The 124,371-nt window shown below is 43.9% G+C and overlaps 1 protein-coding gene and 2 long non-coding RNA genes across 6 annotated transcripts; 1 reads left to right on the plus strand and 2 right to left on the minus strand.

Annotated features, from left to right (window-relative positions):
• Positions 1 to 33,207: 33,207 nt before the first annotated feature.
• Positions 33,208 to 74,852, plus strand: SNX19 (sorting nexin 19). 3 transcript variants are annotated; one of them, XM_041771476.1, is made up of 12 exons: positions 33,208 to 33,375; positions 33,822 to 35,675; positions 37,637 to 37,775; positions 38,817 to 38,917; positions 39,033 to 39,152; positions 41,184 to 41,314; positions 42,578 to 42,671; positions 43,168 to 43,348; positions 45,968 to 46,097; positions 70,762 to 70,946; positions 72,141 to 72,228; positions 73,311 to 74,852. In XM_041771476.1, the coding sequence occupies exons 2-12, from the start codon at positions 33,978 to 33,980 to the stop codon at positions 73,441 to 73,443; spliced, it is 3,000 nt and encodes a 999-aa protein (XP_041627410.1). In that variant the 5' UTR covers positions 33,208 to 33,375; positions 33,822 to 33,977; the 3' UTR covers positions 73,444 to 74,852. The 3 variants fall into 3 exon arrangements, with proteins under 3 accessions (XP_041627410.1, XP_041627411.1, XP_041627412.1); XM_041771477.1 differs by having other exon boundaries at positions 33,895 to 35,675; XM_041771478.1 differs by lacking the exon at positions 33,822 to 35,675.
• A 636-nt stretch (positions 74,853 to 75,488) lies between these two features.
• LOC121500248 lies at positions 75,489 to 79,789 on the minus strand. Of its 2 annotated transcripts, XR_005990347.1 has the most exons (4): positions 76,943 to 79,789; positions 76,474 to 76,613; positions 76,214 to 76,271; positions 75,489 to 75,635 (listed from the first exon to the last, which is right to left on the minus strand). It is a non-coding gene; the product is annotated as an uncharacterized LOC121500248 (long non-coding RNA). The 2 variants fall into 2 exon arrangements; XR_005990346.1 differs by having other exon boundaries at positions 76,474 to 79,789.
• A 144-nt stretch (positions 79,790 to 79,933) lies between these two features.
• On the minus strand, positions 79,934 to 116,436 carry LOC121500985. The gene is made up of 5 exons (XR_005990465.1): positions 116,320 to 116,436; positions 110,664 to 110,754; positions 92,900 to 93,001; positions 91,595 to 91,696; positions 79,934 to 80,565 (listed from the first exon to the last, which is right to left on the minus strand). It is a non-coding gene; the product is annotated as an uncharacterized LOC121500985 (long non-coding RNA).
• Positions 116,437 to 124,371: the final 7,935 nt, after the last annotated feature.

Raw genomic sequence — 124,371 nt, forward strand, 5'->3', positions numbered from 1 at the left:
ACCACTTGCAGCAATTTGAGTTCACTTCTTTCCTTGGGTGTTTCTGACTTCCCCAAACAAACACAGACCCACAACCCTATCCTAATTCCACTTCTCTTCACCTTCCTAACAGTTCTAACAGCTTGACCAGTCACCAGCAGTGGATCACCCTTCATCCACCAACACAGCCAAAAGCTCAATAGATAAAAGAGAAGTATATCATAATATAATACCATCGCCATCTCTTCTTATGTGCATTCCTTTGGACAAAGGGGAAGTCAGCCTCCTGTTCTTCCCTATAACCTACACCCCACATGGTTCCCAGCAGATATGGGCAATTTCTGTACATTGCTTAAGTTTGTTTTTAAACATTATAATTGCAGTTACCTGGCAGTTTTATGTTTTGGCTTCTTTTGAAAACTTATGTCCCTTTTCTAGCTAAAAGTTCAAGTTTCTATGACTTTTAAAACACATTTAAGCTGAGAGTGAATGTATTATGAAACAAATATAGGGGCACCTGGGTGGCTCAGTGGATTAAGCATCTACCTTCAGCTCAGGTCATGATCTCAGAGTCCCAGGATTGAGCCCTGCATCAGGCTCCCTGCTTCTCCCTCTCTCTCTGCTTCTCCATCCTGCTTATGGTCTATATCTCTCTCAAATAAATAAATAAAATATTTTAAAAAAACAAACAAACATAAACCTTAGGAAGGTGAGAGAACTTCTGAACTTTTATTTATGAAACCTCACAATTAACCCACTGTTTATAGTTAAGTAGACATGAAGCTGTGAGCTCTTCCATTCTTGGGTGTCCTGAGCACTGTGGAACAAGCAGGCTTGCCTTGTTCTAGTACCATAAGGACTCTGGTTCCAAGATTCTAGCCTTAGAGTCTTGGCATTCAAGAAAATTTCTTGAAAATATAGATGTTTAAAATTGAATAAGATTTTCTTTTTAGAGTTCTAGAGCCACGTTTGGATAATTATTGTCATCAAATACACAAGGATCTTAGTGAGGTTGTCTCTATGTCGAGGACAAACTTTGAATTTGAACTCAGGAAATGTGTTGCCATAACTGACTTATTTAACTCTTTGGTCTCTATACAGATAAAGCCAAAGTACACATATACTTTACTTTTTAAAAGTACTTTGGGACACGTGGGTGGCTCAGTTGGTTAAGTGTACGCTTGACTTCAGCTCGGTATGATCTCAGGGTCACGGGATCAAGCCCAGGTCAGGCCCTGCACTCAACAGGGTATCTGCTTCAGATTCTCTTCTTCTCTCACTGCCCTTTTCTCTCTCTCACTAAAATAAATGAATCTTTAAAAATAAATTAATAAAAGTATTTGAATTTAAGTCTCCCCTCCAGGACGTTTCAAAAGCAGATATTCTTTCCAAAGTCCCCTAAGTGTTCTGCTATAGATTGTTGGCTTGCTTTGTGGTTTAACAAAGCTATAAGGTATGTGTAACACCAGGGTGCAAATTGTTATAACTGAAGAACATGACTGCATTTAGTCAGAGAAAGTTGAGAGAGAATTCTCACGTGGGAAATAGAAACTACTTCATACCTCTGAAACCTGGAAACGTTTTAATGGGAATTTTCTGTGGAAGCTTACTTCAATTGGTGCCTCAGGGTTTGACGGAATGCATTCATGACAGTAATTCAAGAGACTGCACATTCTCCCTTAGGTCTCTGAAATGTGTGAGTCTCTATAATAGGTGCCACCTAAACTCAAGTGATCTTGAAGTGGCCTGCATTGAAGAGCTTTACTCAGAAATAGTGATAGCAGTGAGGAAAACTGATCAGATTGTCTTTCTCTAAAGTTTACTCTGGTATGGAGAGCTTTAGTTGATCAGTAGTACAATTCAAAGGAATAAGCAGATGCTTTGACCCAGACACCACCGAGTCTGTAAGATCAAGATAAAGAGAGTAACCAGTCCTCAAAGCACCTCCCTATCCTGATGCACTCCCACTGCCAATCTCTTCATATCCACACAATTAATTCTCTTTTTCTAACAGTACCTAAATGAGCCTCTTTTCACCATTGCATGAACACAAAAAAAGATACTGAGAAGAAGAAGAAGAAGAACAACAACAACAACAACAACAACAACAACTTTTCAGGCCAACCTTATTTACACATGAGGCAACTGAGGCACAGGGAAGGTTAGGAGCTTCCCCATGGTCATGTAGATAGGCAACTGAAGAGCTGAGAGTGAAATGCAAACAATCTTGCTACAAAACCCACATTATTTCACATTTAACTTCTATACTGAACAATGCGACGAGTAAAGTTTTAATAGTATAGACAAGAATCAAAAAGGGAGACGGAAGAAAAAGAAGGTAAGAGAGAGGAAGGGACATGTCCAACTTAGGACGGAAGAATTTGTAAGATTAGGAGTAAAAATCAGGAATTAGATTTGATAAACCAAGACCATCCAGGGATAGGGAACAATGCACAAAGACATAGAAGCCAAGAGTAGACAGGACATGTCCCAGAGACAGAACAAAACCACTGAATTAAAGTGACACGCTTACTTGGGGTAAAACTAGACCTTGTGTTTAGGCTGAAGAACCCATGCTTCATTTTATCTTGTCCCCTCTAATTCCTCCACCATGTCCCAGAATGTGCATACCTAATTTCCCATGGAAGCTGCCCCACCATGTCATAACTCACTAGTAATGAGAAGAATGCCAATAATCAATAAAGACTGCTGTATAGGACTAGGTGAGCAGGACTTAACAGAGAAGGGATACCAGCTCACAACTCTCTCCTGCGTTAACAGGGAAGCTAGATCATGTCTCCCATATTATTGAGAAACTGGTAGATTTATAACTCTTTTCTCTCTTCTGAATCTTTATCAATGTTTGCCTTGCAAATAACATCCAACAGCCCTGGGGACACCTGAATGGCTCCATGGTTGAGTGTCTGCCTTTGGCTCAGGTCGTGATCCCTGGGTCCTGGGATTGAGTCCCACATCAGGCTCCCCAGAGGGAGCCTGATTCTCCCTCTCCCTGTGTCTCTGCTTCTGTGTGTCTCTCATGAATAAATAAAATCTTTAAAAAATAATAATAATCCAGGGCAGCCCGGGTGGCTCAGCGGTTTAGCACCGCCTTCAGTCCTGGGCATGATCCTGGAGATCCAGGATTGAGTCCCACATCGGGCTCGCTGCACGGAGCCTGCTTCTCCCTCTGCCTACGTCTCTGCCTCTCTATGTGTGTGTGTGTGTCTCTCATGAATAAATAAATAAAATATATTTTTTAAAAAATCCAACAGCCCTGGGAATCATGTTATCTCCTCGTCTAGAGTGAGTATAACCAAAATTGTAAAAAAGCAGGATTGTTCTTGTCCATTCACTGAATATTAGGATATAGAAAACTCAAACCAGATGAAGATTGAATAAAATGAAATATTAAAGTGCTTGGTATAATGGCAGGCACATAATAAAGCTCCAAACTGATGACTGCTATTAGCAACAGTAGCTATATAATGAAATTCAACTCGTGAAATAATCACCATACTATCAACATTTTAGCATCTAGCCATGGAACATCAAAGTTCTTAAGGAAAAATAACATTCAGACCACTCATGGACAGAGACTTAATCGCTTCTACCGTACTCAATTCCTAGCCTTTAAGATCCATTCTGATGCATACACTTAGGATAGTACTCATGACAGCATCTTCTGCAGCCCCCTAAAATTATGCCTTGGTGCTCTGGCTCATACCCCAGGTTTATCTGGCACAGATGAGTCACTGCAAAAAATCTGTTTGGTCTCAAACTTAGAGAGCTCTTTCTTTCCTACCTGTTCTTTCTCTAATCATAGGATTCAATTCTTGATTCCCTTTAATAAGGGATAGTATGGAAAAAGCATGAGCTTTCAGGTAAGACAAACATAGATAAATGAATTGCACTAAGGAGGATCAAGATCACCAGGACAACAGAGGATTCCATTTGGGTACAGGTGTAGTAATTGCTTTAATTTTATCTCCATATGCTATCAAACGTTACACACCACCATTAAGATTCTAGATCTTCTATGAGAAACCAGTGCAAGTTCTACTGGGGAACTTGTGAGGTCATCGAAGAAAGAGCTTTCCTTAAGAAAACTGGACACATCCACAATCCTCTGATCATATGCTTTTTGGAGCCCTACAACTGCAGAAGACTCCTCTCAAGCCTTGTGGAAGAGGGGGTCCCAGAAGTCCTGGGCTATGTTGTGCTTGAACGCTCAGGGCCAAATTCCATTTCCAACAGAGGCTTGGCTCCCAGCATTTGGCCCTGCTCCCCCGCTCTCATAGCTCAAGCTTTGAAGTGGCCAGAAGTACCTACAAGTGTCACACATATGGCTGCACTGATTACCACTCTCTACATTGGGGATTCCGGCTGTGGAGTGGGAAAATAAAGGGCACATGATGCTGAGGAGACATGAAGAAGAAATCTGTGATTTCCATATGGACAATGCCAGGGCTCCAGAGGCTTTTCATCAGGCTTTTATAAATTAATGATCAGCATTAAGTCAACAGGATTTGATGGGGTGGCTGTTCTCCAGGGTGGAACTGGGTAAGTTATAATTCATGAAGTCTGTTAGATGTGCAGGCCTCTGACAAGTTCAAGAAGAAAAGGTAAGGAAATGCAGTGATCAAGGACTTTAAGGCAGGAAGAGATGGCATCAAGAGAATGAGCAGCTGTGTCCCATTTCCTCTGATGACACCATCAGAAGGATCAGGCGGATTCGCCACAGGAGGGCTCAGGTGAGTCTACCCAGCAACCCCAGCAATCCTGCAGCTTCCGTATGCCTCACCATTTTCGTGGCTTCATTGACGCCCCATTCATTGCATCTCTCCTTGCAGTGATCCCTGATGGCAAGGAGGTGAAAGGCATCCAATAGTGAGGAAATGTCAAGGAGAAGTCTTTCATTTTCATGTGAACAGTTTCCAGGACTCCGGCAAAACTCTCCTTCAGACCCCATACATCCATCCCCAGCATCACTTATTTCCCTTTGGAAATGCCCAGCAACTGGCAGGTGCTCTAGCTCAACCCATCAGGATGCTGAGTTCTCATGCCACCTCACCATCTACCAGCTTCCTTCCACCTGACAACTCCATGCTCACGCAGTAATAACCAGCTGTCAGATTGGGTTTTACCCTGGTTATAAATTAATCTCTTTTAATTGGTTTTATTCCAGTCAAATGTGGTGAATGGGACAAGGGATGGATCCCAGGAGGATTTCAGAAAAGCATTTTATTTTACTCTATCACAGCATCATAGAAGAGTTACAATAAAATAAAATGTGGACGCCCCCACTCTCCTGCCCGCCTATGTCTCAGAGTAATAAACTTTCCATTTCAGTGGGGGAATGAAGCTATTTGTCAGTTCCAATGTCAAGAATGGATGCAATTTGAATTCTCCAGCCATTTATTTCAACAATTCTCTATTCTACAGCTGAAATAACTTAACATAAGAAATAGCTGTTCACTCTATGTAAAACTTGCAAACCTGATTCCACAAGGCATATTTCTAAAAAATAATGAATCTGGAAGGACTGTTGAGTAAGACGCTCCATCCATCGTGGTGTGATGGTAATGCCTGAGTCCACCAGAGCACTTTCCTCCATCGTCCTGGGCTCAGGAGAAATATCCCAGTGGGCCAATCTCTTCACTTCCCTCTTCATTACCATCATCATAATTGCTGCCGTTTTCTCATAAACATTCACGATTCATCATCTTTCCTCTTTAAACCTGATGCGTTGATGACACCCAAATGGCCCTGAATGTGAAGCCTTCAATGACTGAGACATGGAGAAAAATTAGAAATAATGATAAAATTTTTCATTTCACCTCTGACAAGTCCCTACTGCAGGCAGCTACAGAAGACAAACCTGAGCTGCAGCTTGCAGCAAGAAAATGACTTTGTCTGGATGATAATGTGAAGAGGAGACTCCTGGGAAACCTGTTGATAGCCAGCACAAATCTCCCATGTTCAGTCTGTCCTGGGGTTGAGCACCAAACCTTGATGTTTGGAAGGATTTTCACTTCTTCATCTGTGCCCCCCCACCTCCACACACCCCACTAACCAAGATGAATATGAAAAGGTAAAGACTGACAAGACCCTAAAGAATATGGTCTAAAAAAAAAGAAGAATATGGTCTAAACAAATTAAAACAAACAAATTTTTAGCTTCTCATTAAAAATAATAGCTGGTGCACCTGGGTTGCTCAGTGGCTGAGCATCTGCCCTTGGCTCAGGTGGTGATCCTGGGGTCCTGGAATTGAGTCCCGCATCCAGCTCCTCACAGGGAGCCTGCTTCTCCTTCCGCCTATGTCTCTGCCTCTCTGTGTCTCTCATGAATAAATAAACTCTTTTAAAAATATAGCAAACATTTATATATTCTATAGCATTTGCTGTGTACCAGATTCTAAAGTATTTTACATACATGGCTTAGTCCTTATTACAATCCTAGGAAGTAAATGCTATCACTATCTTCATGTGAGAAAACTGAGATTCAGTGACATGGCCAAAGGTGGAGAGTTTTCAAATTGTGGCAATGAAATCAGTTCTAGGTACCATCCCCAGAGCCTGTGCTCTTAACCAGCACACTATGTGTCCTCTCTTAAAACTGCATGTTCCTGAAATTTCCAGAGGGCATTTTTTGAGAATTTGGTCTTCCTGGCAATGACTTCAGTGAGGTTCTGCCTAAAGGTAGAAGACAATAAATTCCCAGTTCCTCTTCCAGCATCATTGTACCTATACATGTTTAAAGCTGTTTTCCAAATTCTATAAAACAGAAAAAGACCAGTCCTTTTTCTAGTATGCTTGTGTTCTTTCTCTTTGGGTAAAATGATGGGAAAAAAGAGCGGGACCAGGGAGGAGGGTTAAAAGCCAACAGAGACAGAAGAAGCCAGAAAGAGAAGCATCATGCATGTTAAGAAGACAACAGGGAAAAAAGTCTCTGCAGGATAAAATTCATGCAGGAAAATATAAGGAGATGTAGTTAGGTGAAAAGATGAACTGGAACAAGTTACATAGGGCTACAAACATCAGAGTAAAGAGTTAGTTAGGCAATGTTTTTTTTCCGTGGGACCAGTGGAGCAGGAGGAGGAATGGACAGGACTTGGTGATCCTCCCGACACTCAGAACTGTCCTCCCAATGTCCTTTCCCTTTGTTCTCAGAGACCTTGTCATCTCTTCTGCTTCCCACAGAAATCCACAAGACATAACCTAGGTCTCCAGGGTTCCCTCTTACAAGGCCAGGCTACTTGTTAAGGAAATTTCCCACAGCTATTCGCTCTGGGAGCCAATATCCACAGCCTGCTGCCTGTCAGTCATCAAAGGCTTCTGTCCTTCACAGAGAACTTACTTCTGGATCCTCTTTCACCTCCCAAGGAGCCCCAAATGTAAACACTGTGAACATTCACAAATCTCTCTCTCATTCTCATTCTCTCTCTCTCTCTCTCTCTCCTTACACACACACACACACACACACACACACACACACACACACACCAACTCCAAAGACCTCTTTTATCCATGGAGTTATTAGTTAATCAACTGCTAGGAAGGAATATACAGTGCAACATGTCTCTTAGCTGAGTTAAGTCTTTCTATTTCCATCCACTTAATTCCTTTTCAGAGGTTATCAATCACCATGAAAGTCTACAGTTTTGTGGGGGAGAAAAAGGAGGGGCCTCATTGTCACTCCTATTTTCCCAGGATTTGGCCATTGGTAGTCAGACCAGGTAAGAGGAGATGAAGAGGAATCAGGCACAAAGATGGGGTGGTGTGAGGATATCACGGTCTTTTAAAGATGGAGAAATAATGAGCATGTCACTGCCTGCCAAAACTAAAGATAATAAAGCCTCAATCAATCAGGGCAATATTAACCTAAATCCTCAATTAGAGGATTTTTTTTCCCCATTTTTGGCATGAAAGGCAAATAATCAAATTTCAGATTCATGTCAGAGATACATTTTTAGAAATCTATGTCAAGAGATTGAGAAGACAAGCCAAAGACTAGAAGAAAATATTTTAAAAGATATATCTGATAAAGGCCTACTGGTCAAAATATACAAAACTCATAAAACTCAATAAGAAAATGAACAGCTGATTAAAATATGGACAAAAGGGGATCCCTGGGTGGCGCAGCGGTTTGGCGCCTGCCTTTGGCCCAGGGCGCAATCCTGGAGACCTGGGATCAAATCCCACGTCGGGCTCCTGGTGCATGGAGCCTGCTTCTCCCTCTGCCTGTGTCTCTGCCTCTCTCTCTCTCTCTCTCTCTCTCTCTGTGACTATCATAAATAAATAAAAATTTTAAAAAATATATTTTAAAAAAATGGACAAAAGACCTGAAAAGACACCCCGCCAAAAAGATATGACAAATACTGCATATGAAAAAATGCCACACATCATATGTCATTAGGGAAATGCAAATCAGAGCAACCATGAGATATAGGCCTATTAAAATGACCAAACTTCAGGCCAGTAACAATATCAAATGCTGGGGAGGATATGGAGCAACAGAAACTCTCATTCATTGCTGATGAGAATGCAAAATGGCATAGCCATTTTGGAAGACAGTTTGACAATATAAACATACTCTTACAACATGATCCAGCAATCATACTTCTTTGTGTTTACCCAAAGGAGTAGAAAGTTTGTGTTCACACAAAGACTTGCACACAGATGTTTATAGCAGCTTTATTAATAATTGCCAAAGCTTGGAGGCAGCCAAGATGCCTTTCACTAGGTAATAGATAAATTGTAGTACATTCAGAAAATAAAGTATTATTCAATATTAAAAAGAAATGAGCCACCAAATCATGAAAAGAAATAGTGGACCTTAACTATATATTACTATATGAAAGAATACCAGTCCGAAAAGTCTGTATACCATATGAAGGCAACTACAGGCAGTCCCTGACTTACGATGGTTTGATTTACACATTTTTTACTTAGTGATGGTGCAAAAATGATATGCATTCAGTAGAGATCATACTCCAGATTTTTTTCTAAAGATTTTATTTATTTATTTATTTATTTATTTATTTAGAGAGAATGAGCAGGGAGACAGAGGCAGAAGGAGAGGGAAAAGCAGGTTTTCCATTGAGCAGGGAGCCCGACGCAGGGCTCGATCCCAGGACCCAGAGATCATGACCTGAGCTAAAGGCAGATGCTTAACCCCCTGAGCCACCCAGGCACCCCAATACTCCAAATTTTTAATTTGGATCTTTTCCTGGGTTAGTAATATCTGGTGCATTCCTATCTCAGGATGCTGGGCAGCAGCAGTGAGCTGCAGCTCCCAGCCAACCACACAATCATGAGAGGAAACAACCCATACATGTACAACCATTCCATAGCCATAAACCATTCTGCTTTTCACTTTCAGTATAGTACTCAATAAATTATATGAGACATTTAACACTTTATTATAAAATGGGCTTTGTACAAGATGATTTTGCCCAACTGTAGAATAATATAAGTGTTATGAGCATGTTTAAGGTAGGGCTATGATGTTCAGTAGGTTAGGTGTATTAAATTTCACCTTACAATATTTTCAATTTATAATGAGTTTATTAGGCATAACCCCATTGTAAGTTGAGGAATAACCATATATGATATCCTGGAAAAGGTAAAACTATAAAAACAATACAAAGACCTGTGTCTCCAGGAGGCATAAATGGGTGCAGCACAAAGGATTTTTAGGGCAGGGAAACTATCCTATATGGGATCATAGTGGGTACATGTCATTATGCATTTGTCAAACACATTAAAAGTATAACACAAAGAGTGAGCCCTAATGCCAACTGTGATAATAATGTGTCAGTGTAGGTTCATCAGTTACAACAAATGTACCACTCTGGTGCAGGATGCCAATAGTGAGGAAGGTTGTATGTGTGTGGGGCCAGAGGCCAGAGAGCATATGGGAACACTCTATACTTTCTGCTCAATTTTTCTGTGAACATAAAACCACTCTAAAATGTTAGGTCTGTTTTCTACAGAGCTTGAATAGCAAATCTCTCCAGACTAATGCTTCTGAAGTCCTGACTCCTGAACAATCCAATTATGACCAGGACTGAGTAGCAAAGGATCATAATACCTTGTAAAAATTTTTTCAAAAATAACTTCTCTACCACTTCACTAAATAGTTATTGAACCACTAGAATAATCTCTGAGGGTCCAAAAATAATAAAACTCTGACCCTGGCCTTTGAGGAACTCACGGTGCGGTGGGAGAGACCGACCTGCAAACAATCAATTGTAACAAGTAATAGAACCTTAATGCAGTAAATGTAAATTGCCATGGGAGCCCTTAAAAGAGAATATAGTTGGCTTGGAGGAAACTTTTGGTTAATGTTCAGTGAACCATCATTCACTGATACCTTCCTACGTGCACTAAGTGACAATTTAACTGGGTACCAGATAATAGGGGAACAATGGTGAACCAGATGACAGCTCCTATTGGTCAGGAAATTAAAGGTTCCTATTTTAATTACCAAAAAAACATAATACTTAAGCTAAAGCAGGAAACCCTTCCCAAAATGTCTGGTTAATAAGAAAAAAAATTGTGTGTGTTCCAATCACAGACTATTAGCATTAAGAGGGACATTAGAGGTGCTCTATAACAGTGGTTCTCAAATCCAGTTATACATTAGCCCTATATGGCACTCTTCCAGTAAACACCAATACAACTTGACTTTCCACCCAGACCAATTAATTTAGAATAATGATCTGGTGATCGTTAGTAGGTATTGGTGCTTTTTAAATCTCCTTAAGTGATTCTGGTACATACTGAGGACTTAAAATGCCTACTAATTGAATCCTATCTTTTTTATTGATTATGAATGATTGTCAAAAGGTTGAGGTCAAAATTATAAAGCTAGTCAATATAACAAATTATACCATACAGCTTAAGAACTATAACATTACCAATACCTTGCATCTGATACACTTCTCTCAGTCCTTTTCCCCCACATAGGAACCACTACACTGAATTTTATAATTGCTTTTTTTGTTAATTTATCCCATCTGTGTGTACTGTTTACCCACATGACAAACTGTTTGATGTAGCTTGGTTTTGAGCTCATAAAGAAGGTGTTTGCCATATGAGGTCCAGCAGCAGCAGCATCGCACAAAAGTCTGTTAGAAATGCAGAATATGAGGCACTTGCCCAGATCCACTACATAAAAATCTTCATTTTAACAAGATGTCCACATATTAAAGTTTCAGAAGTTAAAGACTCATTTTATCACTGAGATTTATCCAAGTTGTTATATATAGGTATAATTCTGTGAATGAGTACTTAGGATGTTTCCAGATTTTTTTTATGTTATAGAAAATACTGCTACGAACAATCTTGTATGTCTCCTACTGTACAGGTGAAGAGGTACCGTAGGACAGATGCCTAGAATTGATGGAAAATAAACTACATAGATGTTCAAAGTAATAGTGCCAAATTATTTTCTGAGGTACTTTTAGATTCACATACCTATAGGAGTATGTAAGAGTTTCTACTAACTCACATTTTCTCTCACATTGAGTATTGTCTGATTTCTTATTTTTTGGTCTATTTAATGGATGCACTTACTGCAGCCTTGATTTATGTTTCTCTGATTTATCAATGAGTTCAAAAATAATTTTAAATGCTTTCTCACCATTGGTATTTTCTCTTCTGTGTATTTTGCCAGTTTATTTATTGTGTTATTTGGGGTTTTCTCATTGGTTTGCAATTTTTTATATTTATAGATACAAATGTGTTTTCAATCACACGTGTTGCAAATAGCTTTTTCTAGTATATAAGTTCTCTTTCCACTTTCTTCACTGTGACTTATGACGAACAGAAATTCTAAGTTCTACTGTAATAAAATTTATTTCTGTCTTGGTTAATAATTTTTGTCTTTTTTAAGAGATATTACTCTACCCTGAGGTCTAAAATATATTCTCCTACGTTTTCTTCTAACAGTTTTAAAGATTGACTTTCATATTTAAGTCCTTAATCTATTTGGAATTAATTTTTGTACTCCTGGTACAGTACAGATTAATGTCTTTTTTTTTTTTTTTTAGAGCAGAGAACCAATTGTCCCAGAACTATTATAGAATAGTCTCTCCTTTCTTCCAGTTGATCTGCAAGGTTCTGATGTCCTATATGTTCATCAATCTGTTTCAGGACTCTGTCTTGTTTCATTGGACAATTTGTCTATGCTGGCACCAATACCACAGAGTATTAATCATCACAATTTTATAGTAAAATTTGGTATCTACAGGGAAAATCCTTTCACCTTTTCCTTCTCCTTCAGTATCTTGGCTATTCTTAACCCTTGTTATTTTCACATAAATTATAAAATCAGTCCATCATATTCCACTCAAAATATTGTTGGGATTTATACTGATACTACATTATAAATCCATTTGAGAAGAATTGATATATTTTATAGTATTGAGGATTTCTTTTCATGAACATTGAACATTAGTATCTTTTAATCAAGTTTTATAATGTTCTCCACAGTGTTTTTACATGTTTAGTTAGGTTTATATCTAAATACCTTTTTTAAAAAATGCTATTGTACATTTTATTTTTAATATTATATTCTAATGTTCTGTTGATAAAGTATAGAAATATAGAAATATAAATAATTTCTATACACTGTTCTTTAACCAGTCATTTAGATAAACCATCTCTTTATTTCTAATTATATATATATAATTTGACAATAAATTATTTGAAATTTCTATATAGACAAGTCATTATATCTGTAAATGATAACAGTTCTGTTTCTTATTCTAATCTGCATATGTGGCAGGGACTGCTAACTGTATTATGTATATATAGTCTCTTCCTTTTAGTAATAGAACACTGAATTTCAGACTGGTTAATTGCTGCCTTGCAGCTAGCTAGGTGTGAGCAAATGACCAGGTTCAGGGCACTGAGTTGTGAGGAGAAATGATATATGAAACTTCCATATCATAACTGTAAGCAACTGAATATGATCTAATTGACTAAGATTATGATTTGGGGTTTGGCTGTTCTGGAAAGGTCAGCTGGTTCCCTATCCCCAAACAGCAGGCAGGAGATTGATACTCAGAGACTTTCTAAAAAATCTCCCATTAACTGTTTTCATCAATTAAAGAATGAGAGATAATCTAGTGGCCAAAATCAGATTAAGAATGGTGCCTTCCTATGCCACACTGTCTTTGCAAATGGCCTCAATACAGCCATTGCTAAATTGACTGAGTTATGAGCTGAACACAAAAGGTAAAACCTAAAAAAGATTTGACAGATATTAAAACTACAATATGAAGAGATCATTTAATGTGTTACCTTTTTCAGGGAATTGATTAGAAACCCACAAACTGAAAGCTATTTAGTTTGTGGGGCATTTATTAATGCAAAAAAAAAAACACAAACTTTTTGCCTTTAGAAGTATAAAACTGTTTAATCCTTAAAGCCATACGTGGACCAAAAACTTACACTAACAGGAATTAGGCTGTGCAGTCCCCCCCCCCCCCAAAAAAGGCACATTTTCTAATATCAATTCTAGGTATATGAATAGAGGGCCATGGAAAAGGAGGGAAAAAGCAGAGGGCAAAGCAAGGAAAAATGCATAGCGAACTTCCCTCCAGAGAGCAGAAACAAGGGCAGCCAGCTATGCTAAGCAAGGAACCTGCTCTACTTCCAGGATGAGGATCTCATAATTCATGCCCAGCAAGATTTGATGACCTTTGGTACTTCTCATTCTTTGCTTTCCAAGTGGCAGTTTTCATTCTAATTGTATTCTTATTACTTGTATTAGTAAATCTGTAGGCTACGCAGTTATAGAAAAAAGATACCAAAATAGAAATTTATTTTGTCCTGAGCTAATATTCCAAATAAAGTAAATTCTAAGAAACAACTCAAGGTCTTAGGTCGGCCAAGTAGGACTGTTATTCTTAATACATGATTGTAGCCTCTTTTTCTGTGTCCAAATTGTTATGAATTCCTTACTAGCTATGAGTCCAGAGTGAGCGTACTGTCTTTTAAGGGGATATCACAGTATGTACACACATTACATTTACATATATTTCACTGACCCAAATTTTGTCACTTGTCCACATCTAGCTGCAAGGGAATTTAGAAAATGTGGTTTATAGCTGACTGGTTATGTCCTGTATAAAACTCTACTGTTGAAGGAGGAAAGGGAGAATGAATTCCTAGCGACAATCAGCCATCACATTAACTCATTATTTTATACTGAGTGTGAAGTACTGTAATGAAGTTACTTTGCCCTTTATTTGTTCATAAGTAAATTACAAGAAGCTAAGATAAGGCCTCATAGGAAAAAATAAGCATCGTCCAGATAACCTGAATTTTGAGCAAGGTACATTAGCTGAATGGGACTTTGGGTTATTAGGAAAGAGTTTTACTCAGTGTGTGGGGAGAGAAAACACTTGAAAACTTAGATGCCATAAGGGGAAAGCTATGGAAGATTTCTCACTCAAGTCTATAAGGGAAAATGTACAAAGATATTCATCATAACATTATCTGATGACAAGATGTAGATGAAATCTAAGTGGGGGCACCTGGGTGGCTCAGAGGTTGAGTGTCTTCCTTTGGCTCAGTGAGTAATCCAGGGGTCCTGGAATCGAATCCCACATCAGGTTCCCTACGAGGAGCCTGCTTCTTCCTCTGCCTATGTTTCTGCCTCTCTCATGAATAAATACATTTTATTTAAATGAAAAAGAAAAGAAAAGAAATAAATCTAAGTGTTAATCTCTAGGAGAATAAATACATAAATGTGGTAAACATACAAGGTTTACTATGTAGTTGAGAGCAGCAGTAGATTAGATGCACACATGGGAATATTGACACTTCTTAAAGACATAGTGCTAAGTAAAAAAAAGTATTTTATACCTAAACACCATTTATATAGATGTAAAACATACTTTAAAATCTAACAATACACATACACACAAGTTCCAACAAAAATATAAGAATTAATTCGCTAAACTGGTTACATATGGTGAGGGAAAGAATTGAGACTAGGGATCAAAAGAAAAATGTGGAAAATTAAAAAAAGAGAAGATCCTTATGTACACCAACGCTATTTCCTGACATGAACTGCAATGAAGGATTAACCACCCTCTGAATCTGAAATCTGAAAAGAAAAAAAGAATGACTTATGAAAGAGGAATGGGAATCAATTAGGACTCTCACTACTGAAAAAGATGGAGTAACAGAGGTCATATCCACCCTCCCTCCAAAACAAATATAGAGCCAGAAAAAAAATAAACAGAACAATGCTTTCCAAAACATTGGATATTAGATAACAAAACAAAGTGAACTCTGAGCAACAAGAACAAACAAGGCAAATTCTACAATTGCCCTGATAATGGTCTGAAGAGAGTTTCTGGGCCACGCAACAGGTAAAAACAGGCAGCCTCCCTGACTTGAGAAGACATAACTAGAAGTCTGAAGGCCAAGATGCCTAGAGCTTACAGAACAGAGTACTAGAGAGGGGAACTCAAATATCTGCAGAGGATCCTACTGAAGTCTCAGCTAAGTACTTATTAGCACATTAGCACATGCAAAGGAGGACACTACCAAAGGCCAGGGGGAATTGAAATGATTAAATAGTATCCATCACAACACAGGATGAGAATAGTACCTGTTGCCACCAGACTAGAAAATCTAACAATTCAAAGAACATCGGGCAGAGTACCCAGAAGGGTTTTGCCGAGGTAGTAGGGCAAAATAGTCCTAAGCCAAACATTGCTCTGGTCCCACCTAACAATGCTGTAACATCAAGCACCAAAAGAATCAATTGTTTCAAAATAACTTAACTGTGCCTAGAACAAAGCTCGAGAATATTTATAGGAATAAAAAAATATTTAGCATAAAACAAGATAAAATTTATAATTTATGACATCTGATACAAATTTATACTAATTTGAAAAGATATGTGCTCCCCTATGTTTATTGCAACATCCCTCACCATATGTAACCAGTTTAGCGAATTAATTCTTATATTTTTGTTGGAACTTGTGTGTATGTGTATTGTTAGATTTTAAAGTATGTTTTACATCTATATAAATGGTGTTTAGGTATAAAATACTTTTTTTTACTTAGCACTATGTCTTTAAGAAGTGTCAATATTCCCATGTGTGAACTATATTTACTTCCAAGATTTGGAAGTAAGTGTCCTAAGTGTCCACTGATAGATGTGGGATGTGCATCTATATATCTGATGGAATATTATTCAGCCATTAAAAAGAATGAGATCTTGATATTTGCAACAACATGCATGGACCTGGAAAATATTATGCTAACTAAAGTAATCAGACAGACAAAGACAAATAACACATGATTTCACCTACTTGTGGAATCTAAAAAATAGATGGGAAATAGAAATAAAAAATAAATAGATGAACAAAGAAAAACAGACATAGACTCACAAATACAGAGAACAAATTGTTGGTTGCCAGAAGGAATGGAGTGGAAATATGAGCAAAATAGATGAAGGTAATAAAGAGGTACAAACTTCTAGTTATAAAATAAATAAGTCACAAGAATGAAAAGTACAAGATAGGGTATATAGTCAATAATATTGTAATTATTGTGTATGATGACAGGTGGTAACTATACTTATCATGGTGAGTATTTCATGTTATACACCTGCAGATAATATAGAATTGTCAACATATATAACATATGTCAACTATAGCTAGATAAAATTTTTTTAAATAAAAATTATGAAGCGTGCAAAGAAGCAGGAAAATATGCTAAATAAAGAAAAAATAAATCTCAATGAAAACCAACCCATACAAATTACATCAAAACCACTGTGATATACCAACTTATGCCAATGGCTAAAATTAACAAGTCAAGAAACAACAGACATTGGCAAGGATGAAGAGAAAGGGGAATCCTTTTACTTAGCTAGTGGGAATGCAAGCTGGTATAGCCATGTTGAAAGATAGTACGGAGGTTCTTCAAAAAGTTAAAAATAGAGCTAACCTATGACCCAACAATTGCTCTACTGGGTATTTATCCCAAGGATACAAACATAGTGATTCAAAGGGGCATATGCACAACAATGTTTATAGTAGCAAAGACCACAAGAGCCAAAATACAGAAAGAGCCCAGATATCCATCAACAGATGAATGGATAATGAAGATGTGAGATATATATATATATATACATACATACACACACACACACTACTCACCCATCAAAAAAATGAAATCTTACTATTTGTAATGATGTGGATAGAACTAGAGGGCATTATGCTAAGCAAAATAAGTTGATCAGAAAAAAGACAATTACCATTTGATTTTACTCATATGTGGAATTTCAAAACAAAATTTCAAAAACAAAACAGAAGCTCATAGGGGAAGAAAGGGAAAAGTAAAATAAGATAAAATAAGAGAGGGAGATAAACCATAAGAAACTCTTAACTACAGGAAACAAACTGAGGGTTGCTAGAAGGCAGGTGGGTGAGGGGATGAGGTAATTGGCTGATGGACCTTAAGAAGGGCACTTGGTGTAATGAGCACTGGTTGTTATATGCAACTGATAAAATCACTAAACTACCTCTGAAATTAACAATACACCCTATGTTAGTTAATTGAATTTAGATAAAATTTAAAAATAAAACTAATCTTGTGGTTCCCCCCCACCACCAAAAAAAAAAACAACCAATAAATGATATGGATGATATGATTAATAGAGAAGGACATTATCATAGCTATAATCTGTATGTTCCAGAAACAGGGGAAATAGTTAACATGCCCAGAGATGGGGAAAACTTTTTAAAATTCCCAAACTTCAAGAGATGATAACTACAATGTCTGAAATAGAAAATACAATGGGTGGAATCAACAGTATATGAGACAGAGCAAAAGTAAATATTAGTGAATTTGAAGAAACTATCCAACACAAAACATGGAAAGGAAAAATATTTTCAAAATGAGCTGAGCATCAGGGAACTGTCTGGTGATTTCAAAGTGCTTAACATGTGTGATTTTAAGTCTGGAAAATAAAAAAGAAGATGAAGGGAAGAAACATTGAAAATTGAAAAATAATAGCCAAAATTTTTCCAAAGCTGATGAAAACTACAAAACTATACTGAGATCCAAGTACTCCAATAAACCCAAGTGCAAGAAACACATAGGAAACTACAAGGAGGCACATCATAATCAAATTACTTAAAGCCAGAATTTAAAAAAGAATTTCAAAGCAGCAAGATATAAAAAGGCATATTTCATACAGAACAATGAGATAAAGATGGTGGCAAATTTCTCATTAGAAACAGTGAAAGTCAAAAGAAAGTGAAGCAGTATTTTTGAAGTACTAGGGAAAGAAAAAAAACTGTCAACCTTGAATTCCATACCCAGAAAATATATCTTGCAAAGGTGAAATAAAGACTTTTTCAGGCATAAAAATGTCTGGAAGATTTTATTACTGACAGAATGTCACCACATACACACAAAAAAATGTTAAGGAAGTCCTAAGTCCTTTGGGTAGAAAGAAAATGATACCAGAAAGAAATATGAATATACAACAAAGAATGAAGAGCACCAGATCTGATAATACATGAGTAAATATAAAATTTATTTTTATTACTTAAATCATTTTAAAAGACAAAGACAGTTCACTCGTTAAAGCAAAAGCAAAAATACTAAAATGTATGTTGGGATTTACAAAATATGCTGAAATTAAATGTATGACAATACCACAATGGTCAGAAATAGAAAAATAAAAGAATGTTGTTGTAATATTCTTAAACTATATGTAAAGTGGTATAATATTTTTAAAAGATTTTCTTTATGTGAGAAAGAGGAAACATGAGCAGGGTGAGGGCAGACGGAGAGGGAGAAGCAGACTCCCCACAGAGCAGGAGCCTGATATGGGGTTCAATCCCAGGATCCTGAGATCAGTGAACTGAGCCAAAGGCAAATGCTTAACTGACTGAGCCACCTAGGCACCCCAAGTGATATAATATTTTTAAATATTTTTATTTTAATTCTAGTATATAGTAAACATACAGTGTTATATTACTTTCAGGCATACAATATAGTTATTCAACAATTTTATACATTATAAAGTGATATATTTCCTAAAGACAGACCATACTGCATTAAATATGCATACTATAAACCTTAAACGAGGGTTGCCTGGGTAGCTCAACTGGTTTAGCCACCAACTCTTAGTTTCAGCTCAGGTCATGATCTCAGGGTCATTAAATCAAGCCCTAGGTCAGACTTTGTGCTCGGTAGGGAGTCTGCTGGAGATTATCTCCCTATGTTCCTCTTTAAGTTCTGCCTCTCTCCCTCTTCCCCCCCTCAAAAAAGATTTTATATATATATATATATATAATATATTATATATATTATATTATAGTAATATATAAAGCAAAAGCAATTAATTAATATATATTTAATTATTATAATATATATTTAATTAATATATATTAATATATAATATATATTATATATTATATTATATATATTAAATATATATTTAAAAAATCTTAAATGAAACAAAAAATATTGCAAATGAGGCAACAAAGAAGAAAATATGGTATCACTAAAATGTTCAATTAATCCAAAAGAAGGAGAAAAACATAAAAAAGAAAATAAAAAATAGAACAAATGAAAAACAAACAGCAAGATGGTAGATTAAAACTCAGCCATATAAATAGTCATACTACATATGTGTGGTCTAAACATTCAGATGGATAGAAAAGCAAGAACTAAAAGTTATCTACAAAAAATCCACTTTAAACATAACACATTGTTAGAAGTAAATGCATGAAAACTACTTATCACTCTAACACTGATCAAAAGAAAGCTGGAACACAGCTTGAAAGTAATCTTGTTAGCCAAATTTGTGGCAGACCATAAAGAATAATGCCAGAAAAATGGAAAATGAGGGCCTTTTTCCAATTCATTCTATAAGGTCACCATTTCTCTGATATCCAAACCTAAGACATTATAGGAAAACAGCGCTCTCTCTTTCTCTCTCTCTCTCTCTCTCTCTATATATATATATATATACACACAAATATACATGTATACTATATATGTATATATATTACATGTATATATATCCCTTATAAATATTGATGCAAAAATTCTTAAGATTTTAGGATTTAAATCTAATATGATTTTTTTTTTAAATAATACATTATGAGCAAATGGGGCTTGTCCCAAGAATTTATGTTTGGGTTAACATTAGACCATTAGTCAATGAAACTTACTGTATTAACAGACCATATGATTATCTCAGTAAATATAGAAAATGTAGTTGATAATATGAATGTTTTATGCATCAACTTGGTTAGGGTATAGCACTCAGTTATTTTTTTTTAAGATTTTATTTATTCATGAGAGACACAGAGAGAAAGAGAGGCAGAGATACAGGCAGAGGGAGAAGCAAGCTCCATGCAAGGAGCCTGACATGGGACTCTATCCTAGGACTCTGGGATCACACCCTTGGCCGAAGGCAGGCACTAAACTGCTGAGCCACCAAGGGATCTCCAGCACCCAGTTATTAATCAAACACTAATCTAAGTACACTGTGAAGGTATTTTGTAAATGCGGTTAACATCTACAATTGATTGATGTTAAGTAAAGGAGATTGCCCTTAATAAGGGTAGAGGGGCTCATCCACTCAGTTGAAAGGCCATAAGAGCAAAAACAGATTTTCCAGATAGAAAATTTTGCCTCAAGACTTCAGCAATAATTCCTGCCTGAGTTTGCCGTACAGATTTTGGACATGCCAGCCCCTAAAATTGCATGAGGTGATTCCGTAAAATAAATATCTCCTGATAGATAGTTATATAGATAATTTATAAATATAAATACATGGGGGGCAGCCTGGGTGGCTCAGCGGTTTAGCACCGCCTGCAGCCCAGGGTGTGATCCTGGAGACCAGGATTGAGTCCCACGCCAGGCTTCCTGCATGGAGCCTGCTTCTCCCTCTGCCTGTGTCTCTGCCTCTCTTTCTCTCTCGCTCTGTGTCTCTCATGAATAAATAAATAACATATAAATAAATAAATAAATAAATAAATAAATAAATAAATAAATAAATAAATATTATTTACTTGCCATATTTTGAAATATACATTTGTTATGTATATGTATATGTAAAAAATATGGAGAGATTGAGAAACAGAATGTTAAGTTTTCTGAACTGGTTTGCGGGTTTCTGGAATTAATTCTCTAATCTTACTGTACTTAAATTTATTAATAATTCTATTTCCAGTGGTAAAGAAGTGATAGTCTGAAAAAAAAAAAGGAAGTGATAGTCTGTGGCACCATGTGGCAATAAAGATATACAAATTGGGTAATCTACATCAAATACTTACAAAAGCCAAGGTTCTTAGTAACCATCTATTTGGTATCTAGTTTAGTTAGACTAACAAGTATAACAAGATTGGCTGGTTGCTCCTAAGTGCACTGGAGAGAGTAGGAAAAAAAGAAATTGAACTCAGGGCTTCAAGTTCCTAGCTCAAGCTCAGTATAAATCAACTGAAAATGTCTATGTTATGCTTGAAAGAAAATCTTATCTCTAATAGCAACAGAACTGAGAGTTCTAAAAACCAAACTCAGAGTCTCCTCTTCCAAGTAGCTGAATTACAAAGCAAATTGAATTATCAACTTCAAAGGATATATTCTGTTCAACTAAGGACATTGTCTAGGAAGGAACGGGATCCTAAAAACTAGAATGGAGACATATGGGCAGATCCTGATGAAGCTGGAGATACTGAACCCTTCAGTCCTGCTGAGTCTTCTTTGCCAGTGGACTTCTTTGCTGCACCTGTCTGAAGAGATTAACCTGCTTTTCATGAGAGAACTCTAATGACCTTTCCTGAGGTAGTTGCCTTGCCAGATACTACTAATTCTTCTCAGGGCTACACGCATATGACCCCTCTTTGCTTCTAGATCTGTGGCAAGATTAAAGCCCAAGCAGACCCTCAAGGGTGAGTTACAAAGGAAGCATATATATACTCTAAAATAACTGCATGAATTTTCCAATTTATACAGAGAGAAGTCTGGGGAGTATATGTAGGAATAGATATTAAGGGTGTGGAACATAAAATTGGATCAGATCAAATGTATTAATATGGCACAGTAGCAGAGATTCTCATATCAGTGTTTTAGCTCCAGGAGTTATAAAGTGCTCTAAAAGTTTGTTTGGTTTGTTAGCTAAGACATGAACCAAAAATTAGCCAACGCTAAATGAAACCAACATGCCAGAACTGCCTTGGTATACAATAAAGTACCCAAAAGCTTAGGAAGATTAGAATGTCACAGTAATTTTATCAGGTAAGATCTGCTAGGCCTCTGTGGGAGGGTCCAAGTAACATCCCTTTCACCACAACTATGGGAAATAAATTGTGAGGTGGGCCTTCACATTCTTATCTGAGGTCGCTCTTCTCTGTAAGCCAGAAATCACAATGAGATTTGCTGCCTCTTAACTAGGATACTTAGATGAATGGGTTGTAACTGGATCCCAAGGTAGCAGTGTGTTCAGTGGTGGCACTTAGTCATCACAGACAAGTTGAGTGAGGTTACAAATGGAAAGCATGGTCAAGGCAGTAATCAGAATAATCCGACACAGAGATCTATGCCATTTGTTATTTGATCATTGTCCCTAGAAGAGACATAATGGACCATCTACTAAATCAAGAGTTTCAGGTCAAGTGAGCAAAAGTCTAACTTGAATCACCAAGACAGAAAGCAATGCCCCTTCAATCAGTTTTCAGACTTGATCAAGTTTTACCAGGGTGACTGTACATTAGAGGAAAAGAAAATACTTAGACTTTTGGGGGTTATTGAAAGGTTGACTCTGAACTGTCACTGATTTTAGGAGACCTAAAATGTCAATGTAGTCCACTGCTCAGAGCAGCAGCTATGCAGGTCAGATTATCAATAAGGTTCTAGTTCAAGTCTATCTCACAGTGGGTAGAATGGGTCACCAAACAAATCCCACGGTTATTTTCACAGTTTCAGAATGCATAATTGGAATAGACACATTGAGCAACTAGAAGGATCCCCACACTGCTTCCGTAAACTAGGAGGAAGGGCCATTATGGTGGGAAAGACTAGCTGAAAGCCACTAAAACTGCTTCTACCTAGGAAAAGAGTAAACCAAAAGCAATAAATACCACATTCCCAGATGGATCTCAGAGACTGATGCCATCATCAAAGACTTGAAGGATACAGTGCAGTGGTGGTTTCACCATATTCCCATCCAACTCCCTAGTTGGTCTGTGCAGAAAACAGATGGGTCTTGGATACTGACAGTGGATTATTATAAATTTAATCAGGTAATGATTCCAACTACACCTGCTATTCCAGATGTGATTTCGTTGCTTGAACAAATTAACACATCCCTGATTCCTAGTATGTAGCTATTGATCTGGAAAAAATGTATTTTTTCTTGATACCTGTTAATAAAGACCACCAGAAGCAATTTACCTTCAGATGGAAATATGCCTTCGCTATCCTAATTTAGGAGTATGTCAGTGCTCCGGCCTTATGTGATAATTCAGTCCACAGAAACCTGATTGCCTTTCCCTTCCATAAAGTATTTTATCACACTGTCCCATTACACTAATGGCACTGATGTGCTAATAAGCTAAAACTAGCAACTATTGGTAAGAAATTTGCATGTCAGAGGTTGAGAAATAAATACAAGATAATTCAGATGCCCTCCCCCTCAGTGAAATTTCTAGAAGTTCAGTGTTGTCATACATATCAAACTATTCTTATATCTCTTAGGTACAATGCCTAGCAACCCTCGAGTTTTACAGGCAACATATTCCTCCTTCGGGCATGCTACTCTGGCCCATATACCAAGTGACCCAAAAAGCTGTTTGAGTAGGGCCCAGAAGAAGAAAAGGCTCTGTAACACATCCAGGGTGACATGCAAGCTGCTCTGCTACTTGGGCCATATGATCCATTAGATCAATGGTGCCTAAAGTGCCACTGGCAGATACAGATGCTGTTTAGAGCCTTTGGCAGACTCTTATAGGTATTTTTTCAAGAAAAACAAAAGGAAATCTTCATACAAAGAATTGCACATGGGGCACCTGGGTGGCTCCATTGGTTGAGATCTGCCTTCGGCTTGGGTTATGATCCTGGAGTCCTAGGATCAAGCTCTGCATCAGGCTCCTTGTTCACTGTGGATCCTGCTTCTCCCTCTCTCTCCCTTTGCCTACCGCTTCCTCTGCTTGTGCTCTTTATATCAAATAAATAAATAAAATCCTGAAAAAAAAACAATAAACTGCATGCAAAAATTCATACCAGCCTTATTCCATATAGTCATAAACATTAAAAAATCCAATGTCCATCCACAGATGAATGAATAAACACATTATGACATGTCCATTCAATGGAACATTACTCAACCATAAAAAATAGATCCATTAGCAATTGATTAATGCAGCAATATAATGAAACTCAAAACAATTATGCTGAGTAACAGAAACCAGACACAAAAAAGTGTATGGCGTATGATTTCACTTATATACAATTCTGAAAAATGCAAACTAATCTAAAGTGAAAGAAAACAAATCAATGGTTACCTGGGGGAGGGGGCAAGGCAATGCTGAGTGGGCAGAAGGAAAGTTTTGAAGATGACAGATATGTTAGCTACTACTGTGGCAGTGGTTTCATGGGTGTATATACGTGTATATGCATCAAAACTTAATCAACTTGCACAATTTAAGTATGTGAAATTCATCTAATGCCAACTCTACTTCAGTCGAGTTGTTAAAAATATTTAAATATAAGAAAATAACTGCATGGGGCAAATACTTCTGTTTCCTATTCAAAATGATGTTGTAAGTTAAATGCCTCTTATTATAGCTTGTTATGAGATTTGTTTATTTTGTTTTCATTTCATTTTATTTTTATCCTCTTAGGAATTTTATACAGTATTATATAAATTTGGAATAACCATATACATTTGGACTTGATTTGGGAGAATTGGCTGGTAAAATTCTCCAGTGTTTTATTTGTGGTAAACTTTAAAAATATTATTTTATTTCTTAATAGGTTAGATCTATCCAGACATTCTATTTCTTCCTGAAATTATTTTGTAATTTATATTTTTCTAATTTTTTTCCATTTTATCTCAGAGTTTAAGCTTGCTATCACAAATGTTTTTATCTTTAATCTCCCCTATATCTGTAATTCTGTCTCAATATTGTTACTGTGTTTCTCTCTTTTTTATTCTCACTTTCACTTGATCTTTTCTTATCGCTTATTATAATCAAATTTGACTTTCTTATAATCAATTTTTGGCTTTGTTGACCTTCTTTATATTATTAATGCTTCCTAAATCTGTGTATATATGTCTTCATTCCAGTTCCAGACAGTTCTCTGCCAATAGTTCTTTAAATGATTCCTCTTCTTCATTCTATCTATATATTATCATATATCCTATTTCCTTGCTGTGATACAGTCTAGGTAATTTATTTAAACATATATTCCAAGTCATTAATTCTCTCTTCAACTATATAGCTGTAGATAATCAATTATAATCAACTATTAAAGACATCTATTAAGATTTTTATTTCAAAAAAAAAAAAAGATTTTTATTTCAGTTGTGTGACAGAGGATAAACTTTTCCTCTACCTTCCTGGATTCCATGTCTGATTTAAGAATTACACTGACATCAAGGCACCTGGGTGGCTCAGTTGGTCGAGTGGCTGACTCTTGATTTTGGCTCAGGTCATAATCTCAGGGTACTGGGATGGAGCCCCAAGTGGGGATGGAGCTCAATGGGGAGTCTACTCAGGATTTTTCTCTCTCCCCCTTCTCTGCCCCTTCCCCTGCTCAAGCTCTCTCTCTCTCTCTCTCTCTCTCTAAAGAATTACAGTGACATAAGAGAGATTAACAGGAAGAAAACATTTTAATTATATATGTGTGTGCATGGGAATTTCATAAAAACATGAGATTCAATGAGGCAGCCAGATGATTAAGACTTATATACTACTTGAGCTAAGGAAAGAGGAGAGGGGTTTCAGGCTTCTGCAGATGGGGAGACAAAGTATGGGAAAGAAAGAGGAGGAAATAGATAGTGAGTCAAGGTTGCCATGTTGTGCAGTTAAGAGTCTCTCCCGGGGAAAAAAGTTGACTCTGGGAGTAGCTCTCTTTGTGGTACAGGTACATTGACAAATGGAAATTTCATTTTTAAGTGTAAATTTCCTTTATAAAAGGAGAAAATTAAACTATACGTTAGGCTGTTTTTTCATTTAGTTCAAAATAATCCAAATGCCAAAGTGGCAGATTTTGGTGTCACATGTTCTGAACTCCTCCAGCAGTTTTTTCATTTATAGAAATTCTCTTTGACTATTTTTTTAAATCTACATGGCCATATTTGATCACTTGTCATTGCTAGGTCATATTTATGTTTCTTTTCTTTAGAGTTCATATGCAAATAAGTATGTTAACTTCCATTTCTATGGCCTTGGTGGTCTAAATCCAATCTTTTGGTTATTTCTTTTGATTCTCACTCAGGGTGGCTTGCCTTCCCTTATACTTGATGACTTTGGAATTCATATTCAGTCTATATCAAATATGAGGTAATTTGAGGGGTTTAAAATGAGAATATTTTTTTCAGAAAGGATTTTCATCTGTGTCTTCCGGGAGCTAGGGAAAGCCACTGGCCTGGAACTTCTTAAAACTCCGCTCAGGGACTATGACTAAGACAGGAATTGGGCTCAGTTCTACTTCCTTCTGCTGGAACAAGGCTCAGAACCTGGATTACAGTCTTGCTGAGGACATCTGTCCTTAGGGCCACCCTGTCCTCCCACTCTGCCTTCATTTCAGAGTTTGTTTTCCATTTTCTGTGGTTTTGAGAGAGGGACAGGATAGTGTACCTTGAACTCATCACCTACTTCTCCTCTTATGAGTCCATCAATTCACCACAAATTGTTTCCATTCAGGATCCAGTTGTCCTGCAGTGAGAAAGCCTAGTAGATAGAGCACTTAGTACCATGTACAGTCAGATGTGAAACTTAAGTCTTCGTCTCAATGATCTTTTCATTTTTGTATGCTATGGAAGCAAATGTTGGCAACTATTAAAACTATCATCCTGGGGATCCCTGGGTGGCTCAGCGGTTTAGCACCTGCCTTTGGCCCAGGGTGTGATCCTGGAGTGCCAGGATTGAGTCCCACATTGGGCTTCCTGCATGGAGCCTGCTTCTACCTCTGCCTATGTCTCTGCCTCTCTCTCTTTGTGTGTGTCTCTCATGAATAAATAAATAAAATCTTTAAAAAAAACCCAAAAAACTATCACCCTCCTTTTCAGTATCCTGATCATCAAAATGTGACCATCCACTTAACCCACAGACAGAAAGGAACTATTATGAACTGCTTTGTGTCTTCCCAGAATTCATATGGTGAAGTATTAACCCTCATAATATGTACACCTCATAATACACCTCATAATATGACTGTGCTTAGAAATAAAGCCTTGTAGTAGTTTATTTTACCTGTCAATTTGACTGGTCCCAGGGTGCCCACGTTAAAAAATATTTCTGGGTGTGTCTGTGAGGGTGTTTCTGGAAGAGATTAGTATTTGAATCAATGGACTCAGTAGACTGACTTTCCAAATGGGGATTGGCATCACCCAATCCATTTAGGGTCTAAATAGTGTAACAGATGGAAGAATGAACTCACTCTTTTTTTTTCCCCTGCCTCAAAGATTGAGCTGGGACATCTCATCTTCTCCAGGCTTTAGACTGGGATTTACATAATTGACTCCCCCAGTTCTCAGGCCTTTAGACTTAGACTGAATGATACCATTGGCTTTCCTGGGTATCCAGCAGCAGATCACAGGACTTCTCAGCCTCACTAGCAAGAGCCAATTTCTTATAGTGAATCTACATCTATATGCATGTGTACACATATATACTGATTGTTTCTCTGGTGATTAAAATTAAATGAAGTTATATGGGTAGGCCCTCATCCTAAATGAGTGGTCTTTATTTTTTTTTAAGATTCTATTTATTTACTCATTCATGAGAGAGACAGAGAGACAGAGAGACAGAGAGAGAGAGAGAGGCAGAGACACAGGCAGAGGGAGGAGCAGGCTCCATGCAGGGAGCCTGACGTGGGACTCGATCCCGGGTCTCCAGGATCATGCCCTGGACTGAAGGCAGCACTATATAGTCATACAAAGTCCATCTTTGAATTCCCAATACTTAGCCTAATGCCTGTTGGATGAATGGATGAATGGATATATGAATGGATGAATGAATGAATACATGAGATGCAATTTCCCCTTAAGATGCCATACTCTCTGCTGCCCCCTGGTTGCTATTTATTCTACAACACTGCATCTAAGACATCTTCATGTCCTGGCTTTTTCCAGGTAACTTGTTTTCCAATTTATGAAAAATTTCCCCTTCCTATTTTGGTATTATCACACTCTATTTTGGTCATCCTCCTCGTTTACTGAGAATTTTTGTACCAAGACCTCAGTCCTCACTATTCTAATGTCAATGACATTCTATGCCACGTAGGTCATCCTTCTCAAAAACAAGATTCAAAATTTCTTCCTCAGGGATCCCTGGGTGGTGCAGCGGTTTAGCACCTGCCTTTGGCCCAGGGCCTGATCCTGGAGACCTGGGATCAAGTCCCGCATCGGGCTCCCTGCAGGGAGCCTACTTCTTCCTCTGCCTGTGTCTCTGCCTCTCTCTCTCTCTCTCTCTATCATGAATAAATAAATAAAAATCTTAAAAAAAAAAACAAAACAAAATTTCTTCTTCAGCCCTAATATGTTATCTAAACCCTACTCCAGGAATTCATTATGTGGCCACACGCAGACTTCATGGTCACAAGATTTTCATCTCTGGATATTTTGGTTCTGCAGTCAGTTGAATAATGACCCCCAAAGATGTCCGTACTCTAATCCCTAGAACCTGTGACTATGCTTTTATGGCAAAAGGACCTTTACAGATGTGATTAAGAATCTTGAGATCAGAAGATAACTTTGGATTATCTGGGAGGACTCAACATAATCACAAGGGTCTTCATAAGAAACATGCAGAAGGGTCAGGATGAGAGGAGGAGAAGTGACAGCAGAAACAGAAATCAATGTAATGTGAGGCCAAGAGCAAGAGAAGGCAGGCAGCCTCTAGAACCTGGAAAGGGCAAGAAAACAGTTTCTTCCATAAAGACTCCAGAAAGAACACATCGCTGCCAGCTGAATTTAGATTTATGACTTTCAGAACTGTCGAGAAAAAAATTTACATTGCTATAACCACCAAGTTTATGGTAATTTGATAGAGCAGCAATAGGAAACTAGCACAGGCTCCAACAAACCAACTTCTAATCACAAGCTTTTGTTCTTCTGGCTCACTAGTCTTTCAGTACGACTAACCCTATTCTCACAATTGATTGTCTCTTTCCTGGCTTCATTTCCTTTCCTAGACACCTGGACACAATGATTTTAGAATGTTAACAGCTCTCTTCTCAAGACATCAAGGTCCTAACCTGAGCTAGGTCCTCAGTCCCTCTTTATTCTCCTTCTGTTCCTCATAGCAATAATTCTAAACCAAGTCACCTGCCCCATCACTAGTCCTCTCTTTAGTGAGTTTCTTTGACTTCTATTTTTGAAAGAAAATTGAGGTATGGCATGACCTGCCTCCAGCATGGCCCCCTTGATGCAGTGCCCCTTGTTCTCACTGTTCCTCTTATTTCTCTCTGCTGTTTCTGCCTAACAGACCTTCCTTCTCTCATCCCCTTGCTCTCTCTATCCTCCATTCACCTAAAATAACTTACTTCTTTTTCTTTTTCCAACATTTCCCAACTTTCTCTGAAGAATTTATTGACACCACCAATTCCCCAATTGACCACCTTTCCTTTGTGTTCCCATTTTATTACACATATTTCTACTGCACCTGTCATACCACGCATGAGAATATTTTATTACATTGACTTGTTTATGTGCCTTTCTTCTTTAACTAGACTGAGAGTCTCTTGTGGTGAATTATTGTGTCTTATTTGTCTTGTAATCTCCAACCAGAACGTTGCCTACAATATTTAAGAAATGGTAAGAAGGAAAGTGGGAAGGACTTAGTGAGATGGTGAGTGATGTGGCCAAACAGCCAGCCTCCTCCCACCACATATACACACCGTCACCAGCACCAAACATCAGTTCTGCCTCTCACCTCCTCCTTGTGATTAATCTGTTTGGAGACTAAGGCTGGTCCCAGATCTCTAGGCAGAAACTCATTCCAGTCAAAATGACAAGTGCACTGGCATGTTCATCTGAGAGTCCTATTTCATCAAATCCATTTCAGAATCGGGAAGGCACTCTTGGCTACCTCCGTGCTCCAGGCCATCTGGTCAGGTGGCATAGTGCCCACTTACAAGGTCAGTTCCTTACTGCCCTGAACACTCAGATTATGCTGCAGAGTAAACTTTCTCTCTGAACGGTCACAGGAAAATCTTCAGAATCACATTGGTCTCTCTCTCATCCGCTTCTTTTAGTTCTTGGCTAAGTGGCAGGTATATTTCTCCAGAGCATCATCGGGATCTAATTGGCCTTCTAACTGAGAACAACGAAATGGTCTGGGAAGACAAAGGAGGCAGCACCCACTTCTTATATTCCTTTTTTTTTTTTTTTGTGGGAAGGAGAGCAGCAGTGACGTGGTCTGTGCCATGGAAACATTGGACAACTTTCTGGGGTCTCAAGGATGTGTCCGGTTAGCTTCGCGGACATTCTGTCCTAAATCAGACTATTTGTGTTACTATTGATAGGCACTAACTATGCCTCACATCAAAATGATGATTCCTTTTGTATTCAAACGAAATCTTTGCCCTAACAGTACAAATGAGAGAAGCTACAATATGTTTGCTCCTTGTTGGCACAGTGTTTGGTTGGAATTTGCCTGAAGATTCCTCTAAACATCTGGGAACTGACGCTGTAATGATGAAGCCTGCTAATTTCGTAGAGAAAGCTGAAGCTGAGCAATCATAAGTAGCTCTATACAAATGAAATGCATCCTGTGCCAAAATAAAAAGGATAGGCACACTGCAGGCAGAGCTGGTAGGGACGAAGATGAGGAAGAAAGCTGGCTTCACGTGGCGCTGGGACATTCTTATGCATGGTCAGCTCTACTGCCAGGTAGTCAATCTTCCCGTAGGTAATTCTGTCTGTGAAGATTTCAAAGCAGATACATTTGAGGATTGTCTAAAAAATACATCTCTACTTCTGCCTTTTTCCCCCTATATATTTAGGGGGGATGGGGGAAGACAACACGGAGGGGGTTAGAAACCAACTGTCACCCTTGAAGTTTCAACATAAAGGCTACCCTCTTTGTGAGGTTCCCTCTAAACCACTGCCACCCACAGTGATCTGTCCTTCCCCTGAATATCTATAAGATTTTGCATTTTACTGTATACCATACTGACCTGCGTTATTAGTTATCCATTCACGATGCAGGAACTTGTCTCCTCAATTACCTGCCAGGTCCTGGAGGATGAGGACTGCTGGATTCGTCCACAGTACCTATTCACAGTGACTGAATACATCAAATCCTCAAAATATCTGATCGCTTGGGTAATGCCACCAGCAAATAACCCCCAAATCACAAATAGGATTTTGTTACACAGCATATGAAATGTAAGGAATAAATCTATTTCTGTATTAATATTTTACGCCTCGTGTTCTGCAATTCCTGAAAACAAGGTAGGGGAGTTATGTTTTGGGGGCTGCAGGGGTGTATTGGAGGAAGCAGGGTAAATGTTAAAATGTGCTAGGCCAATGAAAGAATGTCCACATGGGATTAACACAAACTGGATCAGTGAGAGTTTGCCTAAGTAGCAAGAGATGTGGCCGGCTTCATTTAGTAATATTTTTGTATATCTTTTTATTGGAGTTGATTTGCCAACATATAGTATAACACCCAGTGCTCATCCCATCAAGTGCCCTCCTCAGTGCCCATCACCCTGTCACCCCATCCACCTGCGCACCTCCCCTTCCACTACCCCTTGTTCGTTCCCCAGAGTTAGGAGTCTCTCATGTTCTCTCACCCTCTCTGATATTTCCCACTCATTTTCTCCCCTTTACCCTATAATCCCTTTCCCTATTTTCTATATTCCTCAAATGAATGAGACCATATAATGTTTGTCCATCTCCGGTTGACTTACTTCACTCAGCATAATGAACTCTTGGGACTTCATCAAGATAGGAAGCTTCTGGGGATCCCTGCGTGGCTCAGCGGTTTAGCACCTGCCTTTGGCCCAGGGCCTGATCCTGGGGACCTGGGATCAAGTCCCACGTTGGCCTCCCTGCATGGAGCCTGCTTCTCCCTCTGCCTATGTCTCTGCCTCTCTCTCTCTCTCTCTATCATGAATAAATAAATAAATAAATAAATAAATAAATAAATAAATAAATCTTAAAAAAAAAAAAAAAAGATTAGCTTCTGTGCAGCCAAAGAAACAGTCCACAAAACTAAAAGACAACCTACAGAATGGGGGGAGATAGTTGCAAATGACGTATCAGATAAAGGGCTGGTATCCGAGATCTATGAAGATCTTATTGAACTCAACACCCAAGAAACAAGCAATCCAATCCTGAAATGGGCAAAAGACATGAACAGACATCTCACAGGGCCAAATCACACGTGGCCAACACGCACATGAGATGATGCTCCGCATCACTGGCCGTCAGGGAAATACAAATCAGAACCACAATGAGATACCACCTCACCCCAGTGAGAATGAGGAAAATTAACAAGGCAGGAAACCACAAATGTTGGAGAGGATGCGGAGAAAAGGGGAACCCTCCTGCACTGTTGGTGGGAATGTGAACTGGTGCAGCCACTCTGGAAAACTGTGTGGAGGGTCCTCAAAGAGTCATAAATAGACCTGCCCTATGACCCAGCAATTGCACCGCTGGGGATTCACCCCAAAGATGCAGATGCAGGGAAATGCCCGGACCCCTGCGCCCCGGTGTTCTCAGCAGCAACGTGCATAAGAGCTTGCACAACTTGCAGGAGCCTCGGTGTCCGACAGGTGGTGCACGGAGACGCGGCCGTCGTGCACACTCGGAAGCGCGAGCACCCAGCACCCGCCGGAGGATGCAACTGGATCGTCTGGTCCTTAAGGCTCGGTCCCGCCGCCCCGCTGGGCCCCGCCCGCCCAGGCTCCGCGCCGTCGCCGCCGCCCCGCACCGGCAGGGGGAGCCCGCCCGCGCTCCCGGCATGCCCCGCTCCGCCCTCGCCACCCGGAAGCAGTCGCGGGGCCGCCGGCCGCGGGGTCGGGAGCCGGGAGACCCGCGCGGTCGCCGGGTCGGCCTGGCGGAGGCTCCCCCGAGGGCGCGGGGGACACCGTTGGGCCCCGCCCTTCCCGGCTCGCTCCCGGCGCGCCCCGGCGCTGTATGACCCGGCCCTCGGCGACGGTGAGTGCTGGGCGCGGGGGCTCCCGGACCCCGGATCCCTCCCCTCCCCCCCCCCCCCCCCCCCGGCCGTGCGGAGGCTCCAGCATCCGTGACCCCCCCCCGGGCCGTGCAGAGGCTCCAGCATCCCTGCCCCGCCCCCCCGGGCCGTGCAGAGGCTCCAGCATCCCTAACCCGCCCCCCCGGCGGTGCAGAGGCTCCAGCATCCGTGACCCCCCCCCCCCGGGCGGTGCGGAGGCTCCAGCATCCCTGCCCCCTCCCCCCTTCCGCCGTGCAGAGGCTCCAGCATCCCTGACCCCCCCTCCCTGGGCTGTGCGGAGGCTCCAGCGTCCGTGACCCCTCCCCCCAGTGGTGCGGAGGCTCCCGGACCCCGCGTTATGAAGGCAGCACCGTCTGGGCGCCCGGCGGGAGCGAGGGGCACAGGCAGGGCCGCCTCTGTCTGTTTGCAGCGCCTGTAGGACGCCGAGGGCCCAGAGCCGAGCCGCCCGAGCCGCCCCCCGATATCCTGGTCTCCGTGCACAGCTCAGGTCCCGACCTCTGACTCACCCGGAGTAGAAAGAGGCCGATCGATCGTCGGTGCCGTCCGTCCATCCGTCCGTCCGGCCATGCAGGCAGAGACCGTGTCCCCGCTGCGGGAGGCTCCGGCCCAGTCCAGCTGGAGCCTCCCCAGCCTGCTGAGCAGCCGGAAGCTGGTGGCCGCGGGGATCGTGCTGGGCTGGCTCCTGGTCATCCACTTGCTGGTGAACGTGTGGCTGCTGTGCGTCCTGTCTGCGCTGCTGGCGCTGCTGGGCGGGTGGCTGGGCTCGGACGCCGTGGTGGGGGCCTCGGGCCGACTGCACCTGGAGCGCTTCATCCCGGTGGCCTCCTACCCCGCGAGCCCCGAGGCCGAGAGGCAGCTGGAGCAGGAGATCGACCGCACCATCCAGATGATTATTCGGGACTTTGTGTCATCCTGGTACCGCTCGGTGAGCCAGGAGCCGGCCTTTGAGGAGGAAATGGAGGCCGCCATGAGAGGGCTGGTCCGGGAGCTCCGGAGGAGGATGGGCGTGGTGGACAGCCAGGCCCTTGCCCGCAGGGTGCTGACCCTGTGCGGCTGTCACCTGCAGAGCTATATTCAGGCCAAGGAAGCGGTGGCCGCGGAGCGCAGTGGTACAGCCGAGCCCTCGCGGCTCTGGGAGGCCTACTGCCGAGCCACTGCCCCCCACCCCGCGGTGCAGAGCCCCAGCACCGAGGTGGCCTATACGCGCGGCTTGGTGAGCGTGCTGCTTCAGGGACTGGTGCCCAAGCCGCACTTGGAGACGCGCACCGGCCGCCACGTGGTGGTGGAGCTCATTACTTGCAATGTAGTCTTGCCACTAATCAGCAAGCTGTCGGATCCCGACTGGATCCACCTCGTCCTTGTGGGCGTCTTTTCCAAGGCCAGAAATAATCCAGCAGCAGTGGTTAAACCCACGTCCGCAGCTAGTGCCCTGGAAAAGCCCTCAGTGCCCACATCTCTGCCGCTGATTGTTGAGGTACAGAGTCTGCCAGAAGTGAGAGCCCCTTCTCCAGGCGCACCGCCGGTGCTGCTGAGCTGTAGTGAGCCAGACGGGCCTTCCCACCCCTCCCCAGACGTTGAAGAGGGCCACGAAGCCATAGAGGGAGAACTGGGTGCGGTGACAGAAGAACAAAAAGTAGGAAACAACTCCTCCCGTTTCTTACAGCCAGACCTTCGAGGCCCTTTGTTCCTGTGTGAAGACACAGAGCTGGAGTCTCCGCTGTGTGAACTGAGCAAAGAAACCATCATGCTCATGACCCCAGGCAACTTCCTCTCTGACAGGATCCAGGATGCCCTGTGTGCCCTAGAGGGTCCCCAGTCTCTGGAGTCTAAGGATGTCGAGGGATCCGAAGGAATCGAAGGAGCAGAGGCTGAGGAGGGTCCAGGAACAGAGACAGGGTTGCTGGTCTCCATGCTGACTTCCTGCCCAGAGATCCACATTGACGCAGCAGACAAAGAAGAAGAACAAGGGGATGTCACCTCTCTTACAGCTTTGCTGACAGATCCAGAAAGGACCTGCCCTCCACGCCCCTCGTGCTTAGAGAAGGATCTCACCAATGGTGTGAGCTCCACAGACCCTAGTCTGCCACAGGTTCTGCTTTCTTCCTCTCCAACCGGTCCTCTCAGCTCAGCCACCTTCAGCTTTGAGCCCCTGACCAGTCCAGATGGCCCAGTTGTCATCCAGAACCTTCGTATCACTGGTACCATTACTGCTCGAGAGCACAGTGGCACTGGATTCCACCCATACACCCTCTACACGGTGAAGGTAACAGGATTAGAATTATGGCCACCCTCTCCGGGCTGGGAATGGGTTTGGAAAGTACAGTCAATAAAGCTAGTATTCTAAGAGAGAGAGGCTCCTCTTACTCGATTTGCTGGGTTCAATTGGACAGGAATCTATATGTGAATGGTCTGAAGATTATTTGTAAAGAAAGCAGAGTTGGGTTCTCTTTAGAACCTACAAGAACAATCCTAGAATCTCAGGGTTCTTAGGATACTGAGGGTCATGTGTTTCAGTGGTTCCCAGCGTACAGAGTCTTGTCCAGAAACTAACTCTCTTTCCAAACATCCCTGTGAATTTCTTTCTTTCCTTTTTTAATTACTAGTATCTTTTGTACGTTGTTTAGGAAGGAGATTTATTTACCTATATATACCTCAGAAGGTAGCAAGTTCCTCACTCTTAGAGGTGTTTAAGCACAGAAGTAGGAATTACTTGGCAGAGATGATACGAAGGGGTTCATGTAGCAGATGGTGAGTTCAATTACAGCAGCAGCTCCCTAAAACTAGCTTTAGGACAGACTGCCTCCAAACCAGAAGAGGGCATTTTTGTGAATTTTCATCCAAAATCTATTTAAAGAGCAACCCAAGTGATTTTTGAGGTGCAGCCAGGTTTGGGAATGTATGAGTATTGGCTAGTATTCCCCAAGGAGCAGAATATTCCATAGAAACTCCCAGGTGCTCCAAGTGTGAGAGCCCCACCCTGTATTTTCTCTGTGTCTCATACCTAGGCCTTTCCTTCTCAGTGCTGGTCTGAGGGATTACTACTTTGCTTATGTCAGTTCATAATGAACACTTCTCTCCCACTCTAGAAAATTTTAAAACAGCCTTAAGTCCCACCAACAAAGACACCATTTCTTCCATCACTTGCCCCACGATATAATAGCTCCCCCAAACAATAATGGTAACCTACCCTTAACGAGAAGAAGTACAGACACAGTTATTCCACGTCACTCATTATATTTTAACTACTCTCTGAAAAAGTCTACCCTGTACTGAGTTGAGTTGCTGCTTCCATGCTGTTCAGGGTGTTTGCTCTGAGGGAACATTCAGCACAAGTTGTATTTTCCCACCTACTGGCCCTCCACGCATTTGAAGACTGCAAACTTTGACCCCTTACAACATCTTCGGTCTTCATGTGACTTCCAATCATACAGATGATATGTACTCAGGAAAAAAAAAAAAATCAGCTTAGCTCCAAGAATAATAATTAATCTGCCCAAAGCAAAATAAAAACACATGTTCCTTTAATGCATTCCAGGCAAACAAATGATTTTATTCATTAGCTCTTTTGGACTATTTGCTCTTCACCTCCAACTAACTAAATCATCACTGATGAAGTACAATGGCAAATGGTTATCCTCTTAGAACGTCCAACCCATAGTTTAGGAGCAAAAGAGGCAGTATCATTTTTATTGCCGTTGTACCTTCTGTTTTATATTCTTTGAGATTTGAAAAATAGTAATATAGCCTTTCTTTAAGAGATTTATTTATTTCTGAAAGAGCAAGAGAGAGGGAATACAAGCAAAAGAAGGAGAGGGAGAGAGAATCCCAAGGCTCCAAGCATGGAGCCCGACACAGGGCTCAAGCCCACGACCATGAGTTCACAACCTGAGCTGTAACCAGGAGTTGGACACTTAACCAACTGTGCCACTGAGGAGCCCTGTAGCCATTTTTATAAGTAAAGAAAGTGTTTGCAGGAGGGAGTTTTGAGATGGAAGAAGGGAATGGAGAATAGCAAAACTCTCTGGGCCACATATGTTGGGAACTGCTTCTCATTCCTTAATTCAGCCAGTATGGGAATAGGAGTTATTCATTACAACTCAGAGCAACAATCAGATCCAGTAGGTTCAGAAACAGCATAGGAACATCTCCCTCCCACTACCCTTACTCTGCTCTTACCGTGTGGCCACTGAGGTGATGCACTAAACAGATTTGTTCCTTCAACAGTATGAAACAGCCCTGGACGGTGAGAACAGCAGTGGCCTGCAGCAGGTGGCCTACCACACCGTGAACCGCCGCTACCGCGAGTTCCTGAATCTACAGACTCGTCTGGAAGAGAAATCAGATCTGCGAAAATTCATCAAAAGTCAGGAGTTTTCCTAGCCCAGACTGCCTGCTTGCTTTACACATCCAGCCACTTAATCCAAAAGGCTGGAGGCCTACTAGTTTGTGGGGGGAAATGGAGGAGGAGAACGCGGGTCCATGTTCCCCCAGTTTGCTTTCAGATATTTTGGGTTTTTGTGCTGGATAGCAGTGATCACATTCTTTCAGAGGCACTTCTTTGCTATTTAATGCTTTGTTCTGGGGCCCATCTAGAGTAAGCTTAAGAAACTTTCACATTTCCTCCTGTGTCTGTGAGGTAGTGTGAGGAGTTAAATTAACTTTTCCAGATATATAGATGGATTGCTCTTAAGTATTAAAATAGTATCCAGAAATGCTTGCCATCCGTCCTTTAACAACCAGTCTTTTTGTGTGTTTGCTAATTGACACCCATAAGACACAGTAAGAGTAAGAAAATGTAACTCTAAAATAACTCTAAAATTTAACTCTAAAAATAAGCTAGTAAGCAGCTACATGGTTTAAAAAAAAATTACTGATGATCACCCAAATCTTTTAATAAGCTTAGGCATAAGTTAAAGGTTTCAGTTATACATTTTCTTTCTTTATAATAATAGTTACTACTAAACCAAGCTTGAAAACATATGCCAGGTTCTCTACTAAATACTTTACACATATTAGCTCATTTAATTAACAACTTATGCGATAGGTACTATCATTATCCTCACTTTACAGAAAAAAAAGTCAAAGGAAGATTAAGCAACTTGCCTATGGTCATTCTTACAGTAGGGATTAGAGCAAAAATTTAAACTTGGGCAACTGGACTTCAGAGCCCTCATGTCGAACCACTGTATGTATGGTCTCCTGTACCTTAGTATGAACACTGATAATGAGAGTAGATTGCATGTACTATATCCTTGGGATATATTTGGAACCCCTGAAATAGGAAAATTGCAGGAATATATCCAACAGTTTTATTTTCTTTACATATATGATGTGTTTTATATGGAATATCTCTCTGTGAATGCTAAGTGAATGAGTTTGTGTTTTTGTTTTTGTTTTTTTTAAGATGTGAAAGGTCCTAAAAAGCTCTTTCCAGATCTTCCATTTGGAAACATGGATAGTGACAGAGTAGAAGCCCGTAAGAGCCTCCTGGAATCCTTTCTAAAGGTCAGCATCCTTCTGCTTCTGCTGTGCTCTCATTCTAATTACCAGATACCTCAGCTAAGCTGGAGAGACCTGGAGACTGGGAATTTCTCTTTGAAATCCTTTTTGTCTTTTGCAGCAACTCTGTGCCATTCCGGAGATCACTAACAGTGAGGAGATGCAGGAGTTCCTTGCTCTGAACACAGATGCTCGTATTGCCTTTGTCAAGAAACCATTCATGGTGTCCAGAATAGACAAGGTACCAGCAGGGCCACTGCGCTCAGCTTTAGTCTCTCACCAGAGTATAGGCAGTGACTGAAAAATAAAGGGGGTTGGGGGCAGGGAGAGACAGCAGAGAGGAGTCCGTAGAACATGGACTAGAATTTTCAAGACCAGTTGTAAATATTGGTTGGATCATCACCTTGCTGAATGACAATGAGCAACTATGATACTACATGTGTACACATGTCTCCTGGGGGATAGTATGACACAGTAATTCTAAAGGATGGCGATAAGGATCAATTTATAACTCCAGGGAGATCCCTGGGTGGCTCAGCGGTTTAGCGCCTGCCTTTGGCCCAGGGTGTGATCCTGGGGACCCGGGATCGAGTCCCACATCGGGCTCCCGGCATGGAGCCTGCTTCTCCCTCTGCCTGTGTCTCTGCCTCTCTCTATGTCTATCATAAATGAATAAGTAAATAAATCTTAAAAAAAAAAATGTGTAACTCCATAGATAGGTGACGGCAGGAAAGTCTCTCCTGGAGATAAAGGTCATTCCTGGTGTTGGTCATCCAGGAAAGAGACTGGACACTAAGCTGGATTTAGATTGGTGTTGGTGATTCTCTGGAGAACAGTGTGTGGAAAGAATCATACTTTTTTCAAGAGGGTGTCTCAGAACCTTTGGAGATGGTGGGAAAAGGACGTTTGTGTAGCACATTGTGTCCTGTAGGCAGTGATTACCAGCTGATTTTAAAGTCTCCAAGGCACAAGTCTAAGGTTTATGTTTATCCAAAGAAGGCATATGTTTTTAAAAGGTTAGAAAACACTGACTCATTGGCAGAAGGGGGGGCCTCTCTCTAGACGTCAGGGGATAAAATGAAAAAGTGGAATTTCATGTGGTAAGAATTAGGAAACATTCACTGCTATGAGGAAAAAGCTGCAAACTGGAAAGGGATGAGTGAGGTAGAGTCCCCAGCATTCCGTGCAGACATGTCCGTCCACGCAGACGTGTTTACTCACTGTGTCACCATCCACTCATTGCTTGCCTGGTCAAGTACCAGCTGCTGGCGATACAGCACTGGACAGAGCAGTTAAGGACCCTCCCCACAGACTACAATTTGTGAGCCTTGAAAGCAAGTGCTCTTTTTTAAGCTGCACTGTCTCTTCGTGCTTCCCTCGCTCCGTGTGGTTTCCCTGGTTTGTTATCCCCTGCGCTTCACTGTGGCCTTACTCCCCCTTTAGCCTTGGCTCAGCTGTGCTAGCTGTGCTCCTCGTAGAGGATGAACACAAGCATGAGTTAAGGAAGGCATGGTGCTGCTCTGAGCTAGCAGTGTTAATTAGCAAGGAGCACCAAAGGAAAAGTAAAGATTTCTTTTCATTTCCTTGGTATTTTAGGATTTCGTTTGTACATTTTCTTTTTTAGCAAATATCTATATGTGATTTTCCCATTCTGAGAAATACAACTCTTCAGTGAGGATTATTTTATTTGGTCTTTATGAATAGTTTATATCAACTCCAGATGCCTTGATAATACTCTTTCTATAAAGGAGAGAAGTTGTTTGGATTAACTGGAAAAACCAGTTCTTTGTGAATTACTCTGAGCATGCTAGTATTACATATGCTTCTAGAATGTATTTCTTCTCTGATAATCTTTACTCTTTCCTTTTTCCATATATTCCTACCTATATCACTTCTACTTATTCACATCTTGGCGAAAGTATTATTGATTTGAGAACTAAAAATCATTCCTTTATGTACCAGGAGAGAAATTGAAAAATGCAAAATATTTCACCAGCCTGAAGAGCTCCCAGGTTTTTATTTATTTCATTGTTTGTTTTGGCTTCTTTTCCTATGGCATTGTTTGCCTTAACTCTGTGAAGAAGCAGATTTTTATGACCCTAGGGAAAAGGGAGGATAGTTGCTAGTAACTCTATCTGCTCTCAGACTATGGTGGGGGTAAAAAGGCTCCACTAGCTAGCCTAGCTCTCTGCTCATCTTCATTGCATAAAGCACCTGAGACAGTTGCTCATTTGGTGGTTTCTGTTTGACTCTGCACCTCTGACCCTTGCAGATGGTGGTGAGTGCTATTGTGGACACATTGAAGACAGCATTTCCGCGCTCCGAACCCCAGAGCCCCACAGAAGAGCTGAGTGAGGCTGAAACAGAAAGCAAGCCCCAGACAGAAGGCAAGAAGCCTAGCAAGTGAGAAACCCTTCGGTCACCCAGGGACCCTTGCCAGTTCTCAGATTGATTGTCAGTCTTTAGCCCAAGCCCATCCCCACTCTCTAAGCCCAAGGAGAGAAGAAGAGATGGGTCACACACACTGGTTTTTATACAAAGCCAGACCCCACACTCCTCAGTGCTCAACTTAGAGGAGCCTGAGATCAGCATAGGCACCCTGCTGAAGTTTGTCTTGCCATGGGGACCCAGGACTTAACTGACCAGGGAGTTTTGACTAGAGGGCAAACTCTAGATAATCTCCTTTTCCTGCAAGGAAAGATTTTTCCTGGAAGATTGAAATATTTCTTTCCTATTAATAATGACGGCTTTTAACTGTTTGTCACTCCTGGAAATCTTAGCTCAGAAGATGCACATGCTAATAATAAGCAGGAAAGGCCAGACTGGACACCTGTAGAGCCTGTTTTAGGCTCTTCTCTTGCACTAGGGTCCCAGAGGAAACCGTTCAGGGTCAATACGTAGAAGGGAAAGGGTTCCACACTTAACCCTTACTGCAAACTTCATATCTGAACCTGGACCATTATGAAGAAAAAGAGTGAGTGAGTGAAAGTGAGTGTGTGTGTGTGTGTGTGTGTGTGTGTGTGTGTGTGTGTGTGTTTTGGAGAGGGGAAAAGGAAGGGTGGCAAGTTTGTAAGTTCGTGTGTGTGTGTCTCACTATTTTTGTGTTCCTGTCTCAGGGACCAGCAGTTACACAATTTTTAGCCTTTTTCTACTGAGCCCATATTTTGAAGGGTGACCATATCTGTGCTTAGAAGATCCTTGAAACATGAGGTTAGCACTTGCAGTCCCTCCCCTGGTTTTATTTGGAACACTAGGGGAATAAGTGGATGTGCAAAAAGGGTAATAACAACAACAAAAACCTTGGTTTATGCCACTTGTCTATCTAATCTCCAACAAATTTTTAATGAGTATGCTAGCCATTCTTCTAGCTTATGGGAATACAGCCATGATAGACTGGCCCCTGTTTTACATTAGCAAAAGCCCTTTACATTAGCAAATGCCTTGTGAACATAGCTTAGGCAATGGCTGTACTAAGTATTAAGAGTTGCTAGAGCATATATCGTTTCAGGAATGTCAGGGCCAGGTCTCTCCTGGCAACTCTGACCACAGTAAGCTCCCAAGGATAACTATGAGTGTTCTTGTTTTAAGGTATTAATTCTTGTCAGCCCTTGGTTGGGGATCAAAACCGTGAATTACATCTTGTTTCTGCGCCTGTGTCAATACCAGGTCTAGACTGAGGTTCTCCAGTAAGATTGCTCCAGCACTGAATATAACTGAGGCACCTGAGAAGATTCTCTATTGTCTCCAGGAAGGCAATGTGGTAAGAGGTTCTTGGATAACTCCTGAAATTAATAGCTGGGATGTTAATCCCGCAGTTAGAGACAATTGAGACATTCTCCGAAACCAGGAGGGATGTGGGTGCCTTGCTAAAGCACCTTAACCAGCATCTAGATCTCTAATTTTTGTTCTAAAAGTATTTTCTCTCGGTTTCTAATTCCTACCAGGTCTAGGTTGGCAGGTTGGCTTCTCAAGGGTCATAAGTTTGGAATAAAGAATGGTAGAATGAGAAGGGAAGCCAGTTCCAGGGAGAGAACAGATGACCCAAGTGCATTTGCAGCCAGTGAGAATACAAAGGCATTGCTTTACTTGCAATTTAGATAGAAAATAAAAACTTTCCGAATGTGGTCACAGAGTCAGTTGGGTTCTATACTCTCGCGATACTTACGCAGGGAAGGAACAGGGAAGATCGGAAGTGCCACAGATGCTCTCCTGTTTTCTTCATTCTTTATGTGATGTGCCACTGGCTCTTTCTTCAGGAGTCAGAGATCCTGTCCATGTCTGGGATGGAATCCTTTATTGAAAAACAGACAAAGTTATTAGAAATACAGCCAACAGAAGTCCCAGAAAAAGAGCCTGAACAAAGCCCCAAAGGCTATGTGGATGGTTATGTGTCAGATGCAGCTGTGCCAGCCCAAGACCTCAGCAATAGTGATCCAGGTACGTGACAAGATCTCTGCTCCCACAGAGAAGGGAGGCAGGCTGTGACAGTTGGAATTCATGGATTTAATTCCTCTTGCGTTCAGCGAGGCAAGCCATGCATTCAACACCAGTGTTTGAGGTACTGTGCCGAGGCCTGGGTTACGAAGGAATTTGACACTGTCCCTAGAGCTGAGTCAAACAGAGAAACGGCACAAAAACGGGGTTCTGGTCCAGCATAATAAGATCCATGCTTACAATATCATTATTTATATTATTTTTGCCACACTTGGGCATCTTTAGACAACTCCCTTTATCTACAAACTTACTTTCTTTCATGTCTGTGGTACCCGTCTCCTGGGGTCCTCCCTCCCTCAGTCCCCTTTGTGGATTCCCTTGGTAGCCTTCCAGAACTTTATTTTTGGCTCTCTGTTCTTACTCTGCATACTTCCCCTGAGTGATCTCATTTGTACTCTTGATTTTAAATCTACTGTGTGCTGATGGTGCCTAACAATTGGATGTTGTCATTCCACTTGCCTGTTGGAAATCTCTGCTTTGATATACCACAGGGCAACTGAAGAGCAACATGGAATCCTTCCTTTTCCCTGGATCTTTTCCTTCTGGATCATTTACTGCCCTGGCAGATGCTGCCTCCCAGTTCCCTAACATAGAGCAGAGAGGGAGAAGAGGTGAGGACAGGGCAGGTTTGCTTCCCAGAAGAAGCACAGATGTTTTTTTCACAGAGGAAAAATTGAGAGCCCTGGACATTAGTTTGTTTGCTGAGCCAGAACTTACGAAAGGTTTTTCAAGTCCACCAAGACAGAGTCTCTCACTGAAAAGAAAAGATCACAAAATCTTGGGTTCAAAAGGGGTGCGGGGGAAAGGCTGACTTCAGCATTGTTTCTCAGGTGCCCTTGAATAGTCACCTGACCTCTACTGTATGGACCTCAACTTAACTGTGTGAAACGTGAAGTTCACAACTCCACCTCTTCACACATATCTCACCGGTTAAGTAAGTGAACTGTGATAATAGCAAAGCATCAGAGAACTGTAAGAAATTACAAATAAGACAAAATGGATAACACAGTTTACTTCTAGCCAAAGTCAGGCCTGTAAGTTTCAAACGTCATATCTCTAAGGATATAGTTTATGCCTCAGCTTCTCTTCTAGCCCTGAGAAACTCAAAATGCTCACCTGATAAGAAATTTACCAGTGTTCTTCCAGAGGACTTGGTGCCTCTTTTTGCTTTCTTGTTTTTTACTGCTATGACCAGTTGTCACCACATGGTGGCAGCTCTAAGTAAACACTAAAACAAAACCCTAGAATCCAGAAGGGTGGCTGATGCTCAGGATGGTGCTGTTTCCCAAGGAACTGAATATCCTGTCTTTGAGCAAATGACTGGAAAGTAAATATACCAGTCTCCATGCCCCCTTGAAATGCAGTGTAAGAAAAAAATATATATCAGATGGGATTAAGAAAAAGTAGGACTCGGTTCTAGCAGATTCACCCAAATCTAAAATTATTAATGTCCTAAAGAACCCTTTAGGGAGGAGAGCTTGAGCAAGCTTGCCCAGACAATACCCACTGGTCCCAGACTAACAAAATTAGTGTTGATGATTGATTATGATACTAATTGTAGCAGTAGCACCAGATTGTTGAGATTCATTCTGGAATATTATGTATTCCTGGGGATATCTCCTAGGAAGCAAATCACAGATGACATGGGACCCCCTGAACTGGGTTAAAGAACAGGTGTGGGGATCCCTGGGTGGCTCAGTGGTTTGGTGCCTGCCTTCAGCCCAGGGCATAATCCTGGAGACCCGGGATCAAGTCCACATCAGGGCTCCCTGCATGGAGCCTGCTTCTCCCTCTGCCTATGTCTGCGCCCCTCTCTCTCTCTGTCTCTCATGAATAAATAAATAATCTTTTAAAAAAAAAAAAAAAACAGGTGCTTCCATCCATAAAGTACATCTGTTCAGGATACTTTGGCTTAACATGGGTGTGAACTTATTTGTGGTCTTTCCAGTCTTTGAAAAAGGAAAGGCATCAGCCATTGTCATGGCATATTTTACCAAAGGTGGAGTTCTCTTCCTAGAACCACATGTGATCTCAAAAGCAAACTGAAGCCTTCTAGATCCCAATCGAACAGTTCTGTGTAATGGAGATGCTTTCAAAGCAACTTGTTTATGGGACAATGAATCCCAAATCTTTCCCTAAATCTGTTGCCCACAACATTTCCGTGAAGCTTTGTGGAGGCCAATGGAATATAAGAATGGAAGAAACTGGGCCTTGCCAGTTCCAGTTAGTCACTAGTTGGGAGCAGTTACTTGGAACAGAATTATTCAGCTCCTTGGGGGAAATACCAAAGAAACAGCAGCTAGATGGGCAAAATAATTATATGCAAAATCTTTTAGAAAGGTAAATACTATTGAGTGACTAAGGAACATAAGCAAAGGAATTGTAAAGAAATATAGAGCCTATCAACTAAACTTTTTAGATATAAAGTAAACATCTGTTGAGTATAGAAGGATTACAGAAATACACAATAATTGATCTAAAGATGAAGATCCAATGTATGGAAATATGTTCCTCCAGCTTGGGTCTCTTCTGAGTTACCTTTGATGCCTTTTCATTCCCCAGGAGCAGAGACAGAGCTAGCTGACACAGCCCTAGATCTGCTCCTCTTGCTGCTCATGGAACAGTGGAGATGGCTGTGTACAGAAAACATGCAGAAAGTTCTTCATCTTGTCTTTGGGACCTTAATTCAGAGGTAAGACAGCGGAGTTCGCCATTGTATCAGAGTCTCAAGTTGGACAAGGGTGGATGTGATGCTGAATTCTGCACTAGAGAGGAAAATAAGAGTCTAGGAACCTTGCAGCCCTGAGGGAGGACAGGTTCTGTCATAGGGGCACAGGGATGAGACTGCCTCAAGAGTACCGAAAGTCTTGTATTAATCACCTCAATGTCTAAGGTATAAATGGGTCTGCTTCTGTGAGGCTTCTGGCATAATCCACTGATTTATAGACCCTGCCTGTGATCTTAAGACACTTTACCTTAACTCTTCCTACTCGGGGATAATTCTCCACCCAGTTAAACCTCCAAGCCCTATACCTTTCACTGTGTACAGTGGACATTTCTCTTCACTGACCTTTTCACTGGGATGATAAACGGTGAGACAAGGAGAAAACAGATCAGTGCTCTGAAAATTAAGTTTGTTTTCTCCAAAAGGTATATAAATATTAACTAAAAAAGTTACTTACATTGGATGGTAAGGAATCAAAGTATACTTGGATGTAAGATGTGGATTGTGATCCCAAAGCCACTTGCGTCTCCTAAAAGATCCGTACGTGGGTGGAGTTTTTAGTTGCTGACTTCCTAACCATGAAACTGACACAAGCTTTGCTAAACTCAGGATGGCCAGAGACATGGTCTCAGAACTAAACAGATATACAGCGCTTCTGTTTTGACCTTTTGACCATTCATTTTTTTTTTATTTCTCTCCTTTGAGATATCCTGGCAGATACTAAAGTAAGAAGCCAAATTCTGACCTCCTCTGTTGGCATGTGGCTCATGATAAGTCACTCCAAAAAAGAAAAACCAATGTTAAAAACAGAATTGTGTGTCAGTTCTACAAGTAGAAAATTCATTAACAACAAGCAAGTAAATCTCCCCTCCCACACTCAAGAGTTACTTAAGATTAGGGAAGCCTAATGAGGTTTAATAATAAAAAGACCTAGTGAAAGACGATGATGTGCTTTTACATTTGCTGAGTTCTCCTCATATGCCAGCACCTGACATCTGTGTACATATGTTTTCTTGTAGCAGCCAAGTGAGGTAGGTAGCCCCATTTTGTAGAGGAAAATAGAGCTTGGCAAGCCCAAGCTAGCATGCCCAAAGTCATAGTTAATGACACCTGGACTTTGAAGCTACATGTGTGTAAGTCCAAAGCCAATGTGCTTTTTCCTACGTGTTGTAGCTGACGACTGGTCTCTTAAGTGAAACCCACATATAAAAGGCCGACAGTCTCCATGCCTTTTGACTTTCCCCCTTGTCCCTCCTCTATACTCAACTCTGCCACTAGAGCGCTTTTTCTGAAAAGCAAATATGAACATATAGTCTGCGCTTAACATCCTTCAGTGGTACCCTGTTGCCTACAAAAGTGATTATTCTACTGTTTCCCAGAGTTCTAGGGTTCCACAGAGGTGCTTTAGAAGCTAAGGGGGAAACTGAGTGCACCATGGTCTAAGCAATTTTATTTTGGTCAGTATAATAGGCTAGAGATTTGGGTAAGTTTTTGTTTAAAAAAGGGCTCCACTGTGTTTAAAGTATGTATTTATTTATTATATGAAAATTTCAGCTTCCTCCTTATGTGACATGGTCTGGTCCCAGCCTTATTTCTGATTCTGCCCCATGCAAACCCTTCCTCCTGGCCAGACACTCTGTGGTCCCTCTTGCTCTGGGCCTTTGTTCATCCTCTTATCTCTGCCAGAATGGTCTTTCTCTCTTCATTCTTGTGCTCATTCTCTCTCCTCTCTCTCATTCCATCTCTTTCCCTATGTCCAGAGTTTTCCCTCTTCTTGTCTGCTTCTACTGCTAAATATTTTCAAAAATTAAGCATTAAATGTCCTTTATTCTGTGAAACTTCTTGTGGCATATTCTTCTACCTGCCCCAAAATCTAAGGATTCCTCTTTTCTACTCACGGTTGTGATGATTGTACGACTTATCACAGTGTATTAATGAAACAATCTTTCCCTAAACTAGTGGTCCTCGAGTGGGGAGCAGTTTTCTCCCAAGGGTATTTGGTAACATCTGGAGATATTTTTGGTTGTCACAACTGAGAAGGGAGGCAGGAAGCTATTTCATCCAGTGGGTAGAGGCCAGGGGTGCTGCTGAATGCCCTACACTACACAGACAGCATTCTCCCTCCTCACACCCCCCCCCCCCAAATAACAATGAATCATCTACTCAAAATATCAGTAATGCAGAGGTTGAGAAACTTTGCCCTAGACTACCAGTTCTCCAAGGGCTAGACCTGGCTGTATATCCCCAGCAATTTACACAGGACCCAGGACATAGAAGATGCTCATTAGATGTCCAATAATTTAATTATCTTCTATCTCAAATAAAAGAATAAACAATTCTTTTCTCATTACCCTCATACTTGAAGTAGAGTCTGTGTTTTTATTCAGTCACTTGTGAACGTTGCTGACCGAGCCTTCATTTCTTTCTTCCTCTATTAAGTTTCTCCTTGCTGATCTTCCAAGTGCTTTCCAAAAATTGGAAGATTCTAAAACTAGCTGGTATGTGATCATTGATTACCCCTGTCCTTGAAGTCATTTACATGATGAATTGGTTTCAAAACACAAGAAGTCACTCAATAGGAACAGAAAAGTATAGATGAGTCGGGAAATTTTAAAAAGATTAAGATTTATATATTAAAAAGGTAGGAAGAAGTTTACCTAAAGTTTGAACAACTCGGAATATTAAAGGACTAGAGCCAGTACCAGATAAAGAGAGAGAAATATATTTGAGAATCATACGCAGATCATTGAAGTGGTATTTTACGTAGTTAGGGTTCTTGGAGATCTAAAACAGGACTTAAATACAAGGGAATTTCAGACTGAGAATTCTAAGCCAGGTTGCATTACTCTCAGTGGGCAATGATTATAAATTCCCTAGGGATAGGGAAGAGACAAAGGATAAAGTGGAGCCGATGGGATGTGCAGAAGTAAATGTGTCATGCCTTCTGGTCTAACCATACTGGTAGCCAGTTGTCCAGGCTGTTTGTAGCATTCATCCACTTTACCTTGAAATACTCCGACATCTCTGTCCAGCTGGGAATTTGTTTTGGTCTTACTTCTTTATTCACTGGGCTGGTCAGTAGAGAACAAAACAGACTCCACTCCTACTTTTCACATTTTGTACAGTTTCGTGGGGGTTAGAACTGAGGGCCTTATTCATGGTCATCAGGCTAAGGTGTGGTGGAGGCAGAAATCAAACCCAGGCGTTCCAAAGCCCAAGCTCTTATCTACACAATATACTACTACTATGCTCTGATTAATCTCTCTGGGCTTTGGCTTCCTCATCTGGAAAATAGTAATTATATCAGTCTCTTTAGGTTCATAAAAGGTGTCCAATAGATGTTAGGTCTTAATATTTGCACTTCAGTGAAAGGAAGGAAGGAAAAGAAAAACAAATATTTTTTGTTTCTAATTCCTCCTGCTAGTGGCCCCAAATTTGCTCTACTTTTATGTCTTCAGGATGCCCTACTCTATACCAGTCTTCTCCTGCAACGGCTAGCGTCCTCAGTGTGCCTGGCTCTGAGTTTTGCAGAATAGAGCTCCTAAACAACTATGGCTTCATAAAGCCTTTCTGGGTGACCCTGTGCCAGTGGGCTCATTGGCAGAGTATTTCTGTGTCTTACATGGGGAAGGAGACCACCTGGGTCTCTTTGTGGCACAGACAGGCATAGGTTAAGTACAGAGTTCAGTAGTATTTTCCAGGATTACTGGTGCTCCTGGTTACATGGCTGGAAAGAGCTGCTGGAATCAAGTAGTGCCTTTCCTCATGAAGAGGACTTTGAGTCAGGCTACATTTCTAACCTTTTCATCTCCTTTCCGTGACACTTCCACTAGAACCATGCTTCTAGTTAGCTGGGTAGGTAGCCACCTGGTGGCAAAACCCACAGGGAGTTCACACCATAACGAAATCAGGGAGAGTGTGAGGGCTTACAGCTAAATTTCTCTTGACTTTCTTTTTCCTTTTCCTTTTTTTTTTTTTTTTTTTTTTTAATGGGGTGACATCTCCATTTGTTACAGGAAGGAAATTCTGGATGTTTCTAGTGAATTTGAATGAAGCCAATATGAATTTTGTGCAAGAACAAAATACTGTGGTTGATCACTTTTTGAAAACTCGTTATAACTGTGATCTGTTATCTTTGCTCATCATAGATTTTTTTTTAGGCAATGATGTTTTGTGCTTGTTCAGTTGTCTCATATCCCTTCCTGTCAAAAGGTTCCTACTTATTTCTAATCAGAGTGTATCCTTAAGTCCATTTTGTTTTGTGTTAGCTACAGTGGAAATGGGAACACAGCCGGCTGACACCCTTCTCACCCCCGAGTCTCCACAGACTAGAATTAGGAGTCTCATCCTTCCGTGGTCAAGGCCTTCCATCTTTCCCTAGAAATCATTCCATCTTTTTAATGATGTATAAACATGGCCCTCTTCTGAAATCTCTTGTGCTGGGTTCACAGTACTCTTGAAGCTTTTGTAAGATAGGAGTCAAGAGGAAACCATGGATATCTAGAAAAAGAATTCCAGTTCCCCTTCCATAGGCTTGCAGGATCTGTGGTCTCATACTAGCAAGTTCCCCTGTGTATGGTAGACATGGACAAGACAGGGCTTATTTCAAGACTCAAAGTGTAGACATTGATGACCTTGTCACCTCAGAATATTTGGTATCCAGCAAGCCTTTGTTGCAATTTTACTTTGTACAGACACTGTGCTGAACACACAGCATATTATATCACTTAATCCACTTAAAAACTCTGTGAAGGAGGGATCATGATCCCATTTCAAAGATGAGGAAGCTGAGGCTTACAAAGAATTGTGGTTATTTAATCCAAATCACAGAGCTAATAAGTATACCACAAGCAAAATTGAATGCATGTTTGCCTGATTTTCAGCTATAATGACTTTATCTTTTAGGGATTACCCTGGGATTTAGAGAGATTAAAAACCAGCAAAAATTTTTGCCTTAGAGTCTACATTCCTCAAGAGGAGATTATCAGTCACTTTGTAAAATCCAAACCACATTTCAGTGTGCGCACATTCACACGTAACACAAAGGGCCCTGCAGCTTCCTAAGGTCAGCCCGTGTTACTTCTCCCCTGGACAGCTTACATTACTTTTTATTTTTAAAAAGGAGTTCATACAGTGCTACATTCTTGGGCTTTACTTGCTTTGGTAAGCAAATAAGCTGGAATTTGATCCCTTCCCCTCCCCCCCCACAAAGCTACAGCACCTCCCCCACCCCTCCACCTACCAGTGCTACTGGTAAGAGGTATGGTGTGTGGTCCCTGCCTGCTTCGGGGTTGACCTCTGGGAGACTGTCCCCGTGACGCCTGCTTAGGGGGGCATCATGTTTGTTCTGTCTCTGAAGCCACGAGTATCGGAGCTGTATCCTTTTGCAGAGTACTGGGCTCTCCTTCTTTAAGTTCTGCACTTTAAAGGGAAGGAGAGTCGGTATTGGTGCCACTGATAGCTACTGCCACTTCTCTGGTCATCTTGAACACCCTGCAGCCTGGGCATCAGGGACGGTGCAGCCATCCACATTTACGTTTATCTCCTTAAAATGTCATAATTTTCCAACCTCCACCATTATCAGCTCCAAGAAGATAAGTTCTTCTGTCTTCAGCTTTGTTTACTCTCCTTGCTCCCTTAAAAGATCTATATACATAACTGCCTTGGAAGCCAAGGACTCCTGCCAAATCATGAGCGTGTACTCCCTCACTCTTGAGCCTTCTCTCTAGCCTAAAAAAAAAGAGAGAGTAAATTCAACCTCATGACCCCTCCTTCTAAGCCAAAGTTGGAAGAGTGCTGATCTGAGCCAGCCTTCATAAATCTCCTTTGATTGTTGATGGTGTGGAGAGAGTGGGGGAAGGGAGCTGAAGAGAAGTTAGATGCCCAAAAAAGGCATTGTTAAGTCAAAGGAAAGTCTTGCACGCATGCGCGCCTGACTTCGTATGTCAGCTTCTGTGCTGGGAACATCCAATTATGTAAGAAGGAGCACTCCTTGTTTGGAATTAGAGACAAAGGGAGGGGCAGAGGAGTAGGGGGAGCAGTCTAAGCCAAGGAGTGATTCCAGCTTGTGCAGACCGCTCATGTCCGAAAACAGAAGAAACTTAACAATATCCCTGCATGCATCAGATTCAGGGTTAGGAAGTTGGACAAGTACTCAGACATGAATAGGTTGGAGGGAAAGAGGAGAGATGTACTGTGCTTCATTGATGGTAGAAGGTTTGGGGCAGGAAGATCCAGCCAAGGTAAGGGGTGAGATTATTATGGAGTCCTGATGTAGATCAAAGGAATGAGAAGAAGCTGGACTGGTTCCCTGCCTGGATGCCCAGAGCAATGCCACGATAAAAATATGAGGCAAGCTAGCAGTAGAGTACACGAATGCCACGTCCCGTGGCTCTGCCCTCCCCGTGGCCCCGAAGATGGCATCAGACTCTGTGTCAAAAGGGCAGCAGACACATTCCTGGCATCGACATCAGGATTTCTTAAAGAGTGAGTGAGTGAGTGAGTGTGTTTGTGTGTGTATGTGTGTGTGTTGGGGGGCACGTGAGAATGGAGTAGTGTGGTGAAAAGAGGAAGGAAAAAAGGAGAAGGTTCTGGAATCTGTGGGCAAAGGAGAGTAGAAAAGTATGTGAAATCAGGAATTATAGAGAAATGAAGGAGAAAAGATAGAATGTGTCAGGTTTAAGGAGTCCCACAAACAGGGGACCCAGGAGAAAATTAAATGGCCAGCTCTGGACGTTATGCCAGGCCATGGACTCATTTTCTTAGAAACGCAGTCTCTACAAACCATCTCCCAGGAAAAGTCTGGAGAAGGCGTGTAGAGAGCGAGGAGAGGACCATCGCAGAGGGCTGTGCTGCCAGGCACGAATGTCGCCTTTCTGAGAGACCATCTGAATGGCTGACCACGTCCTGTTTGCCTGCACTAATTCTTTTCGGCCTCTCTGGAGTCTTAAGTGTTCCTTAAGTGGAGTCCATGTGCTCATGTCTAGGTAGTAGGTGGCTAAAGGGTCTTTCCGTATTGGTCATATCTTCAGGGAAACTCCAGGCCACCAAAGGGTACAAGCAAGTGCAAGAGGAAAGGGGCTGACATTTATTTAATACTAACACTAACAATACCAGCTAAGCAGCTGTGTGCTTCATGTACTAACGTGCCGGGCAGTTCTGTGAAACACATATATTTACACGTTTTATAAGTGAGGAAAAGGATATTCAGATTAACCTTCCCAGAATCATCGAGCTAGTAAGTACCACCCCCAAGATTCCACTTCGATCATCCTGGCCTCAAAGTCCATGCAGTCTCTGGTACTCCATACTGCCTCCCCCACCTCCTCACTCTGCAGGGTTTCTCACCAAGCCATGGCCACTAGAACTGGCCTCACTGGGGAGTCCCTGGGCCTCCCTCGTTTGCGGCTAATCTCTCTTGCTTTCCACCTGAGTGGACTTGGACACATGCACACGATAGTATATAGATTCATTTTTGTCTGCATAGTTTTTATTTAACATTCCTGGATCAGAGATTTCATGGTCTCCCTTAGGTATCCCTAGTCTACATCCTCTTCCCAATCAGAAAAAGATTTTCAGAGTTAAGATTCAGAGTTACTCAAGAAACACAGATTGCAGCTTCCTTTTTTCCTCCATAAACTTCTCTTTATTTTAATTTGCTTCTGGTGCCCTGTGGTTTCTTACACCTGATCTCTTTCTATGCACAGGTTCTGTAGGAAGGTAGCATACTTCTGCAAGAGCTCCAGATACAAACTAAGTCTCAAAATTATCTCAAACCCTGTCAGATTACTTTCTGGCCCTCTCATTATTGACTCAAGTAGCTTTTCGATGTACTGAAAATAATTTTTTGCACTATGGCTTTGCTCACATTGTATTGTGCTTCCTTGGGGGAAAGGAGCACTGCTTGTCCCATGCCTCTTCCACTAGACCTTGACAAAGGGGAGTTCTCAAGTTATGTAGATTGGGCCAGGATGGGCCCCAGAGGTCTCCCTGCTATACTTCTTGGGTGTCACTTACTCTACACCCATCTTAGGATGAAGACATCATGTTTTTTCTATCATACCCTGAGGATAATAGGGTATGATAATACCCTTAGATAATACCCTCTTGATGGTAATATCATACCATATTCTAGTTGAATACATCTTTAAGGTTGTAACAGGTAGGTGATATCTGATTGCCTGTGCCTGTGTGTTTTTGTCCTTCTGCCTGTAAATTCATACACTCAGAGAGGCAGAATTGATCATTGCATCTATTAAGAATAAAACAATATCAGGAGCTATTTAAATCTCAGAACCCTTCTTCAAGTCAAGTTGCTGGTGTCTCATGGCCGTCTATAAGTACACGTGGGAACCTAGGATAGTTCCGAAGGACAGTTCCAGACTGTCAGTATCCTGAGAGCAAGGATTCTGTCTTATTCCTCATTCTCTCAATACACATGGAAATTTGGTCAAGTGAACATCACATGCCATTCCTATCAGTCCCCCTGTATATCACTAGTGAGGATCTCAGGGATTCCTCAGTAGTGCTGGGGGACCAGAAACAACAATGTAAACTGAGTGTGTGTTACATGCCTCCTCCACAGCTCTCTAAGTGAGGACCTTGAATTCTCAGAGCCACAGTTGAACCTGAGAAGAGGTTTTTCCTTTGGGCCCTTCAGGGCCTCTCCTATCCTAGTTCCATTCTCCTTTCCAAAAGAACATAGTGACCTCTTTGCTGTGGACCTCCCACCGTGTGGCCCATGGAAGCTGGCCCTCTCTGGAAGCATCTCCTACTGTCGTGCTTCTCAACCTCTTTCCTTCCACACAGGGAAGTAAGAATATGGGCTTTGAAGTCAGATCTGAATTCAAATCCTATTTTGCATCTTGCTATCTTTGTGACAGAACAAGTCACTTAACCTCTCTCTGCCTCAGTTACTCTCCAAATGGGAATAACAGTACGTAGCTCATAAAGGTAGTCCAAGGATAAGAGAGGATAACGAAAGCCTCCCGGTGCATGCCTGGCGCGTGGAGCACTCATTAACTGTGAGTTCTCGTCCATGTTTACAAGCTCCGTGTTCCATTTCCTTGGGGACTCTAAATTGCTAGGGCAGCAACATCTGATGTAAAGAATACGTTTACATTTTAATGTGTTTCTTTTTGGAGAAGTCTTTATAGTGTGCTTGCTTTGGATCTCTTAGTAGCAAAAGACAAATTCTTTTCTTCACCCTTTCTTCTTGTGATCTTTATCTGTGCTCTCCATCCTGTCTTACATACTTAAAGTCTCCTTCCCCAGTCCTATCCAGAGCAGAACCTTAGAGTTTCTTCAGACCGGGGAACTGCCTCCTAATGCAGGTGCTCCTAACCAGCTCTTCATTTACTCTCTAGGAAATTAACTTTGTATAGTTTTTGTTATAGTGACCTCTTTACAAATAATTTTTGGTTAAGATTTGATGCGTCTGCGTCCAGTAGCAGCTGAATACTAGCTCTCCAGATTTTATAATGTGACTCTTTCTACTTTAAGGTTTTTTTAGCCTAAGTGAAGAGAGAACCCATATGAACCAGTTAGAACTATTGAACAAGGGGGATCCCTGGGTGGCGCAGCGGTTTGGCGCCCGCCTTTGGCCCAGGGCGCGATCCTGGAGACCCGGGATCGAATCCCACGTCGGGCTCCCGGTGCATGGAGTCTGCTTCTCCCTCTGCCTGTGTCTCTGCCTCTCTCTCTCTCTCTCTGTGACTATCATAAATAAAAATTTAAAAATTAAAAAAAAAAAAAAGAACTATTGAACAATATGAGGTTAAATGCCATGGTGTAGACGTTAAACACAGTAAAAAAACAAAAAAAAAAAAAACACTTAGGATTCTTGGGGGTAAACGTTAGGGAGGCTTTATAGAGAAAAGTAAGCGTTTAAAGCTAGACGTAATATAGAGGTAATATCATTTAGACAAGTTTTGCGTAAAGAATATTCCAGACAGTGAACATTTTTAAAAGAGGACATTATTTCTACTTTTAGAGAAAAAGTAACCTTTAAATGTATTTTTAATACCTGAGAGAGGCAGAAACAGAGAGTGTGTGTGCGAGACAGAGTGTTCATGCGCCCAGAAGACAGAGAAAGATCATTTTGTTAAACACATCTCAGTGCAGCAAGCTCTTGCTCTGTGGGGGACTTGGACTAGGAATCCTCCCTCTGGGCACCAGGTGGCGCTGCAGGCTAACCTATACCCGGTCCCCTTCTTGGAGGAGTGCTCACTTGGGGATTACGGGTCCTGGTCTTGGTGGGGATAGTCACAGAAACCATTCCCTGTCGTGCTCCACGATTCAGAAGCTGCTTATCTGCCCTCTCCTCTGGGCCAGTGACTTTTGTATCTTTCCCCCTCCTCCCCTCGGTTCTGATCCGTCTTCAGTGGACACTTGCTGCCTCGAGCAGGATGTCCTGCCAGATGTGCCCTGCTGAGTATATCGCACCCCCTCAGGCAGTCAGCACTGGAGCTGATTCACTGGAGAACATTTCTGACTCAGAAACCCGGAGTAAACCAGAAAGTCTACAGTAATTAAACCAGCTGGACATCTAACGTTGAAAAAAACTGTTGGTACACTCTCTGTAAGCTAATTGCTCCTTTTTGGAGACCAGAATCCTAGATTTCCATCTCACTGAGGGGGACAGATTGCACCCATGTTGGGAATCTTATCCACCTCTTAAATGATCCAGGGTATTTCCTACTGCTTTCAGCCATGGGGGGAGATTATTTGCCTTTTCCTGTTAACTTGGAGAAAGACATATTGGAGACATAGCCATATGTTATGCTTGAGGTTCGATCTTTACCTCTATCTTTAGATATAGATTCACCAGATGCCCCGTGGAGTAGACCTGGATGGTACTAGAGCAGGGAGGGAGTACAGGTGAAGCCGTAGGAAATACTACTGCTGATGTAATTATGGTGCCAGAGATTTTCTTGGGGGGAATTTAGTCCTTCCCCAATAAACATATAATCTGTAAACATGGTATGCTTGCTGTGTAAATGCAGCTTCAAGATAAGTCCCTTGGCCACCTCCTCCCCTGTGCCCCTTGTTTTCTAACCACAAGTGGTTCTCCCAGAATCCCTACTATGTGGAGATTCTGGAGTCGTCGCCACAGATCTGTTATCAGGTCTGTTATCTGCTTAGTATCAGGATGGATAACCTTCTATTTGGAAAGATTTTAAAATTCAGCCTATAGACAGGAAACTAGAAACGAATACCTTTGGGTAGCTTTTCTACCCCAAAGTGATTCTATTCATTATAGTTACTTTTCCCAATCCTCCTTTCAGTGTTTTTCCTTGACATCTGTTTTTGTCCATGCCTTGTTCTTTGAGGCTAGTCTTTTCAAGCTTCCTCAGCATAACTTAGAGCCCTACCACGTGTGCTTATTTAAGCCCAGTCCCTAATTCTCTCCCAGATCATGGCTGAGCATACTTTAACCTGCAGTCTAGTAGAAGTTGGGAGCCGGTCCCATCATGTAGACCACGCAGTTACCACCTTTCCAGCCTCCCGTTCTCCCTCCGCCCTCCCCTCCCACAGTGATGGGGTTTGCCCAGAGCAGAGCCTGGACACCTCCCTGTGGGGTGAACTCACTGAAAACAGCAGAGGTGTGGTTGTCAAGACAACAATGAACTTCGTGCCTTCTGCCTGCCTTTGTGTCTCGCCTTTCTTCCAGTGCTCCAGTTCTAAGCATTTCTCTCCCTCTCCCTGCCCTTTCCCCTCCACGGACTCAATATTCTTCTGAATGGGTGGCCATTTTAATCAGCCTTCCCCACCTTCCTGCCCCAGGTGCTGAGAAAGAAAGGCTCAGGATAGGTGCCTGGTGACTGAGAATGACCCAAGCTTGCTGTTCACACAGGAGCGAGGAAAGAAGGGAAGAAAAAGATTTTTGGATCATGCAGTCTAAAACTTTCACTTGCGGTGAAAGTTTCTAGGGTCTTGTTTTAGGAAGGATTCCTAAATATAATCTTCATTACCCATAATCTCGGGGACTGCCCCCAGTCTTAAATATACAGGACAGAAATGGTTCGTTGTTCTAATATTTACACTGCTGAGCCTGCCAGGAGGAGAACCTGTTTTGCAAAAGGGACAACTGAGGCATGAAATGCAAAGCTCACTCAGGATCTTGCCAACGTTAAGTTCCTAGGGCCTGGTAAAGTCTTTTAAGAGGATCCAAAGGAGTCTTTCTTCAACTCATGCACCAACACACAAGCACTTTCAAAAATGCTTTCATTTTTCTCATTTGCTTTTGTTAGTGAGTAAGACAAGGCAAGAATTAGCCCATTTTATTAAGAAGGAAGCCAGACCTCAGTTCGTGCAAGTGGTCAAGCCAAGCCCAAAACTGCGACTTTTCAGTGTTATTTCCACTCTTTGCAGCACACCGCCTGTGTGAAGCCTTTGTGGCTCTTCTCACCACTGAGAGTGCTTTTCCACAGAAGAGTATGAACTAGTTTTATACTCTGTATTGCCTTGAAAACTGTGGTGGCAGAGGAATCTCTTGGGCTTGGAGCAGAGACATGGACTGTTCCAGAGACTCTTAGGGGGTTTCTGGTTGTGAGACAGATGTCCTGCTGCTTCTTTTACATGGATCAAACGAAGAACACAGGCAGTCATCCAAGAAGCATGACTTTGATTTTGCCTAGCTTTAAAGTCTATCAGCTGTGATGTTTCAAAGCTGGATTATGGTGCATTAGCAACATAGTAAGGAGCTGAAAAAGTTGATCTGAAGGTCTTCAGAGGTATACTAGATTTGTGTAAGAAGCTTTTGAATTGGAAGCCTAAGGGTATCACGATACTCAAATCTAGAACAAACTTCTAGAGCTCTCCACTTGCAGTTCGTCTCATTTATCCCATGAACACAGAACCTCTCAAGTATGTTCCTCTCCTGTTTTTGTTAGGAAGGTAACTTCACTCTTGCTTTTGGTGATTTTTTTACCCAAACATTGTGCCACTTTCTTTTCTTCTTACTAGTTTCAAGTCATGGGCTGGAATCAGTTTGATGCTGCTGCATCCATCAGGGGCACTTCCCAAAATACAAGTGTGACTCACAGTCCTCATAACCCCTTTGCTTTTGTTTGACTTTGAGTTTCTTCTGTCCTCTGGGCCTATTTGCCAGGAAAAGTGACAAAAACATAGACTGCTGGCAGGTGTCTCTCTTCTCTAGGATTTATAGAGTGTGCCAGATACGAAGCATGGCTGACCCACTCCCTTCCTTCTACCTCTCTTGCCTTCCAGGGGAATGCATAACCAGGTGTGAATTGCATGGATTATTCATGATGAATTCTTAATTCTAGCTCAGCTGACTTACTGCCCAAGATACTTACAACATTTACCCTACAGCTGGTGTGTTGGCACACAGTTTAGTTTTAATGTTAGCCAAAACAAAAGGTTATTAGGAAAATAAGTCTGCCAAATGTTTATATAAATACATACAAATGCCAAATACAAAGGATTTCTAAATTGTCCATGATTTTTTTAAATCTCTTGTCTTTCCCCATAAGCATGAATACTGAAGAACTTACTATTCTTTTGCTGCTTTTAAGTATTGGGATGTTTGTCTTTTGCAAAGCTTATTTTGACCTTTAATCCTTTAAGACCATTGTTTTTCCCACAGAGAGCATTACTTCCTTTAGTAACTAATATTTGTTGATTACCCATTCTGTGCCAAACAGTATGTTAAGTGATCAAAATACAAAAAATACCCCAAATTCCTATCCTGGGAAGTTTAATATCCAGTTGGAGGTACAATCTTACAAATAAGGGATTGGAATATAAAGTGAGGATTTTAAAAAGAACTATAGGTGGTGAATAGAAGGGATGAAGTGATGGATGATGGGAGGTCCAGAGAAGGCTCACAGGAGAGATGACTTCTGAGACAGGATTGAAAAGGATGAAGGGAAGTTCAGAGCAGACATTGGAGACCGAAGTATTGGTGGCAGAGCAGTAAACAGCCTGGCAGATTTGTGATAATCCGAAGAAGTCATGTATGATTGGGAATAAAAGATGTATGGGAGCCCTGGGTGGCTCAGTTGGTTGAGCGTCTGCCTTTGGTTCAGGTCATGATCCCAGGGTCCTGGGGCTCAGCAGGGAGCCTGCTTCTCCCTCTCCTTCCTGCTCAGCAGGGAGCCTGCTTCTCCCTCTCCTTCCTGCTCATGCTATCTCAGTCTTCATCTCCGTCTGGCTCTGTCAAATAAATAAAACCTTTAAAGACAAAACAAAAGGAATAGAAGATATGCAGCAGGAGTGGCTACATTACCCTGAAGAAGGCCTACGAGCGAGCCATTCACAGATCAAGTTTTCCCCCATTTGTGGGGAAGCCTTCTACAACATGCAAACAGATGATGACACGATCAACTTTGTAACTTAGAGAAATCACTGAAAGAGTGCCCCAGAGGATTAGTAGGAGGCAAAGTTAGAACCAGGGAGACAAATTAGGAAAGGGTTGCACCAGTAGAAATGAAGGCTGCTGAGGAACGGCTGCAGCAGTGGGGAAGGGTGCGGAGGCGTAGCACCCCCTAGATTCAGTGATTGTTTATGTACTTCTGTGCTGTTGTCAGGAGTTGTGTGGATTCCAAACAGGGAAGGAGCAGAGAATGACCCCGTGTTCTACTGTGTGGATTGAGATGCGTAACTCAGAGGACAGCATAGCAGCCTTCTGACCATATCCGACGTGTGATTAAAAGTCCGCAGCTACTCATTAAATCAGTAGATTATTATCTCCTTTTGTGTAGAAATAAATGATGATACACGAGGAAGCAGGGACTGTATTCCTAGTAATTCTGAGATTTTTTGAGATAACTTAAGGACCTGGGAGCCCAGATTGTATCCTTCATCTTCTCTCTGCAAATTCTTGTGTCTTGGGAAGAAAAAGGGAAATGTGGGATGTGTAGGTGGCACAAAGGGAAGGCTTTCTGACTTTCTGTTCTTTGGCACACGATGCTCACATGGCAGATTCCCCACTCGAGTAGAGCAAAACTCAAGGATAATAGAGAGAATATACACAGCCGAAGACCTGTCAATTCATTGAGGACCAAGAAGCTTAAAAAAAGAAATTTTGGGGCAGCCCGGGTGGCTCAGTGGTTTAGCGCCGCCTTTAGCCCAGGGCGTGATCCTGGAGACCTGGGATCGAGTCCCATGTCGGGCTCTCTGCATGGAGCCTGCGTCTCCCTCTGCCTGTGTCTCTGCCTCTCTCTCTCTCTCTCTCTCTCTCTCTCTCTCTCTCTGTCTCTCATTAATAAATAAAATCTTTAAAAAAAATTTTCTTTTGACATAAAAAAGCTAACACTGGATATTACGGAAAACAGCTAACAGGAAACTGGAAGTGGATGAATGTTATTAATAGAATTCATATGAGAACAGCAAATGAGATTTAAAAAAAATAATAACATCATTTTAGGCCATAATAATGAGTTAACTTAAAATTCTAACTCAGAAGTTATCACTGAGAATTTTTTTTTTTTTTTTTTTTTTTTTTTTTTTTATCACTGAGAATTTTGCAATAAGATTGATTCATTCACTTTGATGGCTTGTTGTATGACTGACACTATGATGCTAAATGCTGAGGAAGATACCAAACTGCATTAAGTAAGATCCCTTCCCACAAAACCTTACAATCTAATTCTTTGGCACTTACACAAAGCTCCACCAATATGTATGGAGTAAATGGAATAAACAAATTAAACACAGAATTCCAGTAAGGAAAGGGAAGAATCAAGGTCAGATGAAACCAGGGTGGTTAACGGAGATCAGACTACAAGTATGCACATATTTTAAAAAGGGGTCGGGGGGGGGGGGGGGGGGGGGGGGGGGGGGGGGACACGTCCTGAGTAATGCAAAGTAGTAGCAATAGAACTAATAAGAATGATGTCCAGTAAGTTGTAGATAAATGTTAGGGGGGAAGACTTTAGAAAAACAAGAAAAGCACAGGAAATACAGGTAAATCTTTTGAAACAGAAGCTATATTATTCACTGGCTATATTGAGAAAGCATTTATTCATTTATTCAACAGTGAATTGATCTGTTTGCTAAGCTGTTTAATTTCTGGGTTTTTTCTCTCAAGGAAAATGTTTTGACAAGAATTGGACAGACACAGTTAAACCAGAAGACCAAATTAGGAATGTAAATAAGAGAGCACTTAACCTATTTTAAAGCTCCCGTACGTGACCCAGATGAATTATACTCTATGGAACTAAAAAAGTGTATTTATCATTGAAAACCTAATATCATTTAAAAAAAAAAAAAGTTGGCATATAGGATATGCTGGGTTGGAGATGGACAAATATCTTGCCTTTTAAAAAAATGGCTGCAAATCATTGGACCCTGACATTTATCTCTAGAAATTTCTGAAGCAGATTATTAAATAGGCGTTTTATGGGATCCCTGGGTGGCGCAGCGGTTTGGCGCCTGCCTTTGGCCCAGGGCGCGATCCTGGAGAGCCGGGATCGAACCCCACATCGGGCTCCCGGTGCATGGAGCCTGCTTCTCCCTCTGCCTGTGTCTCTGCCTCTCTCTCTCTCTCTCTCTGTGACTATCATAAATAAATAAAGTTTAAAAAAAAAAAAATTTAAATAGGCGTTTTGTGAACATGCTCAGAGAGGGAAATGGCGAGCCCCAGAAATCAGTATGTGTTCAGGTGCCCTGCCTGATTAGCATAGTTTCTTTCTTTAGTGTGATTATTCAACCACTAAAGGAATGCATTGGTTATTAAATGTAGGTGGATTTCAACAAGCTTTTGCCATATTATCCTAATATCCATGTGGACAAAATGGACATACATCGTCTGGACTATATAGTACCTTTTTTTTTTTAAGAATTTATTTATGTATTTAAAGAACATGCACTTGAGTGGGAGAAGGGGCGAAGGGAGAGAGAGAGAATTCCCAGCAGACTCTGCACTGACTGTGGAGCCCGGCTCGGGGCTTGCGCTCACAACCCTGAGATCATGACCTTAGCCAAAATCAAGAGTCCCAACTCTGAACTGACTGGGCCACCCAGGTGTGGCAAGGACTGTATGTAGTACTTTTAAGTAATTCATGGCTAATTGAGTTTCTTTAGCCCAAGAGTATCTAACAAATTTATGTCATCCTGGAGGGAAATTTCTAGTGATAGATCATTTTTCTTGTTTTTATCCTGGTCAATTTTTTCATCAGTAAATTTGCTAGTAACTAATCTTGGAGGTATAATTAATACTCTGGATGACAAAATCAAGATTCAAAAGGTTAGAATAATAGGTCAAAAGCAACAAGATAAAGTTAATAGAAATATTGTAAGTCAGAATTTAGATTTAAAAAAAAAAACTGCACAAGTACAGAAGGGCAAGACTAGGCTTAACAGAGGAGCATGTGATTTTTTGCTAAAGTACATATGTGGAGCTAGGGTCCTAGTTGACTACAAAACTCAGTATGAGTCAGTGCTTTGAAGTGTGTGCCCAAAAAGCCAGCACAGTCTTTGACTATATTAATAGAAGTATAGTGTATGGATCAAGGAAGGCACTAATCCTCTGCATTCTTTCATTTTTTGCTGGTCAGGGCACATCTGGAGGCTGTGTTTGGTTCTGGGTACTCCATTTTAAGAGAGAACCAAAAGGAGCACACACCCAGGGGATGGAACCAGGATGAGGAATGGTTTGTTTCTCTCCTTCATTCTGCAGACCTTTATTGAGTGCATTCTGTGGGCTCAACTTTGAGGTTGCCAGAATCAAGGATATAACAGAGACTTGGAGAAATAACAGTTGAATTTAAAAAACAAAGTGTTTATTCAGGAACTCTGCCCATTTTTAATTGGATTATTCAGGGATTTTGGTGTCGTGTGAGTTCTTTATATATTTTGGATATTAATCCCTTATTGGATATATCATTTGCAAACATCTTCTCTCGTTTAGTAGGTTGCCTTGTCGTTTTATTGATGGTTTCCTTCTCTGTGTAAAAGCTTTTTATTTCAGTGTGTTACTAATAATTTAATTTGCTTTCATTTCCCTTGCCTGAGGAGGCATATCTTAAAAAATGTTTCTATGGCCAATGTCAAAGACATGACTGCCTCTGTTTTCTTCAAGGCTTTATGATTTCAGGTCTCACATTTAGGTCTTTGATCCATTTTGAAAGAGATTTGACCTAGTAACTTTAGTATTTCCCATTAACTCCAGAGGAACAATGTAGGAAGTAGGAACAATGACCAGAAATTTCAACAAGGCAGATTTCGGTTGCCAGTATTTAAGGAGCATCTCTAATAAGTCTAATAAGGTTATCCTTTTCAGGAATTAAGCAACTTCCCCACGGTCACATTCCTAATTGGCGGCAGAGTTAAGATAAAAACCCAACTTTCTAGATTCTCAGACCAGAACCTTTGGCTCTGCCATGATGATACACAGAGGATTTCAACTCTGGGAGGAGGTGAGATAGGGATCGTCTGTTTCCTTCCAGCCATGAAGTTGTATGTTCCTATAAGTCTTTGGCTGTGCAGTGCTCCTTTTCGTCTGTTTTCACATGTCAATTTGTGAGATTATTGGAATAGGTAACCTCTAAGATTCAACAAAAGATTTCTTTGACTCTTTGACTTCCTCCCTTGATTCAAAATGCTTTAATTCTTAATGCACATTAGATTTGTAGCTGTGATTGTATGTTACTAATCAAAAACAAAAGCTGTGGCTAGATATAGAAGCGTGGAACTCAGATTCTTAAAGCATGGTTTTCAGGCAAGTATGTTGTCCTCCCTTGAAGCACATGTTTTAAAGATGTGGGTCCATGATTTAAAACATGAAAGCAAAAATCAAAGAAGAAATTGTGTAGACTCTGAGCCATTTTAGATTTCACAATAGTCATTGAGAAAAAGAAATAGGAGTTTCTTGCCCTTGAAGTTTATTTCCTCCCCATTCTTCTCCCCACACAGGACAGGAAAGGATGGTGACCTAGATACACAGTCAGAGGGCAACAATGCTGAGATTGTTCAGGCACAGCTGAGTAACTTGGGCCTGGCCAGTGCTAGGACCGAGAAGGCTAGCGCTCACGCTCACGAGGAGGAACCGTCGGTAAACAGGGGCTGTGACAGGAAGGCAGAGGCCTGGGAAAGGAATCAGGGAAGAGAAGTGTTACTTTTATCAGGTGTGAAATTGGCAAAAACAGCTCGTTTAATGGGAAATGCCCTGGATCCACACCATCGCCCTCAAGATTGCCTTTCTCTCCACCCAATGCATTGGGGCTACCGATTTAATGAGCAAATCCTCCTAGTATGGTGCTAGGACTATGGGTGCAGAACACAGTGTTCACATTTTATGCCATTGTAAACATTTTACAGGGTACTTGGGGGTGGGTGGAGGTGGGGAGCATTTCCAGGAAGCTAAAAATGTAGCTTGGGCTTTTTCCCCCTTTTCTTGGAACTCCTAATTCCTTTTACTGTATCAGTGTTTTTCTAACTATTTTTAAACTTCAGCCCACAGTAAGAAATACATCCATATCATGACCCACTGTGACTGCACGGTACACGCACACACACAGAAATACACGTCCGATAGATCCTTATGTGCATCCATATAGGAAACAAAAGGCTCCCAGATCACGAGACGCACATTAGGTTTTATAATCTGTTTCTACGGAGATGTTTTTAAATGTCACAAACCACAAAGTTGAGTGCGTGGCTGCCTCTAGTGCTGTTCAGCCCACAATTTTGAGAAGTATTGTGCTACAACCACCACTATTGAAACGAGTGGAAATGGCCCAGCACTTGGCATCCAAGACTCTAAGTCTCAGGTAGTGATTCCCCAAATGGGAATGATTTTGTCCCTCAGGAGACATGCAGCAATGACTGGAAACGTTTTTGATTGTACAAAAGAGGTACCTGGGAGGGCTGGAAAGCTGCTAATCATTTTATACTGCGCAGGACAGCCCTCCAACAACAAGGAATTAGCAGTCCAAAATGTCAGTAGCGCCAGGGTTGGAAAACCCTAATCTAAGGGTAATAAAATGAGTTGATGCTCCAAATGTGCTGTAGATCTGTTTACGATGGCAGAAGCTTTAACATGGTCTTCTTTTACTCTCTCTTTCTCTTTTTTTTTTTTTTTCTGAACCATAATTTGTACAGCAAGGTGAGGTGGGAGGGTCATCGTCCTGGGGTGGATATAAAGAGGACGAGCAATGAGTCTGTTGTTTTCTTTCATTTAGACTGCACCAGGCAGTTTTGTTAAAATATCATTACTGCTAATAGGAATATTTTCTATGTTCCAACTTCACTCTCCTCTCCCTGTCCTCACTGTTAGACCAACTTGCTCAGGGTCCATCCTCACTCTGCTCTAGCAGCTCTTGGCAAAGAAGTGAAGGGACGCTGGCTAATTAGATTAGACATGGTCCTTGAAGCTTTCTCCCCTTACTCGTGAGACATGATTCTGTTGTTTTGATGGGAAATGACCTTCTGCTAACCTTGAGGTGCCATCTGAAGCCCTAGTATTAAACTGTCTCCTTTTTAGCCTCTGCTTCATTCCTCTATCTGTAGCTATTTCAGACCAGGTTCTTGTGAACAACGGACTAGACATGCACTCCCGGTGTAATGGAAAGCCCTAATCTCCACATCTCCCTCCTTCCACGTCTGGCATCAGAAAAGCTCTTGAATATCTCAGTGTCAATCTGTTGTTGCTTTTTTTCTCATTTTATTGGCTATTTCTGGGCCCACTAGTATGGCTGCCATGTGCTCTGAATCATTCAGAGGCAGCCTGAGAGAACAGACCTGGTTTGGCTTTTTTTCCCCCCTCTGTCTTTTCATTGGGAAAAAGGTAGGATGGTAGAAGGAGGTAGCTCTAAATCAAATATCAGAACTGGAACAGTAGTAGAAACTAAAACCAATGCTATTTGTGGCTATTCTCTTCCATATTTATTTTAGCGTATTTACCTCATGCGTCTTGAATTACATAAACAATAACATTTGTATTTAGTAAATGAATTCTTATAAATAATTTACAATAAATAAACCAAGGGATACGTGTGTGTGTCCACCTTGAAACTTTAGATTCCTGCAAACATAGTAGTAAGCTAGTAAGCAGTACCAGCAGATTCCAGAAACTGATACTGGAACAGCTCCTGTGGACTTCAGACACATGCATTCCATTCCTTTTGCTCCAAGAGAGCTATAGGGACACAGATTTCTTTTTAACTTTCCCACTCGTAGGTTAAGAATAGAAAGACAACATGTGGAGCAGAGAGATGAAGGGAACTGATAAGAAGCTAAGGCGTCAGTCTCTCTCTTAATTTTCCAAAGTTAATCTCTTCACCTCCTCTGCTCTCGCCCAGTGTCAGAGTGAACCAAGCAGGATGAAGGGAATTAGTGAGGCTGCGTAAGGCTGCGTAAAGCGTGGTGGTGTGTGGAGCTCCACTCTGGAGAGGGATGACAGGAAGAGGAAGGGAGAACGGGGACTGGAGGGGGAGAAGAGCCCACTGGAGGAAGAAACCCCTGCCCTCTTCGTTGTCATCAGTTGTTGGTTCTAGGCGAGGTGGTAGGCAAGGCAAATAATACAGAAGCCCCGCATGTGGCCATTTACAACTTAAGGAACACATACTGTGGGATAACGAAGCAGGCCTTAGAAATCCTTAGAAATCGTTCTAGGGACACCTGGGCGGTGGCTCAGAGGTTGAGCATCGGCCTTTGGCCCAGGGCTTGATCCCGGAGTCCCAGGATCGAGTCCTACATCAGGCTTCCTGTGTGGAGCCTGCTTCTCTGTGTGTGTGTCTCTCATGAACAAATAAAATTAAAAGAAAAGAAATTGTTCTAAAGCTCATGGGTGTTTTTCTGTTCTGTCCGAGGGGCAGGGCAGTTTGGGGGTGGGGGCAGTCGGCCCTGGTCATTTTCTTGGCTTGGGCTGTGTCCCTTTCTCCTTCCACTTTGGGATGCTCGGCATTCCTGACAAGACAGCTGACTTCAGAAGGTCTGAGGGCGAGAGGGGTTTGCTGCCCTGCCTCTCTGCACAGGCTGCGTGGGGTCGGAAATGAACGCGGCCAGCCCCAGATGTCCAGGGGAGAGCCTCTGTCCTCTTGGAGGAGCAGGGGTGGGCGGAACCAGGGCAAGAGGAGAGTCCTGCAAAGGGTGAACATTCACATCTGCACGGTACCGGAGTGTGGTTGACGTCTGTTACCTCCAGGGTATGAAGAGGAGGAAGGGTGACGGAAACCACGGCACGTCGCAGGTGGAAGCCGCCTTCTACGTTACGTGCCTCTATAGACGTGCAGCTTGTTTCATTTCCGCCGGTTTGCACAAGACTAATTTTCTTATGTTCCTCACATCCCTGGGACTGACTCTTCTAGGGCCTTCTGTTGATCAGTTCGGTGCCTCAGGGTTTACAGTGCTTGACAGTTTCTTTATCGGCAGTTGACATTTACTTGGAGACTCGAGTTCTCTCTGTCAGTTCTGCTTAACTCCCGCGACTTGACTTGACTCCCTGACTCATCCTCATCATGAAAGGGCTTATTTTTACTTTTCCCTACTTTGGTTCCTCTTCCCAACATTCCTATTCAGAGTTTAATAAGCTGTCGTCCTGTAAATTTGTGTACATTTATACATTCGTGTTTTGCCACATGCTAAGATTTGTTTTGCACTCAGCTGGTGTGCCTGAGTCACCAAGGCACGATGGAAGAGAACAGACGGGACGTCCTTGCCATGATGCAGCGCAAGGGCCTGTTCATGTCCGGTGAGCTGACAGGAGTTCAGGACAGTCAGTCTCCTACATCGTAAGACAAGTCCAGAAGGTGACCGAGGTACCCAGATGCGCTGTTGAACATTCTGCTCTAAGAAGGGTTGAGTGGATGATGAGGTGCCTCGGAGGAGTCACAGGCGTCCGTGGCCCCAGAGGACGACAGTAAGGGCACAGTGGCTAATGTGCAAATGCGAATGAGAAACTGAGCTAGACGAATTCCAGCCGAAGGCCTCTTGTTACAGATCCTCCTGGCTCTTTGGAGGACTTCAAGATTTTGTTTTTTCAGGGGCGCCTGGGTGGCTCAGTCAGTTAAACGTGTACCTCCGACTCTGGTCGTGATCCTGGGATCAAGCCCCACGTTAGGCTCCCTGCTCAGCGGGAGGTCTGTTTCTCCCTCTACCTGCTCATTCTCTCTCTCTCTCTCTCTCTCTCTCTCTCTCTCTCTCTCTCTCTCTCTCTTTCTCTCTCTCTCTCAAATAAATAATTAAAATCTTAAAAAAAAAAAAAAGATTCTGATTTTCAGATGCTTGCCCCTTCCCTCCAGTCACTCAGATGAGACCCGGATACACATCATTCACCTTAGCAGAAGTCACACATTTGTGGCTCGAGGTGAAGAACGAGAGTTGGGTCACTTGATCCCCTGCAGAGAATCTGATCAGGGCATCACATCCACCTCCCTTTGCTGACCCTCTTCTATAAACAGGAGCAGAAATTCTTGCTACTGGATCCCTTTCATCAGGCGTCTTAGGCTCGCTGAATGAAAAGCCCTATAAAAAGGAGATGCGACCCTAATAATAACAAATACGATCGTGATGGCTATTTTGGGCAAGAGCAGCTTTGTGCCGCTCTTGATCTGCATCAGTGTCTGCCATTCCTGCCCTGCCATTACCTTTCGGACTTCCTATTCTTAGAATCATTTGTGAGCCCTCGACTTGGGGGATTGCAGCCCCCAAGGCTGGAATGCCTAGCTTGAGTGGAATGCAGACTGTCTGGCAGAGTGGAGGTTAAATAAAGTTTGCCTTGGCAGCCCCTCCTGCTCTTGGATGGGCGACAAGTAACTCGGGTATAGGAGCAATGGCAGGAGCTGCCATGTGGTGCAGAACCAAACAGAGCAGGAATGGTCGATGGTCCACCCGTTAGAGTCACAGCCTTGTCAGTGTCGTCCCTGCTGCGTACTCGGGAGGCCTTGGCAGTCTTGAGCCTCAGCTAGTGACTGTATCGCTCTGAAAACAGACAGGAGCAATAGGGTAAGAGTGAAATGCTTCGCAGGAACTGCAGATTTGGTATGTTTGCCCCCTCAGAGTTACTGCCTCGTTTTTTTAATGTGAGATGAAGGAGGACATCTTCATCGTAATAGGAACAGTTGCTAGTCAGTCAGCAAACAGTTCTTGGGCACCAGAGCACTGTGGGAAACTTTTTAAAAGTGTAAGACATAGAACTCTTGTGATGCTTATAATTTAGTTGGAAAAGTAAAGCTGTAAACACATGAGGAAATAATTTATATTCCAAAGTGAAATATTTCCAAACCCAAGCTGTAGAACTACATGCCAAAGGAGGTCTAAGGAGGGAAAGGGCAGTCCTAGCTAGCTGGAATGATCTAGAGGAACTCTGTGGAGGACGTGGGCTTCTCTACTGGAAAGAAGAGGGTCTTGTCAGTGAGGGGACTCTATGAGCAAAGGATCGACGAAGGACTCTCAGAACAGCTCGTGGGGACGGGAGGAGCAGCTGGATATGGACAGGGTGGCAAAGGGAGACGGGTTTGTACAAAATCACCAAGCCCTTCACTGTAAAGGCTGTGTGTGCACATTGCTGAGGTGTGACAGTGCTTCTCACCAGAGGATAGTTGGAAAGCTCCAACCCTGCCCAGAAACGGGGGCCCTTCGCATGCTCTGTTCTGTGCAACCCCTAGTACGACACGTAGCTCCTTTCCTTCCGCTTATCTGACCTCTCTCCTCTCTTCCACCACAGGTGGCTAGAGGTGCAGGTGGCTAATCTAACGTGTCCACAGCGCTGGGTGCAGTACCTCCGACTTCTTCAGGAGTCCATCTGGCCTGGTGGGGTTTTACCTAAGTATCCACGGCCCGTAAGGACCCAGGAGCAGAAAGTGGCTGCTGAAAAACAGGCCTTGCAGAGCCTGATGGGAATCCTGCCAGGTAATTGGACAGTGAGACTGGTTATACTGATAATTACTCCTTTCCTGCCCAGCCTTGCCACCATTACCCCGTACCCCTCAAAACCCTGTGGACCCACCATTTCTCAGGCTAATAGGTAAATGATCAGAGCTGTGATCCTCTTACCCCTCATGCAAGTGATGCTAAGGAAATGGAAAGGATCGCTGTGAGCACACCATAAATAGTAGGTGAGAATCCTACAGATATTTGGGTTAATAACAGTTCGGCCTCCACCACAGAGGCAGGTCTCAGAACTGTTCCCACCAGATGAAGACTTCGGCTTCTCTGCCAACTCCTGGTATTCGGACCAGGGAAGAAAACGGTATGTCCCACAGAAGCTCATCCTTGATAACTTGGGGTCATTGAATAAGGTCCTTAGCAGTAGATAAAAACAAACCTGAAGAGGATTTTTTTTTTCTTTACTTTCTATAGGTTTTTAGGTGGGGAAGGCAGCATGTTGCCTGTGGCTGTGCTATGGTAACCAGGGTGCAGTAGTGAACTGTTAGCTCTTAGGACAGTGTTATGTACTCTTTTTTTTCCCGTTATATATGTATTTTTTAATTTAAATTCAATTAGTGAACATATAGTTTATTATATGTTAAAAAATTATTAGTTTCAGAGGTAGAGTTCGGTGATTCATCAGTCTTACTCACATCTCCTCCTTAATGCCCATCACCCAGTGACCCCATCCTCCTACCCCCCTGCCCTCCAGCAACCCTCAGTTTGTTTCCTAGGATCGAGAGTCTCTTATGGTTTGTCTCCCTCTCTGATTTCATCTTGTTTGATTTTTCCCATCCTTCCCCTATGTTCATTCCTCTGTCTTGTTTCTTAAATTCCACATATGAGTGAAATCCTATGATAATCGTCTTTTTCTGATTGTCTTCTTTCACTTAGCCTAATACCCTCTGGTTCCATCCACGTTGTTACATACTCATCAACTTCTGTTCTCCACCCTAAGCTTACATCAGAAGTACCTGCACTTCTATGACAGGTTACAGAATTATTTAAACACTTAAGAAACATTTTTCTTAGCTTTTCCATTCTGGTGTGGCTGTATGGTTGAGAAGTTTGCCAGAAATACTCAGTCTGAATACAGATAGCAGATATCATGAGATAATCTTAGAACCTGGGGCTTCAGTGGTAACACTGAAACCACACATGTTTTTTCCTCCTCAGATATTGTGGTAGAAATCCTTGGGGTGAACAGATGTCGACTGAGCTGGAGTCTAGTCTTGGAGTCACTACAGCAACCCCTCATCAACAGGTAGGCTGAAAGACGTGTACACAGCATCTCCGCAGCTCTGGCCTCATAGTGTCCACGGTTTCTAAGAGAGCAGCCCACACTGAGAAGAACGGAACCGCAGTCTTTCTTTGCCCTGGACTCTGACTGCAGAGCGAGATGTCCAGGTCTACACACACTAAGGAGTCCACACTGCCGGCTTCTGAGCAGGCTGTCGTGGGTAGTGAGCCAGTGTTGGACCAGCCACTGTTTGTATTTGGAAGAACTCGGCATAGGCCCCGTATGAGCTAGTGAAATGCCCTGTCACCCTCCAGGCTTATTCAGTGTGCTTAACAGTTCTTTCAGCATCTGCCAGCCCCCGTGAACACTGAGAATATCTCCTGGCCTATATAACCCAGGCGGGATAGTGATTTTCAGCTTTATGTTCAGGGCCTCACAGTAAGGCTGATTAGTGTTAGAATCAGGAATTGTCTTTGCTTAATAGGAAGGAGACAAGATAATGAGGTTGGGCTCTGATCAAAGGACCAGAAATACCGCGTGAACACCGCTATAGAGTAATTCAGAAGAGGTAGATATTTTCCTGGCTGGTACCATGGGATGCAAGTCTTCTGAGAAGTATTCAGGACTTCCTTCCAGTCCTTTCTCAGACCCTGTCCCAAAGTGGACTGTATCTATTAACTGTCACCACCCAAGGGCTCTGGCTTGTGTTTCATTGCCTGTAAGGTCACCTGTGGATCTATAATGATTAATTATGAGAAACAGCCGTAGTCAGGAGTTCTGCTCAGTAAGTTGATATCTCAGGGGTTTTTCCCTCCCTCACAGCTCCTCAGAGCGGAGCTGATGTGCTAAGATAACTAGATAAATAAATGGGGAACTTCCAAAAATCAGGTTTCAAGTTCTATTCCCACCTTCATCGGGGTCATAACCTTTATTCACCAGACTTTTATTTCATGGCAGAAGCTTCATCAAGCTATTGAAACGTAGAGTTCACTAAGGAGATCAGTCATGGGCAAGAGGGGGAAGGGAAAACAAATGTCATAAACAGGATCTGGTGTCTGCTGACCGAGCCAGACCCTCCTCTAAGTTGTTTTGTCCATTTGTTTCAGGCATTTGATTTACTGCCTTTGGGACATCATCCTGGAATTCTTGGATCTCAGTGCCTCTGTTGAGGAGCCTACCGTAACCGCCTCTGCCTCAGATACCCCAGGCAACCCCAAGAGAACGGGTGTCTCCCCTTAACCATAGGTTATTCGCCCATTCTTGGAAGGCTGGGAGAGGAGAGTAGCTCTGCCACCCCGTGACCATCAGGAACCTGTGCCCTCTGCAGCTGGCCTGTAGCTCGGAAGGCCTGGGGTCCCCGGGGCACAGTTGTCCCCTGGCTCTACTCCATAGAGCAGATGCCGTAGCAGGTGATGGGGGAAGTATGTACCAGTCGTACCCATATACATTTCCATACTGTTTTTGTGGTGTTTGGATTGTTGCTGGTGGGTAGATCCTAGAAAAGGAATCTGTGAGGTAGAAGAATGAGCCCCTTTTGCCTCTCCTTTGCCCCTCCTCCCTGAGGATGTTTGCCAGGAGCCTGGCCCTGTACATGCACTTTCCTAAGCCACCAATACACAAGCTGTAGATAGACCCAAGAGAAAACTGATAGCCAGATTCCTTGGAGGAGTAGGCAATTTTCTAGAGCTCTCTGTTCCCACCAGGCAACCGAAATTCATCCAGGACCACTCTTGAAAGCCAGAGCCCCACGCTCTGTCTCGTTTCCCAACAAGTCCAGAAGAGGGAGGGCAAACATTTCTCAAGGGGCTTTTTGCTGATTGGCTGTTTTCCAACACATCATGGAGGATGTCACTGAAGGCTGCTTCCCCGGGTGGCTACACTTTTCCTGTTCAGAAGACTTCGGAGCTTCTTCCAAAGCTTCTCAGTAGATCCACCGCACTCTCCACACCCTTTCCTGAAAGAGAAAATCTGCGTTACAGATTTTATGTATTAGCTTTCCTCCCAGCCCGTCCCCAAGAGCAGTTGGTTTTGGTCTTTGTGACCTTCTCTGTCTTCCTTCAGCAGAATCACATGGCAAATCGCTTATTCAGCCCAGTGCTTCCAAAGGAAGGGACACATGCTCCGTAGCTGGGAATGCCCAAAGAGTAGGAAACCCAGGCAGCTGTGGGGCTTCTCTCCTCACCAGTCTCCAGCAGGGGACTTTTAACCTGAACCAATAATACTAGCAAACCTGCAGGGAGTTGCTCACCCACGAGAAGCTTTTTACTTCCTGTTCCTTAAGGATCTGATTAGTCTTTAAGAAAACTTAAAGATGAAGGCAAAGGTGGTATGTAATATCTTAGAAGAATGGAACAGTTAGGAGAAATTGTTGGTAGCGGGGCAGACAGAGTGACAAGGGAAGTGCTATGCATTAAATGCATGTGAGTAGCTAACAGAAGAGGTTTAAGGAGGTCCCGGGAGACCTGTGCCGCCCTCATCCCATGAGCCTGCCTGTTAGTGCCCTGCTGTCACTGAATTATGGATCCTCCCATTTGGAGGGGGATCTTGGGGTTAGACTGACGAGAATGGGAAGGGTCTAGAATGAGCGTCAAGTTCTCTTAGACTCTGAAGTAGATGATGTGCACACAATTAAAGTGGTTATGGGAAAATGTTGTGCAATCTCTTACCTTTTTTTTTTTTTTTTTCTTTTTTTACCCCTCTGGAGGCTTGTACCCATAAAGTGTTCTGCTATGATTGGAAAGCTTTAGGTAGGCTATTACTGCCTAAGGACAAGGAGATGAATGAGATCATGTCTCATGGCACCCTCTAGCCTTAAAATACAATTGTTACAGTGACTTTATGGCTCCAGAGCTCCTCCCACCCCGGACACTCATGGGCAGAAGGAGCTCAGCATGTCTAGGTTTAGTAAGTACTTGCAGGAGTGTGGGGTTGGAGGGAGTCCTGCCTCACTCACTGAAGCTGATCCTCCACCTTTTTCAGTGAGGGCCAGGATTCTCATCGTGATAGATGCAGTAGCCAGCTCATTTCTACTACCCTTCTCTCCCCATACTTCACCCTCATATGTACTTAGCCACCTATATCACTTTGAATCTCTGCTGCTAGATCTGGCCCAGATGTCACACAAAGCCAGTACGTCAGTTGACACACCATAAAATCCTTGTGGCTGTAAATTAAGGAATTTTTTGATATTTCCAACCCAAAGAAAACTTGCCTGTATTTCATGTTACATATGAGATGCCACCTCTGTTGTCTGTCCCAAAACATAAGCTCTCCTCAGGCCCTCCTCCTACCCAGAAGGGAAATCATGGGTATCCCCAAGGAAATAATCAAAACCTACCTGTGGAGTGTGGGTAGCAGGCACAGACAAGAAGGGAGATGAGCACTTGGGAGGGAGCCACAGGTGTTAAGAAGAGATGCTCCCAGCTGAGAGACTGATAAAAGGCAATGAAGAATCAGGCCTGCATTAACCCAGAACATTCCTGATTTTTCTTTTGTGCTACCCAGCACATTCATTTCCAGTTACTACTATTTTCTTTGCTCATAGCACCAACAACAGCTGTTAGGTCTTAGGTGGAGTCAAAATACATGTATATGGCTGTATGAGTCAGGACGCTCTGGACTGAAGGAAGACTCCTAGGAAGTGTTATTTTCTTCCATAAAAGGAGTACCTGAGTAGGTAAGCCCCAGGGGATGATGGATTCAGCACCTCGGACCCCATAAAGGGCCCAGATTCTTCCCATCTTTCTGTTTTGCCATTATAAACATGCTTGTCCTGTTCCCAGACTGCCTACTTTCATGGTTGCTGCAGTGCTGGGCATCACATTTGTACATAACTATGAAAGAACAGGGGCGTCTCTCCTGTGTTTTCTTCTAAAGAAAGAGGAAACCTTTTCCCAGAAGCCCTTCAGGAATGCTCTCCTCATGACCCATTGGCCAGAACTGTCCACCCCTAGGCCAACCCACAGCCATTGAAAATGCCATTACCTGGTTGGCTTGCAATAGTACTTACCACCCCACACCACCTCCCTGCCCCGGAGAGGAGATCATCCTCCAGGAAAGTTAGACACCTAAAAAAATTATTAGATGTTACCCAAGAAGAAGCAGAGTTTGGGTGCTAGCAGACAGTGTCTGTTCTATCATCTGTACAACATCAACAAATCCCCCATGGCACTCTGGAACTGAACTTTCGCTGAAGGCATTACATGAAGCACTTCACCTAGAGTGACTTACGTAACCCATACATCAGCCCTGTAAGGTAGGTTCTATTACCTGTCTCCATTTTGTAGATGAGGAACACAGATCGCAAGTTGCCCGCAGTCACTTGAAGAAATGGCAGAGCGTAGGTAACAAATCCTGCTGGTCTCCCCTCAAGCCGACATGCATAATCACCATCATCTTCGTCTGTGTTTCTTTTTACACAAAGCAAAATAAGACCAGATTTTCATTTTTAAGGAGCTCACAGTCTAGTGAAGAAGTTAGTAAACCTTTTTTGGTAATGGGGCAGGAATAAATATTAGACTTGTGGCCACGTGGTGGTCTTCGTTGCAGCCACTCAGCTCTTCCATTGTAGCATGAATGCAGTCCTAGACAATGCATATAGGGAGGGCCGGCTGTATGTTCCAATCAAACTACCTACAAAAACAGGCAGCTGAGCACATGTGGCCATGAGTTGTTTGCAGGCCTCTTGTCTAACAAGTTAGAACAGTGCTTCTCAAACTTTAGTGAATGTGTGATTTACCTGGGGCCCTACTGAAGAGTATGTTGCATTTTTAAGAAGCTCCCAGATGGATGCCAGTGGGCGTGCAGATCTTCAACCACACGTTGAGTAGCAAGGGCTTAGGACATGGACGACTCTCATCGGCCGGGCACTTCACTGGGAGTGGAGGGCCCTGGAAAGCCTGAGGTCATAGTATCTAAAGTGACTCCTGAAAGATGAGTAAGTAGTGAAAACATGGGGAGGGTATATAGAGGAACAATGAATGATGTGTGCGAAGACAGAGTCGACACAGAAAGACAAAGACTGGATGATTCCACGGATGTGAAGGACCTGAGTGGTCAACCTCACAGAAACGGTAGAAATAGGGTTGTTGGGAATTAGAGAGGAGACTATTACAGAGCTTCAGTTTTGCAAAATGACAAAGTTCTGGAGATCTGTTTTCACACCAGCCCAAGCAGATCTGACACCACAGAGCTGTACGCTGAAAGGGGTGAAGATGGTCCATTTGAGATTCCGTGTACCACAATCAAGAGATGTAAAATTTTGAAAAGCTATGGAGAGCTACAGGCGGAGCGGTGTGCCCAGGAACCCGGCCCTGTTCTCCCTCTGCATGGTGGGGACTGTGAGGAACCTTCCTGAGGGGTACTTTTCGCCCAAGCTCACAGCTCCTGCTCGGGAAACGCGGGCATGGGCCTTCCCACACGTCCACGGCCCTTCCTAGTCCTACTCCCCTGGACTCATGCGTGTCTCTGTCACCTCCCGGCCCCAGCCTCCATTCCCCCGAGCCTGCTCCCCTCATTGCTGCTATGGAGATGGCCTCGAAGCCCTGCAGAGTGCGGGTGCTCCACGCCGGAAGGCCTGCTGCCCCCTCGCTCCGCACTCAGCGGCTGTGGGGACGGGGTCCGGTCACCGAGCCTCAGTGGCTCTTCGATCTCTCTCACAGAAAGGGGCAGAGACGCTACAATCACTCTGAGAAGTGAATTTCCAGAACAAGCTTCATCAAATAACAAGTGCCGTGCAGCGACCACATGAAGGCTTCCCTGCTGGCCTGGTCGGGGGGGCAGTGGAGACGCCTCACTGCCCTCTGGCGAGCCCCACTCCCCGGCCCTCAGAACCTGCCCTGTGTGTTCTCCCAGGAGGAGGAGGGACAGTTGGCCAACTCTGCTGGGTACGGATGGGGAATGGAACCAGCCAGGGGGGGAACGAAACCATGATGCTTCTGTAGTCCAAGGCCCCACTGGGCAAGCTCTTGCGGGGCTTAGCATCCCCATTTCCTTTCCGCCGAGAGTGCCAGAAATCACAGGCAGTACTTGCTCCGCCTCTTTGGACAGGAGAAGGAAAGGGCACCCTCTGCGGCGGAGGGCGTGAGGGAGGCCGTGGCACCCAGGGCCTTCCCAGCCAGGAGCCGGGCAAGGGAGACCACACAGCTCTCGCCTCCGTAGCCTACGACTCGCCCAGTGTTTATTACACAAAGACATCACTGCCTCATTTTAGAAAGAAAAAACCCAGAAGAATGTGTCAAGCGAGTAAAACTCATCGGAGTCCCCTTCCCGCTGTGAGCCAGTGGGCCCTGAAGCCGAGAGGGCAGTGACATGGTGGAGCAAATGGCACCCACGGCCACCGGGGCAGATGCGCGGTGCTCTTCTCCGACTTCCAAGCCCTCCTGCCGCCTCCCTACACCTCTCACCTGTCTCCGGTCCGAAAGCACGTGTGAACTCTACTTTCTCAGGAGTGAAAACAAGCATAGAGGCTGCAGAGAACTCCAGTCTCTCATGTGTCTTCAACATGACAAAATCTCGTTTCTCTCCACGTCTTGACCCTTGGAACCTTACCTGTAAGTGCTGCTGTGGAAGTCACTAGCAGGCTGTTTCTAGGCATGGAGGTTTGGGAAGGAAAAATAATGGCATCAAGATCCAAACTCAGAAAAGATTTCTTGAATGTCTTGAAACATTGTCTACTTTCAACTCAAAACAGACCTGTCACCAGAGTTTCTTTAGGAAATGCAAGCTAATTTCAGTATTAGGGTGTTTTAGTGATTAAGAAGAGAAGTCTGTGTCCGTATCTACATCCATATCGTGGCTTTTGTCCCCCTTCACTCTTTCCCTGTCACTGTTGCAGCCTGTTAAAGCGATGGCAAGCTGGCTATAATTACTTTCCGACACTCGCATTAATCAATGAGGGAAAAGGCCAAGCTAGATAAACCCGAAAGTCTGCGATTACAGAGAAAGGCTCTGGCATGTGTGCAGAAGCTGTGACTTCTCTGTTCGGGGCTGAACTGGATTTGGTGACCTTCAAGCTCAGGTCATCACCCCTTTTGTCTGTGCTCCTTGGAGAATCATCCTGCCCCAGTAGCAACGGAGAGATTAACAAAGATATGGCAACGTGTCTGCATTTCGTAGCTTGCCCTTAGGGAGGATCTACCTCATTAAGGAGAAAAAACTTACAAAGCCTTTTTGGAGTGTACATTCTTCACCTGTACTAACACGGAGTCCAAATCCAAAGTATTGGCAAGCGAGTTCCTTTCCAGCTTCATGTACTTGTGTCAAGAGTTTGCCTGTAAACACGAATGATTCAAGAATCCTGAGGGCACCTTTCGTGAAGAGTCTCCAAGAGAGTCTCATGGGGTTGGTTGGCAGGAGGACTTCTCCTGGGAGACAGAATGTCTTAGGGAAATGGTTTCCCGGAAATCCAAGGGCCTGCATCCTACCCTTTCCTACTTCTGGCCTGTGACCCACGTTCTTCCGGCTGTGCGCACGTGGGCACCCTCTGTCTGGGCCAGTTAGTCTCACTTCCCCATGGAGGTTTATCTGACTGTGCCAGCCAAACTTCTCTCTCCTTCCCCTGTACGACTATACACTGCCTGTCAATGCGATCAAAGTCAATGTGCATTTTAAGGGGTCCTCGGTAAGATCCTAATTCTTCAAGGGCAAGGAGCATACTATCTGGTTTATCCCCATCATATCCCTATGCCTCAACGTTCCCATAGATTCACCTAGTGGATAGTGGGTACAAATGAAATGCTGAGCCTCGTTTAATTAAAGGAGATTCTGCTGCTTAACTTTTAGAAGGTAAAACATGTTAACACAATGAATTTCCTGGGGGCAGGAGATGTGAGAGAAGGACAAGGGGGAAGCACATTTTCGTTTTTCTGACCATTGTGTCTTTGTTTAACAGCAAATATCAAATGAAAGAAATTGGTTTTTGTATTTCCTGTGCCAAAACCCATACCATTTTATAACGGTACTATTTGCAGTCTAAGTATAGAGGCCATAAGGTGCTAAAACTGTGAGCTCTCTAAAGAAAATTAGTCCTGATTTGAAGATATTTTTTAAAAAATCCTCCAGTCACCAAAAAATACACAACATACCCTGTCTACTCTCTAGGCCCCACCTTCACCTCCTGGATCAGAAAACAAAACAAAAATCAGCAGGGAATATTCTCAACTCTTCCCTGCCCCAGACAAATTTGTAAGAAAGTGATTACCATGAAGAGAAAGACTTGCTTGCTACCTGACTTCTTTAAAATTGTCTTGGAAATCCTTTGGCCCCAGATTTAAAATTCTTCTTTTCAAGCCTTCTCCAACAGCTTATCTAAGCCACGGCTAAGATCCCGCGAGGAAGACTCTTCAAAGACAAAGTAATAACCTTGAAGAGAAGAAAGGCTAGCATAAATTCCCCCTCGCTCTTACAGGTGGTTGCACCACATTTCCCACTGCAGCTATTTGCTCAAACACGACGGATCAAAACTAAGCAGCTGCCCTAAGAATGAAAACTAATGAATCCAAGACACCTGGATCATCGACAGGTCAACATGTTGGCCCTGGAGGGACAAAGTCACCTGCTGTTTTGGAGCGCCAGAGCCAGCCTCCAGGCCGTGATTTGAAAGAGAGCAAGAGCAGGTAAAGGAGCACAGGAGGAGGAGGTTCAGTCTGAGAATGAAAACAATGATGCATCTCATGTAAAGAAGGAAACTCTAGACAATACAGTGCTTGGGTCATATATTATCTTAGAGTAGGTCTGCATAAGAAGGATCCCATCTGCTGTGGAATGAAGTCCGTTCTGGTGCCAGTGAACATTTGCACAACACATGATGTGGAATAGTCTCTGGAGCCAAGATTGGTTCTGTATCCACCCCAGGGCAGGTTGGTCAGTCTCCAGTATAAACCTCCTTGGGATTAACCACTTATTCCAGTGTTGTGCGCTGGATAATTAATACCAGATCTGTTCCAGACAGCTTTGTACATCCTGCATACGGATGAAGACCCAAGAAGTTGTTTTGGTGATCTGTTTGGATGGGATGGAGAAAGCTGCCGCTCCAATGTCTGGAGCAGCAGTCCTCCCCCCACGTACAGGTGTGTGCCTTGCAGATGGGGGCTTGTGGGCGGCAAGTGGCATTTACCAGGCCGAAGCTTGTCTGGGCAGGTAAGAGGGGAGAAAAGTGTGTGCGGATGCAGAAGTGGTATCTGCAGCCTGAATTCTGGAAGAGTGGGGCTAGGCGCCTCCTTTTAGCAGTCTGGGGAGCACGGAGGCAAGAGCTTGTGTTTCAGCGATGCTTTGGATACAGAAGAATGCCCACGGTTGGGGTGGAACGGCCTGAGTTCTTTATAAGATTAGGGTTTCCGGGATCCCTGGGTGGCTCAGCGGTTTAGCGCCGCCTTCAGCCCAAGGCCTGATCCTAGAGACCCGGGATCGAGTCCCACATCAGGCTCCCTGCTTGGAGCCTGCTTCTCCCTCTGCCTGTGTCTCTGCCTCTCTCTCTCTCTCTCTCTCTCTCTCTCTCTCTCTCATGAATAAATAGATAAAATCTTAAAAAAAAAAAAAGATTAGGGTTTCTGTGGATTCTTCCCAAGTGATAGAAATTTTCCTTTCCTAGTATCGTCCATAGCAGGCAGTATTGGACCAATAGTTTGCCTAAGCCAATTTCTTTCTTTTCCCTCAATTCCTCGGTTCTTTGTTATTTTTGAAACCCTTTTCTTTTTCTTTCTTTTTTTGTTTTTATTAAGAGAGAGCACAAGCAGAAGGGTGGGGCACTGGGAGAGGGAGAAGCAGACTCCCACTGGGCAGGGAGCCCAACCCAGGGTCAATCCCAGGACCCCGGGATCATGACCTGAGCCAAAAGCAGACACTTAACCAACTGAGCCTCCCAGGCACCCCCCAGAAACGCTTTTCTTAAACACTAAGTAACAAGAAAAAAAAAAACTCTCAAAAAACTTCATATTTCTGTCTTTTCTCTTTTATGTGTGTGCAGCACCAAAACTTCTTTTCTTCATCCCTAAATTTTTCTCCTATATCAGTTTACTGATCTTCGTGGGTTGACTTGGCTGCCCCACTAGTCTAATTATCTTTTTGATAAATTAATGTGGACAGCAACTTAAGGTTACATGTAAATCTTAAACATATTTCTTGCATTAGACTCACATTTCATATCCTATGAGGAAGATTGCCCTACTGTCCCCTCCTGTGAAGTCAGAATCACCACCAATCCCTAAGATTAAACATTTTGATAATTTTTTTCCATGTTCCAAGCTACTTGCACAATGTTGTAGGCTAAATGTTTGTGTCTCCCCCAAATTCATATGCTGAAGCTCTAGCCCCTAGTGTGATGGTATTAGGAGGCCGGGCCTTTGGGAGGTAATGAGATTTGGAAGAGGTCACAAGGGTGGTGCCCCATGATGGGATTAGTGCCCTTATATGAAGAAGAGAAAACAACAGAGCTCCTCTTTCCTCCTGCACGTGAAGAGCAGGCCATGTGAGCACAGAGAAGGTGGCCGCCTGCTCACCAAGAGCAGAGGCTGCAGAAGGAAAGCCCCCTGCCGGCTCCTTGGTCTTGGACCTCCAGCCTCTAGAATTGTGAGAAGTAAATTGTTGTTTAAGCCACCAGTCTTGGTCTTCTGCTCTGGCAGCCCGAGCTGAGACCCACAACTAGAAAGTTGAGCCTCGTACATCTCTTCTCCTGATTTTAAGTCCAGATTCTGAGACTCAGAGAATATAGTGACTTTCTGAGCCTTCCATGGAAAACCTGTTGTGAAAAACAGTTCAGGCTCTAAAAATTATTAAACCGCCTCTGGAGACATTGCTAAAGCTTTTCTCTCCTTCAAAGTACCTCTGCGAGTTTACCCTCCTAGAGGCACTTTCTGAAAACTGGTGACAAAATACTGGATAATTAATAGCTTCCTTGGGAAAGAGCTGAGTGGAAGCAAAAGACGGTTGCTGATTGCACCTGTCTGTAGTTCTGTATGCCTTTGGCCTACCCAGCAAATAAAGCAGTGCCTTTTTAAAAAATGAAATGTAATTAAAAGTTTATCTTAAATTGGCCGGACTTAGCACAACGTGCTGGAGACGTGCGCAGCTGTCTCGACGAGGCCCGGGGTAGTGAGGCCGGGGTAGTGCGCCCCCTAAGCTGTCCCTTGCAGGACACCCGCCCGCCTGCCCTCCCTGCAAAGCCCTGGAAGCCAGACTGGCGTGCTGCAGTCCCCCCAGCAGGGAGCACGACCCCACGGCACGTCCCTCGTTTCTCCTTATGCTGTCATCTCACAAATTCTCAGAGAGCTTGTCTAGTTGCTCTGCCTTCTCCACACAGGCCCATGAGACTTCGCCTGTGCACAGTCGCTTGATCCACAACTGAACTTGGCAGCCTTCTCGTGTCAATGAGTAACATTTTTCTTTCCTTCTGCTCTTGGAATCCCCACTGCCACGTGGCAATTTTCTTTCCATCTGCCTACACGCACCTAGAGCCCACACCCCCCAATGCCCCCTTGGCTAGCAGAGGAGGGCAAGAACACCGCGTCCCCCAGGAGCAGAGGTAGAGCCCCGGCCGGTGGCTGCCCCCCGCCCCGCTGTGAGAGTACCCACTGTCACCTCGCCATCGGAGGAGGGTATCTGGCACAAATTTCACAGCAGCAGCTGCAGACTTCATCTGACTTTGGGAGCTCCTATGGGCCTGTTGCCATGGTAACCGGCCACCACCTGACCCTCACGCCCTCTGAGACTGTCCGATCTGATGTGGAACTGTCCCCAAAAGCAGACCCCGGACTGGCAGCTCTTGACCATGACCCCCTCTCAGAAGCACATCGCTGCCTGGAATGCGGTGCTCGCTGGGGTGAGGGGGCCTCCCTATTACATGGGAGCAATCAGATGAATTCCGGGCTCAAAAGGAATTGCTTTCCCCCCTCCAAGAGACGTACTCTCCAGTCCCCAGCCTAGCCTCCCGTGAGAGGGTTCCTCCCCCTTTCTCATTATCTTCTGTGTTCAGGATGCTGAGCTAATGTGGGCTGGGAGCATCACGGCCAAAGGGTCGGAGTATCTTCCAGGAGGATGCTGGGGGGGGGGGGGGGTCAGCCTGGGGGGTGTGGTTGTAATGTTGCTCCCCGCGGACTCTAATCTGAAAGGGCAGCCCTCCTGCCCACAGGAACACAGGAGAGCAGTAGTGCCCGTGAGACCCATAGAAACGGGGCTTAGTCAACCCTGGGGCGCGAGAGGGCAGGGACGGAAACATTTCAAACATTAGCCTTACCAAATGACCACTTCTTTGGAATTGTGACACGACCCCTTCACCCCAAACTCAGGGAAGGGAAGCAACAAACGGGAGGAGCAGGTTTGCCCGGGCATCGCAAGAACCGGCTTCTGGTCGGAGTCGGGGTGATCCTGGACAAATCTCTACTGGCCCGACTGAGGGTTTTTGCCTCCGCACACAGGTTGGACCTTGTAGCGGGTAAGCGCCCGCCCGGCCCTGCAGCATCCAAGCTGGGCCGTCCAGGTGTTGGGCCGCTTCTGGAGCAGCGACGGTGCACTCTGCATGCTTGTCGTGGAGATGAAGTTGTTATTATATTTCATCTCGAAGTTTATCTCAGTAGAGATTTTCTCCCACCTCATTTGGGTCTCAATATCAGGAAGAAAAAGGGAAGCAGAAGGAAGGGAGGGAAGGAGGCAGGGAGGGATGGAAGGAAGGAGGGAGGGAAGAAAGGAAGAAGGAAAGAAAGAAGGGAGGAGGGAAGGAAGGAAAGAAGGAAGGGAGGAGGGAAGGAGGGAGGAAAGGAAGGGAGGAGGGAGGAAGGAAAGAGAGAGGGAGGGAAGGAAGGAGGGAGGGCCCTAGTTTCCTTATCCATTAAACTGGAATAACAACGGTACTTTCCTCCCAGGGACTAGGCGGGGGAAGGGGCTAAATGAGTTCATGTGTTTAGGATCCTTAGGGAAACGTCTAGCACACATCACGTCCTCACTGTCATCATCATTGGCGAGGCCCAGACTAGAGCCCGGGTCTTCCATCACCTGGCTCGGCGATGTTCCTGCTGCCCGACGCCAATCCTATCCTTACTCCACGGACGAGAACCTAAAGCCTGCAACACCTAGGTGCAAAGCTCACCCCCAGAGCCCCTCTTGGACACAGAGGTCTAGAACCGATGTCTTCGGACCCCATTTAGTCCTTCCACCCATAAGCCGTGCTGCCCTCCGCTGCTCTCAAGGCTTCGCACGTCATAAAGCAAGCACTCTGGTGCCCCACGGCCGTCTCACGGCCTCCTGGGAGGACTCCTCCACCCCCGTGGGAAGAGAGCAAAGGCTCCGAGACGGCTCCTCGCAATGGGGCCCGCGCACTGCTCCCCGTAGGGCTGTCCGTATCCTGTCTGTCCCCTGGGATAGTCTCCCCTCGTCTCCTTCCAACCCCAATTATCATCAGGGCCAGACGATTCAGTATTTGACCATTTACGGCTCCCTGCGTGCAAGCCTGGCTTTTTGCTCTCAGTAAGACTCCTTGAGAGCCCGGACGGTTGCACACAGGTGTGTGTTCACTGCACGTGATGAATTAGCAGGTATTTAAGTGGTTCTTGATTCATGAACCGACTGGTGGCCCGGCGGACCGACGATAGCGCAGTCTCCCAGGGGTTGACAATTGTCCTTCTCTCTTAGTTGCAAGTTCAGGATGATCAAAGAACTTGCCTCGATGGCATTTAACCCCACAGTGACTGAGCAGTAGACGTCCCAGGGGCTGGGGAGGGCGGCAAGGTCCCCCTGCTGTCGCCCAGGCTGGCTGCCACAAAGCCTGGGAACCTGGCCTCTGCCACTGTCTGACTGCACCCCGTGTGCACGGAGGGCTCGACCCTCAACCAAGGCTTGCCCTCCGTCCACGGCCTGTGCCCCTCATGGTGCACCTGGGCCAGACGTGACCTCGCTCTGTGGTTACAAGTGGAAGCCATCTGCCAGGGTCCCTTGGCACTGAAGGCCTGTGACCCGAGGGGCTCCACTTAAAGGGCAGCACAAATCCAGGGCATTAAAATAACCCGAATGGTGTCATTTTCTGATCAAATGCCTTTCCCTGTCGGGTTTGTGATTTTCGAGCCTGAGAATGTCCCCTCGAGGCTCAGATTTCTCTGCTGTCACATTGGTCTCGGGCCTGGAATGCGAGCGCTGGCCGTGGAGGCCGCACGGAGCTATGTCACCACCCCAAAATGGAGAGACATTATCTCATAGACAGTGGCAGCAGGCAGGCACCGGCGTACTGCTGGCAGGCCGGGTCAGGAGGTGGCCCTGCGAGGCCTTGTCCCCAGGCCCGTGGACGGGCAGCCTGAGGCTCAGCTGCCCATCGGCACCCCCGGCAGCTGGGGTCTCGCAAGCTTCTCCGTGGGGGCAGGAACGTGAGCTGAGGGGCAGACAGGCTCCCGTGGGTGGCCCCTGGTACCCCCAGGGGCTCGGCCAGGGCGCAGGGGCCCCACACACGCGGCAGGACCACTGGGCCCGGCAGGTGGCAGGTGGGCAGGTGCGCCCCGAGGCCGCCACCCCTTTCAGCTCTCGGAGGGGAAACCTTCAGTCCCCCCAGGTCATGGAGGCCATGGGAGTCCTGAGCGCCTTGACCATGAGCTAACTCTGGCTTGAAGAGACACCTTCCCACCCGGCCTTGGGTGGGGGGTCCCCTCCTGTGTCACCTCTTCCGCTTGGAGGAAGGCTCCTGTGCCAGCCAAGCCATCCCCCAAAATCCCACAAATCCCCCAAACGCCCTGCCCGCCCGGCCTCCTCCCCCATGCTCCCTCCTTCCCGCAGGAAGAGCCCTGCCCTCCTGGCCCTGCCTCGGCTCAGCGCGAGCTCCCGTCGGGTGCACCTGCCTCCCGGGCCCTGCACCGCGGGGGACTGCGGGGTGCAGCTGGCTGGTCCGGGCATGCTTGGCCGCGTGTGCCTGCCCCCCACGAGCTCACCCCGTGTGTCTCCTTCCCGGGGCACCCGGCCTCATACCCAACCCGGGAGGCGGCCATGCAGCCTCGTCTCCAAGGCCCGGCTCCACCGCGCCTTCCTCCCGCACACCAGGCACGCCCGCTCGGGCCCTTGCACTTGCTCTTCCCTCTGCCCCAAGGGCTTTCCCCCACCTCCACCTGCCTCTCTCCTGTCCCCAAAGGCCACCTTCTCAGAGGGGACTTTCCTGACCACCCTGTTTAAAGAACCGCGGCCCTGGTCCCATAAGGCCCATCCTGCTTCATCCTTCAGCACAGCACTTACTGCTGACCTTACGTCACCATCCTGTCCTACATTACCTTACGCTGCGTATTTTCACATCTCTTCTTCCGGGGGACCCCCTAAGAATGCAAGTTCCACGAGGGCCAAGACCTGGCTTTCTCACAGCTTGTCCGTGGCACCTACAGCCGTGTCAGGAATGTTGTAGGTTCTTGTTTTGTTTTGTTTTGTTTTAGGATTTTATTTATTTATTCATGAGAGACACAGAGAGAGACGCAGAGACACAGGCAGAGGGAGAAGCAGGGTCCACGCAGGGAGCCCGATGTGGGACTAGATCCCACGACCCCAGGATCACGCCCTGGGCTGAAGGCGGCGCTAAACCGCTGAGCCACCCAGGGATCCCTGTTGTACGTTCTTGATACTAGGTCACTAAACGAATGGGAAGATGAATGAGCAAACCAATATTTGCCTGCAAAGTAAGGACCCTTCTGGGAAATGATGCAACATGGGGTCTGCTGGGGGATAGCACAGGCTTCCTTAACAAAGAACCAAAGAGCGTCACAACTATCTAAAAGGTCCTTGAGGGCAGCCCGGGTGGCTCAGCGGTTTAACATCTGCCTTCAACCCGGGGTGTGATCCTGGAGACCTGGGATCGAGTCCCACGTCAGGCTCCCTGCATGGAGCCTGCTTCTCCCTCTGCCTGTGTCTCTGCCTCTCTCTCCCTCTCTGTGTCTCTCATGAATAAATAAATAAAAATCTTTAATAATAATAAAAATAACAGGTCCTTGAAAGGAGGTCAACTCTCACTTGTACAGAGTGGGAAGCTGAGTCCCAGGGAGGGAAAAACGAATGGGATAAGCACTTGAAAAAGTTAGTATGTCTGACTTCTAATAGTAACTCTTCCTAGAACATGGCCTGACGTGACAATTCGCCTGAACAAATCCGGGGTTACCAGTCTTCTAGTGGTTTTGCATTTGAATACTTCTTATTAGAACCAAAAACAGACAAGAGAACAAAGCCAGTCGCATCAACTTTCACCTCTTCATGCTTCCCGGTGTTTTTCTGAGGTGTTACTGAAAAGGAAGCATCTCCGCTGATTTTGTCCGACGCCCCTCAGTAGCCAGACCCGCACAAATACTGGAGCATTCCTGCTTTATTTCCCCCAACCTTTGTGTTCAGGTGGGAACCCTGCAGGACCATCTATGTTTGGAATAAAGAGGAGCTCGAGGCTCATGCTCACAGCTCGGCCACAGCGGGGCTCCAGGTCTTTGTCGGGCCTGGTCTGGAGGCCCCTGCGTGGTGCAGGAGCTGCGGGAATGGCCCGGGGCCCCCCAGTGCCTCTGCTGAGGGGTTCCGCTGACTGTCGCTGTCACAACTCATCAGACCACAACCATTCCAGGGTTTCCTTGTTTTGCTGCTTCTTCTTTTTTTTCTAATTCCCCAGAGGGCTCTAAGAAAATCCCACCCCAAGTCTTCCCTCCCAGGTGGCCCTCGAGGGTGGCTGCCCCCTTGCTCTTCTCCTAAGATTGCGTTTGACAGCAGTGAAAACCAACAGTTCAACAGCAATCGTTTCTTGGCAGGACGACTGGCACGCGGCTTGTCCCAAAACAAAGTGAGCCTTTCAAGGAAGTGCACTGCAAGTTGGACGCATGTTCCCAGGACACGGACACTCTTGCACGGCTGACACCGGAGCCGAGGCTGAGCCCGGGCCAGGGCCTCGGGGACCGTCAGTAACTGGAGCGAGCGGAGAGGAGACTCGGGCCGGGTATGCTCCTGGGCGCCTCGCACCGGGGAGCTGCACATGCCCGGGCGGGCTGGGAAGGGCCCTCTGTGCTCCAGCTCGATTTTCTGGAAAGGCCTTCTGGGCGGTCCAGCCGGGGAGCAGGGGTGTGGGTCAGAGCAGCCTGGCCTCCCCCTTCCCTGCAGGCCTGCTGGCCGCCCAGCCCCGCCTCCCTCCTGCACAAGTGCCTCCAGGCCACCTGCTGCCCCCCACGGCGGGAGGTGCCCGCGGAGGAGCTCTGCGGACGCTGGGGACCCGCGTGCCCCCTGCAGGCCTCCGCCCGCCCGCCTGCACCCTGGGTCGCTGCAAGGCCTCGCCCGCCCTCCAGCCGCAGGTGCGCGGCTCCCCGCCGGGTCGATCCTCTGCGCGCGGCCCCCGAACGCCCGCGAGGGGGCGCCCCAGACCTCCCGCGTCGCTGGGCACCCGGGCACCCGGGGCCCTGCGGCCAGCAGGTGGCGCTGTTGGCTCGCCCATCGAGGACGAGCGGCAGGTGGCCGGCAGGTGGCCGGCAGGTGTCCCCAGGGCGGGGCGACGCGGCCACGGCCCGCCCCGCTCCCCCACCCCGGGTTAGGGCCGGCGCCGGCTCCCGGATCCCGCGCAGCCGGGATCCCCCAGCTGCTTGGACCTCGGCGCTGCTTCTTTTGCTCCTGCAGCTCCCTTGACCTGTCATGCACTCAACCAACTTGGCTTAGGATGCGGGCTGCCAGGCGGGCTGGGGATGCAAGACCCCGCAGGGTGGCTCAGGGGTGATCCTGGGGACCCGGGATCGAGTCCCGCATCGGGCTCCCTGCATGGAGCCTGCTTCTCCCTCTGCCTGGGTCTCTGCCTCTCTCTCTCTCTGTGTCCTTCATGAGTAAATAAATAAAAATAAAATAAAGTCTTTAAAAAGGAAGAAGAAGAAGAAGAAGAAGAAGAAGAAGAAGAAGAAGAAGAAGAAGAAGAAGAAGAAGAAGAAGAAGAAGAAAAGAAGAAGAAAAGAAGAAGAAGAAGAAGAAGAAGAAGAAGAAGAAGAAAAGAAGAAGAAGAAGAAGAAGAAGAAGAAGAAGAAGAAGAAGAAGAAGAAGAAGAAAAGAAGAAGAAGAAGAAGAAGAGGAAGAGGAGGAAGAGGAAGAAGATGACACTGCTCATGTCCTGGCCAGAGGCCTCGTGTGCAGGATGCGGGGTGGGGTGGGAGGGCCACATAACCAGACTGTCACAGGCTGGGGAGGGAAGGGAGGGAGGGAGGCCGCCCCTGCAGCCCCCAGGAGCAGGGCTGCACCCTCCTGATGGGTGGTGAGGGGTTCCTGGGGATTCCAGAATGGGAGCTGAGGGGGAACCATGCAGGTAGAGGAGACTCAGAAGGGCTGAGGGGTGGCCAGAGCCAAGGCGGTGGCAGGAAACAGCCTGGTGGGTGAGTGGGGCTCTCTTGTGGGTGAGTCGTGCTAGAAAGTGGAGCTAGGTGAGGACCCGGGGGCCAGGAGGCTGGGGTTTGCAGGCCCCGTCCTGATGTCCCTCCATGGGCCTGTGGTCCACGTGCTCTGAGGAAGGGACACCTGTGGAGACCCATGGTGTCCCTGACACATGTGTCGATTTACAGGTGCATAAGTCTGCCCTCATTAGGAGATAGGGAAGTAGCCTCTAAGGGCCAGGCAGGATTGGGAGAGGCATCAGAACAACATTCACCTTCTTCTGGGTTTTAGCCCGACTTTTTTTTTTTTTTTTTTTTTTTAATTCATGAGAAATAGAGAGAGATGCAGAGACACAGGCAGAGGGAGAAGCAGGCTCCATGCAGGGAGCCTGACATGAGACTCAATCCCAGGTCTCCAGGATTAGGCCCTGGGCTGAAGGCAGGTGCTAAACTGCTGGGCCACCCAGGCTGCCCTTCAGCCTGACTTGAAGTCGCCACTGGGCACATTGTTCTCTCTGTCCTTCCTGACCAAGGAGTTCCACAGACTCGTTAGGATATGAACTTGTTAAAAATCTAAAATTGAAGAGCAGCCATATATTTATTTAGCAAGATCAATATGCATATTGTTCATACAAGATAGTAAGTCACCAGTTTATAAAAGCACATGTTGTCATTTATTTATCGAAACATAGGTAAGGGGACACCTGGATGGCTCCTCCGGTTAAGCATCTGACTTCAGCTTGGGTCATGATCTCAGGCTCACGGTCTCTGCGCTCAGTGGGGAGTTGGCTTGACGTTCTCTCCCTCTACCCCCACTCACGCTCTCTTGATCTCTTTCTAAAATAAGTAAATAATTCTTCAGAAAAAATGTGTTCGTGTTTTATAGATGAGAAACAGGAGACTCAGACACACGGTTCATAAGTGGTGGGGCTGGCCCTCTGGATTTGCTGATCTAACTACACATTCTCCCCTTTTCACCGGGACGATTCACCTTGAGTCCCTTTGGGATTGACCAGCAGTCCTGGGGGGAAGGATGTCCAGCAACCCTGGTACCCAGTGCATTTACTCACTCTGTGACGTAGAAGGCCATAAAGAGGGGTTGATGTCTCACACAGGATGCTGTGTTCTCAGAAAGAGATGTTGGATCTCTGGTTTCAGTTTTCACCCTAAAACTAAAATGCGCACCGGTTGGTCACCAGCACTGACAGCACACGGTGCACCACGGGTTCTAACAAGATGAGAGAGGTTCTGCAAATGCATCACTGCACAGGCATTACAGCTAGGGCAGTCGTTAGACTGGGTGCAATGCTCTGTCGGCATCTGGGACGATGTTGCAAAGAGGGCCATCCATGTGTGTCTGTGACTTCATGCACCCTTAATGTCGCCTCTCCCAGATGCTCAGTCTCCAAACAGAAAATAGCCTGAAATTTCATTTTTTAAAGTTTCTGCTACAAAAATCCTTGCCAGTGTATTGATGTTTATGGAAAGAATGTTTTTAATCAACCAAGTGTACTGAAGTATGTAAAGTTCCCGGAAGGAATACAGCCCACCAGTGAGGCAGAGAGAAGTGGAAATCTAGCAAAGACAAATGGAGGACCCCATACTCAACATCACGGGAAAGAAGCTGAATCCAACAGGAGGGTTGTGAAGGGGGTAGATTGTGTAAAAAAAAAAAAAAAAAAAAAAAGGAGGAGACAAACAAACAAAAAAACAATCTGTGAGAATGGAACACATGACATGCAAATAGTCCAAAGAATAACATGTAAATTAGCATCAGATTTCCAAAAAAAAAAAAAAATCTTTGAGTTGAGAGCCTAGAGAGACCATCTCTCCAGATCATGCTACTGAACCCCACATAAGGGAACCAACTTGCTCTAGTAGAAACAGCTACCATGGGGGGGAGGGGCGCCCAGGGGGCCAGGTCCTGATTCCAATACTCCATGTGATTTAACCCATTTCATCATCCCAGGAAGGGCACGAAGTGTCCATATTGACGGACATTTTGACGGAGAGTGAAGCAGATGCTTAGGGAGGTCAAGGATCCAAATCAATCCCATCCTCATAAGCCAGTCGCTCCTGGAACTGCTGTAAATCAGCTGCAGAACCAAGACTAAAGCCCCAATGCCGCAGCCCCCTGGTCCTGTTTGCTCCACCATTCTGCTCTCTCCTCAGTTAGGCTCAGAAGGTTCTCCCCTCAGAGCCATGGAGGTTGCTGGTCCCAGCATCCGTGTCTGGAACACTCTTCTCCTACATCTCCATGGAGCCTACTCCCTCATTCCCTTTCTGGCCACCCCAGATAAAATGGCAACACCCTCCACCCTCTACAGCCCTTACTTGGCTTCAGTCATAGGGAAGAGATCTCACCATCTACTTACTATGTATGTGCTCCTTTAGGTTGTCGCCGTTCAGTGTCTCCTACCAAATGCAAGCTGGTGAAGGCAGCGTTGACGCTTTCTTCAATGACATATCCCTGGTGCCTGGCACGTAGAAGCATTCGATAAACATATGACGAAAAAGTAATTGAATCAATGAGCAAATGAGCAAATGGTAAATAATCCCCAGGCCCCAAGCAGAGAACTCAGGTGCTCAGCGCCACAGGAGGAAAGTCAGCCCTGGCCCTTTGTGGCTGGGCTGTTGCCCGAACATCTTGCTGGGTCCCAGATGCAACCTCCTCCAGGAAACCTGAATCCTTCCACCATGACTTCCCAGCAAGATTCACATCTTGAATTATGATATCATGTCTCTAACAGTCTTTTTTTTTTTTTAAGACTTTATTTATTTATTCATGAGAGACACAGAGAGAGAGAGAGAGAGGCAGAGACACAGGCAGAGGGAGAAGCAGGCTCCATGCAGGGAGCCCGACGTGGGACTCAATCCTGGGTCTCCAGGATCAAGCCCTGGGCTGAAGGCAGAGAGACGCTCAACCATTGAGCCACCCAGGGGTCCCTATAAGAGTCTTCTATGAAACTGTGGGTACTTCTGAAAGGAAGAACATCCTCCATCAATTAATTATTAGCCATTAACACTTTTGAATATACTACAGTAATACATAAACAAGATTTTATATGTAACAGATCCAAACTAAAATACAGCTAGTGTGGATGGAGCGTTTGGAACATGCTGGTCATAGTGCTAGGTACTTTACACATTGCACTAATTGCCAAATATTTCCGGCTCTCGGCCTCCCTGGCACTTGTGGGAATTGCACTTCCCAGGCCCTCTGTGGCAGGTGGCACCATGTGACTGGTTCTAGCCAATCAGACGTAAAAGGGCCTGGTACCCGCTCAGAGTGCTAATGAGGGACCCCTCAGAGCTCTCTGCCTTTCAGCTCAGCCAACTGGCAGCACTCAAGGTGGTGGCGGCTTTGTCAGCTGGAGTCCCTGAGTGGCTGTGATGAGCACGGGACTCCCACGTCCCCGGCGTCTGCACAGCGACCCTCTGAGGTAATCTGTGCTATTACTCCTTTATAGGTAAAGAGCAGGCTCTGCATTATTAAAGGATTTTTGCACGATTACATGGCTCGTAAGTGACAGAGCCAGGAAGGGAACCAGGTGTATTCGTTGCCGGAGCCCATAACTTCCGTCTACTTTTACTCCCTCTCCCACATCTTTATTGAATAAATAAGGATAAAGAAATGAGAATACCATCTTTTTCCTGGACAACAGCAGCTTTGTCAGGCACCACAGCTTTGGGGAGTCAGGAAGGCACCGGGATGGGAATGCTTATCATGACTGGCGGTATTAGGGTGGAAACTCTACAGACAATGTTCTCCCTGTTTATAGCTTTGCTTGTTGGAGAAGTGGAATCCTTGGTCTTTGGTCTGATTGTTTCCCGTTGCGGACTCGTCACTAGGGAGTCAGCACATAGACTGGGCACCAGCACTGTGCTGAGGGCACCCTGATGAATCCAGCCCTCAGTCCCTGCTTTCAAGGACCCACGGGCTTCCCAGTCAATCCCACTCCCCTTCTTATTTTCCCACAGGGAATGGTCACCACTGCTGCAGATAGTTGCTTGGCTGTTTGCTCTGAGGGTCTACGGAGGGTCAAATCCCCGCTCCTCCACGTGGGGAGGAGCAACATGGAACTGAGAGGAAATTCTGAAGGTCTGTATCACAGGAGAACACAACGGGAGCCCTTGGGAGGCAGGAGCCTCCTGCACAAAATCTTTCCCCCACTGCCAGCATGGCACCTACATTTTTCTATCATTAGAAACTTATTCCTTTGGGTTAAAGCAGATTTCTCCTCTTGCCTAGGACCTGCCCAGACTGTCGTATAAAATCTTCTTTGGCCATGCATCCAAATGACTGCCCCGACAACTCATAACAACCACCCCAGCCTTGAGGTCTTAAAGAAATAACCCAAAGGACCTGGCAACATAAGGATTGGCTGTGCTTCTAGATGTTAAATACCTCAATTCTGAGGATTAAAATGTTCCTTAGGGTGTTCTCTTTTTAAGTAGCTTTTTCCCGAAAGAACTCCAGTAGAGGGTTTGTTGTTATTGTTTGTTTGCAGCTGGTGTTAAGGAGGGCCAGAAGCCTGTCGTCTCAGGAGGACTAAATTAACAAGAACCATTGATGTGCTATCTAGAACCCAAACTACCTGCATCAGTATCCACCAAAGGCTCTGGGCCCTAAGGGGATTCCCTAAGTTGAGGCTGAAATTGTTTAGTGAGAAGTGTGGTTTTTTTTTTGGGAGTCAGTGGAAAGAGGAAGGATGGGGGCCATGGTGAGCACCTGTAGGGAGAAACACAGCTACAGACTAATGGACGTGAGAAGATCTGGAAAACGTTGTAGCATGGGAAGAGAGGTTTCAAAGAGGGTTGGGGAAATAAAGCATCAAGACCCAAACACACAGGTCTTGAGGAGAAACATCCAGAACCTCTCTTTCAAAGACAAGAGATACCATGATGACCCCAAGCAGAGAGGAGAGGCAACACAAGAATGTGCTTGTAGACTGAACCATTCATAGAATTGTATGATTTGAGGCCTAATTTGTTGTGAATGTCCCTGCTTTCCTTGAACTCTATAGCGAATTATCCAAGACCATCTTGTGAAATACTTTGAACCCAGATTCAAGTAAAACATGAAGCATGGCCAAGTGTGGAAAAGAAAAACTGCACAAATCTGAACAAGAAATATGTAAAGTCATTCAATAAATCTTGAACTGGAGCAACATGTGAATGCTCATCTCACCTGGAAGCCTGGGTGCAGAGCGGCTGAGGGACCAGGTGTCAGGTGCTCTGACCCTGCGGTGAAGGAAGGCTCGCCCTGCGTAACCTGTGTGTGTCCAGCACTCTTTTCCTGCAGGGGAGGTGTCCCAGAGGAATAACAGCGTCCTTGTCTTTGTGTTTCTCATGTGGCTGACCGAAAATGGGTGCCAGGTTTGCTGGAGACTTGGAGCTGACAGGGATTGATGGTTCATCAGATGTGATGTTTACGATCATAAAGAGAGGAAGAGCTGGGGTCGTGCACACCTGGGCTGGATCTCCACTACTCTATTTGCTCCTCAATGACTAGAGGCCAATCAGGGATGTTTACAGGGCCTCAGTTACCTACGAATAAGACGAGGACAGCTGAGCTGCTCACATACACTTTTTATGGGCACATAAGTGAGAGGTGTAAACAAAGTGTCCAGCTCACAGTGGGCACTCACAGAACTCCTTTCCTCTTCCGGAGGGAGAAGTGGAAATCACAAAGACGCTGAATCGTCTGCGGATTTCTACACCAACCAGGCCACTGTCCCCTCACCAAGCTCACCTTCCAGCCTCTTCTGATGTTGAGTCAATCTCTCAGCAGCCAGAGGGCCTTTACTAAATCTTAACTCTCATTTCAAAACCCCACTTGAAACCCTTCAATGGCTTCCTGTTCCAGAGTCCTCAGCAGGGCTTTAGGAGGCCTCCGCCTCAAGAACTGGTCGCACTTACTGCTCCACCCTCACTGTTCTGTGCCATGGACACCCTTCTCCTCTGGTCTCCCCAGGCCATGCACACATCCAGCCCTTCCTGCCCCGCAGTGCACGCAGGACTTATATATCTCCAAAAGTCTCTGCTTTTCATAACTTATCCTCTCTTCCTAGATGATTCCCCATATCTCTCTTGTATGGACACTTTTTTTATTTGGATAACTTCTCCTCAAACTTCGGGGCTCTGCTTAGATGTTACTTTTGGCCTTCTCTGATCCTCCTACATGCTCTTCATTGCCCTGTGTGCATACACCTGTCTGAACTTAATGTCCTACTAAAAATGCATGCTTACTTGTCCTGTTGTAGACCAAGCTCTAAGTCTCCAAGGACAATGTCCATGTCTTGCTCACCACTGTCTCCTCAGCTCAGAGAATGGCACAGAATAGATACTCAGCAAATATATTGCTTAACCTTTTAGTCTGAAATGATAGACTCAAGGAAAAGTTGCAAAAATAGCACAAAGTTCCTATGTATGCTTCACCCACCTTCCTCTGTTAACATCTTGTAAAATCATAGTAAAATTATTGAAACCAAAATATTACCATTGATCCAATACTTTAAACTAATCTTCAGATCTTATTTGAATTTTATCAATTTTCCCACTGTGAGATTCTGATTTATAATATGAAGCATATCCTTGGTCTTCATCCCCAACCCTGGCACAGAGCTCCTAAAACACGTGGAATTTCCAGTGATGAAAACAGTTAAACTGCCTTTTGTTATGTTAATCAGCTGACCTTTGCAGAGGAGGTCACATAAGGATGGAGGCTGTTTGCCATGTGGTTAGAGGGTTGGAACTTTCAGTCCCCTCCCCTCATCTCCAGTTCAGTCACCAATGGTCAATGATTTAATCAATCATGCCTATGTAACAAAGCCTCCACAAAAACCAAAAGGATGGGGTTGGAGAGCTTTTAGGTTGGTGAACATGGAGATGCTGGGAAACCCTATGCCCCTTCCCCATACTTTGCCCTACATGTCTCTTCCACTTGACTGTTCCTGAGCTATACCCCTTTATAGTAAACTGGTAGATGTAAGTAAATGTTTCTCTAAATTTTGTGAACCATTCTAGCAAACTCGTGGAACCCCAGGAACCTGGGAACCTCTAACCCTCTTACCCGGTTGTCAGAAGCACAGGTAACAACCTGGGCTTGCAACTGACATCTGAAGTGTGTGTGGGGAGGCAGGGCTGGGTGTCTTGTAAGACTGAGCTCTTAACCTGTGGGATCTGATGCTTGCTTCAGGTAGATAATGTCAGAACTGAGTTAATTGTTGGTGGTGTGGGAAACACACGCTGGAACTGGTATCAGCATCAAACTCACCGGGTCCTTTTCTTCACCCAGGATCCCATCCAGGATCCCACATTGCATTTAGCTGTAATGTCTCCTTCATCTCCTCCAACCTGAGATAGCTCCTCAGTCCTGCTTTGTCTTTCATGACTTTCACACTTTCGAAGAGTTCTCATCAGCTATTTGATAGAATGTTCTTCAATTTGGGTCTGTCTAGCATTTTCTCAAGGTTAGATGGAGGTTATGTATTTTTGGCAAGAAGATCACAGAGTGATGCTTTGTCCTTCTCCAAGCACATTATCAGGTGGTACATTATGTTCGTGTGACTTATCCCTGAGATGTTAATGTTGATCACTTGGTTACGGTGGTATCTGCCTGGTGCTCTGCTCTAAACTTACAATTTTTCCCTTTGCAATTAATAAGTATTGCGTGAGGAGATACTTTAAGATCAATAAATACTTTTGAATAAAACAATGAATGTTGGAACAAAGGACTGAATCTGAAAGAAAATCAGTTAAAAGCGTTGTAAATATAAATTCTACACCTGCATTCAAAAAATGCAGCAAGAAGGGTACAAGAAAGAAAATAAGACAATAAATAGGTGAGTCAGAAGAAATACAGGTGAGTCAGTTATGATCATTTAAATGATGTTGAGAAGAGAATAAGCCTTAGTTATATCGTCATCATGTCTTCTTATTCGTATCACCTATGTATATTTAATGAGCAATTAAAGAGGTTTCCAAGGGTGAGGTGATCAAACCATTTTTATCTTCTGCTAGAACCCAATTGCTATGGAGGATGTGACATTGCTACACAACCAAACTGGAGCCCATTCAGAGAAGTGAGCAGATAGATGTGGCTTTGCTGGGAAAGACTTCAGGAACAGAATATGCCAAATTTAAAAAGCACCACTCAGGAAAGTGCAGAGTATTGTCTTAGTTTGCATGGGCCACTCTCACAGAAAACCATCATCTGGGTACTTTCTACATCAGACATTTATTTTCTCACAATTCTGGAGGCTGGGCATCCAAGAACATGATGCTGGCCTGGCTGATTTGGGTCCCAGTGAGAGCTCTCTTCCTGGCTTGCAGACAGCCACCTAGCGGTGTCCTCCCCTGGCAGAGAGAGACAGAACTCTCTACTCTCTTCTTATAAGGACACTAATCCTATTGGATCAGGTCCCCATCCTTAATTACCTCTACGAAAGCCCCATCTCCAAATATAGTCTCATTGGGGGTTGCAGTTTCAGCATATGAATCTGGGGGGACACATTCAGTCCCTAGCAATAGTTATACTCCAGTGCTTCACAGCGTATCACTGTGTAACAGGATGTTAAAATTGAACATCTCTTATCACCTCAGTTTCTGTCGAACATGGAATAGGTGTCAAGACCCCCAATTTTTTTTTATTTGACAGAGAGAGCACAAGCAGGGGAAGCAGCAGGGAGAGGGAGAGGGAGAAGCAGCCTTCCCACTAAGCAGGGGGCCCAATAAGGGGCTTAATCCCAGGACCCTGGGATCATGACCTGAGCTGAAGGCAGATGCTTAACCAACAGAGACACCCAGGTGTCCCGTCAACACTCCAAATTTGAAGCAAGGTGCTGGGCCAAGATTATTCTGTTTTCATTAGCCCATCGCCCACCTCCAGATGATAGGAAAGTTTAGGAATCCATTTGGAGGAAAAAATAATGTGAAGTTTCCCTAGGAAAAACCCATGTGCTGAAGTTCTCCACCGCTCAAGCCAACCGAAAGGAGCTTCAAAGAACCTCCCAGCAGGTTTGACATACGTCCCTTGGAATGAGGGAGGATTGTGGAGCTGGTATCTGACTCACATTTGGAAGAAAATCTGGAAGAAAGAGACTAGGGCTTGGGGGTGGGGAAGGCTGTGTTGGCAAAGGAGGAGAAAGCTCTATTGAAGTGCACTGTGCCAAGGGCAAGACAAAAATACGTGTTTCCCAAGGTCCCAATATGGCCCCCAAGGGAGAGCCCAACCATGAGGCAGCTTGAAAAATTCTATCCAAGGGGCCACTGAAGAGGGGAGGAATGCAGAGTGGGTCACCTCAACGGAAGAAGATTGAGGTGAACCACCAGTTCTGGGCAGGGAGAATGTCCTAAGCAACCAGCCAAGAAAGGCAGCACCAAATGGCTGTGGAAAGTCCCCAGTGGGAAGGACTCAGAGGAGCCTGGGAAAGTCTCCTTGAGAGAAAGAGGAAGCACTTGGGTTCTCAACACCAAGGATGCTTATGCCAGGTCACATCTGCATTAAGTCAAGTTAGGAGGCCTCTCCTTCCCACCACCTCTCTCCCTGAGGGAGCCAGTGGCAACTCAAGAGCAGGAAGGTTGAGTAGGCCAGGAAGGGAAGATCTCAGCAGGCTCCCCAGCCCCAAGCAGGCCTCAACAGGGAAGGACAAAGGTAGTTGTCAAAAGAGAGTTTGGAGTTTGGTAAAAGACTACACTGGGCTTTTGAAAATCTGAAAATGACCAGAACCAGGATCTTCAGGAAGGAAGAAGAAATTTTAAAAGAATTTAACACAAAGTGGAGGAAAAATGAAGTTCTTTCCTATTTGCATCCCACCAAGTGCAGCCCTTCAGAAACAAACTGTTCCCCAAAGTAGGATTAGCTGAGCAGCCATGAGGGCCTGCACCTAGAAGGGCTCCAGACTCGCCTTAAGGCTCTGTTGCTACCATCTTGAAATTCTTAATAATTGCTAACAAGGGGCCCCACATTTTCAGTTTGCACGGGCCCTGAAAGTGATGCGGCTGGGCCTAGTTACACACAGTGGGACTGACCACTGGGAAGTGGAGAGAAACAGGTTTTACCTCAATATTGGGAAGACTTTTGCTTTATCTGGTCCATGCCCAAAGTGGAATAGGCTGTAAATAGGTAGAGCTTCCTGTCACCAGGACCCTTACAGCAAAGGGTCAGCTACTTGGCAGGAACATTGGAGACACAATGCAAGTTCTGGAGCCTCTAAAATCCTTGCCAAAGCTGGGATGATCTCATTCTTTGATTAATAAGTCTCCTTCAAGATGTCTGCTTTACCATCTTCACCAGGAAATGAATTCACTAGTGCTGAGAACAGGTAAGAATATTTTCAAGTCCATCCTCTAACCCCTACACGTTTGGGAGTCTCACTAACTCCCTGGGTTTCTGTCCAAATCGTGAGCTGTTGTTTTCCTTTATGAGGACATTATTGCCATTACTCACTGTATTTTTTATCATTGTAAGTTGGATCTTACTATGGCTGGCACATTGTGACTTCTTGCTTCTAAGAAAAAGGCCTAAAAACTCTCGGAAAGTGTTTTGGGCCTAAAGCCACTTTCATTAATCATCATTTTGACAATGAAGCATAAACAGACATGACAAATATTGATTAAATTTAACATTAAAAATCTACAGGCATGTTTTGGTTATTGTTGTCATCGTCAATATTATTATTCATGTGGGAGAATGTTCTAGGAGAAGAAAAGAAAGCCCATTGCTTTCTGGGATCTCCCGCATACAACCTCTTAAGCTGGAAAGTACATCTTCTCTGCTCCACCCTTACACAGCTAGTCTCTGAAGCCACAATCTGAGGGTCGAAATTCCACTACAAAGACCCACCATTGATGACAATGCTGGGCCCAGGAACTGACAGGAAACGGGTACATTTGGTCATGCTCAGTAAACCCATTTCCTTACAGACTCACTCCTCCCTCATATTGGAAAACTCTGAGCTTCTTTCATACCATATTTTGGCCTTGACCTTTCTTGCACTTAGCCTCCCTACAATGAAGCCTATGTATCTCCATACCCTCAGTGCAGACCCCCTAATTATAGCCATCTGTTAAACTGTCAGGAAGAAATCCCCATTTCAATCACGTCTTTATCAGACTCTAGCTGCCAATGGGGTCAAGTTAGGCGTCAAGTCTGACCTGCCTAGAGCCCCTGTGATGTGCTAGTCTGCACGCTCACTGGAGCCTTTGTGAGGAGGCAGGCCAGACAGCCACCTGGTTGCCCCAAGCTAAGTTCCCTGTCCCACTGCACTGCCCAGACAGGGTGGAGCCAAGAGAAACAATGGGGCTGACTTAATGTAGGACCTTCCCTTTGGCTCTATCTTTGGGGAATTCTGTGCACAGGAGTTATATGGGGTTGTCAAAGTCCTAAATTGGAAATGGAGACTCCTGAACAGGGAGGAATCTGCTATCAGGGAAAAATAAATTCTTCAGTTTGGATCTGCTCTCAGAGATTGTAGAATCATGGAACTTTATCACTTCCAAGGAACTTAGTGATCATCTGTCTAACTCTTTATTTTACAGATCAGTGTAAATATGGCCAAGGGACTTGGGTTTTACTTTTATTGCTGAGTCTGGTTTTCTTGAGTTTCAGGTGAGTAATATTTTAACATGAGTTCCATAACAATGAGAGAAACCCAGAGTTGTTCACATGTGGCTTCATATTATTCTCTGTTTCATGCAAATATGTTTTATCTTCCAAATTGGGTCAAAAAATATCACAAGGATGGGTTATTTCTTTTCTGTTCCCCTAGAAAAGTACTAGCAGAAAAAGTGCTTTGAAATATTTGCTGAAAGTTAATGCACATTCTTATTTTGTTGTTGTTGTTTGGGTGTGTTTCTGCATGTCTGTGTCTCCTTCGATTATAAACACTATGTGCAAATTCCTATAGAACCGCCAAATTTGATAGCTAGTCATACTATCCCATTTAAAGGGTGAGAACACTGAGATCCAGAGAAGGAAGTTGATTGCACAAAATCACTCAATTAGTATATGACTTAAACTCAGATCTACTTTCTGCTCATTCAAGTTACTTCCTTGTTATGGTCAGATCATTATTGAAGGTCACAAAGGAAACAAGACATTGGAACAGGCGAGGGGAATCAGCCCTTAATTGATGATGTTATCATTGTCATTGGTAATACCTGAAACAAGTTTATGTCCCATATGTGCTTGTTTGCTTACACAAGAGGAATTTTCCCATAAACATTGCTCTGTACTTTGGGTTTTTTTCACTTAATGATATTACTTAGGATCTTTCTACATTAGCACATGCACATCTACTTCATGCTTTGTAAAAGGCACTTATGGTTGGATAGACCATAATTTATTTAACCAGTCCCCTACTGATGGACAATTAAGTTGTCTCCAGATTTAAGCTAAGAAATGTGCATTTTTTTAAACAATCTCCCCTGGAGAGTTTTAAGTAACTAACTTGACATCAGATCAGCATTTTGGAATCACCAATAGGCTTATACCCTTATTTTAGTAGATGATAAAACTGAAGTCCAGACAAGTTTGGGAGCTTCAACTTTTAGGGGTGAAACCATAACTAGAACCTAGTGTTCCCGAGTCTCCTTCCACCATTCATTCCACTGCATTTGGGCCATGTAAGGGCACTGGACACGCTTGCTTTGGCAATTTGTAGAAGTCAATAGCCACCACCCAATATCTGGCCCAACAGAGTCTTTGTTAAAAGAACTGATTCATCAAAAGATTCTTATTGTGGTTTAAGTTTTACTAGCCCAAAGATCACTGAGTTAAACTTCCTTTTCAGTAGATGAACCAAAGTGCCTTGAATGAATACGTAATTCAATAAAAACTTAATACTCTCATAAAATTGAATATTCTCTGGTTCCCCAATGAACTCCAAAACTTATTAGCTTTCTTCTGCAGATGATGTGAGATGGCTTGTTTTTTCTAAACTAAACCCATTATGCCCTTAAAAATACATTATTATTTAAATGTCTACATTTCTTTTATCCCGCAAACATACAAAAGAGCAAACATAGTATTTCTGGGAAAGAAAGAGCTGGTGAAGGAAATTATCACGTTAGGACATTTATTCAAGAATTAGGAACGAAAAGCAGATTGGAGTAGTGCACATTTAGCTCATGAATGGCCCTGGGCAGTGGCTCTTTCTACAAATTGCTACATAAGGAGCTCATCAAGGAATGAGGAAAAGGGGGTGATTAGGATAAAGATTTTCCAGGGATGAGAATCTGAATGCTACACTGACTTTTCAGACTAAGTGCTTTTTGCTTGTTTGTCGTAAGGAAACAAAGAGAATTTCTACATTAAACAGTAAAAGTCAAACTTTCTAGTTTGGTCTCGGTAACAAAAACAGTAACTACCATGCACTGAGCACCTGTTCTGCGAGCACTGCTCTCAAGGCATTGCCTGGTCACTATTATACGTGGTAGAGCAATCTAAGAGACTAGAGAAATACTTAGGAACTTCTGGAGGTCAATTTCTCACTGACTTCTTAACAACTTCCGTGTGCCCACAGGGCGTGCCCCACTACAGTCTTCGTGTTGGGGAGGATGTAGAGCTGACGCGTACCCCACACCACCGCTCGGCCCCATACAGACACCGGGAACTTTTCTTTCTACACCATTTTGATCTTGCAGTGGCCCAGGCCTCCACTCTATGAGTACGTACATACTTAGCCCTTAAAAGTGGGCCTATGCTCATCAATTGAAAATTGATGAGCAAAATTTCAAGGTACCAATGGTAGCCTAACATTCCTTCTGGATGATCAGTAGGAAACAAGAAGGTTCTTTATGATAGCTTCTTGGGCCACAAGACAGGTACTCTCATCAAAGGACAACGGGATCCTGGCTCCAGTCTTGTATAGCCCCCCAGGCGCCCCAAAGATGGCCAGTTTCTGGATCCTAACCCTAATCCCTGTCCTTGTGGTCCCTCCTAGCCTGGATTCTCATTTTGAAAGAACCCTACTCTAAACAAGGCCCTTCTATTTCTCCTGTCTCTCCATTGATCTTTCTAGAACAGTTTTATCTCATTTTTCAGGTGCTATTTTTGGTTGCTAAAATTCTCTTTCCAATCTGTTGCTAAGTTTCCAACTTTAGTCATCACTTTCTTCCATGTGAGTTTTGAGATTGTTTCCTCTGCTTCAAGTCTGAAAAGACAGCTTTGAAAACCAGGAACCCCACAGTACTCTGTGTTAACGCACAGATTTAGAGACAAAAAGATTTCTAGGAATAAATACCATACCTGATATTTCCATGCTATGCGTGCTCCATGACCCTCTCCATATTACATCTCTGGGCCCAGAAACAGAAATTTATATTTGAATAAAATAACTTAAGACACATTCAGTCCACATGGAAACATTCATCCCCTATGTTTTCTTGCCTGTTTCTGTGCCTTTTCTTTTAAGCCAAAAAATTCTACCTCTATTTATTCTCTTTGGGTATTCAAGTAAAGTATTCAAGATCCTACTTTTCTCTCTTAGCATTTGTTCATCTCTGTCCCTAAATATATACTGGAAATCTATGAGGAAACAAAATACTGTGTTGTCTCATGGGGTCATTCATCTAGTTTCTTTCCATGAAAGCTATGACTTCCTGGTAATTGAAGCTCAAGAAAAGCATATACATCTCCCTGGATGTATATCAGGGAGCAAAAAACTCAGCAAACTTTTTCTGCAAAGTGTCAGATACTAAATACTTTAGATGTTGACAGCCATACAATCTCTGTCACAATGATAGTGCTGCCTCATAATGTGAAAGCTGCCACAGGAAATATGTAAACAACAGGACATAGCTATGTTCCAATAAAACTTTATTTATAAAAACTGGCAGTGGACAGTTTACCTGCCTCTGTTCTAGATGATAATGAGGAAGAGGAGGATATTGATTATTGATTATTATTACACAATTAGCCTTGCTTTCTCTGTACAAAATACTATGTTATATTTTCTATTACTATTATCCCATTTAATCTCCATAATTCCATAGGTTAAATACAGTTATTATACCCATTGTATAATTGAAGAAACTCAGCTTTAAAGAGGCAAAACAATTTCCCCACAGTCAAACAATTAGTAAATGGTAAATGGTGAAGCCAGAAACTCAGATCTGACACCAGAGCTCCCCAGAGTTTTCTATCATTAAGCTAAACAGCATGCATGTTCACTGGTTAAAGCTCTTTGGTCAACTTCTCTTAGAAACTATATCTTCTTTTATTCTTTTTAAAATATTTTATTTACCTATTTTACTTTAGAGAAAAAGAGAGTGGAGAGAGTAGCAGGAAGGGAAGAAGAGAGAGGGAGAGAATCTCAAGCATATTCCACACTGAGTACAGAGCCTGATGTGGGGCTCTGTCTCATGACCCTGAGATCACGACCCAAGCTGAAACCAAGAGTTGGACACTTAACAAACAGCCATCCATGTGCCCCCCCCTAAGAAATTACTTCTAAACACAATTAACTTGTGAATTCAACCTCAATAGAAAGATTAGACATGATTTTAATTTGTATAACCTAAGTAGATTTAGGGCTATTGAAACATTTAGTCAAACAAACATTTATTATTGCCACTACCCTAGGCCCTAAATTGCTATGGTGATTTGAGGAGGAAAATAATAGACTATAGTTTCCTTACTTCAGACACACTTTAGAGTCTTTGGGGGAACTTTTCCTTTCCTTTCTTCTCTTAGAGTCCATCTTGGTTTGAGAAAACAGACCCACAGCTGGCATTGCTTAAGGAAGGCAACCAAAATTTATTTGCAACTGTCCACAGACACACAAATGTGTTTGCCTTTCCAACCTTTTTCTTTTTTTTAGATTTTATTTATTTATTCATGAGAGACGCAGAGAGAGAGAGAGAGAGAGAGAGGCAGAGACACAGGCAGAGGGAGAAGTAGGCTCCATGCAGGGAGCCTGACGTGGGACACGATCCTGGGTCTCCAGGATCACGCCCTGGGCTGAAGGCAGCACTAAACTGCTGAGCCACCTGGGTTGCCCATTTGATCGATGTTTTCACATGGATTATTTTTGTTCCTTTTATTATGGTGATATGAGCAGTTTTGAGGGAATTTCAAGTGATCTTACAAAAACAAAAATCTCCAAAGATTTAAAGTCCCAAGTCCTAACAGCCTTTCCCTGAACATCTTCGCCTGTTTACCTCTAACTATCCAATGCCAGCAAGCCTCTTGAACTTTCTAACTCAGTGTCTCCAGTTGTATTGAGAACAGAGCCTCTCCTCTCAACACCTCTTTTCCACATAGCCACACTTGCACAGCACCAAGGTTTTTGTGTGCTCTAGTAGGGTGAGTTACTTCAACAGTACACAATCACATAAATAAGAGTGAAAGTTCCTATTCTCATAAAGTTAATGAGTCATAATAGTTTATGCATCTTTCAGTTCTAAGGAAAGCTGCTCTCTGCTGTCATCCATAAAAGTTCTTCTCTCCTTTACCCCCTCTCCTTACTCCAAATTAAATGCCTTTTTAATTTTGTTCCCCTCCAAACACATCTGTTTAATTGTCATCATGCCTCATTTGTGCTAAATCCAAATGGAAACCAGCCTATGGTGGTGGGATTTGGTGTTGCTTTTCCCCAAAGGTCAAACCTCACACAGCTGTTCCTCATGAGCTATCTCCAGCTTCCAGCAGCTGCCCAGCATTTATGTTATGCTAGTGATGTTCTCTAGTTGCAAAGTCCAGAGAGCTAGCTGTTCAGCCAAAAGAAATCCTAAGGGAAAAGAGTTAGAATGAATGGCCACACATCACATACAGTGTTGCTGGGCACCTTTGTTCTGCATTTCCCATATAGAAGCTAATGCAAGCCAGTGCAGGGTCACCAGATAAACCAATAGCTATTCTATAACCTACAGAAAGTCACCTTGAAGAATATGCTAAGGACTTCCTTCTCAGATTGAGATATACATCTCTGATTACCAGTTTGAGGACACTAGGAAAACAAAGCAAAACTTACATGACAGCGGTGGCTTAGAAAAACACAGGATTCACTTCTGTATTATTAGATTTTTTAATAAAAAAAATAAATGGAATTTGACAAGGATAAAGAAGAGAAGTGGAAGAGAAATGGGCAGCCCTGGTGGCACAGTGGTTTAGCACCACCTGCTGCCCGGGGTGTGATCCTGGAGACCCGGGATCAAGTCCCACATCAGGCTTTCCTGCATGGAGCCTGCTTCTCCCTCTGTCTGTGTCTCTGCCTCTTTCTCTCTTTCTGTGTCTCTATGAATAAATAAATAAGATCTTAAAAAAATTTTTTCAAAAAAAGTAAATGGGCAAGAGAAAAGAGAAGAGTTACACTGTTGAGTATTATTTGGTAGAACAACATGCACATTTATTTATGAGGCTGTAGCATGACTGCCATTCTGTGAACACCTTTGAACCTTCCCCATCCACATCAGCGTATCCAGTTGTCACAGAGCACCATGTTAGCTATCTCACACGTACTTTGACCAATGGTAAAGTCCACCGCTGCCTTACCTTCTGGGTAATATCTTAGAGATGAACAGGAACGCACTGGACTGGGGTTATGCCCCTGAGGGGAGGAGCCACAGGAGAACTTAGTGCCCCTAGGAGCATCATTTACAATTAATAAATACTCTGACTTTCCAGCCTTGCTGTGGGCAATTTTTGGAGGTGGATGATTCTGTATGCTTCTTGGGGAATCTAAGAAAATTGAGCCCCCAATGTCCACAGAAGCAGCGATGAGCCAAAATTCTTATTTTGGCTTTTTCAGCTTCTGTTTGTCACTCTCTCCTTACCCTCATTTCTGCACCATGGAATCACCTGTCAAATAAACTACTTGCCTCAATGCCTCTGTCTCAGACTCTCCTTTCAGAGAAATGAGTCCTGTTAGAGTTGGCTACTCTGCAATTAAGACATTTATAAGTAGCTGTGTATGTGAGGCAATTGAAAAGTCACACACAAGCCTAGGCAAGATGCATGCTCAAAAAAGACCTGAGAAGACCTTAGGCTGTCCATTTTGGCTCATCAAGGAGCTCAGAACATGCTAGGCTAATTACTAAAGGACTTCCTCAGCACAGATCCAGTCTGCAAAACTGGAAGAGGTGGTTTTTCTTTCAAATGCTCAATTTTCAACAAAATAAAATTACCAGCATACAAAGAAGAAATAAAACATGGTCCATTCAAAGGAAGAAGATAAAATGGCAGAAACTATCCCCAAAGAAATACAAGTATTGAATATTAGACAAAGACTTCAAAACATCTGTTTGTTTTCCCCTAGGTTGACTGTGGAGAAAATTATAGGTTCTAGGAGTTAATGGGATTAACTCTCAGAGAGACATGCAAATAAGGTCCCTGTGTCAGTGAGGAGTTTATTTCATCCTTAAAGTGTTGCAAGCAGGATTGTTTTGGGACAATAATCCATAAGGCATATTAGTTATTAGTTTATTCATTGTTGCACTTATTTACTCGCTCTTGCCAGGTCCTGAGTTGGGCCTGGTGAATCAAGCAGGCAAGGTTTATGCCCTAAGGCCCCTGGAAGTACCTGTTCATTCTCTTCTGTCTTGGCAAAAAAGATTGAAAAGCATTGTTACCTGATACATGAATTCCCTCTTAAACAAGGAAGATGACTTTGAATTATTTCTCAAAGGAAATAAATGGCTGAGGGAAAAAAATTCAGATGTAGTAACCCATCCTTATTTGTTTTGTTTATAACCATCCTTATTTGGAATAATTAAGATGAAAGAAAGTTTCTATTGGTGAAAAGCTTATTATATAGTACAATATTTAGGAAACTGTATTTTATTTCCTTCAAATGTATGTAATAGATTAACCATTAAAAGTATATAGATAGGTAGATGTCCTGCAATATCTATAATGAATAAGTATTTTATTAATATATTTTAATAATTATAAAAACAGTATGTAGAAAATATTGAAAATAGGGCACATGATGTGATGAGTGAGCACTGGGTATTATTTACAACTGGTAAATTATTGAACACTACATCTGAAACTAATCAGTTGGCTAACTGAATTTAAGTAAAAAAAAGAAAACACAGAAAAGTATAAAGAAACAAAGTGCATGATTCAAAGAACATAACTCCACTTCTTATATTTGAGAAGATTTAAAGACAACTGCTTTTACTATCAGTCCACATCTTTTATTTGATTCTTGAGATCACTTATGTTTTGGAATGGAGAATTTCTCAGATTTTAGTAAGATAATCCAATGCGTGTACCACAGAGTTTATTTTATTTTACTTTATTTTATTATATATTGAGATGTAATTGACATAATGTATTAGTTCCAAGTATACAACATAACGATTCAACATTTGTATACATTGCATAGTGATCACCACAATAAGTCTAGTTAACATCATGACATTTAGTTGTAATTTTTTTCTTGTGATGAAAAATTTTAAGATCTACTTTTAGCAACTTCCATATACACAATGTAGTATTAGTGACTATAGTCACCATGTTGTACATTACATACCCAGGACTTATTTATTTATAACTATAAGTTTGTACTTTTGACCACCTTCACCCATTTCACCCACCCAGGCCTTGCTTCTGGCAACCATCAATTTGTTTTTTGTATCCATGAGAAAATAATTGTCTTAAAATTCTCAAAAAGTTAGAGTAAAACAAGGAGAAAGAACTATGGGAAATCAGAAAAACAGCATATGAGCAAAATGGGAATATTAACATAGAGATAGAAACAAATTCTGGAGCTGAAAAATACAATAGCTGAATTTTAAAAATTAACTGGAGAGGTTCAATAACAGAATTGAACAGGAAGAAGAAAGAATCAATGAACTTGAAGAAAGGACGTTTGTAATTATTGAGTCTGAGGAGCACAAAGAGAAAAGAATAAAGTAAAGGAAACAGAGCCTAATGCACTCATGGAACACAACCAAGCAGACTACTTATGGAAGCCCCAGAAGTAAAAGAGAGAAAGGGTTGGAGAACTTATTTCAAGAAATAATAGCTGAAAACTCAAATTTAAGAAAAAACATGAATCTACAAATTCAAGAAATTCAGTGAACTCCAAACAGGATAAAGCCCAAAAGACCCATGTGAGAACATTTTAATCAACTATTGAAAGACAAAGAGAGGATCTTGAAAAAAGCAAGAAAAAAGTGACTCACCATGTGCAAGGGATCCATAGTCAGACTATGAGCGAATTTCCTATCAGAAACCTTGGAAGACAGAGGGCAATGGGATGACACATTAAAAGTCCTAAAAGCAAAAAAAATATATTGCCATGTGAGAATTCTATATCTAGCAACACTGTCCTTCATAAAATGAGGGAGAAACTAGGACATTCCCACATAAGCAAAAACGGAGGGAATTCATTACCACTAGTTGTGCCCTATAAGAAATGCTAAAGGGAGTCCTTCAGGTTGAAAGGTAAGGACTCTATAAAGTAACTCAAAGGCTTGTCCAATATAGGTGTTCACTAAAGGTACATACATGGAAAAATATAAAAGCCAGAATTATTAAAATTTTGTTGCATTAACTCCACTTTTCATTTTTGACAAGATTTAAAGACAAAGACATGAAAATAATTATAAATCAATGCTAATGGGTACACATATGTAAACATGTAATTTGAGACTTCAGTAACATTTAGTTGGAGGGGATGGGGCTATATAGGAATATAGTTTTTATATAAAATTAAAGATAAGTTGGTATAAATTCAAAATAGATTGTTATAATTTTAGGATAGTTAAATGTAATCCTTATGGCAACCACAAAGAAAATACCTATGGAATATACACAAAAGTAAATGAGAAGGGAATAAAAACATGTCACTACAAAAAAATCAACAAAGGACAAAGAAAGGCAGTAATATAGGAAATGGGAGACAAAAAAAAAAACCCTGTAAAACATAAAGAAAACTAATAACAAAATAGCAAAAATAACTACTTCCCTACTACCCATCACTTTAAAAAATGTAAATGGTTTAAATTTCCCAATCAAAAGGCATAGATCAGCAAAATGGATTTAAAAAATCAGGATCCAGGGATCCCTGGGTGGCGCAGCGGTTTGGCGCCTGCCTTTGGCCCAGGGCGCGATCCTGGAGACCCGGGATCGAATCCCACATCGGGCTCCCGGTGCATGGAGCCTGCTTCTTCCTCCGCCTGTGTCTCTGCCTCTCTCTCTCTCTCTCTCTCTCTCTCTCTGTGACTATCATAAATAAATAAAAATTAAAAAAAAAATCAGGATCCAACTTTATGCTTCCTACAAGAAGCTTACTTTAGATCTAAGGACACATGTAGATTGAAAGTGAGGGATGGAAAAAGATACAGCATGCAAATAGTAACCAAATGAGAGCTGAGGTAGCTATACTAATGTTAGACAAAATATACTATAAGTAAAAAAAATCTATCACAAAAGATGAAAAGGACATTATATATTGATAAAGATGTGACAAGTATAAACTTATGTGTACCCAGAGTCAGAGCTCCAAAGTATAAGAAGCAAACACTGACAAAGTGAAGTGAGAAATAGTTTTATAGTAATAATAGAAGACTTCAATATCCCACTTTCAATAATTGATAAGACAACCATATACAAGATCAATAAAGAAACAGAGGACTTGAGCAAACCTACAAACCAACTGGACCTAACAGACACATACAAAATGCTCCACCCAATAACAGCACGGAACACATTTTCTCAAGTGGACATGAAACATTGTCCAGAATAGACAATATGTCAGGCCATGAAACAAGTCTTGATGAATTTTATTTTATTTTTTTTAAAGATTTTATTCACTCATTAGAAAGTGTGAGGAAGGGAAAAGGAAGAGGGAGAGAGGGAGGGAGAATCTCAAGTAGACCCCAGGCTGAGTGACAAGCCTGACACAGGGCTCAGTCTCATGACCTTGAGATTGTGACCTGAACTGAAATCAAGAGTCATTCACTTAACCAACTGAGCTACTCAGGTGCCCCAAGTTTGTTGAATTTTAAAAGACTGAAATCATAAAAAGTATTTTTTCCAACCACAATGGAGTGAAACTAGAAGTAAATAGCAGAAGGAAAACTGGAAAAATCCACAAACGTAGAAACTGAACAACACATTCTTAAACAAGCAGTGGGTCAAAGAATAAATCACAAGGGAAACTGAAAAATACCTTGAGACAACTGAAAATGAAAACACAACACACTAAAACTTAGGGGATGCGGCAAAAGAAGTGCTAAGAGGGAAATTTGTAGCCATAAATGCTTACATTTAAAAAGAAGAAAGATCTCAAATTCACAACCTAACTTTATACTTTAAGTATCTAGAGAAAGAAAAATGATAACAGCTCAGTTTACACTGCAAGGTCTCAAGGAGACCATACTTCCCCTGGTGGTATGACCCACTCTGGCTTCCCCTCAGTGTTTCAAGAACTGTAGCTCCAAACTTTCTTCAGCCCAAACTTGCAACATTTTGCAGATATTTGCAGGAGTGCTATGTTCCACAAGTCCCAAAATGAACTCTTCACCTCTACAAAACTTGCTTTACCTCTTACAGTTCAAATCCTATTTCTGTGGTTTCTTCCTCTCCCTCACCATTTCCTACTCCACATCAAGATGGGGTTACTACCTCCACTGCATCACTCCCATCTATCTATTTTGTTACAGAGCTAGAGTTAACTGGATTCATCTTGAATACAGAAAGAATGGGCAGTGTTGTGTCCCTTTTTCTGTCTTCATTTCCTTATTTTAAATTAGTGTTGAGTACCTCTGATGGGGAAGACTCCACCCCGGGCTTTGGAAATACCAAGTATATCACTTCTAGTGCCCTCAATGAGATCTCAGTTTCATAAAGGGGAAATCATATATCAGCAATGAGCCTGACCATAGTGACATGTATGATGTTTTAGGGCCATAGAGAAGAAATTGATGGACTCTTCTTGGGTGGTTGAGGCTGGTGGGTAGGGAAGGTCTTAGAATAGATGATGTTTGAACTGAGTCTTGAAGGACGAATTGGAGTTAAGTAAATCAGAGAGATGGCATAGGAAGGGAAGGATAGAGCAAAGCATGAGCTTGGCACTGTTTAAAGGAATTTCAGCTAACTCTCTATGACTCATGTTTTTCTGACAGCTTCGAATACATTTTTACTACAACAGCCTTGTGAGGTAAGGAATAATATCATCCCCATTTTACAGATGAAGGATTTGAGGAAAAAACAGATTAAGTGATTTGCCTAAGATTACCTTGCTACTCAGAGACCCGCCCCCCCCCTCACCTTGAGTTTCCAGCCTAGCGGGAAGGGTATGGGTATCTGCCCTGAATCCCATACTCAGAGCAAAAAGAGAAATGTTTTGACACTTAAGCCAAACAGCTCTGCTGAAACACTGTATTTCCTCTGTGAACCAAAGCAAAACTCAGACCTGAAGTTACGTTTCTACCACCAGGGTCCCCTATACCCTTGCTTTGAGAACACATGGTATCTAGTTTCTAAGGGGAAAAGAAACGCTTACAAACAAGACTGCAAAGGCATCTTAAGACAACAAATCACTCATAAAAAAGGGAACATTCTGATGAGTTAAGTGTAAATGAATCAGAAACATATGGATTTAATCTACTTTAACAGGCCCAGTGGAGTTCTCAGTGAAGGGCAAAACCTTGGAGGAAATTATATTTGGGGATATTTCCAAACCCAGGGCCATTAGTTCTGGCCAGGCCCAGAGCTAGGCTGGTATATGGATCTCCAAGGAAACCAGCAGGATGAGAACGTCAGAGAGCTGTGAAGGTCACTTTATCCCAAATCCTCAAACCCAGACTTGAAAATATGCAAAGCAGCAAGTCTCCTAGAAACACCTTTGCTGAACATCTCATTTGGGCCTGGGATGGGGACACTGAGCCTCACCAACAATTTCTCCTTAGAAAATCAGCTTCTTCAAAAAAGGTGTAGAGGTTGGAACACCCAGGTGGCTCAGCAGTTGAGCGCCTGCCTTTGGCTCAGGGCATGATCCAGGGGTCCTGGGATTGAGTCCCACATTGGGCTCCCTGCAGGGAGCCTGCTTCTCCCTCTGCCTGTGTCTCTGCCTCTCTCTCTCTCTCGCTCTCTCATGAATAAATAAAGTATTTATGAAAAAAAGGTATAGAGGTTAAGTTGAAACCCTTCATTTCTCCCAAAGATTCTCTTCCTTTGGATTGAACTCTTTGGTATGGACAATGTCCAGGCCATGGGCTTGGAAGATGAAAAAGCAACCATAGTCCTCTTTGGCAGCTTCAGATAGGAAATGAATATGCACAGAAATACTGAACGTAGCCAACTAAACAGGAAACAACATAAGAAAAGGAGAAAGATCCAGACTCATCAGTCTGGTTGGGTAACATCAACCATGAAAACAAGCACAGGCCAACAGGCCTAGAGCCCAAAGAGATCAGGCTGGTTTAATGGAAACCAGGCAATGAGCAGGTGTGTTTCCCGGGTGCAATCATCGTTGGTGCTCCCCCATGTACCATGCCTTTTCTGGGGACCCACATGGTCTACTACCAGGGAACTGGGGGCTCAGCGCCTGCTCAGTGTTAATTCAGCCTACATTTCTTTACCCACCCAAGTGCCCTCTTCCAGATGAAAACAGCGTGCTCTCTGTTGCTCACAGTGGTGGTGCTATGGAAACAGGCCTTTCTCATCCACTGCTGATTGAATCAAGTTTGGGGGGGTGGGGGGGAACCAAGAAAAATGAGCAAGTGGAACAGTATTCTCCCTAAATGCTGCCTTAAATTGAAATCATCTGTCTCACAGTCCAGCCTGCCCCACTCCCCAGGCCACACCCAGGCAGCTGTGGAGGTGGGCGGGGCGTCCCTCCCTCACGGACACGGTGGAATGGCTGCAGTAAGGTGATATGCTGAGAAGAAATTCACTTCTGGGCTGCTTTTGTTCAGCTGCCGCTGCACCCCTGTCATCAGTTTTCACACTCAGCATGAGCCTCACATGGAAACCTGTGCGTCACTTCCCCCAAGTGCCATGCAGATAGCATAGGAAGTTCTGGGTGGGGCTGGTTGGGAGCAGGGACACTAGGTCTCCCAGCATTTTCTGTGTCCACATGGTTACCCCTCCCCAAGACAGGCCTTCTCTCTTGTCAATGCCTGAACTCAGTCATCTTAGAGATTCATTTCTTTAGCTTAAGACTTTGATATGTAAGGCAAATTACCAAGGCGAGGCAGAATAGGATGCATGCTAACATGAAGAAAGGATCGAGAAGGAGAGGGAAGCCCCCACCATGGTAATAGGGGGGCAAGGTGGCAGGGTGGCAGGGCAAAGGGCAGGCAGGGATGGTAGGAAGGAGGCTAAGAACATCAGAGATACATTGTATTCACTTCCCAGGTCTCCCTGCCCCCACCCCTGGGCCTTTTGGAATGGAATGGAAACAGAAAGGGCTCTGGAACCCTAGAACCCCCGCAGCTCCTCCCCAGGATGCCAGCATAGATGGGCACCATCAGTCCCCAGTCAAGACGTATTTGCTGAGAGGCTGCTGCATGCCAGGCATGGCCCCAGACATTGGGGCACACCAGTGGGAAAACAGGGCTGGGGTGGACGCTTTTCGGAAGAATTCAGGAGCTGCATGGAGCACAGGAAGCCGAAGAGACCAAAGATGTCGCTGTCATCCCCTCCCCAGCTCCCCAGCTGGAGTGCAGAGCCTGAGTGCCTCTCTAGCTCCAGATTCTTCTTCAGTGGGTCCTGCCTTGCAAGGAGGGCTCGAGTTGTCTAACAAATTCCTTCAGATGCAGTGCTGAGCTGACTGGACTCCAGAGCCTGAGGCACTGCCTGGGGGGGATGGCCAAGCTGCTCACGGCTTACCTGAGCCGTGCCTCAGTTTCCGCATCTGTTGCCACGGTGCCAAGAGTCTATACACAGAGCAAGGAGGACAGCTCCAGGGAAGCAGGCTGTTGGGTAATGTTATTCCTTGCACAGATGGCCGGGACTTTGGCGGAAGCTGGCCCAGCCTCTCGGGGGAGAGATGTTTTAGGATCCAGTTCCCCTTTCCCCGGCACTCCAGAATCTCCCCATCCACAGGCCTGAGCAGGCGCCTCTGGAACCAGCGCGCTGTTGGCCGGTGTTCTCAGCTGGTCTATGGATGGAAAGAAAAGGTGACTCAGAAAGGGATAAAAAAGAAGATGGGCTGAGGGTGCAAAGCAGGGGACAGGATTTGGTGGTAGGCTTCTTGCCCAGCTTAATTGTTTTCATCCTCAAAATGATTCCCAACAGCTGGTCTGGTTGTTCCCGGGGCAGCTCGGGGCTAAGGAGAGCCAAGACTCTTGGCGGAAGAGCAGCAGGGCCAGGGCCCACCAGCACCAGTGAGCTCGGTGCAGGGGGGAAGGGAGGGTAAGCTGGGCGCCCAGTGCTTTGTTATGATTTTGGCTGGTGGGGGCGTGGAGGAGGAGGGGTTGGGGACAGCCCATGCTGAGTAGAGGCTCCTCTGCCAGGGTGTCCTCCCTTCCACATGACACCCAGGATGGTCATCCTCAGGCTCCCTAGACAGCTGACTTGTGACACAGCCTATGATTTCCTGCCGTCTCTGGCCAGCTTTCTCAGGTGGCCAGAGCATTGGGCCAGCAAGGCCAAGGGCTAAGTGCAAATTTCAAAAGAGACAAGTGAGCCGCATTCTCTCTGAGGCCTCAGGTGCCTGGTCCAGGCCTGAAAAACCATCTGATCGATGCAGGCCTCTGGTCACAAAAGGAGCCAAGCAGGGTCGCCCAGCGCTGCCCGGGCATCTGCGGTCCAATGACAGGGGACCATGCACGCCTGCTGCCGCAGCATGGAGCTGCGCAAAGGATGTGGCTGGTGCCAGCTAACTGCCTCAAGGCAGAAGGCTTTTCGGTGCATGTGCCAGTTTCGTCTTGGTTACATGACTTCAGTAATTCTAAAATTCCCCAATGTGTACAATGGTTGACAGACACCGGGGTAAGGTGAAGCACTAGAGAACAGGCGCTGGACACTAAGAACGTAGCCACCCCACAGCAGAATCCCATCTGAATGTCAGCCCCTCAGGCAACCGGTCCGTCCTGTGTGTCCGGCAGTAATAGCCGATGCTCCGGACACCGTCCTCATTGCCGATCATCTCGTTTAATCCTTGCAACAACCTTGCAAAACGGTGTCATCCTGGACTCCGTTTAGCAGATGAGTGCATTGAGGTACCGAGAGGGGGATTAACTTGCCCAAGTCACGAGGCTAAATGACAGAGCAGGGATTCAAACCCAGGCAGCTGGGATCCGGGCTGCACCCTCTTGACCATAGAGCTAGTCTGTCTTCTCTGAGCAAAGTACCATGCTGGGTTACGTGAGGGAATTCAAATAAATACATGATGTGGTCATTGCCCTTAGGGAGTTCAGCATCGCCAAGACTTAACCAGTCTTTCCAGACCGGCCTGCACAAATCTCCTGCCTGAGTGGAATTCTTCAATCTCTGTATACGTCTTTGAGTTTTTGAACCTCAGTGCTATAGCTAGACCACCATCGGCCCCCTCGCCTATCCCCGAACATCAAATCCTGCAGCCACTGAAATCCTACCTTACATGCCTCAAACTAGTCTTCCAGACAAGTCAGCCAGAGCTCCTTCCTTCCCCGACCACTACTCTGAAGTAACAGAAAGAATTCAGCAGTTCCTTGCCAACCTTCATGACAAAGATGTTGTGTGGAGGCCAGAGGACACAGCTGAGTCGGGCCTGCTGCCTGGGATGCAGCCACAGCCAAATATGAACCAGGTCAAACAGCAAAGTAATGGAACACGCTGCACCGCCCGAGCCTGCCCAGCCCGGCTCGGCCAGTAAGGTCAGCCCCGGCCGCCCACTTGCAAATAGGTCATTTGGCATTTTAGATACTTCCTGACTGCGCTCGCCCGCAGGTTTGAGGGATGCTGCTTGGCGTTTGGTCCAGAACCCCGTCCACCTGGGACCCTCAGGGCTATACTAGGTGTATAATCAATTAGCAGAAGTCAAAAAGAGGAATTCATTACGAGTTTGAGCATTAAGTCTCCAATCAAGGTTGAGCCAAACAGGTAGAAGAGACCTGATGCCAGTTTGACCCAGACACACAAAGAAGGCCCGCAAAGCACAGGGTTTCTTTCTGGAGCATTGAGCCTCTTGGAGGCCCATGTAGAACTTTGAGAGCCAGATATCCTTCTTGGAGCCACATTATGATGTCCACAGTAGCCAAACTGTGGACGGAGCCGAGATGTCCTTCGACCGATGAATGGATAAAGACGATGTGGTCTCCATATACAACGGAATATTGCTCAGCCGTCAGAAAGGACGAGTGCCTACCATTATACATCGACATGGGTGCAACTGGGGGGATTATCCTGAGTGAAATAAGTCAGTTGGAGAAGGACAATTATCATACGGCTTCACTTATATGTGGAATATAAGAAATAGTGCAAAGGGGACACCTGGGTGGCTCAGCGGTTCAACATCTGCCTTCAGCTCAGGGCATGATCTCGGGGTTCTGGGATCGAGTCCCATATTGGGCTCCTTGTATGGAGCCTGCTTCTCCCTCTGCCTGTGTCTCTGCCTCTTTCTCTGTGTCTCTCATGAATAAATAAAATAAAAAATAAAATAAAATAAAATAAAATAAAATAAAATAAAATAAAAAGAAAGAAAGAAATAGTGCAAGGCACCATAAGGGAAGGAGGGGAAACTGAATGGGGGAAAATTAGTGGGGGAGACAAACCATGAGAGACTCTTAAACCTTAGAAACAAACTGAAGGTTGCTGAAGGGGAGGCGGGTGGGGGGATGGGGTTACTAAGTGATGGGCACTGAGGGGGCACTTGATGGGATGAGCACTGGGTGTTATATGTTGGCAAATTGAATTTAAATAAATAAACAAACAAATAAATAAATAAATAAGATGTTGTTTTATCAGTTTATAAAAAATAAAAATAAAAAAACAGCTACATTTTGGAGACAGGAAGTTGGAGATGTCCTTCAGTCTCACTGTTCTCTTCTGGCTCTAGAGTCCCTGAGAGTCTTTTTAAAGGGCCAGTGTCTCTCCTTTTCCATGAGAGGCACCTACATCACAGAGATACCAGGGCACGAGAGTGAGTAGAGGGGCCCGTGGGCGCATCTTGTAACAGCACCCTCCCTCTGGACTGAGGAAATGATGCTTGGAAAAAATGCAGTCTTTTTTGGTGCACAATATGCATGAGAAAGAGGGGCATGCTAAACCAAAGGTGATAGTAAGGACAGACCCCTTTCTTTTCCTGCAATCTGGCTTGGTTTTGTCAACCTCCAAGGGGGCGCAAGTCTCTTCCAGGAGGAAAGCTAGCTGGTAGCAGAGCAAGGCTGCACTGCCATGAACCCCTCGGCCACCAAGAGCTGAAACAACTCCCAGTGTTGGACTCCAGAGTAAAGAGCATTAGCACCAAGGTACCCATCCTTGCCCTTCCTTGCAGTGCCCATCCCTGCTCACACAAGTAAAGGCCTCAAGTCTGGGGAGTGCTCGATTCAGGCAAGTTCTAGGAGGGAGTAGCCAGGTGTAGGATCTAGCCCATCCGCAGCCCACAGGCCTGGAGACAAGCATCTCACCAAGAGGGGGCCCGGATTGGTCTTCCAGGCTCGCAAGTCATGGCGAACCTCAGAGAGACAGCATGCCCACGATGCATGAAGTGTGCCTTCTGAGGGAGGGGTCCAGAGACTGTTCTGGAGTCGCCATAAACAAGCTCGGCTGACTTCTAGAAAAGCAGGGAGGCTACAAGGGCTCCAGAGTCAGCCCAGCGCTGTTAGCATTGCCATCCCCCGCACAGCCCAGCCTTACCCCTAGCCACTCAAAAGGGCAGCCCCGAATCATCTAATTTCAACTTCTCTTCGGATCATGATCATCCCAAGATAGGTTATACAATTCTTTTTTTTTTTTTTTAAAGATTTTATTTATTTATTCATGAGAGAGAGAGGCAGAGGGAGAAGCAGGCTACATGCAGGGAGCCCGGTGTGGGACTCGATCCCAGAACCCCCGGATCATGACCTGGGCCAAAGGGAGGCACCCAACCACTGAGCCCCCCAGGCGTCTCGAGGTTATACAGTTCTTATTGCAATTCACCTACAATCATTTAACTCCTGCTTCTTCAAAATTACAAAGGGAAAGAAGAATTAGTTAAGACCTCAGAGTTCCTTCTACAAATGAATAATAAACCAGGACAAGAACAATATGTGCTTTCCAGGATTTCAGCAGCTTGTATAATTAGCCTATGTTTATAAAGCATTGGGCCCTGCTTCCCCAGAGTCACTAGGATGAAACTCTCAAGTAAAAAGTTGCCCTCTGATGTTTTTTTTTCAGAGACAGCAAAGAAAGGAAGGGCCTTGGAAATGTGTTATTGTTGTTGTTTTCCCCACTTCACACACACACACACACATCAGATGGGAAAAGAACCCCCAATCAGTGGTTGTGATTTTTAAGACAGAGGTGCTTGATGTTGCACAGAATCTCAAAGCATCAAATTAGAAGGGACATCGGAGATCACGTAGGCACACCTTCCTTCCGGGGTGGCCATCGATTCTGTAGCATAACCAGCAGGATGGTGCAGATGTCTATCTCCAGAGGTGGAAACTCATTCCCTCAAGGGGCAGCTCAAACATTTCTGGATAGTGCTACGTTTTAGATAGTTTTTCCTTATATTAAGCCAAGATTAATTTTCCTATACCTTCTAGCCAGCTTTGCAAACTGTGTTCTCTAGAGTCATTATAAATACCTCCACCCTTTCCCCCTATGACAGTGTTCAGATCTCTGAAGATAGCTGCAGTGTGCCACACCCTCCCATGCCTTCTGCAGGCTACAGTCCTTGGTCAAACAACCCAACTTCATAAGCCATGAGCTGCGTAGCTCTTTTCCACGGAAGGGCAGTTTTTGGCAGGGTTGTAGTTCCTGTGGCTCAGCCTTCTCTGGCAGCATCGATCCCCTGCTTCTACTGTGCCCCACGGTTGTTGTGCATGCGGACAAGCATCCTTTCCAACTGGCAACTCAGTTCAGCTTCCATCAGACCGAGGGGGCGGAGTTAGATTCCACAAGGAGAATGACTCACCTCAGAGTATCTTTCTTCAAAAGGGCAGCAGCGGCCTGGAAGCCGAGTGAGGAGAAGAACTGTGCCTGCGTCACATACCCGCTATGTCCCCAGTAGCCAGTACATGGCACTCATATTTTCTGATATGTGAATGCGTAAAGGATGAAGGAAACAAGTTGGGATCAGAGGTAGAGATAGAGAAATACCTCCATAGATTGAAAATGTTCACTTCAAATGTTCTGAATCCCCTGCACCCACCCTGGAGCCCCCCCTAATCCAACACACTGCCCCCCCCCAGGCTAAGTTCTGCCCACGGCTAAGCACACCACTCCACTTTGCCCTTTATCATTTAAACTTGCATCATCTCCTCCTCCTCACACCCTCACCAGCCTCTTCCCATATCCTCTTCCTTCTTTCCCCATTTCTCCCCAAGGTCACAGTCCACAAGCATCATCTGTAAAAGTCCCATAGAGTTCCTCTGGGACACAAAATCCAAAGAGAGCCAACCAAGAGGAATTCAACGTGAAAGAAAACGTTGCATTGCTTCTGGGGCACCACTGATATTCTTCGCCCTGGACTCATTTGTGAGGATCCCAAGCTGGGGCTCATTGCCCCGGCTGCACGGACAGGAATCCCTACCGTGGGGGGCTGTCTGGGCTGTGTCCGTCTGCACACAGATCTCTAGTAATGAGGCCTGGCTCAAAGGCCTTCTAGGGCCATATGTTGCTGAATAGCACAAGATGCAATTGCTCTGTAAGTGGGCAGTTTCATTTTTTATTTTTCCTCTCTGGAGTAAAAAGAAAAAGGAACTCTGGCCACTGGTGACATATAATCTCTGCAAGCTTCAGGACTGAGTCCATCTACACATGGAAAATAACTCCCCAGGCCTCCTTTCTCCACCCCCTCCTCTGGAGATAACTATAATAAACTATTAACAACTGGCTCTGCTCTTCTGACAGATAAGAGATGACTTTCTTTAAAAGACCTTTGTGCTCTGTTACTGCCAAAGATATTTAAACTGCAATCATTAGTGACTTCTCTGCTTACTACACGGGCCAACGCAGATTTCTCTGGGAGAGGCTCTATCAATCACGTGCTCTGGGCAGGGAGCAGCTGCCTGAAGCTGGGGAAGGAGCAGGGCCCTGTAGGGAACATGGAGTCGGTTTTAGACTTCAATTATGCCCAGCTGGGAGGTGCCTGACGGCACAGTGGGGTGGGGGGAAGCAATGCAACCCATGCGTCCCCTTTCCCAAGGAGCCTAAAATGGATGGCAGAGTCATGTCCACAGAGAGGGAGAGAGCTGAACTGAGGCCTGAGACATTGTGATGTCCTTGGGGAAGGGGGCCAGGGAAGGGAAGGGATGTTCAGTGATAGCTAACATCTCTCTTGTTCCTGTTCAAGTCTTTCAAATTCCCGGAAGCTCTTAGGATGGTGAACTCCAAGAGGTAGGAAGCTGGAGGAAGGCATGTAGAAAGGGTGATGAAACTGAGAATTAAGATGAGGGGAGAAAAGAGAATGGAGAGAATACAAGTCTGAGAAACAGGAAGAAGAGAATAAGGGGACAGATAGAAAAGGAAGGAGCACCCAGGCAAAGGACAAGGGAGGGGAGACATGAATATAGTGTGATAAGGGCAGAGAGTTTAAAAATAGAAATAAGTGAAGAAGAAAGGGACTGATTTCCTTTTGTTTAAGGCTGAATAATATTTCACCACATGTATATAACCGCCCCCCTTTTTTTGGGAGGGTCCATTGATCTTTTGATGGGCATTGGGTGCCATTTGCAAAAACTGTGGATGACCCTAGAGGACATGGTATTAAGTGAAATAAGCCCCCACAGGACAAACACTGCATGATTCCATTTATATGTGGTACCTAAAATAGTCATGGAAGCAGGGGGGATGGGGGAATGGGGGAATTGTTCCATTGGTATTCAGTTTTATGCAAGATAAATTAGTTCTAGAGATCTGCTGTATAGGATAGGGCCTCTCGTCAATAATACTGGTTTGCCCACTTAAAAAATTTGCAAAGAGCAGATCTCATGCTAAGTGTTCTTACTACACACACAAAACATAAAACAAATAAAAGAGGTGATGGATATATGTATTATCCTTGATACTGTGGTAATGGTTTCATAAGTATATACATATGTCCAAATGTATCAAACTATGTACATTAAATATGTACAGTTTATTGTATATCAATTCTACCTCAATAAAGCTGTTTTTAAGAAGAAGAAGAAAGGGACTGTGATTAGAGAAGGCTGAGTCTTTTGGGAGAGAAATGTTAAAAATTGGCAGCCCTTTCTAAACCTATGAAACTCAGACACATTCCTGAATGTAATTTTTCCAAGTCAGAGAACTTTCCTTTCCTTTCCTTTTTTTTTTTTTTTTTCTGGTCTTAGTTTCCAGAGTTTAAAAGTCAAATTTATTGCCTAAGTGCTGTGATCTGTTCAAATCAGGTGACTGAAACATTTATATCTGCTTCTTTGAGAATTGTGTAAGGTTTACCCTCAGATCTCTCACCTACATCGCATTTCAGGCTCTCAGCCTGTTAGAAAATGAGTGGAATGCAAATCCTGAATGAAGCACAAAACATACACTGGGAGAACCAGGAAAATAAATTCTCCCAACCCATCATGTCTTGGGAAGAGAATAACATGACCTATGAAAATAAGACAGTTCAACGGTAAAAGGACTGGAGAAGAGGAAGACCTGGGAAAGGCAAGGATCCCAATGGAGCAGTCTTGCGGATATGAAATAACTAGAAAGACCAGTCAACTAATCAGGATTGATGCAGTTGTTTGATTACTTTGACTTGCTTTTAATTACTTAATATATTTAGTTGGTAGCATAAGAACATGG

Source organism: Vulpes lagopus, chromosome 10 (genome assembly GCF_018345385.1).
Source record: "Vulpes lagopus strain Blue_001 chromosome 10, ASM1834538v1, whole genome shotgun sequence".
Taxonomy (NCBI): domain Eukaryota; kingdom Metazoa; phylum Chordata; class Mammalia; order Carnivora; family Canidae; genus Vulpes; species Vulpes lagopus.

Bases quoted from the DNA above. Each gene is read 5' to 3' on its own strand.
- SNX19 (XM_041771476.1), top strand. From the start codon at position 33,978: ATGCAGGCAGAGACCGTGTCCCCGCTGCGGGAGGCTCCGGCCCAGTCC. The intron at 43,349-45,967 runs GTACGTGACAAG...TTCATTCCCCAG, and splicing joins CCTCAGCAATAGTGATCCAG to GAGCAGAGACAGAGCTAGCT. The intron at 46,098-70,761 runs GTAAGACAGCGG...CTTCCACCACAG, and splicing joins TTTGGGACCTTAATTCAGAG to GTGGCTAGAGGTGCAGGTGG.